General features: G+C 39.5%; 1 protein-coding gene across 2 annotated transcripts; it reads left to right on the top strand.

Moving 5' to 3' along the window:
• Positions 1-46,718: 46,718 nt before the first annotated feature.
• On the top strand, positions 46,719-113,130 carry PTCHD4 (patched domain containing 4; the record flags this gene model as incomplete). Of its 2 annotated transcripts, none has more annotated exons than XM_081313188.1 (3): positions 46,719-47,267; positions 80,848-81,328; positions 111,497-113,130. In XM_081313188.1, 3 exons carry the CDS (start codon positions 46,719-46,721, stop codon positions 113,128-113,130), a joined length of 2,664 nt encoding a protein of 887 aa, XP_081169314.1. The 2 variants fall into 2 exon arrangements, with proteins under 2 accessions (XP_081169314.1, XP_081169315.1); XM_081313189.1 differs by having other exon boundaries at positions 46,719-47,093.
• Positions 113,131-144,179: the final 31,049 nt, after the last annotated feature.

Consider the following 144,179-nt stretch of genomic DNA (forward strand, 5'->3'; position numbering starts at 1 on the left):
AATACAATGGAGCACATACAGAAAGCAAGCAGGAGTAAATGAACAATAGCTGGGCTATGTTATACATGAAAGATAGATTATACATACAAGATTACATTTTGAAAGATTATACTTTGCTTGATCTCCTCAACACTATATGGCAGCCAAACAAGATTGGTTTGAAGAAATAATCACCATCAAAATTCCAACAACACATTTTACTGCAGTCATTCTTTCCATGGAGGTTAGACTATGGCAAGCACTGAGAAACATAGCCCTGAATTGCTCTGAGTGCTGGAGAGCATCTCCAGTGATGTAAAATGGTTTATAAAATATTTTAAACTCTTCTTTGATATCAATGTCACCATCTTCAAAATTGTAGGCCTTAATTTATCCAAAACATTCACATCAAAGTCAAAAGCAACCTCCATCCTGGTGCTCCAGTTTATAAAACTGTTCATATTATTTATTCCAGTTTATACATCTGAGAGCCAGTTTGATTTAATTCTGCCTTAGGCATGAAAGCCAGCTGGATGACTTTGGGCCAGTTACCTTCTGTCAGCCCAACCCACCTCACAGGGTTGTTGTGGGGAAAAACAGGAGGAGGAAATGTGTTGAATATGTGGGCTGGATATGTTTGCCACCTTGAGTTATTAGTAAAAATAATACAAGTAAGATACAAACAAACAAATATTTGTTACCAACTGCAAACCTCTTGTAAAGTATGCTTCATGCTTGCCTAAAGTAATCATTTGGGCATGCATAGATATGTAATAAACTTCTTTTTTCATGGCATGCTTTCTGCATGTCTGTATTCATTGAGGTGGTATATCTCTGCTCAGTTGCAGATGTGTGGATCTTTCTCCAACAGGTTAATTTTTTTTTAAATCTAGCTTTGTTTTCCTTGAAAAAAATGCAAATAGTTTTTGCTTGCTATGTTCATTTTTTCAGTGTTGGCTAAAAGGGTGTCTTTGTGTGTTTCTAGGTCTGCTTTGTAATAATATATGCCTGAAAGTTTCAGAAAAGGCAAAAAAATAATTTAGAAATTTCCTTTTCCTCCCTGCATTTGAGGTATCAATTTTTTTAAAAAAATCAACAAAAATATAATTTTGCTAGAGGTGCTTTATTTCAAAACGGATCATAATCAGGTTTCAAAATATAGGTTTCCAATACAGCAAGTCTAAGCATTACCAGAGGTCAATACAATTAAGTGGGGGTTTCTATTAAACAATAACTTTAAGGCTGACAAGCAGCCTTTTGATGGGATTAAATAACACATCATATCTGGGTAGGATTGATCTCGTAACATCTGCACCATATGGGTTTAATTGTTTACTTTGATTTTACCTCTGATTACAATGGCTGATCATGTCCACCTATAACAGTCGTGTGCTGGTAAATGTCTAACCACAGGTCCTTCTGGCTCCATTGTGTTTCCCTGCTGCTAGGTGCCAATTAGCCAATCAGAACATTAGGTTAGCGGCTCTGCTCCACTCTCAAAATTGCAGTAAACGTAAGAATTATTAAGTTTTTACTCTGGCCAACTACTAGTATGAGCCAGCTCCAACAAACCACTGCCTTGTAAAACTACTTATACATTATTGAAATCTGTCCATGAAATTATGCCTGGTGTCTTGCCTAGTGAAGTTCTGAGTAGAGCTTATTACTTTCAGGTCACTATTTGATGTGCTGCTGACTTTAGGTAAAGTCTCTGTCTCCCTACTCCTCCAACTTCTCTGAACTCATTTTCTGGCCTTATATATAAAAATAGCCTTCTTTGACAATGACAAGTATATGAATTTGGGAATGAAGTCATTCTAGATGCTGTCACAATATTTTGCCGTGACTCTGTTGACAGTGACTAGCCATATCCAGATATCCAGGCTTCAGTGAATTGACTAACAATGCCGGTTATCAACTTCATTCAGCCAGTTCCAGTTGTCCCACAGCATTTTCTTCACTGTGACATTTTTTTTTAGTTTGTCAAATCATTCATGCTTCTGTTGTGTATTTAGGCTGTGCTGTTATTAGCACTAAATAAACAAAGAAAAACATTAAAATCTGTTACTAATAACAGGGAGGCCTGAAGAAAGGAAGCATGTGCAAGTCCTGCAGAAATAAGAGGAAGTGATTTCAGAAAGGCCAAGTCATTTCCCCCCCCCCAATTAAAATTAATTTGCCTGCCAATTAATTGGTGGACATTTGAGTCCAAGTCTTTGGGGTTTGCTAATCTAAAATTTGAAGACAAACATCTGCACTTGGAAAATACACTTTTTTAAAAAAAAAGTATGCTTAAAGTATTTATTACCTCAACTGCAGAAATTGTTTGCCCATTGGGTGGAAACAAAGTGATGTTAAAACCTTAAAGCAAAGTTATTTTTTTCAACGTCTCTTCATTCCATCAAGTGCAGGAGGTGGGCGTGTTGTCATTGAAGATTTTAATTTGGAAGACATGCTTTACATTGTAAAGCCCTGTGTGTGTGTGTGTGTGTACACAAACACACACACACACACACAGCTTTTTTTGTCATAGAACGCCCAGTTCCGGCACCTTTTTTGGATGGAACCCTGTAGGGTAGGCAAGGTGTATATATATGTATGTATATATACACACACACACACACATATGCACACAAATACACATATACACACATATACATACATAATTTTTATTAGTTTTCTAATTTTACAATTAATCATTTCAAATGCAGTGTGATGACTGGGTAAACCATAATTCAATAACATACATAAATCTTTAGCACAAATCTCAAATTACAACATCAGGTTTTTCCTCTCTTTTTCCCTTAATATCTACTATTTCATATTAGGCTAATATAGTTATTATTATCAACTAAATAAAACCATCTTTGTTACATTTATCAATAATTTTTAGCTTATACATATCTTAATTGTGTTTGCATTCAATCCTTATATACAATCAATGTCCTGTTATTGCTTTTTCCCCAAGCTTTAATTTTCCATTAACATTCAAATTAACATTTGATATTTATAATTTCCAAGCTTTAGGTGACCAAAGTTTCCCTTATCCCAACTTCTAACTTTTCCCCTTTTCATAACAAAATCTAATATTCTAAATACACATCTTATAAATAAATAAATAAACCTTTATTGTCAAAGTACAACATGTGTACATTGAGATTAGCTGAGCCTCCCCCCGTGCTCTCTCCCCCCAACACACAGTGACAACAAACCCTCCATCCCACCACACTATGTGAACCAACTACACCACACACTGGCCTCCCAAGTCAATTCTGCATAAGATTATGTCCCATTTAAAAGCCTAACAGCCCACAGATAAAAGCTATTTTTCAGCCTGTTGGTACGGCTGGCTATATTCCTATATCTCCTACCGGATGGTAGGAGAGTAAAGAGATACGGTCCAGGGTGTGAGTCATCCCTGAGAATCTTCCTCACTCTTCCAAGGCAACGAACCCTGGCGATGTCATCCAGTGGTGTCAGGGAATAGCCCACAATGTCTTGTGCTGTGCTCACTACCCTCTGTAATATCTATTTGCATATACCGTATTTTCCGGCATATAAGACGACTGGGCGTATAAGACGACCCCCAACTTTTGAGATGATTTTCATGGGTTAAAGTCTTATACGCCGGAAAATACGGGTAAGTAGGAAGTCAGGGCTGCTTCTGAATTAGGTGAAGGTTTATCAAGAGCTTTTGGCCTCAAGATCAGCTTTGCTCTTCCTCGCCTAAACCTCGTCTCCTCTCGCCTTGGTGCCCCCTTCTACTTCAGCCACACACGCTGGTTGTTTCGGCCAGGAGCGACGAGCATTGTGGCCCAACACTTTGGGAAGGCACCAGGTCTGAAAGAAGGCGGTTCTTTCCGTAGGTTAGTTAATGAACAGGGCGGCGGAGGGCGGGGTGGTGGTGGTGAAAGAAACGGGCTCAGCCCTGCGCCGCAAGTTTGAGATTCCCTCAAAGAAAGCCCCGAGTTTCCAAGTAACTAGAAACCAGAAGGAGCCCTGCGTGGCACTGAGATCGAGAAGCCCGTTTACCCTCCCCTGCATTTTGCTCTGCTTTTCTAAAGTTTTCCAAGAAAATGCAAACTCGGGGTTTTTCCTCCTTTCACTTGCATAAGTTATCGCTGGAGTATACAGAAAGGGGAAAAAGAAATAAAGGGGAAAAACCCCGCACATATTATAATATTTATTTTTCAAAAGGCCGCCTTCTACTTCAGGGCAGAGGGGCGACCTCGGGTTGCTGAAGCCCCAGTGCCAGCTTTCCGCTGCGGTCTGCCTGTTGCAATTCCCGAGCTGCACCTTCCTGGGCGGGTGTTGCTGTAGGTCTGGCCATGGTACCACGCCCTGAAGTCGAACTCCCAGGGTCAGGTGAAGCTCAGCTCCGCGCGAACATGTCAGGTCAGCCTCCGCCTGGCTTCCCATGCTCCCTTGAGCTCTCGTGCTCGCCGAGCGCCGGCGGCTCGGCACGCGCTTGACTCCCGCTCCCTTCCAAAAAAAAAGGGGTCTGCTACCCTAGGACGCTGGTAAGCTGGAGCCTCAGCCTCGGTTGGGCTGGTCGGTTTATTTATGAGGAGGCCGTCTTTCACCATTCTCGAGCGCTGGATTTGTCCATTTCCACTAACGTCTCTGCTCCCGAGGATTTACTATTTTCCAGCGTATAAGGCGACTGGGCGTATAAGACGACCCCCGACTTTTGAGAAGATTTTCATGCGTTAAAAAGTCGTCTTATACGCTGGAAAATACGGTAATCTTATTCTATTTTCTAAGTTATCTATTTTCCACCATATTAAACCAAAAGTCTATTAGTCTTATTACACATCTTACACAATTATAATGTTACTTTGTTTTGTAAAAATTATCTATTTTCCAACATATTCAACCCTCTAATCTGTAATGTGAAATCCCCTCTAATAAATCAAAACCCTAATTTCTTTCAGCCTTACTCTGGCTTTCTTCCTTTCCCAACTAATCTTCCATGTGAATACTTTATTATTTGAAATAAGAAAGACCATTTGGTTATAGGTTTTTTTGGAAGAACTAGCCCATTTGTATTCATTAGATCACCTCCCTATTACTCCAATTTCCCACAATTGTCCTGATAGATTTATCTTCCATTCAATCTGTTCTTCCTTTTCCTCAAATTTCTTCAGATTTATGTAAAAAGTCTTTTCCATTTTCAATGTTGTCACTCCCTTTTCTGATTTTCCCATTGGCTGGATCTGTTGGTCAACTGGGTCCTCTATCTTACTATTTAGTTGTTCCACTTCTCCTGTTATTTTCTGCATTGTTAGTTCTTTGGTTGTAGTCAAGATCTGGGTTTGTATATCTAAGCTGGCATCTTGTTCCTTCATGTTGCATCTTATTTTGTCAGAAGCTGAAAGAATGGTTTTGTGTATTTATTTCAGCATAGAAAGGATTTTTTCCTGATCTTCATCCATATTCTCTTGATAATGTATTAAGTTGACTTTAAAATAAAATGTTAAAAATAGTTTTTTTGTTTTTTATAACTAGATATGGGACATCTATTTCACGTGTTGTACGTAGTCTTTATAGTGGAAATTGTTTGCCAAGTAAGAATTTATAGTCCAAAGTATTCCATCATCTCATGTAATAACAGATGCTTCTCATGTAAAGAAATAGGAAAGCAATTCCCCACATATAACTCTGAAAATCAGTAAAGGTTTACCTTCGTAGTTCAAACAGGCCAGAGATGCCACCCTGAAGTTCCTTCTTTACAGCTAAGTTTTTCACAGGTGGTATCTGTCAAGGTCAGTTTTAGGCAGTAACAAGTTGTAATACCATACGTTGCCAGAAGATGTCACCGGTGTCATTTAAAACTTTTTAAGTCCAAAGTTTTTATAATAGTTTTTCAAGGTTTATTATTTTTTCTTTTTAGATAAAAACAAACATCTCCAGTAAAAATAGGAAAACTTTTAGTTCCCAAATTTCAAAAGCACATGCATCCAATTAGATTAAAGTTGTTCTTATAGTTGCTCTGTTTCCCCTGGGTAGTCAGCCGCCACTGTACTTAGAGAGTAGGGTAGAAATTCCCTTCACTCTCTCCTCACAGGGGGAAAAATTCTTTGGGCAACTTTTACAGGAAAAGATATTTAAAGTATTAAAGAGATCAGATCTCACCCAGTTTCATCCATGTTGCTTTAAAAGGTGCTTGGTAGTAATTTTGACTTTGGCTGTCAGCAGCTTAGTGACAAGCCATATTGCTATGGCCAGTTTCCCCCCCCCCACTAGTTTGGAGGGCTGCCCCGGATCAAGAGGAAGGGCTTCCACCCTCTCACAATCAATCAGGGGTCCCCTCCTTGCTCATCACCCCTACAGGGTGACTTTCAACCCTTTCCAGGGTCCCCCAGTGGTTCAAATTCAGACCCCGAAAGACGGAGCTTGTCTTCCAGCATCTATGGCGCTGTGATGGCAAACCGGAAGTCATATACTATGTTTTTTTATATATTTTTGATACTGCAGTTGACTTTGCTAAAGCAGTCTTCATTGGGTACTGTGTATCTCTTGAAATATATACGTTTCTTTTATTATTAAATTTGTATGTCATCGATGTTGCCATGACTCCCAAATTACTGGTCAGAGCATTTAGTAGAAGTGCAGTACTAGGTTTTCTTGGATGAAGACGAAAAATTCAACAATTTCAGGAAGGATTCAGCCTTGATATTGGATCAGAAGCAACCTTAGCAGCTAACCAGCAGCTGAAACTGGCATGTATCCTTGGTTGGACTGGGCTTGCCTGGCTCATTCAATACAACTTTGGCTGCTATGGATTTGGGAACACTGTCTTGTGATCGATCCAGATCTACTTGGCTTGCGATATATTCACCAAGGTTAGCAAGAGAGAATAACTGCTTGTTTTGAAAGGATCCCTCAGAGGTCTATGCTGTCCACTGTACTTTCAGCATTTACATAAAGCTGCAAGGGGAAATCATTCTTAAGTGCTGAGGTTAGATCTGGTTCTGCTGGTGAGAACCAGTAAGGCTATGCAGCTTTCCAGTTTTGAGGGAAAACAAAACACTGCAAAGTGCTCAAGGGGAACAAATGCAGCAACCTGGCTGCAGCTTCTTAAAACAAACATGTCTTTTCTGGGCATCAACTTTAGCTCTGTTTTGCAATAGATGCCAGTGAGTCTCTGGATATATGAGAATCCTGAAATGGCAAACAGAGGTTCTGTTGTGTAGTGAGTTCTCTGGAGGCAGGAAGCAAGATGAGAGATTTCAAGGAGGAACATTTCTTTATTGAGGCAAACAGGAACAGAACTGAATCAGAGGCTTCTGCGCAGCTACTTATACGGTTGGCCACGAGGCAGTGGCCAATAGGTTTAAAGGAACCCATTCCCGCCCCAGAGCCAACCAATGATCTTCCTGGAGACTGCATGTCTGGGTAGTCAGCGACCGTTACACAGACACCCTAACTGAGCAACCTTAAGCAGCATTCAAAAGACACGTGAAAACACTTCAAGTAAAAGCCCAATACTTTACAGGCTCAGAGAAGGCTCTGTGATCAGTTGGGATAGATGAGATTTTTAAAAGAAGAATTTACCAAAATTCTTAAACATTGTGCTAAATGGGACGGAAATAACATGTGACGAATGTGGGAGAAATTGAAACTGGCAGGTTAATTCATGCAGGCAAAAAGCACTGCATACATAGCACTTAAAGGGAGCTCTGACACTCTGTGCATGCAGCCATGTCTGTGGTATTCAATGAAGCTGGCATATCTTTTTTCTCAAAAGGCTGCTCATCTTTAATAGTAACATAGGAAGCAAAGGTACATCTTAGCTCTATCTATTCTAGGAGTTCAGTACATAGAGTGACTGCAAGAAGAATTTACAAACATTTGCAAATTTCTTCACCCGAGGGTCAGAAGAGAGAAAAAATGCAATTGGTGGATTTATCTGTATTTTTATGAGGTTGGGGATATAGCTACCCTGCTCCAGATAGTTTGCCATTGACCTAAAGGATGAATGTTCTTGGCACAAGCATTTGTCCTGATGACTAAGATCTTCCAGCCATAAGTGCTTTAACCCCAATCCAAGATGCTCCAGCAATTTCTGTTCCTGGGAAACAGCGATCTGGCCATTGTGAGATATGTTTTAATTATTCAGTCTGTACTCTTGTAACATGGGTCTGTTGCTTAAAATGATGTGAAAATTCATGTAGAGAAAATATGGTGACCAAACTGTTGTCTAATATCCATTTTGCAGGACTGGCATTGATTCAAACACATTAAATTCCAGTTAGGGCTTTTTCGCCTGTACACTTTTGTGATTGTTTATAAAGTATATTGCTTTGAGCCTCTTATCTCCCCACCCTAATTAACAGAAAAAAATTTACAAATATTTTTAGTTTAAAAAAATGGGGGAAAATAAGTTGTTTCTTTAGCATGCAGCAATGGCAATCTCAGGGAAGTACGCGGGCTGGTTAAAGTTTCTCAGTGGAGAGAAAAAATATTTTATACCTCCTCAAAGGATGAGCATTGAAAAGGTCTGGTTCTGGAATGATTTGAGTTTGGTATGTGATTGAAGAATTGATTTGATCTTGAAATGGGCTCCTTTTGGGTGTTCCAAATTAGACAACTTCTGGGAACACTTAAAATTGTTTTATCAAACAAACTTTTACCTGATGTGGAGATTTTATTCAAAGGTGGTGAGCTACATTTAGCTTATGGACCATCAGATATGCAGACTCCTATCAAGGCTATAAACCCGCTGGGAACTTTCTGCAGATCAAATCATAATGGAACATCAATTTTCATTTACAACTGATGCAAATTCCTGCAATTCAGAAGATACCTATGAATAGCAGATACTCCCTTTCCACATTGTACTGAGGCTCCAATGTAATACAACTCAGCTGTTATTAAAACCTGTTGTGATAGCAAGGAATTAAAATAAAATATGCTATATTTCAGATGTTCACTTTTATGCAGTTTCTTAACTTTTTTAAAAAAAATGGCAGCAAGAAACCACTAGGAAGAACCTGTAATGATTTGCCACTTTCTGAAACTTTAGAAGAATTGGGCACAAGCTACAGGACACCATATTTCTTGTATATCAACATCTAGGAACTTACAATTTGGTAAACTGTGCTCTATTTATGTTTCTTAACAGAAATGTTTAGTGTTGAAGGATTGCACTATATATATGTGTGTGTGTGTGTGTGTGTGTGTGTGTGTGTGTTCCTGTACTTAATGTGGCTTGGTTCCTAAAATAGATATATGACCTGGGCTGGATTAAGCAAAATGAAAAGAAGAAAAATAGAATCACCAAAAAAAGATGATGCCTTTCTGCTTTGCTTTATAACACCGACTTGTATTGATTGATTACCATCAGAAAATTTGAATACATTTTAACTACAATCCCTGCACTAAGCAGGAATTTGGATGGCCTGGTGCTTTCCAGCTCTATGATTCACACAGAATGAAACTTGAAAAAGGTCTGTGTACTGGACTTGCATTTCAGCTCTAGTTATACACCAGGTATCACAAATTCTTCCTCACAGCTATGTTAAAGTGCTTCCTTCTCATCCTTGAGCTAGAAGGAATGGCTATCGGTACAGTAAGTCCTATAGCAAGGTAGTTTCAGGATAGTTTCAGGGTTGGTGTCCTGCTATTCTTTCTCCTCAGCCTCATCAATCACTCCCTGAATTCTCCATATTGGGACAGGATTGGGTGTTCAAGCTGTCAGCTTTATTATTTCAGTATTATCATCTATTTCATGAAATATCAACCACTTCCTCTCCAGAAAAATAGGTAAGATCAAAAAATCTATATGCTCCTAGGTTTTATTTTCTTGCTCAAGAAAAACAGATCACTTGGGCCTCTCTTGGGCTGGTGGCTTTGATCTGCATCACTCAAAGCAGTGGTGGGATCCAGCTGATTTGCATCAGTTCGGCAGAACTGGTAGCTAATTTTTTGTTGCCCAGGCCCAGAATGGACTTCCGGAAGTGGCATCCACACAGAGAACTGGTTGTTCACATATTTGAATCCCAACACTGACTCAAAGCAACTGTCACCCCACTCCCCAACCACAGAGTAAAATCTCAAAAGAAAGATTTATGATCTCATTGGTTGGATTTATGTCAAGAGGCAAGGGGGTAATATACATAATCTGGAAATCAAATAAGGCAAAACTCTAGCCCTTATTTAGTAGGAATTGCCATAGAGTAGGTCATCTGAAAGCCATTTGAACTACTTATCCCATAATCCAGGACAGATGGTCTACCCATTCTTTTTCCAGATAAGATTGACCTTGAAATAACCACCAGCTTAATACGAATGAACTTATTTATTTGCAATTTCAGACTGATAAAACACAAGTACAGAATTCAAAATACAGAAAGATCAATAAAAAGACATTTAAAATTTAAAACGCAGGACAAAAACAAAACAAACCTGCGAAACAATCAATAGCAAGAAGAGGGTATCACACGTAGTTATTGCAGAAACCTGGCAACCTTTGTACTGGTTGTCTTTTCTTGCAGAAGGAATATTGTGATTGCTGGATCAGACTGAAACTTTCCAGCAGCTTATTTTGATACTCCTTTGTCTTTCCCAACTCCAGAGTCAGCCCTTGAGATCTGCCAGACTTAAGAAAATTAGAAGCACTTCTGTAAGAGAGAGCTAATCTGGAAAAGCTGGCTGAGGAGAACAGTGAACATAGAAAGACCCCAAGGGAACAGCCAGCAGTGAGTAAACCCAAATGCTTTTGAAGTCAAAAGTCTGCCAGCCCTCAAAGTCTTCCAGTTCCCCAAAGACCTTATTAATGTCTTCGCATTGGCTAACTAATACAAAACCATGCACCTTCAATAATACAAAAAGATGGTTGCATTTTCAGATCAGACCATTCAGAGTTCCAGCAATAGCTACCCTATCCAGAACTAGAAATGGTAAATCTCCAGATTTACGAGGCCTCAAAATCCACAGCTACTTGGTTTTGCTAGGGTTGAGCCTATCAAGAGTTCTTCACTATCAAGACTTCCCACAGCCTCCAGATTCTGAATAGAACCTTGATGGCATCCTTTGGCAACAACATGACATCTAATATCTAACCCTGTTCTGATGATAACCTTATCCATTGTCTCATGTAGATAATAAACTGAAGAGAAGAGAAAATTAAGCTCTGAGGCATTCCATCAATACTGGTTGGAACTGATTCCGTAGGAAGGCGAACTAACCATTGCAACACTGTGCTTCCTGCTCCCACTTTCTGAGCTAGTCAAGAAGGGTGCTATGATACACAGATTTCTCTTTCTTCTCTAAAAAGAATCCTGTTCCCATTGGCAAGAAATTATCCAAAGCAAGTGAATTATCTAGTGTAGCAGAAGTCTACTAATGCAATTTATTGGATTAAATGAAGCATCACTATTGCTATGTGTGTCCAGATAGTTTGAGGACTACAGTGAAGATACAAGAGGGAATAAAACACACTGAATGAAGACAGCCAAGGAGAAAGCACACATATGGCACTTCTGCACAAGTTGGAAAGCGACTTGGCATCTCTGTGATTCCATGACTTTGGCTGTGTTTGAGAGCAAAATAAAGCTACACTAAAAAAACAACCACCCAACTTTGGTTATATGATGCTTATGGGCGAACCATGTTTCATGCAGGCTTCTGTATCATCCTGTCTCCAGAGCTTCAGCTTTTTCAAAGGGAAATGTGACTGAGGGACTTCTCCATTCACCTGCATAGGAACTTTTAGGAAATGTTCATATATGTTGAAATATACACACAAACATTTAGGATGTGGATGGAAAAGTGTGAGCAACTAACTTAATACTTCCATACAATATGGTTAGTCTTTGGCTTACTGTATGTTCACAGTTGGGACCAGAATTTATGTTGCTAAGCAAGGTAGTCATTAAGTGAGGCACACTTGATTTATGACCCTTTTTTATCACAGTTGTGAATCACGGCAGTTGTTAAGTGGATCTGGCTTCCCCATTGACTTTGCTTGCCAGAAGCTGTCTGGGAAGGTCGCAAATGGTGATTACGTACATGCCAATTGCCAAATACCTGAATTTTGATCACATGACCATGGGAATGCTGTGATGGTTGTTAGTGGGAGGACCAGTCATAAGTTACTTTTTTCAGTCCCATTGTAACTTTGAACAATCACTAAATGAATGGTTATAAGTTGAGGGTTAAATGTAAAAGAAAGAGGGGGGATATGAGAAGAATTTTGCATTAACCGTATGTACAGCAGTTTGGGATGTATTTGAGAAGTGAATATTTCAGATTGCTTAGAGAATCAGGAGCTGCAGCTGGTGATGATTGTGTACCTATATAGAACACATAAATACATTAATTAGCCTTCATGAAAGTTAATAGAGTGACTGAATTCATATCCATAGGATAGAAAATGCCAGGCTGCTGACGTCCATGGAAGAAATGGCAGATTGAAGACAGCTCTATGAAAAGCAGAGCCAACAATTGCAGTAGAATGAAATACCAGTGAATAGATCATCTCTTCGTAATTCCTCTCTGGACAAGGAGATGACTTGAATCATCCACAGGAGTTCCAGAGAGTTGCTTCTTGTGAGGAGATTGCAAGACAGCAGTCTCTGATGAGTTTAGGGCTCTGGGAAGTCATCTTGTTGAAATCATGGTCAATGCGGTGCACTCCGAGTTCACATACTTCCATTTCTAATCATTTTTGGAAATCTCCTGTTAACTGTTTTTCAGCTATTAGGAACTTTTAGATTGGCATGTTTTACAGCTTTGAATGAGTTACCTTTAATCCTTAGTGAAAGAAGTTTCAACTACAAGTTTACGAACTTTAAAAAAAATGGGAATAAAGAACAAAAGGCTGATTAAAACCTGAATTTAGAAAGTTAAATATGGACTGGGTCCAGATAAATTTGTAATAAGATTTTGGAATTAATTATAAAGAATCCTTCCCATGGGAAAAGGATGCATAAGAGTGTTCTCACCTTGTGACTGCCATACTACAAACTTGCTTAATTAGAGGCCAGAAATGCTGCTGTTATCTTCTGCACTATCTCTTCTAATGATGAAAAGATCTGAAGCTGTACCATTGATTGGCTTATCCTTCAAATGAACTCTGTTTTATATTGGAATGTCTCCTTTACCAATATAAGACGAGCGGTAAATCTTTTCCTGTTAGTCTGTATACTAAAATAAAAATGTTTTGCTTAAAAAAATTACCTTCTATTCATAGTAATTGTTACTGCAAAACAAGAAATGTGTATGTATTATTATTGTAGTTTTCAAAATTACTAACTGTGAAAAGTCAAGGCACAAAAATACATAATGTTTATGTCAGTGAGTCTTTTCACATAAAATAAAAAGTAATAAACAAACATTTTAAAAGTTAAGCTCATTTCAATTGGCATATCATGTGTCATATTCGATTTCTTTATGGAAAACTTACATGAAATGCTAATAGATTGGTATTTTTCCTCACAACAGGCTTTCGAAAAACAAACCCTCAAGCCTTTTCCATTGTTTGCGAAAAAGATGTCCATAATAACAACAACAACAACAACAAAAATGAACCAAATTAAACTCTAATTCTTCAGCACCAGTAGCAATACTTGGACTCCATATAGATTTTATTTCAATAGAGCAAAAGAATAAAGCCACTCTTCTTACAGCACTAGGCTCCTGATGCGAACTCCAACTTCTCTCTTTAATTTTCTTTTGGAAAGCCCGGGATATGGTGAAAATGTGGATGCGCCATCACTTTGTTTAAATTCAGCAGAAACTGGTCAGTACCTGAAAGTGGCTCATGTATTAGACACTATCAGTTTCATGACGCAAAACCCCTAGATTAGAATATAAGTGTATTTAATGAGCTTAATGTAAATGCCACTTCAATGACTAATTTCATGCAAGGAGCCAGCCTCACAGGACCATTCAGACATGAGTATGCTTCAGTCCTCACCTGTGGTGTTTATAAGGCAATGATAAAGCTTTCCTGATACAGTTCTGATCTGGAACAATAAAAAAAACTTAACCTGTATTTCAACGAACATACTATAACATAAGTAGGATCAACCGTTAAAAATACCAATTTCCTTACAGCCCACCTTTCCTAGTAAAATATCTTATTCAGGCAATGTTCAGTACTGTGCAATTAATTTGTTCAGCATCTTGGTTACATGAAATACTTATAGTATTTGGATAATCTTCATTACCCTCAGTTAATGGGTTCTTTTAATTTTTCTGGTGTTAATTTTTTAAACTGTCTTCCTTATATAACTGAATTCATTCTCAGATGCAATTGGAAAAAAGTGCCTTCCACTCAGCTTTGCAATATCAGTTTGGCTTAAATACCCCAGTATTCTGAATGTTTTACATTTTCTTTTTGAAAGAATGAACAAGGAGGCATAGTTCTGTCATTGTGATAAGAATTTAGATGTGCTTTCTCCGAGTCTTTTGTTCAATAATGTTGAAGTAGGATGAATAACACTGTACCCATTTCATGGAATGAAAGAAAAATCCTCACGTCTGAGACTTCTGGGTTAGACATCGTGGCATAACGGGTGCAGGATAATGGGGCTCCATTTTCCATGTCAGATTTTGCTCTGCTGGGGACCCTAAAAAGTGTCTAAAGTTGCCCCAGAGAGCCGACAAAGAAGAAGGGGATCTCATCAATTGCAGAGAGGTGGCAGCTCTTCCATTTGATCTGAGGAAGCTCTTCAAACCAGCAGAAGAAAGACTGGCCACATTTATGTTTAAATATGTTTATTTTTGCTGAGTTTTATAATTAGGCAAAAAGGTGTTCTTAGTCATAGACCCCCTAAAACGTGCACCCAAATGAGTTCTTCTAGTCAAAGAAGCCTATACTACAGCTTGCAAAGTTATAGGACACAGAAATACCATTCTTCAAAGACAAAAGTGTGAATGGTTATGGTCATGAATTCTTTCTCCACCATGTCCAATTTCTTTTGAAATAATTGTTCAGTAGCCACTTGTGATTCAGATCTCTTAGCAGTTCTACTACTCTTCACTTGGATTGTTTTAGCTTATTGTTGATGGTTTTCTCATTTTTCTTTCCATTTATTAGGACAGGCTGAGAGTGGAATTCCCCTGTGGGAACTTCTCTGAAATCATGCTATCTTGTCATGGACAAAATGAAGAGCCAGATGTTCTGTTGTAAGATTGCAACTTGGCTTCAATTTCTTTACAAGGATTATGGCCTGTCCTGCTTTGTTAGTTAAAGGTCAACTTTCCTGTTTCCATTATATAAAGAAGGAACAAAATCAATTATTTTCTGACTGCAGTTGAACATGCTCTCCTCAAACTGTTTTTATGATCAACATTCTTCACTGATATCACAGTGTTATAATTACTTATCAATGCATATAACAATATTTAACAGAACTCACACATGTGCAATCAATGTTTTGGTCAGCCAATAAAGTATCTAATTTACAGAAACTAAAATAATATAATTATGTACCCATGTTTAGGCCGTTATAGCCAAAGAATGATGATGGGCAGAACATAAAGAGAATGAACCTGAGGATTAGAAAGAAAAGGTTGAAGTCACCTAGGAAGTTTCCCATATTGTCTAGATTCATTGCATTTATGAATCTAGAAGGTTGATAGCACACAAAACTGAACTTAGAAACATGTCTTTGTGTACTACATGTACAGAAAGGCAAATCAGAAATAAAAATGGGGAAAGTGTAAAAGTATAGAACAACCTGAATATGCTATAGATGGAAATGCTTCTAGAATCCAGGTCAATTTTATTTTTAAGGCTCTCAGATAGTTCTCTCAAATTGTCCTGGATAAATAGCTGTTCCTTCAGATTTTACTAGGGTTGCAATAATGGAATTGGCTGAATGCTTCTTGTGGCATGAATATCATCCATCCTATTAAAACAGGAAATATGCAGTTTGGAAAGAGTACATTGAGCACCTCTTTCTTAATTATCTTTTTTTAGAACTCTGTTTCCTCTTCTTGCCAAGCTCCTTTGGCAGCAGCACATTTCATCTACTGCAGATCAGCCAAACAACATTTTTGAAGGCTGACTTAAAAAGACTTGAAAGTATTTTATGTAATGATATATCATGTCTATCATCTGTCTATTTACCTATCATCTGTTTCCCCACCTGTCTGTTTGTTCATTTTAAAAAATGCTGCTCTGAGAATGCAAGTTTGGCCCTGCAGCTTCCTTCCTTTCTTCTCACTGGCATTCTGGCCATTGGAAAAGGTCTCCTGGGACAAAACTGGAATGGGAGACAAGGCTGGCTTTTCTAAATTAAGCCCCAAAGCAAAACTCCCCCACTCAGAGAGTGCTGTAGGGCTGCTGCAGATGTGGGACCTAAGAATGCAGATGCAACCTGCATTTCCATAGAGGAGACGCATGCCTCTTAGAAACTAAGGGGCTCTCCTTGACACAGAGGGCATTTCTAAAAGAAAAAGAGAGTTAATGTGGAATGAAAAACTTCATTTCTTTAATTGCTGTAGGTCAGGCTGAAGTTCAGATTCAAGGAGCAAAGGCATTCTGAAAAAATTGAAAAAAGGGTGCTGTCAAATGTCAGGGAGTGTTAGTGCTCTGAACAAGGTTTCTTTTTGTATTAGCTTCTGTCTTAGACTATCAAGTTTGAACTGCAAAAATGTGGAGGATTGTTAGATGGCAAAATCAAGCATCCTGCACTCCTTTACTGCCCTCTAGTCATCACTTGGAGTTTTGATCTACAGATCAGATAGCCCTGCGCAACAACTTTGTGGAAGCATTTTCTTCTGATAATTTTTGAATTTTTCAGAAGAAGGAGTATGACAAATCTACAAGGGAGATCTTTGAATTTTGAAAATTGTTTTTTCCCCAAAAAATATATTTGAGGTAGGCCAGGTTAGAAAATACACACTACAAGGAACCCAGGAATGCTACTTTATTAAACTGTCCTCCCAAAATAGAAAAACAGAGTCATAAATCTCAATCAGAATAGTCCCAATGGACATTCAAAGAGAAACAGTTCAGAAATTAAGATGAAATGAGAACAGTAATAGGAGGAAAAACTTTAAAATTCAGTGCAGGTGGCTTTCATTGCTCATGCCAGTCATAAACTGAGAATGCTTAGAGAAGAGTATAAATTTCCTTAAGATTTATAGTAATTTTGGTTCCCCTGCAAGAACAGCTGCAGAAGAAAATGGCTCTTTTGCCCGATTCTTGGTAATTAACAGCCAAGAATAATGTACTTCTGAGTTTGGATGAGGAATAAAAGAGTGCTGTAAAAAAACACCACTGCCTCCCAAGCAAAGTGCCTTCCTCGAGGATTTTAAACAATAATACAGAACAAAGCATCCACTGTAAGAAAAACCAAAATAACCATAGTAAAACCTCCATAAAGAGGCACTCCCCCACATACACAATTAAACATTTACTCAACAATTGAAGAGAATATCTGTAGCTCAGGTTTGAACTGTGGAGCCCTTGATGCTCTCTGAGTTTGGTTTAGAATTTTTAGGTGTATAAAAACATCATTTTGTATCTGAATTCAGCTATTCTTAAGATTTTAGTAAAAAAAATTCAAGACAAGTTATGCAAACAATTGTCCTGTCTTACTATATAAATTATCAGCCCTTTAATTTCCTATTCTTAATGTAGAGTTTCTCAAGCTTGGAAACTTTAAGATATGTGGGCTTTAACTCCCAGAATTCCCTATCCACTTTCCTTAAAGGTGCTAAGATTGAGAAACATTAGTTTAATGTGACAATATGTTACTAAGAGCCATTGCGTTTGAAAAATATTAAACACAGAAAAAGATAAGAAGAAATCCAAGTTAATCACTATGTTGTCCTTACTGAGTTGGGGACTGTACTGGAGCTGTGGATTATTGTCCAGATAGTAACCAGCTCTATCCTGCCAGCTGGCTATTTTCTCCCTCTGCACTGTCCTATTCTGTGAACTAATTGTTTGAGAATCTGATGGATCACTGCTCCTCATCCATCTCTTCTGTGCTATTAGTGTTTTATATACAGGACTGATCTTCAGAGTAGCACTGAAGATCATATTTTGCATCTTGCTTGGGGGCTGGAGGGGAAAGTGCACACATTGAGGGTTCATACAGGCACCAGATATATTTGAAACTTAATTTAACCAAGTTAGGTCCACATTGCACTCAGCTATCAGGAACCTTACCATTGCTGAGAGGGATGTCCAGCCCTGGATTCTGTTGCCTTTACTCACTTTCCATCACAAATTTGATCTCTGGTTATGTCTTCCTGCTGCAGATTGAAAGTACATATAGTCCCTACTTACCAACTGCAATTGGGACTGGTAACTTAGTTGGACTTCAGTAAGACATTTGACAAAGTAGACCACAACTTACTACCTGGTAAAATAGAAAAATGTGGGATAAACAGCATCACCACCAGAGGGATTCTTAATGGGTTAACTAACCACACTTAATTTGTAGTCCTCAACAGAACTACTTGTACATTAATGGAAGTATGTAGTGGGGTACCCCAAGGTTCTGTCTTACTCAGTAGTGTTCAACAACTTAATAAACAATTTAAATGAGGGAATAGAAGGGGAACTCATCAAGTTTGCAGATTGCCCCAAGCTGGTGGGAATAAGAGACATTCCAAAAGGACCTTGACAGACTTGAATAACTGGGCACTATCCAAGAAAATGAAATTCACTGATGAGAAAAGTAAGTTTTATACTCAGGCAAGAAAAACCAAATGCACAGTTATAAAATAGGTGGTAGTTGGTTCAATAGCAGTGAAAGGGATCTAGAGACCTAATGGACAACCACTTTTAATATGAGTCAGTAGTATGCTGCATCCCCCTGAAAAAGCCAATGCAGTCCTTGGCTGCATTAACAGAGGGATAGAATCAAGATCATGTGAAGTGTTAATACCACTTTATAATGCCTTGGTAAGACCACACTTGGAATACTGCATCCAGTTTTGATCACCATGATACAAAAGAAATGTTGAGACTCTAGAAAGAGTGCAGAGAAGAGCAACAAAGATGATTGGGGGGCTGGAGGCTAAAACATGAAGAACAGTTGCAGGAATTGGGTACGTCTAGTCCAGGGGTCAGCAACCGGAAACAGTGAAAGAGCCACTCGGAACCGGTTCCCTCACAAAAGGAAAAACTGGGAGTTGCAAAAAATGTGTGCGCATGTGCATACATGTGTGCATGCGCAGAACAGGGTTTGACTGAAGAGTGGAGCCACGTCAAGATATGCACCTACCCTGCATATTTGAATTGATTGGTTGAAGTTTTTTAGTCCCACTTTTTTTTTTTGGACTGCACATGGCAGAGGACCGGGAGCCGCAGGAGACGGCTGAAAGAGCCACATGTGGCTCCGGAGCCGTGGGTTGCAGACCTGTGGTCTAGTCTAATGAAGAGAAGGACTAGGAGTGACATGATAGCAGTCTTCCAATATCTAAGGGGCTGCTACAAAATGGGAGGGAATCAATCTATTCTCCAAAGCACTTGAGGCAGGACAAAAAGCAACAGACAGAAACATATGAAGGAGAGATCCAATGTAGAACTAAGGAGAAATTTCCTGACAGAACAATTAATCAGTGCAATAGCTTGTCTTCAGAAGTTGTGGTGCTCCATCACTGAAGGTTTTTAAGAAGAGATGGGACAGTCATTTATCTGAAATGGTATAGGGTCTCCTACTTGGGCAGAAGGTTGGACTAGAAGACTACTTCATAATTTTACCAGCCACTTTCATACTTTGAAAATACTGGTGTTCCACTCATTTTTAAAGAAACTAATATTCCCCCAAGAACAATACAAAAAAGAAAAGAGACAAGAAGATGTCATTTTCAGTGGGGTTTTTCCCCCTGGAGTTCACAGAGAATAAGAGCTTTTAAACAACAACAAAAAAGGGGGGGTTTGTGAGTCCTACTGTCTTTTCATTCAGGATATCCATGTAGAAGTAGATTTTCAGCATTTATGATAACCAAGATCATATACTGAAAGATGATGAATATGAGGCCAGTTTAAGAATTTCTTAAGCAAATCTCACTCCCGACAGAGGTAAAATGTGCTCCGTGTGCATGCTCATACAGTATATTCCATTAAGTTTTATGATGGATGTTTCAAATGTAGGGAAAATAAAGAGCCTTATTAAATCAGGTTTATATTCTCTGTCTTTATATTCTCTGTCCACTTTTTATAAATGAAATGGTCTTATATGTTCTTTCTTAAAAAAAACCCAACCAAATCATTTGATGGTTATTCTTAAAATCTTTAAGAAACACTGCTAAAATACAAGGTTACATTTTTTTCAGGACAGTACATGCAGACTGACCTTGGAAATAAGGCTGCACCATTTTCTTTAACAATTAAAATCTTTTCCATTTTGAAATTTTCATCAAAAGTTTCTTACCAGAGAAGCACAACTTAGCAGCAAGGGGAAAGGCAGGGTTTGGGCCAAGAGCACACTGGAATGTGAAGAGATTTGGGATTTAGGAGAGTGGGATAGCAATCCCTACACCTGCCCACCCCCCATGCCCTTACTTTCCCCAAACCGCATCATTCACTGACACCACGGCAAAAGGCTTCATGGTTGCATATGGAGAACAACTCCCAGACTAATGTTTCTTAAACTGGTGGTGGTGATGATACTGTTTGTTTACAATACACTATATCAAACACAATATACTTTCTAAAGTAAACAATTCTATAGAATGCCAAATAAATTTGACTTAGTTAGTCCTGGTAGATATTCCTTTTGTCATTTAAAAATACATTTAAATGTCATTTATAAAATACAATTGTCATTTATAAAATACATAAAATCCTGCCAATCCTGATAAATAAATAAAATAAATAAATCCTGAATTTCCATTTTCTCTTTTTTTAATAGGTGAATTTTATTGGAGATCTCAGAGGAATCAAGCAAACCTCATCAAGTGAAAGATTTGTTTCACTTCAAGTGAAACATTATTCAGATATTTTCATTTATAGGCAATGATTGACTTTATTATTAAAAATGAGTAAACAATAGTGCTCTTGCTTTGTAACTTCATCAAATATATGTAATAAGCCTACATTTGATAAGCATTCAATGCTGTACAGTATTTGGTTATTGTAGTTACAGTTTTTCATTAAATACCACCTTCCAAAATTTTGAGACCAAACTGCATTCCCACCAAAAATTAAAGAAAGTAATTTTTTATTATAAACTCTCCAGTACCCCAGGTAATATGTCAGCTACTTATAGGTTTTTTTCCCCTTCTATTCAGTTGTGTCTTATTCTCAGAGACTGCCTGGACAAGTCCCTGCAATTTTCTTGGTGAGGTTTTTCAGAAATGGTTTGCCATTGTCTAGGATTGAGTGACTGGCCCAAGGTGACCAAGCTGGGACTGGAACTCACAATCTCCCAGTTTCTACCGGATCCCTTAACCACTACACCAAACTAACTCTCTATTATAAATAACAGGAGTTATATGCTAGCAATGTAGGTATACATAAAATATTTCTATTAATTCTTAATTTTGATACGTTAAGATGTCTCATTTAATAACTATTCATTTGGTGATTTTTTAAATTTATGACAGTGAGAACAAGTGATAGTTATGACCACTCTTTGTATTTATATTGGTTATAACAGAACTTTTCAACCGGTGGTACTTTAGCATCTGGCAGGTGGTATGCGACCCCTAGCCAAGTGTAGCGGGGGAGGGAACCAGCTAAAGTGCCGCTGCACAGACCTGGAAAAGACTAACTGGAGTTGCAGGGCTGCAGAAGCCGCAGGATCAGCGCTGATTGCAGCTTCTGGCTCACCCAGAAGAGAAAAGGGGGAGGAGGGCAGAGAGAGGAGAAGCTATAAAAGCAGCAGGTTTGGAAGGAAGAGGCTTTTTGTTAGCAAAGTGGCGAGGAGAGAGCGAGCGAGAGGGGTCTTTCCAAGTGATGCAGTAGTTAGCGAGCAAGCAAGTGTGCAGCCTTGGAGGAGATGTGGGTGAGCGAGTGAGCGAGCATGCGGCCTTGGAAGAGACAGGGCAGCCTTGGAAGAGACAGGGTGTGTGAGCAAGCGAATGTGTGGCCTTGGAAGAGATGAGACAGCTTTGGAAGAGATGAGGGTGAGTGAGTGAGTGAGCGTGCGGCCTTGGAAGAGACGGGGCTGAGTGAGCAAGTGAGTGTGCATGCAGGCTTGGAAGAGACAGGAGTGAGCGAGTGAGCGAGTGTGCGACCTTGGAAGAGATGGGCAGTGAGTGAGTGACTGAGTGAGCGAGTGCAAAGGGTGAGGAAAAAGAGAGAGAAGAGGAAGAAGGGCCGACCAGCCACCTGCCATTAATAAATATGGAGAAATTCATCATACATTTATCAGTGAAAAGGGAAAGTGATTCAGCAAAGAAATGGTGATAAAAGAAATTAAAACTGGCACCGAATCGAAAATACAGTGAAGATTATTTGAAGTTTGGATTTTATTTCCTGGAAGAAAATGATCAGCAGCTTCCTGTTTGTGTTATCTGGAATGAAATATTATCCAAGCATTCCATGAAGCCTTCTTTGCTCCAGAGACATTTTACAACAAAACATAGCAAGCACACTAAAAGCCAGTAGCATTTTTTATGAAGAAGAGAGACGAATTTATAAAATGCTGTGCTGCTTTTGTGAAGTCCACAACCATCTCGAAAAAGTGTCAGGAAGCATCTTATGAATTGTCCTTGATAGCAGCTGAAAGAAATAAGCTTCACACAATTGTTGAAGAAGTCATGGTTCCCTCTGCCATTGCAATTTCCTCAATTCTCTTTGATGCAAAAATGGCTGATGCTATTCGTAATATTCCATGCTCTGATAACACCGTCCAAAGATGAATACAAGATACGGTCACAGATGTTATTCAACAACTGGTGTAAAAAATCACAGCAGCAAAAGAAAATTGCATTTCCGTTGGATGAAAGCACTGATATCACTGGTGAAGCACAATTAATTGTCTTTGTGCATGTTCCTGATTTGGACAATATACTGGAACACGTATGATTTTCTCACCCACTACCTGGCAGAATGACTGGGGAAGAAATATTCAAAATAATGGACATTTTTTTCAGTGAACATGGAATGTTATGGGCTTGGTGTGTAGGAATTTGTTCTGATGGTGTAGCAGCTATTACAGGAAGAGCTTCAGGGGCGATAGTACAAGCTAAGGCAGGAAACAGTTCCATTGTTTCAAATCATTGTATCTTGCATAGACATGCACTTGCTTCTAAACGGATGAGCCCAGTGTTACATGAGATTTTGGAGGATGCTGCAAAAATAATAAATTTCATCAAAAGCCGGCCACTGAATGGACGTTTATTCTGGCAATTATGCAAGGATTTGGATTCTGAGCACAGCACTCTTCTCTTTCATATGGAAGTATGTTGATTGTCAAGAGGTGAAACATTATTGAGATTATTCAAGCTACGAGATGAAACACACCTGTTCCTGATAAATGTTTCATCACCCCTAGCAGAAAAGTTTGAAAATGTCTTCTGGGTATCCTGGCTTGCCTATTTGGCTGGCATATTTAAAAAGCTAAATGAACTTAATTGGTTGCTGACGGGCCATGGTCATAACATGTTGTTATGGAAGACAAAGTTTGTACCTTCCACAAAAAAATCTCCATGTGGCTAGGATAAGTAAAAAAAGGAAATATTGCATCATTTCCCAATTGAACTAAATTCTATTGTTGACACTGAAGACATTGAAATTGCCATCAAAAATCATATGGAAAAATTGCACACCAAGTTTGCATTGTATTTTCCATTCGTGTCAAGACGATGTGATACTAGAATTTGTTGGGTTGCATTGCCTTTCATTATGGACAATGTTGTGAATTCTGACCTTTCCTCTCCAGAGCAAAAAGCACTTGTGGAATTGACATCAAACCACAATTTGAAGAAACCTTTTAATGAAAAAACACTGACCAAATTCTGGAGCCAAGTTGCAAAACTGTACCCGGAAGTTGGGGGGGGGAAGCTATCATAGCCTTACTGTCATTTGGTTCCGCAGACTTATGCGAGAAGGCATTTTCTTTGTCAACACATAAAAACTAAGGAAAGGAATTGTCTTTAGCTGGAATCTGATTTAATTCTATCAGTAAGCACTCTCCAGCCACGAGTGCAAAGATTAATGTCAGAGAAACAGGCACAAGTTTCCCATTATAATTTATTAATATAATTTAAAAGTGTGGTAAGTGGGTGTATTTTATCACTTGTTTCCTTTTTTTTGGTCATTAAGTTTTTGACACCTTGTTAAGCCACTGGTCATGTCCCAAAGGTGTCATGTCCCAAAGGTGGTACAGTCTGTGAAAAGATTGAAAAGCCCTGGGTTATAACATCCCTGCAATTACATGTGATCTGCATGATTAGTACTCGGCTCACCATTACATGGCAGCATCTTGCAATGATTTGAATGCCATTTGTAGCCTTCATTGCCAGTTTACTACCAGAAAAATCAATGGAGAAGCTGGCAGAGGTTTACAAAGGGCAACCTATGGTGACTTGCTTAACAGTGGCAACCAGAAGGGTTGAAATTTCCATAATGTAACATCGTATCATGGAGATTGCAGTCCTAATTGTCCCATATATCTGACCTAAATTTTAATCCTGTCTAGGTTTTTTTTTAAACCAAGGGTTTACATAATACTTTTGTTTAACTCTTAAAATATCTACTTTTTGTAAGAAATTGTATCTGACTTTAAACTGGGGGATTTATTGAAGCAACTGGGTGTCCACTTTCTCTTTAATAAAAATAAACCTTATTTTTTAAACTTTAAAATGTAGGTTAGATTTAAATAAACAGAGGAAAATAAATATTTTCCTTTATTTACTCCTGCTGCAAATTATTGTTTGTCAAAATGTTTGTCTTTTGCATCTTCTTGTTATGTATATTTCCTGCCGCATTTCTATTGCTAGAACAAACAGCTTTATACATCTAAAAATTCTAAATGTTTTGACTGTATCACCTAAACTCTTGACATTCAGAGAAACTGGCTTAAAACAGTTCTTGGTCAGGGATTTACTGCAAAGGCTATTATCTAATTCCCAATCAATTGGAAACTGAAGTAGAGCTTTGCTCTCATTCCTTTTACCATATTTTGTACCCTTGGGTTGGGTGGATTATAGTGGACCTTTGCAAAGCTTCAGCAGGATGCTACAGTCTGAGGTTTGGATAAAGAGTTTATTTAATGTGGCTCTACAAGCCATGTCCTACTTTTAGTTTTTGTATTGGAACTGAAGACATTTTTCATGGGAGCAAATCAAAGTAGCTTGCCTCAATGCCTTTGTCCAACGGTACTGAGGTGGAACACTTTCCTTTACCATTTCAAAGCACCCCCTCTACAAAATGAAATAGTGCTGGACCATACATGTATGATATTAGATTTATAGAGCTTTGGTTACCTTATGCTGTTTTCAACTTCAAATGATAAAAACTTCCTTGTATTTAGTGATGGATGTTTTCCATCACTAGGTAATAATAATAGGTATTGTCACTGTCACTGAACAATTCTTACTGACAGTTTTTCCAGTCTCTTGATACCACTCATCCTCTCACTGTCATATCAGTGATGTACATATATAAGGTTCCTCTCTCAAAGGCACATACATAAAATCAAATTACCCTTTTCCATGGAAATACAGATACTAATGTTAGTCCTAAATGTGATATGGGACCCTTCATTGTTTCAGTAAACCTTTGAATTATACTGTTAGTATCAAAGAATTTAAATTACTTGGGTTCATCAAAGCCCTGCAAGTTAATGGAGGAACTTGTTTAGAAGTGGTCTACAAATGAAAGGGTCCTATTTTCTCTTCATAGATTTTTACACATCTCTTCATTCTTTTCATCTGATCCTGTGAATCTGCCAACGATGGCCTAGGTATTGCTTTTATTGTTTCTATTACTGACAAGTTTAACCAGTTTAAAGGGATGAACTATGTGCCCTCAAGAGTAAATTGAAACAATCACTTAGCCAACAATGAATTGCCTTCATTTTGATTAATAGGCTAAAGTTCAAAGCTGACCTTTCCAAAACCTAAATTACTAAATCCCATGATAGACAGTAGGGGAAGTATATTATGTGGTAAGTGCAAGGTCACCTACAGTATAATCCAGCTTTCTAAATTAGGTTGCATATTCCTTGAGGAGTGATTCCTATTTCTGTAAAAGTCTAACATGGTTCATATTTCTTTAGTATAATCTAAAGCTTTCTTCTGACTAACATGAGGATGGACAGCTGGCATTCTGGAGTGGCAGGAAGAAGACACTTGTATTAGGCATCCAAGTGTCTTAACATAAAAAATAATAATAACTGGCCTTAAGCCGTACATTATATGTGCATGTATGCTTTGATAATACATTTATCTGTATTGGTGTAGCTAACAATTTTACTGCAATCAACCAGAAGCTATATTGATAGTGGTTGTGATTGTGTGATTGAATTTCTGCCACTTTTGTATGTGCATCATTCATATAGGCACTTACAAAGGCCGGGGCTTTGATTGCAGATTTACCATCACAATTTTTAGGTACTTCCCTCCCTTTGCAAATATTTCTGGTTCTATCTATGGTGAAGAGAGAATATTCTTATATTGTTCAGTTCAGATGTGGAATCTGAGAGAAAAGATAGTGTCTTATTTATTTATGTCTTTCTTCAGCACGTATTCTAATCTAAAGGAAGAGATCAAGTGAAACACTGGAACTGAAATGGAATCACAGAGTCATAGTGGGAAGGCATTTTAGAGGTCAACTAATCTCATTCTTTGCAGAGTGCAGGATCCAGCAGAATCTCTTTAGTTGATGTAGCACTCATCATTTAGGTAGCAGCCTACTCCATTGATATTCAATATGCATGGATTCATTCATCCTGAATCTTGATACTCTGAGCTCTCATTATCTGTTTGAGTTGTAAAGAAAATTCCATCTTGAATGAAACTGAAATATAACGCTGATATTAAATTCCTTGGTTGTTTCTTTGTAGAAGAAGGAATCATAGAGATTAGCAGTAGGATTTAGGGATCAGAACTGAAAGCACTTTCTGCCAGAAAAATGGATATTAAAATTTCATGAAGGATGGGCAATTTCTCATAGGAACCATGAAGAGGGTTAACATGATCTGCATGTATATGAACAGTAGTTTATCTGTCTGTTTTGATAAAATGTCAATTCTCCAAAGGGAAAAAAAAGATAGCTGCTTAAACTACATCGAGTTATTAAATAACAATCTGAATTCTGACAAAATAAGAATTGTGGGAGTGAAATGCTGTATCACAAGCTTGTTATTTGCAAATCTGCCTATCCTCTGAGATCACTATTTCAGTTCTAGGCTGATATATAGGGATTTACAATAAACAAGGTAAATTTGAATTCTGTTCCAAACATTTGAAATCTACTGAAGTATGAAAAACTTAAGGGATGCGGTGGCTCAGTGGGTTAGGATGCTGAGCTTGTCGATCAGAAGATCGGCAGTTTGGTGGGTCGAATCCCGAGTGCCGTGTAACAGTGTGAGTGCCTGTTACTTGTCCTAGCTTCTGCCAACCTAGCAGTTCGAAAGCACGTAAAAATGCAAGTAGAAAAATAGGGACCACTACGATGGGAAGGTAACAGCGTTCCGTGTGCCTTTGGCATCTGGTCATGCTAGCCACATGACCACGGGGATGTCCTCGGACAAACGCTGGCTCTTCGGCTTTGAAACGGAGATGAGAGAGTCAGAAACGACTAGCACGCATGTGCGGGGGAACCTTTACCTTTTACAAGTAGCAAAGAAAAGGGGAAAACCCACAACACATAATATTTTAGTATCAGTAGTGCTTTGTGTCCAGGAATTTATTGTCATTATTGTTGCTGCTGGATCCAGCAACAATAATGTTTATTGTTTAGTCTTGCCTCCTCTGTATCACTTTCCTCCTGAGCTGCTTCATTATAGGTTGTAGTTCACAGAGTGAATTAAATGTGGTTGTTCTGGAGCTTAGATTTTGTTGAGTATGGATTGCTACAGCAGAATGGTCAAGTCACAACTTTGGATTACTCATAAGTTAAGTAATGATCTTGTCTGTTGATGTCTGTTAGTTAATAAGCATACATTTTTTTTGCATAATGTAGTAACCAACAGAGTTGCATTAGATTTATTGTCTGAATTGGCCAATCCAGTATGTTCTTCCTGGGAGATGTTCTTGCTTATATTTCATTTCCATAAAGTGAGAAGAATGAGAGCCAGGAGTCTTGTTCTTCCCCAGCCCTATAGATTAGTCTTTCCTTAGAACCAAGGCTTGCTCCTATCTTTAATGTTCCCAAAATTATTTAAGATGTAATTTTCTGAAGAGCTTTGATGTATAGTTTGTCTTGCCATTCCTATCCTAAGTGCCAAGACCATTACTTGGTTCTCTATCTGAAATCTAAATGTATCTATCTAAAATTTATCTAAATGTATTTTGGATGATTCTAAATCTATAGTATATTTAAATAAAAAGTGAAAGAATATTATTAAGGTGGATATTAGTTATCTCCAAGAATTCTGGAATAAACAACTGGGATATTCTGCATTAAAAAATAAATAACTAGGAACACAAAGGTTCATTTCTTACCATTTTAGATAAGACTGTTCAGCAAAAGATGTATTTTTATTGGACATCCAAGAGAATCCTTTGAAAAAAATTGGCGATGAATTTCATGTTGTAAATATAAAATGGTATGGGGACATTTACCCATATTATACGGGGTTTCCTACTATTGCCTTGTTTTGGTTTAATATTCAATTTTGGATATTTTGGATATTATGGTATTACAGTACAAAGATCAATATGGTTTAGAGATATGATTGACTTCTGAATCATATACCAAAACCTGGAGCTTATCACTTGCTATATGAAGGATTATGGATTTGCTGAGCACGGGTAGCAGTAAAAGAGATTACTTTCCACTGGTTTTATCAGTCTTCTGCAGAAAAGCTCTTGGCAGCCAGCTAGCCATGCAAATGCAACATGCTCACTTGTTCTCCAGCTGCCAACACCAAGAAGTGCAAGCAGAAATATTGCTGCACTCGATCCCCTTCAGTATTTTTAGTCAGCTTGCAGGCTGTCAAGTGCTCCTGGCAGCAGCATTGACTTTCCCTGCTACCCCTTAGAGGACTCCAAAGCAGTTCAAGGTAGGCTTGGAGGTGGACATGTTTCCAGCTCTCTTCCAGATTCTCCAAAAGAATCTGAACTAGGAAAGGATACCTTCTTTGTCTCAAATACGGCTTCCAATAAGAATCTGTTAAACAAACAGATGTATTTATTTATTTATGTAGACATAAAATATCAGTGGATTCAACATAATCAAGTTCCTTGTATTACATTCTTTTTGATCTCTGTAGATATTCAAAAGCTGAGAACAAATGGGGAAGGGCGGTTGAACAAAGTGTTATCTGAGTTCAAAGAAAAGTAGCTAAGGAGAGCAGAGTTTAGAAGCATGCACAAGAAGTCATCTTATATAAATCTGAACTTGAAATAAGAGCAAATATTTTTCCATTGCATTTCCACACTAGACAAAATTCTCTGTTCATACGGCAAAGATTATTAAACAGGCCATTTGTTTTTAACTAAATGAAGTGATGCACTAAGCCAAAAAAAAATTTAAAAATTGAAGCATAATTCCAATTGTTTCTCAAATGCCAGTAATAAGCTTCACCAAGTTCCACCTCTTGTCGTATGAGATTTTCTTTTTATATTGGTTCCACTAAAGAAAACAAGTTCATGGCAAGCTGTGTATTTCCATTCCACAATTTCACATTTGATCTTCAAAAATCTTATATGCCATTGTGATTTTGTTACTAAACTGAGTGAAATAGTGGACTTGTTCTTTATAAATCCATTCATAATCACATGGCTGAGTCATGACTATCTATGCTATGGTTCTGCAGTAAAGCAAATAAAGGTGCAAAGAATTAATTCAACTTCCCAATAAACTTCTGACCAATTTAAAAATTGTACTAGGCAACCTATACTCCTTTGGCTCATTGTTAATAATAATTCAATGTTGTTGTTGTTGTTAGTTGTGAAGTCATGTCTGACCCATTGCAACCCCATGGACAATGTTCCTCCAGGCCTTCCTGTCCTCTACCATCTTCTGGAGTGGATTTAAGCTCTCACCTACTGCTTCAGTGACTCCATCCATCCATCTCATTCTCTGTCGTCCCCTTCTTCTCTTGCCCTCAGTCTTTCCTAGCATTAGGCATAAACAGAGAAGCAGGATGATTTTGGGCAGGCAAAAAAACAGTGGGAGCAGGAGCAACTTCCAACTTCCTGTTGGCTTTCCCATTAATTTTGCTTATGGGAAGCTGCAGCTGACCGCAGCAGTGAGGTGGCATGGAGGCATTGAAGCAGCTACAACTATGCCAAATTCCAGTCCCATGGGAGTCACAGATCCTTGATTTTTTTGAATGAATGAATGAACCTTTATTGTCAAAGTACAACCATGTATACATTGCCTCCCTTCGTGCCCCCACCCCCAACTTACAGTGACACAAACCCTCCATCTTATTACACTATGTAAGCTAATTGCACAACGCACCGGCCTTGCAAGTCAATCATGCATAAAGTTTATAAAATTATTTCCCGTTCAAAAGCCTAACAGCCCATGGATAAAAGCTGTTCTTCAGCCTGTTGGTACGGCTGGCTATACTCCTATATCTCCTACCCGATGGTAGGAGAGTAAAGAGATACCGTCCAGGGTGTGAGTCATCCCTGAGAATTTTCCTCACTCTTCCAAGGCAGCGAGCCCTGGCAATGTCATCCAGTGGTGTCAGGGGACAGCCCACAATGTCTTGTGCTGTGCTCACCACCCTCTGTAATGCTTTCCTATCCGCGGCTGTCAGACCAGCATATCAAACCACAATACAGTACGAGAGGACGCTCTCTATAGTATGCATGCATTCTGTAAGCTTACCTGCCATTGAGGTATGTTAAATCAAAACATGTTGCCCTATGATGTCCTGTTTCACCAAATTGAAGTTTACAAGCAGATAAACAGACTGGAGGATTTTAGTAGTGTATAGATTTTAAAAAATATCTTTTTTTAAAAAAATCTGTAGGATAGATTTCTAAACAAATCATAAAGAAACTAATGATTTCACACAGTTTGCTTCCTTTGCTACATTTTTAATCTCTTATTTCCCCTGATACGGTGTTACCACTGCTAGTCTTACTATCTTTTTCTTTATTTCCTTTTGTACTGTTTTCTTGGTTGCTTTTATCTTTCTGATGTAGATATCATCCCTGTACTTTTTCTATCTAAGTCACTAACATTATTTTTGACTGTGATAGCAGAGAAATATATTTTAAAAATAAATAATATCAGAAAGACCTCGAGATGCTTGTGTGTTGTGTTTATGTGTCTTCTCTCCTACTTCTTTTATTCTCCCAAGAACTGGGGAAGTAGATTAGACTTTTTGGTCTTCCTGAAGCTTTTCCTGATAATTCTTTTTAATTTCAGCCAATGATCTGCAGGGTATATTGGCCCATTACAGCACCTATGGCTGCATTTGAACCCCACCATGATCCCCCTGAAACTCAGAAGAGGGGAAAAGAGAGAGAGAGGGGGGGGGGAGGGAGGGAGGGAGATTTTTGTATTTGCCCCATGAAGTAGCAGGAAGAAGCCTTAGAAGATCATGACTACTAAATCATGTTAATGATGTTGCAATGAGGAATGCAAATGCAGAGGTGATGCTCCTAATACTGATATAAATAATCTATCAACCACATCAGTGTATTGTCAGCGTCAGTTTCTGGAATCCAATTTTCATTTTACAGCATTGAAATTTCTATCTGTTCCTGAAACCATCTCTTTATGCTGTCAAGAGCTTTGAATTGCATCCAGGGTTTTTATACTGCTAGCAGGAGCATGTCTGAGTGAAGCACAGTTGAAGGCATGCTTAAACCATGATTTTATGTCTTTAATTGCTGCTTTAATAACACATTGACAACAATTATGAGTCTTTCACCACAATAAATTTATATTAGAATCATATTAATGAGTGTTCTGATGATGACATATTGAAGAAAGAGGGACCATTTCCATACTTACTGGAAATGTCAGGGAAAAATTACTGACTGATACCAATAATTCTATTCTGCAGAAAAAGTACACATGGGCAGATATGAGCATTGTAGTGACACACGCTTACAGCATTCTCTAATCTTTTTTAATCACCTACTTTACTTCTAAATACATACATTTCTTTTATCTTTCATGTTCATATCCATAATATTCAATTCAATAGTTAATTGTAGGAGCTGGTTTGATGTAATGGTTAAAGGCACCAGGCTAGAAACTGGGTGATCATGAACTCTAGTGCTACGTTGGGCACAAAGCTAGCTGGGTGACCTTAGGCTAGTCACTGTCTTTCAGTCCTAGGAAGAAGGCAATATACACAACAAGAATTCCATTCTATACATTTTCTGGCTGTTTTCTTTGTTCCAGAATGGATCAATAAGAAAAGCTATTGCTTGGTTGGATATGCCCCAGGAGTCCTCTCCATCCTACTTTGAATGTGTGTTCCAAGAAGTAAAACGCTGATCACAATAACAGAAGGAAGTATGAACCATCACCACATGCCCTCTACTCTAATTTTGCTAAACACCTGTCATGTGCCTGAGCTTGATTATTATTCCTGATACTTGGTCGTAAGTGAAAAGTGCTTACTCCTCCTGATTTCTCTCCAGGATTTTGTATGAAATCCAGTGTATGTCCATCTCACTCCTACATTATTTTGGAAACAAGTCTTGTGTTTTTGTATGTGCTTACAGATTCCATCTGTAAAAGGTGACTGTCGTGGTTATGATAGATGAAACAATTTAAAGAACTTCAAGGCAAGAATTCTTCCTTAAAGAATATTTTATTAGGAAACAAAGTATCGGCACTTACATAGCTGAACCCAAAACTTAGATTCCCTCCCCCCAGATCCAAAGTAACAAGTTCCAATTCCCACCCCACACGCGCTGTCATAAATCCCCAATTAACACAAAAGCCACGGGCTTTTCTCACCAGCCCCTCAGCCTGCCAAAACTTTATTAGGCCATGTCCTTGAGTTCCCACACGTCTAGATTGTTATAGCTAGCTAAACCCTCAAGGATTTACTCCCTCCCCTCTTCTACATCTGAACTCTAAAAGAATAGAAAAGTCACATTAGAAGCAAAAGTAAAAATGGCTGCTGATTCTCAGTTGTCAGAGCAACGACATCCATTGTCACAGCGTTGTGACATGATGTCAGTCAGGATGAACAACAAACATATTAACTACAGTGAAAGAAATTTCTCATTATTTAAGTATTCTTCCTGTTTTTATTTACTTATAAAAAAAGAATGTTCCTTCAAAATGTATTCAATTTTCTTTTGGGGGGTCATGTGACAGAAGCTCATATGGTAATTAAGAGTCAACCCCTGTCAACTTAAAGAATGTCACAGGATTGTAATGGGAAAAACAGGAAGAGGGTACCCTATGTACTGTATGCTGCCTACCATGAGCTTGTAGGAAGTCAGCACACACACACACACACCCCACCCTACATAATGAAATATTTTGGGGAATATTAAAAGATGCAGGATAGAATATTCCCCCCAAAGGAGAAATGGAGAAAAATCTTAAAGGCAGCCCCAGTCACCCTGCCATGGGAAAAACAGTTTTAAACTAAGAAACCTGAAGAGGCTGGCCTTTAGGAATGCAGATTTTTTTTAATCCATTCAGAAAGACTGGGGCCACACTATTCATAAGAAAAATATCTTCAGCCACAGCTCCCACAGAAGGCTGGAGCTGATGGGACTAGAAAAACAAAGACTCCTAAAATCTACATTCCACAACCAGCTCCAAGGATGGGGCATGACCTCTCAACCACAACGGGAGTCAGGCAACAATAATTAGAATACCAAAAGGGCACACTCAAGCACAGGTCAAAGTACATTTCACAACAAGCATCTCAAATACAAAGCCCAAAGAAGGTATACAGTAAAAACCCAGCCACTCTCCATTTTGTCAGCTATCCCAGAACTACATGCTGTTGTTGGTTCTGCTCATAAATAAACAGGAACATTCTTTCCTAAGCAGCCTCCATGTTATCTCCAGCACCTTAGCCTCTAACTCCCGGCTTGGAACTGGACCTGTTTTTTCTTTCAACAAGCTCTTGAAGGAAAGAATAGATACAAATCTACATAGCATTAAAAATAACAATAAGCTAAATGTTATGTCTTTCCATATTTAAAACAATAATAATAATTATTGATACAATTGCTAAGCATGAACATAGATGTTTGAGTGACAACTGGTGAAGGCAAAGTTACACAGCAAAGTTAATTTACTTGTTATTAAACCAGGAACTTAACTGTGACACAGAAGGACTCTACATGGATCAATCTCTTTGGTACATTTTTCAATGTCCTACTATTTAGTCAAATCAAACCTTTATTATGGTCATACACCAGCATAGTACTATTTAATCAATGTACAGATACAAAGGAAATAGAAGAAGCATTTTTTACTATAGGTATCTAAATCATTTAAAATACTTCAGTCAAATCAACTGCTAGTTGATTGCTAATAAACCCCCCTAGATCTAAAATCTATGAAACAATATGCTTAAATGTTTCATTTGATGTTTTAGCACACACAGTGTAGCATTAGCTTGTTATAAAAATATTAATATAAAGAAGAGGGGGAAACCTATTCTCCAAAGCACACGAGGGCAAGACAAGAAATAATGGATGGAAAATAATCAAGGAGAGAAGCAACCCAGAACTGAGGATAAATTTCCTGAGAGTAAGAACAATTAACCAGTGGAATGGCTTGCCTTCAGAAGTTGTTGGTGCTCCATCACTGAATGTTTTTAAGAAGAGACTGGACAGCAGTTTGTTCAGAATGGTACAGGATCTCCTGCTTGAGCAGAGGGTTGGACAAAAAGCCCCCAAGGTCCCTTCCAACTCTGTTATTCTGTATTCTTTAAACCAATTATGTTAAATATTATGATGGCCTGCAAAAAAATGGAATAAATATTGTCAGGATGAACTGCCCCCTTTACATGGCCTCTTATCTATATATTTTTTGAATATTCCATATAATGGCAAATCAATCAGTCTCTATTATTGTATGTAGACAAATTTTTGTGTGAGATTTTTTTCATTACAGCAGCATATTTTTAACATTTCTGTTTTCATCTACCGAAATCCCAGCCTAATTTTGGTTCAACTTCTCTAAAGCACTTCTTGAAATAATAAGATAAGACTTTTTTCTGATAGGTTAAGTAAGGTATTTTTCCCCAGATCTATCTCCTCAGGCAGTCAAGCTATATCATCTATTTAGTAGAGCATGTTTTCCAGCAAGTCAAAAGGGAATTACATTTTTTATGCATCCAGATATATTTTTTTGTTCTTTTTCCTTAGATTCTGGGATCAAAAACATTCACTAAAATAGAACTGCAATGAAGTTTGTGCAGTTATGAGCAGAAGGAGAAATGAAATACAATCTGTTTTCTTTTGCAAATAATATGTTTTACTTTTTCTTTTTTAAACTGAAGATAACTATAGGTCTCTTAGTTGCTGGGAGTGGTTTTGTACTGTAGCTTCTAGCATACCTCTTCTAGTCTACAATATTTAGAGGGATTTTTTTCTTCTAGTATTCTCTTCCTCTATAATGTGCTGGGCTTTGTTTGTTTGTTTTTTTTCCTGTTTTTATTTTTTGTTGGTTTTATTTTGTTTTATTTTTGCACTGAGTTATCCTATGGAGTTAATTATTGGTTTGACAATGACTGTTGTTTAAAGTGTGTTTAGGAAGACTATTAGAAGCAAGGGGATGAATCCAGTAAATTATTGGTTTCCAGATTTAAAAATTGCCAACAAACCAATATAATTTTTATATACCAATTAAGGATTTTCACATGGTTAACATAAGAAGCTTTATAATATTGACTTCCAACTACCCATTTTACAGAGTACTGTAGTATTTTCTGGATAAAATATTTTTTTCTCACTCAATATAAAGCAGTTCAGTAAGCTGTCCCTTTATCTCTGCAAGTACAGTAATTATGGATACAATTAAATTAATGAAATTAGGTAAGACTCTGGGCCCTTAGAATTTTCCTATTGACTGGCATAAGGTATATATTCTTATTTTTGTTTCTACAGTGTTAAAGGTTCTACAAGTTTTGAAAAATACTTTTCACTTTTATATCTGAATTCAAGGCAGTTGTCTCATCCAGAGATAAGAGATTTTATTTTTTACAGATTAAAGTTCTACATGAAAAAAGGTATTAATACTTTTGACAAAATGTATTGCTATTTGTTTTTTTTCAAAAAACATTTCATGTTTTTCAAAAATGATTTGGACTGTATTGACTGCTCAGTGGTAATACTGTATATGTAAGGTTTTTGTTTTTGTTTTTAATCTTATTTGGGTCAGAAGCATTGCCTATGTCTGTAGTAGCACTAAACTCTGGAACACCATTCCTCCTGGTTTGAAATTAGCCCCAATTCTATTGCCCTTTTGTAAAGCCCTTACAATCTGGCTATTCTCTGAACATCAAGAGCTCATGAGTTGAATGCATTTGTAGTTGTGTTTTGTGATCATTTTTCTTTGGTTTATGTGTTTTATGTGTTTCATTTATTGTATCTTGTTATATAATTATTTTTCATTGTGTTAGCCACCAAAGTACCTTATGTGAGATTGGTAGTCTTATATTTCTAAACAGTAAAAATCTTCACTGTTAACAAATTAAAAAGAGTTTATAAAGCTTCTAAACATAGAATTCATGTTATTCAGACTTGAAAAGTTGGAATAACAACAACAACAATTGGTGTGTGGCTAACTGGTGCGGTAGCTGATGCAGTCCAACAGCATCTAATTGAAAACAATCTCTTTCCACCTAAGTAGAAAAGAAACCACCCCAATAAAAGAGGAACAAAAGATCAACTCCTAATTGACAAAATGATTTTGGAAAACTGCAAGACAAGGAGGACCAACCTGAATGTAGCATGGATTGACTACAAAAGCACATTTGATTCTCTACCACATGACTGAATAATCTAGTGCCTGGAAATAAAAGGAGTCAGTAGAAACATCAGAAACTTTGTGCAAAGATCAATGGCACAATGGAAGACACCATTGCAGGTCAATGGTGAGAGACTGGGAGAGGTTAACATCAAGAGAAGAATATTTCAAGGAGACTCAGTATCACCACTACTATTTGTCATTGCACTGTTTCCTCTGTCAATAATACTGAATAACTCAGGACATGGCTATCAAGCATCAAAAACATCTGGTAGACTATCCCACCTCCTTTACATGGATGATTTGAAGCTGTATGGAAAAACATCATCTGAAATAGAATCAGTGCTCAACACTGTCTGTATATATAGCCAAGATATTGCAATGGAGTTTGGTTTGAACAAATGTGCCACACTCACTATCAAACAAGGAAAAATAGTGAAAACTGAAAGAATCAAGATGCCTCACAAAAATAACATTAAGAGTCTGGATGATGATGAGGATGATAACTACAAATACCTGGGTATCCTTCAAGCTGACAACATCAAGCACACTGAAGTCAAGAAAAAGATTAAAGGTGAATACATCAAGAGAGTGAAGAAGATCTTAAAGTCCAAACTCAATGGAGGAAACGCCATCAAGGCAATCACCTGGGCAATTCCAGTCATTAAATAAACAGCTGGAATAGTGGACTGGACTCAACCAGAACTAAAAGCAATGGATAAGAAGATGAGAAAAATAATGACAATGAATCATGCCCTTCATCCACACAGCGACATTGACAGACTCTACTTTTCAAGGCAAATAGGTGAGCTTGGATTGTTGCAAGTATATCAGATGGTCGAAGAAGAAAAAAGGGCTTTGGAAGAACATTTGAAGGACAATGAAGAAGATGCACTGAAGTTAGTATGTCAGGAAGGCTTACTGACTACTGGAGAGATCAAACTGGCCTGCAAGAAAGACCAAATGCAAAACAGAATGGAGGCCTGGGAAAAAAGCACTACATGGCCAGTACATTTTTTTAAAAAATAGCAGGGAAACCAGATAATTATAAGATCTGGCAATGGCTAAGATCAGGAAAGTTGAAAAAAGAGAGCAATGGACTAATTCTGGCTACACAAGACCAAGCCTTAAGGACAAATGCATACAAAGCCAGTAATGAGAAGACAGCAACAGATAGTAAGTGCTGCCTATACAAAGAAGCTGAAGAAAAAGTGGACCAACTGGTAAGCTGCTGCAAGAAGATCATACAGAGTGACTACAAGCAGTGGCACGACAAAGTAGCAACAATGGTGCATTGGAAGATTTGCAAGCAATATCATTTGCCTGCATGTAAGAACTGGTGGGACCATAAAATAGAGAAAGTCATAGAAAAAGAAGTTAATTTGCTCTCGGACTTTAGAATTCAAACAAACAAAAACCTGCACACAACACCCCAGACTTAACAACTGTCGATAAGAAAGACAAAAAAGTCTGGATAGTAGACATGGCAGTGCCTGGAGACAGCAGAACAGAAGAGAAAGAACTGGAGAGGATTACAAAATACTGCTTTGGACCCGGCTGTTTTAAACAACTACCGTCCAGTCTCCAACCTTCGCTTTCTGGCGAAGGTTGTTGAGAGTGTGGTGGCGCATCAGCTCCCTCTGTTCCTGGAGGAAACTGATTATCTGGACCCGTACCAATCGGGCTTCAGGCCCGGACACAGCACGGAGACGGCATTGGTCGCGCTGGTGAATGATCTCTGGAGGGCTAGGGACAGGGGTTGCTCCTCTGTCCTGGTCCTATTAGATCTCTCAGCGGCGTTCGATACCATCGACCATGGTATCTTACTGCGGCGTCTCAGGGGGCTGGGAGTGGGAGGCACCATTTTACGGTGGTTCTCCTCCTACCTCCAGGGCCGCTCGCAGTCGGTGTTGACAGGAGGGCAGAGATCCGCTCCGAGGTCTCTCATTTGTGGAGTCCCTCAGGGGTCGGTTCTCTCGCCTCTCCTGTTCAACATCTATATGAAGCCGCTGGGCGAGATCATTCGTGGTTTTGGGGTGGGGTATCATCAGTACGCTGATGATACCCAACTTTTTCTTTCCACCCCGAACCAACCCAGTGATGCCCTCTCCGTGATGTCCCGGTGCCTGGAGGCGGTTCAGGTCTGGATGGGGAGAAACAGGCTTCGTCTCAATCCCGCCAAGACTGAGTGGCTGTGCATATCGGCATCTCGGGTTAACCAAGTTATTCCATCTTTAATGATGGGGGGTGAGGTGTTACCCCCCGTCAATAGGGCTCGCAACTTGGGCGTCCTCCTGGATTCACGGCTCAATTTCGAAGACCATATAGGAGCCGTGACCAGGGGGGCTTTTGCCCAGGTTCGCCTGGTGCGCCAGTTGCGTCCCTATCTGGACCGAGACGCCCTACGCACAGTTACTCATGCGCTTGTGACCTCCCGTTTGGACTACTGTAACGCTCTCTACATGGGGCTGCCCTTGAAGACCACTCGGAGGCTTCAACTGGTGCAGAATGCGGCCGCGCGAGTTGTAATGGGGGTTTCCCGATACTCCCATGTAACACCTCTACTCCGTGAGCTGCATTGGCTTCCGGTTGCCCTCCGGGTGAAATTCAAGGTGCTGGTTATCACCTATAAAGCCCTACATGGCCTGGGTCCGGGATATCTGAGGGAACACCTGCTGCCGGCATCAAATGCCCTTCGCCCAGTGCGCTCCCACAGGGAGGGTCTGCTCAGGGTCCCGCCGGTAAGAGACTGCCGGCGGGTGACACCCAGGGATAGGGCCTTCTCGGTGGGAGCGCCTGCCCTCTGGAACCAGCTGCCGGTGGAGCTGAGAACTGCCCCCGACCTTCGATCATTCCGCCGGGGCCTGAAGACCTGGCTCTTTGAGCTCTCGGGCCCAGACTGAGGAGGAATTTTAATTTGGGGTTCTGTTTAACTGACTACAGGGTTAATTTAATTTTTTTTAATTTGGTTCTTAATTTTTGTATTTTGGATTTTTAATTCCCTGTAAACCGCCCTGAGTCCTCAGGGAATAGGGCGGTATATAAATATAACTAAATAAATAAATAAATAAATCATCTTGCCAAATGAAGAGTTCTGGAAAACTCTTGAAAGCTTGCGTTGAAAGAAAAAGTCTTCATCAGAGTCCAGTCCAAGCCGGGAATAAACAACATGGTGACTACTTAGAAAGAAGGTTGTAGTTTATTGAAGAGGAGAGCCAGACAGAAAGATGGCTCTGGAAGAAAAGAGAGAGCATATGTAGTAGGGAGTGGATTATACCTTTTTGGGCTTTTGTTTGAAGTTGTTCTTGTGTCATGAACTTTGACCTGAGTCTGAGTGTGCCTTTCTGATATTTTGGTGGTGGTGGGTTAATCCTATTATGTCCTGTCTTAGGGTTTGGGTGGGGTATGTAGGTTTTAAGGGTCTTTGTCTTCCTGATCTCTTCAGCTTCTGCAACCTTCCTGAATGGATTATTACATCTGCATTTCTAAAAGCTGTTTTCTGCCAAGTTGTCTGGTTGTGTGTTTGTGTGTGTGTGTGTGTGTGTGTGTGTGTGTGTGTGTGTGTAGAAGTTTCTGCCTTTAAAATTCTTTGGGGAAATATATTCTGCCTTTTTAATATTCCCAAAAATATTTCTTTCTCTGGATTGTTCCCACCCTTGCATTCCATTCAGAGATTTTGTGTTAGCTAGATATTACACTAAGGGGTCTTTTAATAAGAAACTACAAGATTCTCTTAGAAGTTTATTTTATGCCCAGGCATATTAGTCTAAGTCTTCCATCTTGAAACAATGTACACTTCAGCACACTGATGCTGTGATCTGTATTGGCTGTTTCACCAATGCAAATAATCATTTATTGTTGCCATAATCAACTGATGAACATTTAATTTGTAAACTTGGTCTCAAATCTTATTTGAAAACCTTTCTCAGTTGTTACTGACAGAGGAAACTGCCTGATTTCTCAGCCTCCATTTCCATATGTGAAAAATAAAAATAGCTAACTATCTTCCTACTAAGCTTGTTATCTGTGGAAATGAAAGGAATAAAGTACATTTGGCATTCCGATGCAATTCATCTCACACCACTAACATTCTATAAACAGCAGATTTTCTAGCTGCGTCATGGTGACTTAGGAAGTTGCTACTTCCTAAGTATTTGATAGTACAGATGCTCATTTATAATTGTAATAATTAATCACATTAATAATTTGGATTAAATAGAACCAGTACAATTTCCATGCTGGTTGTTTTGTGTATCTCTGCAAACACATGTTCTATCATCCTGGGTAATTCTTCACAGAGGTATATGCAAGCTTAATGTACCAAGTAAATCCTGAAGGCCAAACGAAATACAGTTTGACAGATAAGTTTTCATGTTGACTTGAAAGTGACGGCCATACCAAGTCACCACAGTTGAAATTGCGATCCCAAAAATAGGAAATATGGAGACCCAGTTTGGTGGATTGGTGAAGCTGCTGGACTAGAAACCACGAGACTGTGAGTTCTAGTCTCATTATAGGCATGAATGCCAACAGGGTGATGTTGGGCCAGTCACTCTGTCTCAGCCCACCTCACAGGGCTGCTGCTGTGAGGAAAATAGGAGGAAGAAGGAATATTAGGATAAAAATCTAATAAATAAATAGAATGCTCCCATACACAGTTCTGCTCAAAAAGGGTAAACAGTAAAACCAATGGATGTTATTGAACAACTTTCGTCCGGTCTCCAACCTTCGCTTTCTTGCGAAGGTTGTTGAGAGTGTGGTGGCGCATCAGCTCCCTTTGGTCCTGGATGAAGCGGATTATCTAGACCCGTACCAATCGGGTTTCAGGCCCGGGCACAGCACGGAGACGGCATTGGTCGCGCTGGTGAATGATCTCTGGAGGGCTCGGGACAGGGGTCATTCCTCTGTTCTAGTCCTATTAGACCTCTCAGCGGCTTTCGATACCATTGACCATGGTATCCTGCTGCGGCGTCTCAGGGGATTGGGAGTGGGAGGCACGGTCTTACAGTGGTTCTCCTCCTATCTCCAGGGATGCTCGCAGTCGGTGTTGACAGGAGGGCAGAGGTCGACCGCGAGGTCTCTCGTTTGTAGAGTTCCTCAGGGGTCGGTCCTCTCGCCTCTCCTGTTCAACATCTACATGAAACCGCTGGGTGAGATCATTCGTGGTTTTGGAGTTGGGTATCATCAGTATGCTGATGATACCCAGCTTTTCCTTTCGACCCCAAACCACCCCAGTGATGCCCTCAACGTGATGTCCCGTTGCCTGGAGGCAGTTCGGGTCTGGATGGGGAGGAACAGACTTCAGCTCAACCCCGACAAGACCGAGTGGCTTTGCATACCTTCATCCCGGGTCTATTCGGATATTCCATCTCTCTCTATGGGGGGTGAATTATTACCCCCCCGTAGATAGGGCTCGCAACTTGGGAGTCCTCCTAGATTCACGGCTCACCTTGGAAGATCACATGGTGGCTGTGACTAGGGGGGCTTTCGCCCAGGTTCGCCTGGTGCGTCAGTTGCGGCCCTATCTAAGCCGGGATGATTTATGCACGGTCACTCACGCGCTCGTGACCTCTCGTCTAGACTACTGCAATGCTCTCTACATGGGGCTTCCCTTGAGGACCACCCGGAGGCTCCAACTGGTACAGAATGCAGCCGCGAGAGTTGTATTGGGAGTCTCCCGATACTCCCATGTCACACCTCTGCTCCGTGAGCTGCATTGGTTACCAGTTGTCTTCCGGGTGAGATTCAAGGTGCTAGTAATGGTGTTTAAAGCCCTACATGGCAGGGGTCCGGAGTACCTTAGGGAACACCTGCTGCCGGCGTCTACTTCCCTCCGCCATGTGCGTTCCCACAGAGAGGGCCTCCTCAGGGTGCCACCGGTCAGAGAATGTCGACTGGTGGCCCCCAGGGGGAGATCCTTCTCTGTGGGCGCCCCGGAGCTATGGAACCAGTTACCGGTTGAGCTCCGGACGGCGCCCGATCTTCGCTCCTTTCGCCGCGATCTGAAAACATACTTGTTCGAGCAAGCCGGCCTGGCCTGAGGGGGGATTGGTGGGGTTTTTACTATTTTTTATTGGGGTTTTTAGTATGTATTAACTGTATTTTTTAATTGGGCATGTATTTAATTACCTTTTATCTTTTGTAAATTTCTGTGTTTTATTCTTGCCCTGTACACCGCCCTGAGTCCTTCGGGAGAAGGGCGGTATAGAAATATTAATAAATTAAATTAAATTAAATTAATTCCACTACAGTTTCTTTGTATTTGTTAGTCTCAAAAAAATACTTTAAAGATATTCAATCGCAGTGCTAAAATAGTTTCCCAGAGGTTTCATGTACTATTTGTTTTAATTCTTCCATAATTTGATATGCCTTTGCTATGTAAAACATAGATCATGGCTAAATAAAGGTGACATTTTTATTTATTTTGTTATGTACAATGTACAGGCTGCTCAACTCCCAATGACTAAACGGATCTAATGCACAGCTGTCATTAGATTTTTGTAACATTACCTGTATAGGAAAAGATTTAGCAATTGAATTTGATGCAGAATGCAATGTTATGCCTTTATCTATTATTGCTAATGATAGCTATTTTACGTTAAGAAAATGTCCTATGGTTACCATATCTGGATTATAAAATTTCAGACAGCTATTGAGTGGAAGTAACATTTTCTATATCTTTATTGCCATCTAATCCAGATTGCAAAATTCAGGTTTTTGCAATCAAGAAATGATTGTTCTCTGTAAACCAAGATAGGCTTACCTACTGCTTAAGGCTTGTGGGAACATCTTGGTCAAAACATCTTTTAATGTAACCTTAATGTAAAACTTGGTTTTGCTGGTTGGCTAGGGGACCCAATGGGGGTGCTCCAAGCTGGAGATGGCTAGTAGAATGATAGATATTCCGTACCATGCAAATCATACTCTGGTATATAGATTTTTTTATCTGAGTTCTTTTATTTTAATGGTGATATATATATATATATATATATATATATATGTATGTATGTATGTATGTATGTATGTATGTATGTATATGTATATGTATATGTATATGTATATGTATATGTATATATATATATGTATATGTATACATATATATGTATATGTATATATATATATGTATATGTATATATATATATATATATATATATATATATATATATATATATATATATATATATATATATATATATATATATATATATATATATATATATATATAAATCCCATTTATATCCCGCCCTTCTCCGAAGACTCAGGGCGGCTTACAATTTAAAGCACAAATCAATGTGCTTAGCAATAGCCTTCATTCTATGTATATGCCTGCTTATTAGGGCTTTCGCCCCTTCCCAAGCGGCATTATTACAAAGTCAGCTTATTGCCCCCAACAATCTGGGTCCTCATTTATGGTATTCTACTCAGAGTTGCTTTGGAAAGGGAGATGGGCGGCATATACATTTAACAAATAAATAAAGTATGATAAATATTGTAACTTAAATTCTTTCCTAAATATTTTAATCCAAAAACATCAGGTTTTTGAAAGTTAGGAATTTAAATACAGCTCAAGCTAGAATTTGCTCGAGAATTCCCTTTTTTTCAAACATCAACTCTAACACCTGTGACATCTGGGAGTGCAATAGATACCAGTGGGTTACTCTGAAGATATTTCTTGTCAAAAGGAAAGCTCATACTAAAACTAGAGGAAGGGTATTGAAACTAAATATGAACACAGACATCTGGCGGATGGAGAATCTCTGATATGCTGTATAGCCATTTGGATTATAAATTATTTTAAAAGGTATTAAGCTTATGAAATGTAAATGTATTGGTAAACAGCATGACAGGTTTTTGGCCTAAACCTGATATGATGGTAGAGTGTGTGAGTGTATCTAATTCTGACTTACTCAGGATGTTACTGCTATAAAAACTCCTTTATTAGCTGTCTTGAAATTTTTGAACTAGCCTATAGTAAAAAATTGAGGGACATAGTGGCTCAGTGGGTTAGGACGCTGAGCCTGTCGATCAGAAGGTCGGCAGTTTGGCGGGTCGAATCCTGAGTGCCGCGTAACAGAGTGAGTGCCTGTTACTCGACCCAGCTTCTGCCAACCTAGCAGTTCGAAAGCACGTAAAAATGCAAGTAGAAAAATAGGGACCACTACGGTGGGAAGGTAACAGTGTTCCATGCGCCTTTGGTGTCTAGTCATGCCGGCCACATGACCACGGAGACGTCCTCAGACAAGCGCTGGCTCTTCGGCTTTGAAACGGAGATGAGCACCGGCCCCTAGAGCCGGAAATGACTAGCACGCGGGGGAACCTTTACCTTTATAGTAAAAAATTAGAAAAAAATGTTCCAAACCGAAACATCCAAAGAATAGAATAATGGCAGCCAAAAAAAAGCAAACAAAATTGCAGTCCAGAAAAAAAAGATGCATTTTGCATTCTAGTGTCTGATTATGTGCATGTTTTTGGTGTGTGTGGAATGTCCATCTCAGGGCATTGGTGCAAAGCTGCTTTGAAAAAAGGGCTTTCGAAAATGGATTCCTAAGCAGCTCTTTTGACGGACCAGCAGCTGGCATGAGGTGGGCAGGTAGCTGAGACAGGAGAGCTCTTGGCTGAGTCGGTATGGAGCACTCTGCCTTGAACCTGGAAGCCTCTGGGCGGCCAGTTCTCCTGGAAGATCGTCGGCCACGTACCTGGCGCCTGAAGGCAAGAAGCAAGAGCATTTCAGAAGGGGATCAAGGGCAGTCCCACCCTCAGCTCCTTGCAGTAGTCAAGCCCGAAGCTTAGGCGAGAGCGGCCGAACCTTCTTACCGTTTCCTCTCTTCTCTTCCCCGGCTCCGTCGCCTAAACCTCTTTCCAGGGCCAAAAGGCGCGGCTGGAAGGGGACACCCGCTCAGCTATCCACAGGGACGATCCTGCCGGGAAAGCAGGAGAGAAAGGAAGGCGGCGGCGGCGCCTTCCCGAAGCCGAGCCGCAGCTCTTGGGCGCTGCATGGCTCCTGCCAGAGGAAGGGCGGGCGGGAGAGGCAATGAGCCGGCGGGGTTACGCCGCAGCCTCATCTTTCTTTCCCGCGCCCGCCTTCCTGGCCGGTTGCTTCGCGTCCGCCCGACAGCCAAAGAGGCCGGGCTACCCTCAGGTAGGCTGGGGGTTCCCGCGCCTCCTCTTTAAGGGAAAGGCAGGGTCAGGCGCAGCCCAAGCCCTCCTCCTCCTCCTCCTCCTCCTCCTCCTCCTTCCAGGAGCCTCGCCGGCTCGCCCGGCGCTTAAACTTCCAAGCAGCCGAGAGCTCCGCGGCAGTCCTGACATGCCGCCGCCCACCTCGCTTCGGAGGGCTTCGCACGAGCGCGCCAGGAAGGAGCGGGGGGTGAGGACGAGGGGGCCTTGGCGCCTCCGCCGCCGCCGCCGCCCGGCGCTGCCTCCGGAGGACCGCGAGTGAAGCGGGACTGAAAGGCTGAGAAGGGAGGGGGGAGAGGGAAGCCCGAGGAAACCCCCCTCCCCTGCTCCCCTTCACCCCGTAGCCCCGCACGCGCGCACCCCCCCCCGGCTCCATTGATCAATATTTGGTCATCTTGCTGCAACTTGCTGCAGTGTTTTAACCGGGTAGTAGAGGGAGAGGAAGGAACAGCCAGCAGCGAGCGAGCGAGCGAGCGAGCGCGAAAGTCCGAGGCAGGCAGCGGGGCTCGTCAGGCCACTTAGCTCCCGATGTCCCCCGTGCTTTCGAAGAAGACGGCCGGGAGCATCCGCAAGCTGGCTCGGGAGGAGGAGGAGGAGGAGGAGGATGCTGCGGCAGGTGATCCACAGAGGGCTCCGGTCGTTCTGCCACCAGCTGGGCTTGTTCGTCAGCCGGCACCCTGTCTTCTTCCTCACCGTGCCTGCAGTCCTGACCATCATCTTCGGCTTCAGTGTCCTCAACCGTTTCCAGCCTGAAATGGACCTGGAGCTCCTAGTGGCCCCGAGTCACAGCTTGGCCAAGATCGAGAGGAGCTTGGCCAACAGCCTTTTCCCCCTCGACCGCTCCAAAAGCCATCTCTATTCGGACTTGCACACCCCGGGGAGGTATGGCCGGGTGATCCTCCTCACCAAGCCCGGGGGCAATATTTTGCACCAGGCTGAAGGGCTGCTGCAGATCCACCGAGCCGTGCTGGAAATGAAGGTGAACCACAAAGGCTATAATTATACTTTTTCCCATCTGTGTGTGTTGAGAAATCAGGATAAGAAATGCGTGCTGGATGATATAATTTCAGTTCTAGAGGATCTGAGGCAGGCTGCCCTCTCCAATAAGACAACTGCCAGGGTGCAAGTGAGCTATCCCAACACTAAATTAAAGGTATGCTCTTAATTGCATGCTTTTGCCGATTAAAGAAACAGCACTTCATTTCTTGTCCTCAGCAGCAAAGAGAAGCATTGATGTTGTATTTGTTGTTGTTGTTTAAACAATAAGAGACAGCTAGGGCATGATTTTAACTGGGTGATTCTGTGGGAGAGGAGGGGGATTGGAAGGGGAAAATGGAGCAGTTCGGAAGTCCTCAGTTCAAGCAAGAGCAGCAGGCTGTGCTAGGAGTGCAGAAGTTGTGTAGAAAAATGCAACCTCTTGCTCCCCGCACAAACTGTCTTCTTTGGCATGGGAGCATCTTTAGCATAGACCAGAAGGGAGACTTTTCACAGGTGCCGGATAGCAAGCCGATCCTATGTAATGAGTTGCTGATCCGATGTAATGAGTTAATTGCAGTGATTCTGGGAGCTCCCTGCTCATGGCTGAGGAGCAAGTCCAGGGTGAGAATTAGGAGAGTCTTACAATGGCGCTGAAACTTGGATTGAGCCACCGGTGCAGCCTAGTTGGAGGAAAGCAAAATGAAGAGGGTGGAATTAATTCTGTCCAGTTAGCAAGTTAGTTGATATTTCTTTTAATATTAAAAAAAATGCTTCATGACTACTTCCTCCTGGCGCAGTAGAATTTCTCTGGAGTGGATGGCCTCCTGAAAGACATTTCAAAGGCCGATACATTGCGCAGCAAACAGAATTTTGGTATAACCCAAGATGTTGGCTATTCTTAGATGCCTTATCATCAATATTAGTGATGTAGTGTTGTGGCCTTACCTTGATTACTAGCAAAGAATGCAAACCTTTAATCATCTTCAATATTGATAATGTGTGTCCTAATTTACAAATAATTTAGGCAACAGCACAAATTGATTGTATTGAAACCAAAGAAATGTAATTTCCTGTCACTACAGTTTTAGTTTTATCTACAGCTCAAACTTTGTTTTCTCGTGTGTTTTATGGCAGCCCTCTCTTAAGACTAGTGAAGTTCTTAATCCACTAGTTGAAGATCAGGCATGTCTCTGGAATCTCTGGCCATTTGATGAGCACAGCCCAATGAAAACTGGTTCTATTGCATTGACATTAATGACACTATTTGGTCATAGATGTTCTGATCTTATTCGTATTTTCCTTGGATATAAACGTCATTAAACTTGCCTTGGATTTACTTCCAAGTAACATATATAGGATTGTGCAGTGTAACTCTCTCCACTATTGCCCTTGGGAATTCTCAGTATTGACCTTGTCTGGACAATGCTATTTCAGTTACTATTTTTTCCAAGTAGAAAATTGTCTTATGGTAGGAAATAAAGTTCACTCAGGAAGTGGATACATATTTTAAATAGTAGCAAAGTGTCACATTTTAGCTGTGGCAATATTTGTGCATTTTATTTCACATACATTAGTTCCATTGAGAGGAACAATTAACATATGAAGTGGCTTTTGTTCTTTATGCTAAAACTGAGGATTCTAGAATACCATATACTTATTTTTAACTACCAATTACTCTTTGCTAAGCAGGAAAACGTTAACTTAAAAACTAATAGATAACTACTGCAGTTGTTTTTTTATCATTGGGGAATCTTTTTTTTTTGCAGATCATAGTTATAAAATGGTCAGGGCTCATGATCCCTCATGGTCCCTCATGATCCCTCTGAGGGCTTTGGTGAAAGTTTGACCAATGTTGATGGCATCTCTGATGAAGTCTAGGAGTTTGGATTACAGACATTACTTGAGCAATTAACCCACACGATCATAAACATCCATTCTGGCTGGATAAAACAGATACCTTGTTCTTCCACCAAGCTGTGTCACTGAAGAATAGTGACATTTGGTGAAATTGGCCTCACAGAAATGCTTTGGTGCCTAATCTATAGTAATGATAGCAAATCAATATCTCAGTTACCATTGGATCCTTAGAGAATCATCCATGTCAGTTTGGCAAATAGGAAGAAGTTTAAGAGCTTTCAGAAGCATGTTAAATGTTTGTAAAACATCTGGAGCATTAAATCATCACTCTTTTACACAACATAGAAAGACAGCAATAGAAATAGAATCTTTGAAATGAAACCATTATGGTTGCAAATAAAATACATAAGTGTGGACAAGAAACTTTGAAATATTTGGATTATCCCATCCCGCACACACCATTATCCTTGTAATAGCTAGAAGTATCCCGTTGGGTAGAGGAGGGCTTTTCAATCTTTTCACCCATTGTACCACTTTTAGGATATGGCAATATCCGAGTACCACCAGTCACCTAGCAAGGTGTCAAAAACTTGATGAACCCCCCCCTAAAAGTAAAAAAGTGATGAAGTACAGGTAGTCCTCGACTTACAACAGTTCACTTAGTGGCTGTTCAAAGTTACAATGGCACTGAAAAAAGTGCCCCCCAAGCCACAGCCGAGCAAGACACCTGCCTGCCCGCTCAGCGGCGCTTTTCCTCCTGTCCAAGGTTTTCATTGTTGTGAGCATTTCTGTTGAGGATTGCCAATAGGGGTGGGGGGTGTTTGGCTTTTATTCCCCCCATCTGCTGGGTGGTTGAAGCAGGTTTTGGTCACTTCACATGACCCTGGGACACTGTGACCATCGTAAATATGAATCAGTTGCCAAGCATCTGAATGTAAATCACAAGACCCTGGAGATGCTGCAACATTCCAGCTGTTTGGTGCTTCTTCTGGGCTCAGCAGAAGCACCGGGATCAGTGCCGAGCTACAGCTGGAGCCTGGCACTGATCCTGGCTCTTCCGCTGAGCCCTGACAGCCCTACAGCTCCAGCCATCTCTCTCTCAGGCTTGTACGGTGCTGCCACTGGTTCAGCTAATTCCCCTCCCCCGCTACCACTTTTCTAGGATGGTCACGTACCACCTGCCAGGTGCCAATGTTCCACAGATGGTACCTGTACCACTGTTTGAAAAGCCCTGGGATAGAGTTACCATACATTGTTTGTTATGAGAGAGAGGAATTCCGAGTGACTGGAAAAGGGATTGTGAAACTAGAAATAAGACTTTACTTGGGGATTGGAATAAGCAATAGTTACAAGCAATTATCCCTACCTGAGTAATGGCTGAACTATGATAGGCTTTCTTTTTTTCTGGGTAGGTGGGTATTCTTTCAAAGAAGACAGTCTCAGAAATAAAGATTATACTGGAGAGCTGCTCTATGTTATACAGCATGCCAACTTCTCATTTTACTATTAAACAGTTTTTTAAAAATCAGTCAGGGTTAAGAGCCTTCTGAGCCCCAAGAACCATTGGCACTTTGGAGCATCATGTTATAGATTGTAGAACCAAGGTATTTTTCTCACTTGATTCTTTAAATTGAGAAAAGTAAAGCATGATGTTCTGATGTTTCTGTTTCCATTTAACTGCCTGATTCTACAAGTTAATGTTATACTTGTGTTTTGATCAGTTTTGGATCTATACCTAATAAGTAACAGAATAACAGAGTTGGAAGGGATTTTGGAGGTCTTCTAGTCTAGTGCAACCCCTTGCGCAAGCATGAGATCCTATAGCATTTTAATCAAATGGTTGTCCAATCTCTTCTTAAAAGCCCCCAGTGATGGAGCACCCACAACTTCTGAAGGCAACCCATTTTACAGATTGATTGTTCTCACTGTCAGGAAATTTCTCCTTAATTCTAGGTTGGGTCTTTCCTTGGTAAGTTTCTATCTGTTACTTCTTGTCCTGTCTTCAGCTGCTTAAGAAATCTAAAGCACTTGAAGATTACCTATTCCCTGCTCTCACTAATTGGTCTATTTAGGCAAGGAGATGTTTACATATGGGGGTTATAGATTCCTAAATGATTGGATTCATATTTTGGAAGTGCTTTTGGAAAATGTTGTTATTAGAGACTTAGGTGGCTTTTTTTTTAAATAGAGCTGATATCCATTTGTGGCCTTTCCTGAACTGAAATGTCCTGGCCAATTGATGACATTTAGGATTACTGCTATAACAGCTATATGTAGTTATAACTATATAGCAATTGCCTCTCAAAAGTATATTAAATGTAGTTATATTATAAATTTTCTATATTATATATCTTTGAAGAGAAAGCTTGTTTTCAGTTGAAACACAACCACTAGGTGGAAACATTTTTCTCCAATTCTGCAGGAACTGTGTTTGTGCTCAGAGACTCAATTTGTACATCATACTTAACTAGAGTCACTTGTTGAGATGGGCAGCTATAGAAATAAAATAAAATAAATAGTTTAACCATGTTTTGATAAAATCACTGTTGGCTGAGTTTACATCATATACTAAGCCATGGTTTGTTTGCTTCTGACTTACGTATTGTGTGAATTTAGGCACAGTGTTGTAATTATAAAGCTTAAGAGTGCTTGAGATCTAGTTATCTTTATAATTACAACATTGTGTCTGAATTCACACAATACGTAAGTCAGAAACCATGGCTTAGTATGTGATGCAAATTCAGCCAACAGTGGTTTTATCAAAACATGTTTAAATTATTTTGTTTATTTGATTTATTTATTTGATTTCTATCTCAACAAATGACTCTAGCTAAGTATGATGTACAAATCTCTCTCCCCCCCTCCTACATCTCCAGCATGCTGTAGTCACTGGTGGAAGATCCCTTTCAGATGTTCCTGGCAAGTTACATGATATATGTGGTGAATGGAGGTGGAAACGTTTTCATTAATGCTGACATTTCATATATGCAAAATTCTCACAGAATTTTCGCTCATATTTTGGGCATACTTTTTTGGGTTCTCTCCAGTTTTATCACTTCTGAGTTTTAAACTGAAATCTGCTACTAAAATTCTAGTCATAATGTACGGTACTCTGGAAACTGGATAAAGAATGATATATTTTTTATTTTTTTATTTTTTATTTATTTTAATCCCATTTATATCCCGCCCTTCTCCGAAGACTCAGGGCGGCTTACAATTTAAGCACAAACCAATGTATGAGTAAATAAATGAAACACAAACCCTGTCCCACAGCAATCGCAGGCAATTGTGCTCTGAGTGTCTCAGCTACTGGTTTCTTATGCAATTGAAAATAATAGTATATTAGTATATTACTTTCAATAGCTTTAAATTCTAAGGTAATATGCTCTATGAGGTTTGGATAATATATACATTTTACCAGAGATATGTTCATTTAACAGATCAAGGACCATGTTATCATTTTAGTCAGTGAAATAATCATTTTATCTATTTTACCTGTATTTCTTAAGGAAACAACTCTATTTCAAAATAATTTGTATATCTTTCTTGTGATTAAACCACTTTAGTAGTGAATAAAAGAAACATAGAATATGAATAAAAATGGTATCAAGAACTTCTCAATTTATATTATACAACCTTGTGCAATTCCCCAAGTCTGTAACGTCTCTGTGGGTACATCTTAGAGTATGAAATGTTTAGATCTTCTCTAGGTGCTTTTACACATGCTGAAGATAACTAATGCTTCCCTGAGATACTGCTACACATTGGCTGATTGATCCTTCGTAGCTGAGGGTAAAGTTATTGGGGCACGGGCAAGGTAGACTCTGTTGTTCTCTTTCTGAGTAGAAGACAGACAGGTAATAAAAGATTGGTTCACTCATCTTCACTTCCAAAGCAATGTTCCTTGATACGCTCCCTGAACTTCACAGTCAGCTCTGCTCTTTTGTGCAAGGGAATTGCCTTCAGAATATGAAGGTTGTGTTGCCAAAAGGATTTTCTTCCAAAGAAAATGTCTTATGTAGCTACACCGGACTGCTCTGAAAGACTACTTGGAAGCTACAACTTATATGGACTGCAGTGATGTGTGCAGTAATTGGCGTATGGTATCACAATATGTCAATATGGTATCCAGGACTTTTTGTGAAGGAAAGGGAGGAGAGGAGAGGAGAGGAGAGGAGAGGAGAGGAGAGGAGAGGAGAGGAGAGGAGAGGAGAGGAGGAGAGGAATCAGTAGAGGAACAAACAAGACAGCAGATACAAAAACAGGAAAATAATAGAAAAGGAAAAAATACAAAAAAGGTTGATGGTGGCAAGAAAATTGGTGGTAACTTGCAAAGAATGTGGGATAAAGTTGGCAGTCTATTAATAAAAAAATCATTCCATAATTAAGACCATAAGCATGAAAAATGGATTGAATAATTCCCTCCCACCTGAATGGGGATCATTGTGGTGATCAGACTTTGCAGTCACTGCAATGAGTGCAAAATAGTTTAATGCCTCTAGAATGGTTAGTGCCATTTATATTTATTATTGTTTTAGAAAAGCTAATACATTCCTCAGAAAATGCAAAATGTGTTTGTCTTTATCCATTACCCAGGATAAGCTCCAACATATGGACATTAATATTAATATATCTAACTGTCCTTCAGTTTTTTTCTGGAGCCTTTGTGCCTATCTATCTAAAATTTGTCAAGTTTTGCAGTCTGTTGGGTTTGAATGAGATTTTACCTCAGGACTCTTGTTGAAATTTTGTCTACATTGAAATATTTTTTTTGAAAATGTAGATAAGTCATACAAATCTTCTCCAATGGCATTCATGTATAAAGATGCCACTGGGTCTTCTCCAATATATCCAGTCCAATAAATATATCATTCTGCCTGCTGAAAACAAGAGATGAACCTGATATATTTTCATGTATTGCAGCTCTAGCTGACTGAATCTTGTCTCTTTTTTCATGAAATGTTGGTAATGCCTTCAGAATTCCAGATACATTTTTTCAGAACTTGATTTCATCATTCTATAAGGTGGAGGAATTAAACTTTGTTTTCTAAGTAGATTTTTCCATTCAGAAGAAATATTGACACCCCAAAATCAGAATACCTGGATTAGAGTTTAGTCAAGAGACAGCTAAATTCAAAATGAAAACTTAGAACTATACACACTGTACAAGTAATCAATCTTTTTCTGATTTTAGTTTACTTCTGAAACTTGGGAACTTCCTTAAAATACTTCTATTTTTATCATATTAGCATTCTGTAAAGTGCTTTTGGCCAAACATTGGATCTACCATTATATAAGTGGCTTAGTCCAACAATCTAATCACTGCCATATTGGAAAACAGTGAATGACTAAAGAAACATAGATTCACTGAACCTCACAACAATTTGAAATGCTCCTTACAGAAATCTAGTCATGATTTGATGAGTCTTCCTAAAGATATGTGCCTTTCCAGATGCTGTCTGTCTGTCTGCAAATTAAAGCAAGAGTAAAACACATACATCTACAAAAACATAAGACCCAAAGGACCCAAAACATTGATTAGTACAACCATGAAATCGGCTTCTTTATGTATGTGAGGACTCAGGCTTGAATCCAGAACTAAATCTCTAGAACCCCAAACCAATCACAAATCCCAAGAAAACAAAGCAAGCAATGAGGTAGGCAGTGATGAAAAAAAGAAAAACTCAAACAACAACCAGGAGATACAGGAAACACACCCATGCACAGGCATAAAAGTCTTAACTGCTTATATACCAACGCTCAAAGCTTGGGGAACAAACAGGGTGAACTAGAAGCAATAGTACATGAGGGAGGGTATGACATAGTTGGGATAATAGAAACCTGGTGGGACGAAACCCATGACTGGAATGGACTGATGGATGGATACAAATTGTTCAAAAGAAACAGGTCTACAAAAAGAGGAGGAGGAGTTGCACTATATGTAAGAGAACATTACCTATCTGCAGAAATGCACATGGTCAAACATAAAATCTCTCCAGAATGTATATGGGTCAATATAAAAGAAAAAAAGGGACATTGCCATAAGTGTATATTACAGGTCACCCAACCAATCAGAAGAAATAGATGAACTCTTTGCCAATAAGTTAACAAATGCATGTAGGAAGCATACCACAGTAGTAATGGGAAACCTTAATTATCCAGATATCAACTGGGAGACAAACTCTGCAGTGAGCAGGAGATCAAACAGATTCCTAATCAACCTAGCCAACAACTTTGTCACCCAAAAGGTGGAGGAGGGAACTAGATGCAAAGCTACACTGGACTTAATCTTTACAAACAGAGAAGAAGTCATAGAGGGAATTGAAATTACTGGAACCTTGGGCTAAAGTGACCATGTCATACTGGAATTTAATATAATGCAAACACTAGCAATAGAAAACAATCCAACCAATGTCCTAAACTGAAAAAGAGCTGACTTTAACAAACTCAGAGAGAACCTAGGAAAAATCCCATGGATGAAAATCCTAAAGGGGAAAACAACCCAGGAAGTGTGGGAAACCCTGAAAAATGTGATCACAAAAGCTCAGACCAGCACAATACCACTGAGAGAGAAAAAACAAGAAATCTAAGAAGAAACCAGCATGGCTGCACAAAGATCTCTCTAACAAACTAAAAGACAAAAAGGACAAATACAAAAAATGGAAAGAGGGGCACATAACTAAAGCCGATTATCAGCAGACAGCCAGAACATGTAAAGATGAAGTCAGGAAAGCAAAGGCTCAGAACAAACCAAGACCTGCAACAGAAATCAAGGACAATAAAAAAAAGTTTCTTCCAACATATTAACAACAAGAAAAAAATCAAGGAACCTATAGGACCACTAAAGAGAGAACATGGCAAGGAAATTACAGGGAACAGGGAGAAAGCAGAGCTACTTAACTCATACTTTGTGTCAGTCTTCACACACAAAAATACTATAGCCCAACACACCAAAAAACCTGTAAAAGACATACTAGAAACAAAAAATTAAATAAGCAAGAAAATGGTAAGGGAACACCTATCCAACCTTGACAAATACAAATCACCTGCACCAGACAGGTTACATCAAAGGCTTCTGAAGAAGCTGACAGATGTTATCTCAGAACCACTGTACCACATCTTTCATAAATTCTGGACCATTGGGAAGTACCTGAGGATTGCAAAAGGGTTAATGTAGTCCTAGTCTTCAAGAAAGGGAAAAAAATTCCAATTCCAATTACTAAAATTAAATAATTTTATTGTAAATATGTAAACTAAATATATTTGAAATATATATCAACAGAAAGCATTATGTGTGATAACATGCAGTTGCTTATTCATAGTCCAGGACAGAGACATGGGTAATTTTTCACAGAAACACTTTGGAGGCAATTATCAAAAGCAGAGTAATTTACGGGGAAAAACAACAACAGGAATTTGTTAACATCAATATCTGGGAAGATCCTAGAAAAGATAATTAAAAACAGATCTGGGAACAACTAGAAGCAAACAAAGTCATAACTACTAGCCAGCATGGGTTTGTTAAAAACAGATCATGCCGAACCAATCTCATCTCAGTCTTTGATAAGGTGATTAAACTAGTAGACCAGTGAAATGCAGTGGATGTACTATACTTAGATTTCAGTAAGGCATTTGACAAGGTAGACCACAACCTACTCCTTGGTAAGCTAGGAAAAGGTAGAATAGACAACATCACCACCAGATGGATCTGTAGCTGGCTATCAATCCTCAATGGCACTACATTCACATGGAGAGAAGTAAGCAGTGGGATACCACAAGGTTCCGTCTTAGGCCCAGCACTCTTCAATATCTTCATCAATGACTTAGATGAGGGAATTGAAGGGGAACTCATCAAATTTGCAGATGACACCAAACTGACAGGAGTAGCCAACACCCCAGAAGACAAACTCAGGATCCAAAAAGAACTTGACAAACTTGAACAATGGGCCCTATCCAACAAAATGAGTTTCAATGTCGAGAAAAGCAAAGTCTTATGTTTAGGCAGGAAAAACCAAAGGTACAATACAGATTGGGAGAGAACTGGCTTAAAAACAGTAACTGTGAGAGGGACCTTGGAGTCCTAGTGGACGATCACTATGAGCCAGTAGTATGCAGCAGCAACCAAAAAAGCTAATACAATCCTGGATTGTATAAACAGAGGCATAGAATCAAGATCACACGAAGTATTATTACCACTTTATAAAACCCTAGTAAGATCACACCTGGAATACTTCAGCCAATTTTGGTCAACTTATCACAAAAAAGATGTTGAGAGTTTGGGAAAAATTCAAAGAGCAACTAAGATGATCAAAGGCCTGGAGACTAAAACATATGAAGAACGGCTACAGGACTTGGGTTTGGCTAGTCTAAAGAAAAGAAGAAATAGGGGAGACCTGATAGCAGTATTCCAGTATCTGAGGGACTGCCACAAGGCAGAGGGGGCCAGGTTGTTCACCAGAGCACCAGAGGGAAGGACAAGAAACAATGGCTGGAAACTGATCAAAGAGAGAAGCAACCTGGAATTAAGGAGAAACTTCCTGACAGTAAGGACAATTAACCAGTGGAACAGCTTACCCCCAGAAATTGTGGGTGCTCCATCACTGGAGATTTTAAGAAGAGACTGGACATTCACCTGTCTGAGATGGTATAGGTTCTCCTGCTTGAGCAGGGGGGGTGGACTAGAAGACCTTCAAGGTCTCTTCTAGCTCTAATCCATTCAAGTAAATCTCCTAAGCCTTACTGAAAAGCCCACAGAATCAGGGCCAATCTGATCTCTGGAGCCACCAGAACCAGTGTTTTATTGATGGATAACGACAGGAGAAAGAAGTTATATTAGCATAAGCTGTAATATGGAGGCATTTTCTATTGCTTTTGATATCAGTTTCCTCAAAAGTAGTCATGAAAGGGCTTTAGAAACTAAACATCCATGCCTATAAAGGCCTCTGCCATTTTTGTGCCTCATGGAAAGCCAATTTGCAAAGAAGACTATAAAACAAATCAAGTTTATTGCTTCTGATGTTATGTGCAGGTAGTTCAGAATATTAATGTAACAAGCTGAAATAGGAAGCTTTTTCTTCCTCCTAAATTCTTGCAAACCACATGAAGCATGATGTGAGATTAAGAATCAGTGGGATATACATAGTTGATGGACCTGGGCCAGAAAATCCTTAGTTGTGTTCTTCTCTCAACCATGAAGTCATTTTCACTAAACTGTCTCAGAAGTTAGATATATAGACAAAATAGGATGACATTAGATATGAGCTAAGAGACATTGGTGCCTGAGGCAGGAAATCCAATAAAAATCACAATAATATTGACATTAAACAAGTAACTGACCATTTAATGCCTTACATGGTCTTACAAAAATGGTTGCACAAAATAGGCTGTTTCTTTCTTCTCTGCCAACTCAGAGTCTGGACCAACTCCTATCTGGCAACAGGAAATTAATCCTTAGCAGGACCACTGAGTGAGTTGAGTGGCTGGGGATATTTCAGTTTTGTTCATTGACAAGGATCCTATTGCAAACAAGTTCATGAGCAGTGGAGGACCAACAATTTTAATCAGGATCTTGGGGCTTTCTTCCCAAATTGAATCATTTGAGGAAGAAGGGGGGGGGGCAGGCAGAATCTGTACATGTGTTTTTGAAAGAGCAACAATGAGGAAAATGGATGTTCACATCCACAATGGATGTGACTGAGAAAATTTGTCTTACAGAGGTCCTTAATTACAATCCAATGTTACATTCACAATGGTGAAGTCTGACTAAGAACAGGAGGGAGAGACAACTTATATGACAACAGGATACTCCAGTATTCATGTGGCAAATGTACTTGGAGAAGATTCCTAGGCAATGCAGCAATAAAGAAGCTGATTAAGAGCTTTCTCATCTTCAAATAAAAAATAAACCTTGCCAATTTCTATTGGTAGGGCAAAAAAAGCTGTCAAACAGTCCAAAGTTAAGCATAAATCACCCTGTCCCAATGTAAGTAATCTCTTAGTCTTCTTGCTAGATTTTCATTTTGTTATGAAAACATAACAGACCCAAATTCAATCATTCCAGTATTTTCATTTACAGTTTGTTTTTCTAAAAGAATGTTGCCAAACAACTTCAAGTTAAAAACAAGAATATCTATTTCTGTTTCTCTCTAAACATCAATACTCAGTGCAAATCTCGGAGCGAGGGCAGTTTCAGACAGGTACATAGCACTGGAGGAAAGGCCTCTCCTTCCTTTTAGTCACAGTGATTTTCAGAGCTCTAGAACATGAGGGAACAATATCTTTGCCCAAACCACGGTCAGTGCCTTTATGGAAACAGGGTTGATACATTTCCTTTTCTAATCACTTTGGGAAAATTCTTTCTAAATGTTCTTCAGCCATTAAGAACCTTTGGAATGACATTATTTTTACAATATCTGGTGAGTTTTCTTCCATCATTTGCAAAAGAAAGTTTAAATGTAAGTTTAAGGACAAAAATTACTTTTTGGAAATATACAGCAAAAGGGTGATCAGAATATTATTTGAAAAGTTACAAATGGACTAAGGATACTGATGCATTTGAAATGAGATTGTGGTGTTAATTATAAGAATCCTTCCTATGGGAAAATGCTGTTGCACTTTGAAGATTAGATATTAGTGGGAATCAGAAGGCATTAAAGATCACAGTGAAAAGAAGAACTCTTAATTTTGATTTACTAATACAGAATGGAGTAAAATAGTTTAACATTGGACATATTGAGGGGTAACTGTGAATAATAGACCCAGAAGGTAATTTTAAGGGGGTCTGCCATTGTACATAGTCTGTTTAAAAGATGTTATGGAAGAGGAATAAGCTTTACTAGACAAGAGTGAGATTGATTTAAAAGTGGGTTTAAAAATGATAGGTACAAGAATGATATGGGAAAAGATGTTACATTGGTTATACAAATAACACTAGCTGATGTCTTAATAATTAAATTAATAATTAAAAGGAATGCAAAATAAAAAAAATCATGTTCTAGGACTGGGCTTTTTAACCTTTTCACCCATTGTACCAATTTTAGGATATGGCAACATCTGAGTACCACCAGTCGCATAGCAAGGTGTCAAAAACTTGATGAACAAAAAAAAAGGAAAAAAAGTGATGAAGTACAGGTAGTCCTCGACTTACAACAGTTCGCTTAGTGACTGTTCGAAGTTACAATGGCACTGAAAAAAGTGCCCCCCAAGCCACAGCTGAGCAAGATACCTGCCTGCCTTCCCGGTGGTGCTCTTCCTCCTGTCTGAGGTTTTCATTGTTGTGAGGATTTCTTTCGAGGATTGGGTGGGGTGGGGGTGGGTGTTTGGTTTTTATTTTTCCCCCTCTGCTGGGTGGTTGCAGCAGGTTTTGGTCACTTCACATGACCCTGGGACACTGTGACCGTCATAAATATGAATCAGTTGCTAAGCATCTGAATGTAAATCACAAGACCTTGAAGATGCTGCAACATTCCAGCTGATCAGCACTTCTTCTGGGCTCAGAAGTGCCAGGATCAGTGCCGAGCTCCAGCTGGAGCCTGACGCTGATCTTGGCACTTCCGATGAGCCCTGACAGCCCCAAAGAAGTGCTGATCCTGGTGTTTTTGCTGAGCCCTGACAGCCCTGCAGCTCCAGCCATCTCTCGCTCAGGCTTGTGCGGTGCTGCCACCGGTTCAGCTCATTCCCCTCCCCTGCTACCACTTTTCTAGGATGGTCGCATACCACCTGCCAGGTGCCAGTGTACCACAGGTGGTACCCGTACCACTGACTGAAAAGCCCTGTTCTAGGACATTAATTGAAGATATTATAGATCAAGATTGCTAAAAGTAAAAGGAAGGAATCTAAAGTTGGTTTATTTGTTCAAGGTTAAAATAGATATGTTGTTATCTGTGGTAACTCTTAATGGATTTCTACTGACTAGGACTAGGAGGTTTTAAAGACTTGTTTATAGATAAGATATAAGATATGGAGAAAAGATTCAGTTGTTCATTGCTTAAGAGAAGGTGATAAGGTACTAAAATTGCACATATTTGTTGTGATGAAGGGAAAAATCATTTTATATATTTATTTATATTTTCCTTTTAACTATATTATTTGTTTCTTTACCATTTTACTTTCTATTTTTTATTTTCTATACTGTACTTTCCATTTTTTCTTTTTCTTTTTTTAGTTTGTATTATTGTAGTGTTTTATTTTTTCATTGTAATGTTGCATAAAGAAGCCACCTTTGATTCAAAGGGTTTAGAGAGTGAAAGCACTGCTAGTGCCAGTTGTTTGAAGGTGATAAGCTGAAATTTGTTTGAAGATTTAATAAGCTTGTTCATGGATTAAAATATTGACCAGAACTTCTTCATATATTATTGTTAACTTATCGTGCAATCCCTTTGGCATCTGCAGGAAAAGGGCTGGGGAGAAGGGTAAGTGATGAAACATACATACATGTTTTACAGCACTTCTTTGTAAATCACAACACATCTATGAATGGTCTATGAATGGACTTGCATTGTGACACAAGACATATCTCATCAGTTAGGTTCTGTTATGTTTAGAAACAGGATTTTGTTCCGTGCAAGAATGTCAGTGATACTCCAACTGCTCTTTAGGGATATATCTAGTCATTTGCAAAGCAACATTACATTTTACTTTTTATTCACTATTTCTCTCTTGCAAACAGCTGAGTTGGTGCTTTGGTTTTTTTGTTTTTTGTTTGAAAAAGCATATTGCTTTTTTGTTTTTAATAAGAAAACTCATACGAAATGGATTAACTGGCCTTTGTGGTAATATAGGACTCTGTAGTTTTTCTGCTAATATCTGACAGGGACACCTCTCTAGATAGAAGACTCTTTGTTCTTGCTGTTACTTGTGATTAACATCTAAAACACTTCTGTTTAGTGTCAAATGCTCTGGCGTCTGCACTGGGAAGACTCCATCCCTGCTCTGCCTTTCATGGAATTAGCATTGAGCAACTTCAGTAAATTTGGGAGGAGAAAGAAGATAATGGAAATTTGGCTAGTTCCATCAAACCTCTGAGCAACCATATTTAATATGGGCTAGAAGCTTTTTTTTAAAAAAAAACCATTTAGAAAGGACTATTTTCAGCATGGTTATTCAGTTGGTAGGGACAATTTTAGGGATGGCTGGAGCTCATAATCTATGTTTCTGTTGGAGGCAGCCAAACAGCTAGAGCCCATGAGGTCACTGAAATGGTAGCCTGAAGTTTCTATATTTATGCCTTATTTTGGATGGGCTTGCTATCCAAATTCTGTGGGCCTCAAAATGTAGCCTATGAGTTGCAGGTTTCCCACATCTGGCCTATACAGGTATAGCCAGAACTGCACTGTTTGTGATGGAGCTGGCACATTCAGCTTTGTGATGTTACTTTAGATGTAATATCACATTTTTGTAATTTTAGATGTTATCACATTTTATGTCATTTATGTAAAGTTATCACATAACGTAGACACAGATTGATCCTGGTCTTGCCAGGTTGTTTCATAGATGTATTCAGTGGTGGGATTCAAATATGGGAACAACCGGTTCTCTGTGTGGATGCTGCTTCCAGAAGTCCATTCTGGGCAACAAAAAATTAGCTACTGGTTCTGCTGAAGTGGTGTGAACCGGCTGAATCCCACCAGTGGATGTATTTTAATTTTGTATCAAATATTATTTATTGAAATCTTAGATTTATAGTTGCTCACACATCACTCGTAGACTCACTTAAGATTGTAATAAACTGGCTGACTGACTGACAAAACAAACCACATTACAATAAAATTTCAGTAAACAATAAGCAAAGTTATGAAAAAGGGGGGAAAGCATGATTTTTCCCATAAATACAAACACATATATAGAAATTCTACTCATGCATTTTAATGTTAGTTATATTTCATTACAATCTTCTATTGCTAATTTATGTCTATGTCAGGGTCCACTTCAATACCTCATCCTAAGAAAGTAGAAATCGTGGAAGCAGTTTCTTCCAAAAGGAACTTTTATTAGGAGAAGCTGATAGCAGGTATAATAGACAGGATCTGAGGGTTTCCCACTCAGATCAATAGGTTAAAAGAGTCCCAGCAAACCCCACCACAATAGTTCATCTGGTCAGTTTGAATGGGCCAATTCTCAGGTGTTAAGTCCATTGTGGGAAAGTTGCTGATAACACCGGTCTTTCCCAGGCTTGTAGCAATGTTGTTGTGGCTTTGCACCTTCCCTTCCAAAATGGGAGATAAGACAGATGGCCAGAGGCTTATTTCTTTCTCCCCCAAGGTGACATCAAGGGAGAAGCAGTTCAAAGAGCAAGTATGCAGAGAAAGCGAAAGAGATACATTGTAACAATAGAGTAAACAAAGAGACAGCCCGCAATGGTTCCCCCTCCCCTCCAGGAGTATGACAGAACCCAGAGCAATAGAAGAAATAGAATGAGAGAGAGTTCCCCTTAATAATATATGGGTTCTGACATCCTGCCTTCCTTAAAAGAAAGAGAGATCCATCTGTTGGAAGACAGAAACAAATAGAATGAAAGAGATTGATTAGTCTGGTTTGTTAGGGTATGCTGTGTGAAATTTCCTAAGGAGTTTAGGAGCTTTAACATGGCGTTTGTGGACCCACTCATTTTGGGAGGGTGGAAGATGTTTCCACGCTACTAGGTATTGGGTGGAGCCATGGTGTTTCTTGGAATCTAGGATTTCTTTAATTTCAAAATACTGTTCCCCTTCCACCATAATGGGGGGGAGGAGGAGGAGCAACAGCTGGTCTTAAAGGTGACTGTTGTTCGTGTTTTAGAAGGCTGCAGTGGTAAATTGGGTGAATCTGTCTGAGGGACTTTGGGAGTGCTAATTCTACTGTGACAGGATTTATAATTCTGGTAATAGGGAATGGTCCTACATATTTGGGTCCTAACTTCTTCAAAGGTTGTAGGGATTTTAGGAATTTGGTAGACAAGTAAACCTTCTCCCCTACACTGAAAGGTTTTGGCTCAACTCTCTTTTTATCTGCTTGGGTTTTGTACGCTTGTCTAGTTTCATCAAAAGCTTTCCTGACTACTGGCCAGGTGTTCTTTAATTGTGCAATCCACTCCTTTAGAGAAGGGATCACAGGGCCAGTTGTCGGAAGTTCAGGCATCGGGTTAAAACTCTACCCCATTGCTACTTGGAAGGGAGTGTATCCTGTGCTGGAATGGACTGCGTTGTTGTAGGCAACCTCTGCGAATGAGAGTAGGTCAGTCCAGTTGTCCTGCTGGTAATTTATAAAACATCTTAAGTACTGTTCCCGTACTGACTTCAACCATTCAGTCCCACCATTTGTTTGCAGATGATGACTAGATGATAGTTCCTGGGTGGTTACTAATAAGCTTAGGAATGCTTTTCAGAATTCTGATGTGAATTGCACTCCTCTATCAGGTATGAGGCACTATGAGGCCCCATGGTGTTCATATATGTGTTGAACAAACAGTTTTGCAAGTGTCTTTGCATTAGGAATTTTTGAACAGGGAATAAAATGCACTTGTTTGGAAAATAAGTCTGTCACGACCCAGATGACTGTGTTCCTCCCACTCTCTGGTAATTCTACAATGAAATCCATGGAAATTTCCTTCCAGGGAGCTGAGGGGGTTGCTACTGGTTGCAGAACCCAGGTGGCTTCCCTTGTAATCTTTTAGCTGAGGCACAAATTGGGCAGCTAGCCACATAGCTTTCAATGTCCTTTTTTATTGATGGACACCAAAATTGCCTTTTGACCAGATGTAACATTTTCACAAACCCAAAATGGCCTGTGGATTTTGAATCATGGCACAGTTGCATGAATATTAGTCTTTGGCTTTTGGGTATGTATAGTTTTCCTCCAACCCAAGGCAGCCCATCAGTCATGATGCATAAGTTCTTATGGCTTAGGAACCATTCATCTGTCTCTAGCGCTTTTTTAAATTCAATTCCTGCTTGGCTTGCTAAAGGTTTTTGGAGTTTGGCTTGTGCTCGGGTGGTGACTAGTGCTGCCAACTGTTTACTCAGCATGAGGGGTTTTGTTACCTCGCTCCAGGTGCTGTTTTATTGTGGCATTCTGGGGAGTGCGTCTGCTAGAAAGTCCCCCCCCGGCAAGCGTTTCAATGTGAAGTTACATCAGTGGAAATGCTGCAACCACCTTGCTTGTTTAGGGGTTAATTTCCTGGATGTCTTTAGAGCCTCCAGATTCTTGTGGTCAGTCCACACTTGGAAAGGAATTTTGTTCCCCTCCAGGAAGTGCTGCCAAGTGAGAAGAGCCCATCACACTGCATACACCTCTTTCTCCCAGAACACCCACAGTTGTTCTGTTTGTGTGAACTTTCTTGATGTGTAAGCATTGTTTTCCTGCTATAATACCGCCCCTACGACTACTTTGCTAGCATCAGCTTGGATCACAAAAGGTTTGTCAGCGTCTGGGTGTCTCAAAACTGGCTTCACGGAAAGAAGTCTTTTAAGACTTTCAAATATGGCTTGACATTTTACTGTCCATTTTAATGGTTGGCTTGGCTTGGGCTTCCTCTTCCTTCTGGTTTTCAATAAGTTCATAATTGGCAATGCAATCTGGGCAAAGGAAGGGATGAACTGTCAGTAAAAGTTAGCGAAGCCAAGGTAAATTTGTAACTGTTTTCTGGTGAGAGGCAGAGCCCATTCTAAAATTGCTTGGACCTTCTCGGGGTCCATTTCTATGCCATTTGGTGATATGCGATATCCCAGATAATCAATTCTCTCCTTGTGGAATTTGCATTTATAAAAGTGAGCTGCTCGGAGCTTTTTTTTAGGAACACCCTGATCAACTTTATATGCTCATCCATGGTCTCAGTGAATATTAAGATGTCATCTAGGTAAATAAGCACCCTCTTGTACAGGTGCTCCCATAGCACCTCATTTATCAATTGCCTAAATACTGTGGGTGCTCTTTGTAACCCAAAAGGTAGGACCCCAAACTGGTAACATCCTAATGGGCAATTGAATGCCATCTTCCATTTGTCCCCCTCCTTTATTCTGATCCAGTAATAGGCTTCTCTCAAATCTAGCTTTGAGAAGATTTTCCCTTTTTTTATTGAAAAGTTTTACAGTACAGTTTTGAATACAAAACCCCTCCCCCTCCCCTCTCCCCAAACCTCCCCAACTCTCCCCTCCCCCTTTTGATTTTCCCTTTTGATAGGTGGGATAGCATGTCTTTCATGAGGGGAAGAGAGTATAGATTGCTTTCGCTCACTGCATTCAAAGCTCTATAGTCTATGCAGGGACGAAGAGTCCCATCTTTCTTTTCTCGGAACAGGATGGGGGCAGCTGTTTTTGGTTTTGCTGGCTGAATAAAACCCCTTTATAAGTTCTTGTCTATGAATATCTGCATCTCCTCCAACTCTTGCGGGCTCATGGAGTACAATTTAGGTTTGGGGAGTTTTGCCCCTGGATGGATTTCTATAGCACTGTCTGTGGCCCAGTGGGGGGGCAGCTCATCAGATCTTTCCTCACTGAACACTTCAGCCAGATCACTATATTCCTCCAGTATTTCCAGTAATTCCTTCCCCCACTCCTGCTGCAGCTTTCTCGGCTGGGGCTCCACCGTTCTGGGGCTGGGCTGGTTCCTTGGCTCATTCCCCTTTTGGGAACCTGACTCCAACCATTCATTTAGTGACCATTTTTTTTACTTATTCTGAAGTCTGGATTATCTGATAGAAAAAGAATCAAAGTACCCTTTCTCGTAAATAGTGTATTTAAACTGATGTAACCATTGAATTTTGATCACATGTCAGCACAACTAAAGGTGTTCCATGTAAACATTAAAAATTGAAGAGGGGCCCAGGTGGGAAATTGTCCAAAGTTTGCTACTAATACAATATGCCAAATGATATTGTTCAGGTTTGGAAAATTATTATGCCTTTTAAATAGAGAGTTGCTACTAAAAAACAATTAAAGCATCTTTTAGCTTAAAAATCCCTATACTAATAAAAAAATTACATTACATTTTATAAATTTATAAATTTATTTTGTAGGTATGTGTATAGGAATTCTATGCAAGGTGTATAGTGTTCTAGGACAGGGGTCCCCAGCTCCTGGTCCGTGGACCAGCACCGGGTCATGGCGTGCCAGAAACTGGGCTGCGCAAACAAGCAAAGCCCCATCCGTGGGATGCAGGCAGTGCCACGCCCCCTCCAGTCTGCAGAATAATCTCTCTCCATGGAACCTGTCCTTGGTGCTCAAAAGTCTGGGGACCTCTGTTCCAGGATATACATTCATTTTCAGAACTTTAATCTTGCCCCAAAAGATAAAATTTAAAGACTGGCATCGATTAAGACCTAAGGAAATATTCTTAAATATTTACTATAAGGAATTAATAATTGCTTAATAAATTAATGGAGGTACCTATAGAAGAGATTATTTGTAGCTCAGGGTTGAACTGTGAGGTACTTGCTACTCTTTCAGCTTGGTTGTTTTTTTTTTTGCAGACTGTTCATTACCAAACTAGGTAACATCATCAGCCTTAGAAAGAATTGGAATTTGCTCTCATTTTATATATTAATGGCTTGCCCTATCAGAGTAGGTGGGAGTGTTTCAATGGTTCCTTGATTCAGTTGTTGTTTACTCTTTGTCTGAATTGGTAGCTCCTTTATTGGGGTAATTTTTACTGCTTGATTGTTGGTCTAATATTAATCTTGGTATTAATTTCTGCTCATCTGTATGGCGATTACTGGTGAGAAGGTCTTTTCATCTTTTTGTTTCCTTCATGGCATTTTGATTGTCTTTTTTGATTGGTATGTAGACGTTGTTCACCTCTATGTGCCTGTTGATGGCTGATTTGTCTCAGTGCCAGATTTTCAGGAATTCTCTAGCATTTTTTGGACTTGGCTTGGTCTAGGATGCTCACTGTTTCTCAGTTGAAACTATGGTTAAGTCTGTCCATGTACTGTGAAATTAAGGAGTTTTCATTGTGTTTTCTGACTGCTAGTTTTTTTTAAATTTTGACAGAAATTCATTTTTTTGACAGTTAATTAACAATTAACCAATTCATTAATTAGCAAGTTAATAAACAATTAACCAATGTAACAGTTTGCTTCCCAGAGTTATGGGTGTTCCATCACTGGACGTTTTCAAGAGACGATTGGACAACTATTTGTCCAGGATGTTATAAGGTCTCCTGACATAGGTAGGGAGTTGGACTAGAAGACCTCCAGGGTCCCTTCCAGCCCTATGATTCTGTTTCTGTTTCTAACTGAATATCCTGTCATTTTCCCAAACATATTTATAAAATGCATTAAAGTTGGAACTGAGATATGGACATGGACTGTAGACATAAATAATAATGGCAACATATAATATTACTACACTTAATGAATTATTATGATATAGATCATGAATATTATAAGCTATAGCAGCACAAACTATTAAAAAATCAAACTGCATTCCTAGCTTAGTGCCTTAGTGGAAAAGTGTATGAAAAGCTAGCACTACCTTTCACTTTGGATACGAGAACTACATTAAGTGTAACTCTTTCTTTGAGCATCACCTTATGAGCTTTCCTGCGAAATAGGTATTTTATTACTTGTTATGATTTGGCTCTTGAAACTTAATTCCTTTGGAACATTGCTCTTGATAAATAATTTTTTTACATTTGTCCACACTAATTATGGAAGTTAAGAGCTACCAGATACATGAGGACCCCTAAACGGAAATTAGGTTAATTGTTACCATCTAGTGGTTGTCCAGATTTTTGAAGTTAAGAACTAGTAGCCCTACATTTTTTGAGAGAGAGGACCTACAACATCCCTTCAAAATTCCAAAAACATATTTTCAACACTCTCCACTGCCCTGCTCCCCAGAAATGACTGGGGACACTGCTTTAATCCAGAGAAACACCATATTTGTCAGTCCGAGGACTCCGCTAAGACAGGGCAAACCCTAAATTTGATTACATTTTATTTACATGTTATGTTTGAATATAAACTAACTACACTTCATATGACTGTGTGCTGTAGGCATGGATGGATTTTTGTAATTCCTGCTGCTTTAAATGTTATAATTTAATCATGGATTTTTTAAAAGTTTCCAAGAGTGACATCCAAGTCTTTTCGGGTTTTCCTGTGATCCTGGGACTCAGACTACATATCACTTATTCAGCATGGCCATTTGAATTTGGGCTGTATTGGTTCAGCGCTCTTCAAGATCTGCTGATTTTATTCTACTTAGTCAAACAGAGCCAGTACTTTATTGTCATCTCCAAAATGCTGGAGTGAGAGTTTTTCCCCAATCTTATTGTCATGCAGAGAATATATAACCCGTTATAACCAGTGTATTATACAGTAATCAAGGCTGTTAAAGTGGGTAATATCATTGCAGCTGATGATATACTGTAGCTCTCACCTGATAATTCTGTCTCAAGGACTTACACATTCCCAGGAAAAAAAACCTAATAAAAATACAAGGGCAAATCTAATTAAACTGTCACATTCATCACTTTCTCACAACTAAAGTCAATTGAATGCAGACACCACTGTATTCTGCTTATTTTTTATTATGCAGTTATACTTGTAAACCTCTTAAATTTTAAATCTAATTGAAAATAATTAGTCATGACTTCACACTACTAGTGTGTCTTATATAATCCTAGTATTTCTATCTCTGCTTTTTAAACTTAGGAAATCTTTTCACAAGATCACGTCCTGAATACATATCCACCATCTAGCACTGTCTGTAGGAGCTATGAGCTACAAATAATCTTTCTGAGACATTTAATTTTTCCTTTTGTGTTTGTACCTTTGAGTCATTCTTGACTCCTAATGACTGCCTGGACAAGTCCCTGCAATTTTCTTGGAAATGGTTTGCCCTTGCCTCCTTCTCAGGGCTGAGAGAAAGTGATGGCCATAAGGTCACACAAATGACTTCAGGCCTAAGGTGGGACTAGAACTCACAGCCTCCTGGTTTCTAGTTTAGCGCCTCAACGGCTACATCAACCACTACACTAAACCCAAATAATTTTTCCTATTACTTGCATAATATATCTGAGATTTATTGTGAGACTTTCTGCATGTCACATATGCGTTCTTGATAAGGTCTCTCTCTCTCTCTGTTCATGCTGAGTTTTTCTCTCAGAGGCTAAGAAAATGTCCATGTTTTAAAGTCTTAGAGTTTTCCATTCTAAGACTGCTCCAGATAGTGCAACTGCTGCAGGAGGCACCCCAGCATATAAAGGGTTCCCATTATTAAGCCCCTACGGGCATAAATGTGGAAACTCTGGTTATGGTTCTCTGTTCATGTCACAACAGAAGTGAGCTTGCTATCCTTCTGCTTGGAGACAGAGAACATTTGAAAGCCGTGGAGGACAATTCAGGCACAGTGGGGGGTGGGCGGAGGGAAAGAGAGCAGCGACTAAACTGCAGTTTGTTCTTTATCTGACCTGAGCTGGAACAGCATAGCAAGCAATGGCCAGGGGGAAAAAAAGAATGTTTTTTCTTAGTAAAGTCAGCGCTAATTTCAGTTCTGGTTGTCTCTACTGCTGTTGGAAAGGACACCATTCTGTGTCCACCCAAAAAGACCTTGGCTCACTTTTTCTGAAGAGATTAAGCAAAACAAAATACAACTGAAATTCCTCCTCTTGAAATGGGCTGCAAACTACTATACTCCAGTGTGTGATACACTGACATCATTAAACACTCAATTGAACACCTGTTTCAATTTAATCAGAGCCTATTAATTGGCTATGAAGATCCATGAGATTTTGAATGTCCTTATGAGTAGCACCTTAATGTTTTTCTAGTTGCCCTTCTTTTCTGTAGGGATTGTTGTTTGGCACTCCTAAAGCTCTTCCTTTCATGGCCCTCTTGAGTCTTTGCAATATTATTAATCAGAGGTTATGATTGGCTTAGGTCCTAGGACACTATTGGAAAATACGAATGAGCCTTTTGTGGCTATCCAGATGTTATGAGATTGTAACGTCAATTGTCCCTCACCTTATAGTCCAGGAGTGATGGGAGTTGGAGGGGGTGCAGAAAAAAATACGATTCCAGAAGCAGCATTACTAGCAAACACTTTGCCTAAGTCAGAAATGGCCAGTCAGAGGCCTGCAGTCCTGTTGCCACCCAGAACAAGGAGACTGCAAGAGGAGTCCTTCTGGAACAAACAGGCTAGCAGAGTCTGGCATACCAAGCCTGACTCATCCCAAGGAAGTCTTCCTCAGGTCAGCATAAGTTTGTTGTTTTCCCCTCACTCTAATGTTTTAAAGCCTGTTTTAGAATTAAACAGGAAATGAGGAATCTGTCATTTCTTTCCTGCATTCTGACACAGTATATGAAAAGAAAGAGTTAATTTCTTCCACTTCTTTCTTTTTAGTCTTTCCCCTTTGCTGCTTGCAACATTATTTATCCTTTTCTGCCTCTGTTTCTTCTGCCTGTGAGATAAGCTTCAGTAGTTAACCATTAATTCTCTATTTCATTAGCTTTCCTCTTTAAAAAAACACCACTGATAGTCTAAATAACTTACCAAAGGGCTCTCTCTTCTTCTGTCAAATTATTCACATCATGCTTCTTAAATGTGGAAAACATGCTAATTTCTGGGCAAGTTTTCTAAAACATCTGTATCCTCTATCATCGAATAGCTATAGAACTGTGATGGAAAGTTCCTTTAACTCATCTGGGCTATATTTCTACACACACACACACACACACACACACACACACACATACCTCACAAACATCAATCTTTGCATTCTGGAAGGGTTTATTCTGTAACTGAAAGAAATACTTTATTGACAGGAAGAAATATATGTAACCTAAGCAAGTCCAGGCAACATTTTTTTCCTGAGCTGCAGGAATATATTACAAAAGTGATTGCATTTGATGTAGTAGCTATCTATTTGCATTCAATTTTGTTTTCTTCTGTGGCCTTCTATATATTAAAAAGGTAAAGGTTCCCCCGCACATGCGTGCTAGTCGTTTCCGACTCTAGGGGCCGGTGCTCATCTCCGTTTCAAAGCTGAAGACATCTCCGTGGTCATGTGGCCGGCATGACTAGACGCCAAAGGTGCATGGAACGCTGTTACCTTCCCACCATAGTGGTCCCTATTTTTCTACTTGCATTTTTACGTGCTTTCGAACTGCTAGGTTGGCAGAAGCTGGGATGAGTAACAGGCACTCACTCTGCTACGCGGCACTTGGGATTCAACCCGCCAAACTGCCGACCTTCTGATCGACAAGCTCAGCGTCCTAACCCACTGAGCCACCGCGTCCCTTCTTCTATATATTACTGGCTTGTAATTCACCCACAGCCTTCTGTTTTGGGCAAAGTAGAGAAACTGTAAATAAATACATAGCATATGTGTTTCAACTTGCTTATTTTTTTCTTCTTCCCAAGGTCATTACAGGGGCTAGGATATACCTGAAAAGTGCTTTATATATACATGTACACATAGGGAATGAATACCATAAATAGGCTTTTTTGAGGCTACTTTGAAGGGGTTTAAATATGGAATAAAACTCAGCCAACTAGAAACACACCCTTGATTCCAGTTTAAGAAGAGAGTTGTTGTTGTTGTTGTTGTTAGCTGCGAAGTCGTGTCCGACCCATCGCGACCCTATGGACAACGTTCCTCCAGGCCTTTCTGTCCTCTACCATCTTCTGGAGTCCATTTAAGCTCACGCCTACTGCTTCAGTGACTCCATCCAGCCACCTCATTCTCTGTCGTCCCCTTCTTCTATTGCCCTCAATCTTTCCCAGCATTAGGCTATTCTCCAGTGAGTCTTTCCTTCTCATTAGGTGGCCAAAGTATTTGAGTTTTAGCTTCAGGATCTGGCCTTCTAAAGAGCAGTCAGGGTTGATCTCCTCTAGGACTGACCGGTTTGATCGCCTTGCAGTCCAAGGGACTCGCAGGAGTCTTCTCCAGCACCATAGTTCAAAGGCTTCAATTCTTTGGTGCTCAGCCTTTCTTATGGTCCAACTTTCACTGCCATACATTGCAACTGGGAAGACCATAGCCTTGACTATACGCACTTTTGTTGACAGGGTGATGTCTCTGCTTTTTAGTGTGCTGTCTAGATTTGCCATTGCTTTCCTCCCGAGGAGCAAGCGTTTTTTAATTTCTTGGCTACAGTCCCCATCTGCAGTGATCTTGGAGCCCAGGAAAATAAAATCTGTCACTACCTCCATTTCTTCCCCATCTATTTGCCAGGAATTGAGAGGGCCAGATGCCATGATCTTGGTTTTCTTAATGTTTAGTTTCAACCCAAGTTTTGCACTCTCCTTCTTCACTCGCAACAAGAGGCTCTTTAGTTCCTCTTCACTTTCTGCCATTAGAGTGGTATCATCTGCATATCTTAGGTTGTTGATGTTTCTTCTGGCAATCTTAATTCCAACTTTTGATTCATCTAGCCCTGCCTTTCTCATGATGTGCTCTGCATATAAGTTAAATAGGCAAGGCGACAGTATACAGCCTTGCCGGACTCCTTTCCCAATTTTGAACTAATCAGTGGTTCTGTGTCCAGTTCTCACTGTTGCTTCTTGGTCCACATATAGGTTTCTCAAGAGACAAATAAGATGGTCTGGTATGCCCATCTCTTTAAGGACTTGCCACAGTTTGTTATGATCCACACAATCAAAGGCTTTAGCATAGTCAATGAAGCAGAAGTAGATGTTTTTCTGGAACTCTCTAGCTTTCTCCACGATCCAGCGTATGTTAGCAATTTGATCTCTAGTTCCTCTGCCTCTTCGAAATCCTGCCTGTACTTCTGGTAGTTCTCGATCCACATACTGCTGGAGTCTAGCTTGTAGAATTTTAAGCATAACTTTACTAGCATGTGAAATGAGTGCAATGGTGCGATAGTTTGAACATTCTTTGGCACTGCCTTTCTTTGGAATTGGAATGTAAACTGATCTTTTCCAATCCTGTGGCCACTGTTGAGTTTTCCAAATTTGCTGGCAAATTGAGTGTAGCACTTCTACTGCATTGTCTTTTAAGATTTTGAATAGCTCAGCTGGAATACTGTCACCTCCACTAGCTTTGTTGTTGCTCAGCTTTTCTAAGGCCCACTTCACTTCACATTCTAAGATGTCTGGCTCGAGGTCAGTGACCACCTCATTGTGATTATCAGGAACGTTAAGCTCATTCTTGTATAGTTCTTCTCTGTAATTTTGCCACCTCTTCTAAATCTCTTCTGTGTCTGTTAGGTCCCTGCCATTTTGGTCCTTTATCATGCCCATTTTTGCATGAAACGTTCCTTTCATCTCTCCAATTTTCTTGAAAAGATCTCTGGTCCTCCCTATTCTATTGTTTTCTTCTATTTCTTTGCATTGTTCATTTAAGAAGGCATTCTTATCTCTTCTAGCTATTCTTTGGAATTCTGTATTTAATTGGGCATATCTTTCTTTTTCTCCCTTGCCTTTCACTTCCCTCCTTTCCTCAGCTATTTGCAAAGCTTCCTCAGACAGCCATTTTGCTTTCTTGCATTTCTTTTTCTTTGGGATGATTTTGGTTGCTACCTGTTGTACAATGTTGCGAACCTCTGTCCATAGTTCTTCAGGCACTCTGTCTATCAGATCTAATTCCTTAAATCTATTTGTCACCTCTACTGTATATTGAACAGGGATATGATTTAATTCATACCTGACTGGCCTAGTGCTTTTCCCTACTTTCTTTAATTTAAGCCTAAACTTTGCAACAAGAAGTTCATGGTCTGAGCCACAGTCAGCTCCTGGTCTTGTTTTTACTGACTGTATAGAGCTTCTCCATCTTTGGCTGCAGAGCATATAGTCAATCTGATTTCTGTGTTGACCGTCTGGTGATGTCCATGTGTAGAGCCATCTCTTGGGTTGTTGGAAAAGAGTGTTTGCTATGACCATCGTATTCTCTTGACAAAATTCTATCAGCCTGTGCCCTGCTTCATTTTGTACTTCAAGGCCAAACTTGCCTGTTATTCCGGTTATCTTTTGGCTTCCTATTTTAGCATTCCAATCCCCCATGATGATAAGGACATCATTTTTTGGTGTTAGTTCTATAAGGTGTTGTAGAGCTTCTCAAATGTAAGCTAGGGTATGTTATGAGATGTTTTCCAAGTAAAATATTCTAAAAGTTATATTGTCTCCCTGTCGGTGGGGGGTCCCATAGCCCAATAGAATTTTTCTGGATTCTATTTTAAAATAAATCTATGTTTAGCAGTTGCTTTCTGTAGAGGAAATCCTGGGAGTGTAGTGACATGCTTTGCCAAGTCTAAAATTTTGGCTCAGCAAATTTGTCCATTACAAATGTTACATGTGTCTGGGCAAGCATTTCATGCAAGGGATATGATCAACAGCAAGAGCTGTGCAGCACTATTACCATAATCGCAATTGCATTTCGTTATTTCTGTAGCTCCAAAACAAAGGTGTTCAAAATATAATCCCACTCTGTTCTTTAGGATTATTTATCCTTTTTTTAAAAAATGGGAGTTTTTGAGGATTTGACCATGTTTGTGTGTGTGTGTATATGTATTTTCAGTATGTGTGATTTAAGTACTAAATGTATGAAATATTTACATTTCTTCTCCTTCCATTCCCACTGATTTGAGCAATGGCTTAGCTGCCCAAGTAACAATCCCAGGGACCAGACTCTCCTGAAATTGTGCTGTGTGATAGTGTTTAATGGAAATATGTATTAGGCGCTTTCACCTTGGGAATTTTAAATGTACCATGTTTGATTTTTGATGTTTGATTTTGTACCATGTTTGATTTTTAGAGCTGGGAGGAACCTTGGAGGTCTTCTAGTCCAGCCACCTGCTCAACAGGAGAAACTACCATCTCAGACAAATGACTGTCTAGCCTCTTTTTAAAAATCTTCAGTGATGGAGTGCCCACAATTTCTGGGGGCAAGCTTTTCCATCAGTTAATTGTCCTCACAGTCAGGAAGTTTCTCCTTAATTCCAGGTTGCTTCTCTCTTTGATCAGTGTCTTGAACTGCCCTCTGGTGCTTTGGTGAATAACATGACCCACGCTTCTTTGTAGCAGCCTTTCAAATACTGGAATACTGCTATCATGTCTCCCCTATTTCTTCTTTTCTTTAGACTAGCCAAACCCAAGTCCCGCAGCCATTCTTTGTATGTTTTAATCTCCAGGCCTTTGATCATCTTAGTTGCTTTTCTCTGATTTTTTCCCCCAAACTCTCAATATCTTTTCTGTGATATGGTGACCAAAATTGGCTGCATTATTCCAGGTGTGGTCTTACTAGGGTTTTATAAAGTGGTAATAATACTTTGTGTGATCTTGATTCTATGCCTCTGTTTAAACAACCCAGGATTGTATTAGCTTTTTTGGCTGCTGCTACAGACTGCTGGTTCATGGTTAAGTGATCTAAGATAGTATGTTTTTGGTGGTATCAGTGGAATCTTACGGAGACCCTAAGAAATATTATTACATTTTTCTTCAAACGCTTAAAGCTGATAATGAGGATTACAACATTCAATTCTAACCTTTGACTTCCCATGAATATTAGCAGTATAATATACTCCCAGCATAATTTGGCCACCATATCTGGTAAGAATCAAACTGGGGGAAATGGTTCTACTCCAAGATTTATTTCTCTGTTTTCATTTACATAATTGAGAAATTATCTGATTTAGAGAATATTTGACTCCCTTAAGTAATAAAACAAAAACAGTACTGATCACAATCTAAGCAAAATAACAGGGCTATTGTGTAAATTTTAGATTCCACTACAGACCTCAGTAATCCTTGAATGTGTGGCCATGCACAGCTTTTGGACCTCATAATTTGAGATTTTCTGAATGGTAATTTGTCAGCTAGGAGCTAAGGCTGTAGATAATGTCTGCTGTTTTCTGCTTTTACCAGATTATTAAAAGTTTATACCTGACAGTTCTAGCTCTCCACAAGCAAGGATTTTTACATCGTTCTTGTGCCACATTTGGGATTATTATCATTCAGTAAAAAATTGTTTGAAATAACATTAAATCAATTTTAACAGCAAATCCAAGTAAATTCAGAAAGAGAGAAAGATTAAAATTGTAATATTTCATGAGTGCAACTCTGCAGGGAACCTTGTGGTAGGTACATGCCTGCTACCCATTTCCCCCCATCACCAAGCCCCTGTTCTGAGTTGGGCCACCAAGCCAACTGCTGCCCTCAAACTCCATCAGTAGTACTATAATAATTTCAGGAATAGAAAACATATCCTGCAGTCCAGATTTTTGAGTTTTCTGTGCCAGCACAGGTGGCTGCCAAGAAGCAAATTAGTAATCTATAAATCAGCCACAGGTCAGAGGTAAGCAAGCTCAGGCTCTATCACAGTTAGATGGAATAAAATAGCCTTTGAAGAAGTCCTTCTGCAGTATCTTTGAAGATAGACTGCACTCATCCATCCAATAGGCCAGCAGGGATCAAGACTAGTAAACTATCAATCAGGCAACATATTCAAGGGAGAAACAAAGGATGAGGCCAGAGGAAATCCAAAGTCCAACACACAGTCATGTAGAATATTCACCAGCAGCTTTTTTTTAGCACTGTTCAAAGAGAAAAAATGCAATAAACAAATTTATAAGTGCATTGCTGAGATCCATCAAATTGGAGCTGCAGAGTGCTGTCCCATTAGCACTTACGTGCCTTTTGGGTAGCCTCTCAGATCTGGGAAATTTACCCCTCTGGTCTTAGATGTTCATTAAATGCCTCTGCTCAGTTCCTCAACTTTTGAGTTACTGCCAGTGAGAGAGGATAAGAGAGCCTGTGAATTTGCTGGCTTTGGCCAAGTCAGAGTGAACTCACTGGTTCCAATACTGCTGAAATCTCCAACCACTACAAGGCCGTGGCCACTTGTTGACACTAGTTCCATTTCCTCTCCGTCCTTTTCATCTAAAATCATCTCACCTGGCAGGATCGTAATAGTGAAGTGATAGCAACTTCTACTCCTAGCCTCTCTAAACCCAAACACCCTGTAGTCAAAATCAGCCACATCACCAGGAGACAAAGTGGAGAAGTTCTGCTGCTCCTATTTCTGTCTCCACACTCCAGAATGATGGCCCGAGAAAATCAACATTTCCTCACTATAGAAGAAATAAGAAAGTCAAAGGGCATCCTGGGATGGAATAGTGGAAGGGGTATGCTCAACTGGCAATGAATAAAGAAAGAAAATATGACAAAGTAGAGCTTTGAGGCAGAAGTCAGGAGAACATAGGTTGGTTCCTTTCTGCTTGGAAGTGAGCACATCAGTAGCTCCACTAGGACTTAAATGTGGGCCAAATACATTGCAACCTCTCTCCCAAACACCTCAAAAGACGAGGAGGCCTATGAAGTTTTTGTTCAGACTGGCTTCCAACGAGAAGGAAGTGCTAAGAGGACTTTAGTAGCCTCAGCATTCTCAATACTGAAGTGTGCTCCAGTTTTTAAAAAGCAAACACAAGACACAAGCAGGTTCAGTATAGTTGAGACAGCCTAGATTTTTTCCCAGTGTTGCGTCCCCAACTCTCCACATAGCACTAAAATATCTAAGGCTTCCATTTCTGCATTTGTACATTTTCATCTGCTTCCCGAAGATGTGATAGACAGCTCTTCCTTCCCTGAAGGCTGCCCCTCCTTTCTGCCAAGTTCATGCTCATGCGTGGCACATTTAGAAATTAATTTCAAACAAATATCACAGTTTAAAGCGATTGACAGATATTATCAGTGGTATCATGAATTGTTTCTTCTTGTTTCATTACTGAAAGCAGTATAACCCTTCCTTGAATTATTTTAGAACTGACATGAGATTATATAATGATACAATTGCTATTTGTTATCAACTACGGCTAAACAGTCAGTGGCATATTAGCCATTATGAAAATATCCAGTCAGCAGTTGTGTGAAACAAAGGCAGGCAAGCAAGTTGGCTGATTTACTGACAGACATGTGATTTACAATCTATAGTTTTTGCATTCCTTGGTTACTCAGCATCTCCTAGGAATGGAAGGTACCTCTCCCTATTGTAGTATTAGCGTATTACATTCATATCTGGAAGGGATAGCTTGGATGAGAGGATCATGAATGGAATGGGTGTGTATTGCCTATCAGAAATTTCAGCTTCCTTACATAGTTGAAACGATCACATCCAACACAAGTGTGAGCCATGTGTTGACCAATCCACAGGAACTGGAAGTGAACCCAAAAACAAACAGTTCCTTCCTATAAATACCATGTATGCAATTGTGCAGGAAGAAATTGTTGACTAACTTTTCAGGCAAGGATTTCTACTTAAGGATGGGGCCAAGTTTCTGTTTTTCAAAAAGCATCTGAGATCAATGGCTAATAACTGCAATGCTGTATTTGGCAGTATCTTCATGGATTTCTCTATGTGGACAACTACATGCATGACTGTTTTGTAAGGAGCAGTTGCCTCTCCCTTCCAACTTTTCTGTTGCCTGTCTTGAAGGGCTGACAGTTTGCCAATCCAAATACGACAGGAGAGTCAATTGACATAGTTTCATGCCTTATAGAGATACAGATGCTAACACTACTAGCTTATTGTAATAAACAGTATGGTGGAACTCAGCAAAGTAGTTGTCAAAGAAGGTTGTTGCATTCTTTTGTATTCTTAAAAAAAACCAAATATCAACACTGTGCATGATGCCTTGTTTCTTAGAAAAACAGTTTAATTAGTTTGGTTTAAAAAAAGTTATGAATTCCTTAAATTAGGAAATTTCACTATTCTGATTTAAAACCAGTGTTTTTGCCAACAGCAGGAAGTGTAATGTTTTGTACCTGTTTGTCATAGTGAAATTCCCCATTACAATTGCTTTCCAAATCTGGAAATAAGATTTGTTTCGACCTCTGATTTAGCAAGATTTGAATGTCTTATTTAACTTTGACCAAGTACAGTTACAACAAGGAGATTTAGTGTGACAACTTCATCTTAATAGAGAAGCCTATGCACACATTTGGGAATGAAACCAATATTTATTCTACACATTATTATGTCCCATTGAAATCCATATGGCTTCCTTTCAAATAACTGTGTGTAGGACTGTAACTTTGCTTCTAGATTCATATGTAAATCATGGGTTATTAGGGTTAAAAAGAATTATTTTACTGTATTACTCAACAGTAGCCTAGTGAACTTGGCCATAGAACAATGGTGGTAATTATTTCAGATCAATTTATTTATTAAATTTATATACCACCTATCTCCCTGATAAGGTGAGAAATATGTAGTTAGGGAATAATTCTTTCTATTATGATTTCAAATTGTTATTGATGGATTAATAGTAATTGGTCATGGGCTCTGTCCATAATTTCAGTTAGAGAAATAACCATTGTGAATGTTGCCTCATGCATAAAGGATCATAATTGGTTCCCATTTTGTTTGTACTTTTCTTTAAAACTGTTTGTTCTTATGGAATTAACATTATTTTTTAACGTGACTGAAAAGCAAAACAAAGGCATTCTCATTCATTGTTTGGATGTGGAATAACCCAAAATATAAGTGGAAGAAAAAACAAATTCCAATCCTTTAATTTCTGTTGTTCATTTGTCTGTGAGGCTGCTCTATTGCCCTCCTTCTCATTGATAAAGTATTTTTATAAAGAAAAGGAGGAGGCAGCAAAACCTTTGTATGTTATAGCTTTTTTAGTCCCCCCCCTGCTAGTTTGCAAGAATATGTAGTTAAATTAATATACACAACACATTGCTGATTGAATTGGGGTGTCTTGCCATCCTTGCAATTCCTCCAGTTGACCATGGTCTTCCCTGAAGTTTCTTTCATCCCCTTTCCTTTTGCTTTACGGTCTTCAAAACTTAATTCAATGTGCTTATAATTTTTATCATCCCAGAAAAGCATAACTGATAACTGGATTTGTCTTCTAGGAAGCTCTTTGTAGGAGAAATTCACAAGGTGCTGTTATTTGTACTTTAAGAAAAAGCTTCACCCTAACATATATATATATATCCCTTGGTTTTTCTCCTCAGGATGGGAGAAGCAGCTTTATTGGCCACCAGCTTGGCGGAGTCATGGAGTTGCCAAACAGCAAGGACCCAAGGATCAAGTCAGCCAGAGCTGTCCAAATCACTTACTACCTCCAGACTTACCCTTCTGCAGCCCAGGACCTCATCAGTGAGAAGTGGGAGAATGAATTCTGCAAACTGATACATGAGCTGCAGCTCCATCACAAGGATCTACAGCTGCATTCTCTGGCCTCCTTTAGTTTGTGGAGGGACTTTCACAAGACCAGCATCCTCGCCAGGGGCAAGATCTTAGTGAGCCTCATGCTTGTTCTGTTGGTGGCCATCCTCTCCAGCTCCATGAAAGATTGCCTGCGCAGCAAGCCATTTCTTGGGCTCTTGGGAGTGCTCACAATCTGTATCTCCAGTGTTACTGCTGCGGGGATATTTTTCATTACTGATGGAAAATATAATTCAACTCTGTTGGGAATCCCTTTCTTCGCAATGGGTAATTATTTATCTTTTTAATAATAGGATTAGTGTTGCTGAATGACAGAATTGTAAATAGCTCCTGTCCTATGTTGTATAAGTACGGCTATCTCTCGATTGATTTACCTGCAGCTTATAAACCACCCTAAGCAATTGCCCCATCTCTTTGTTAAAAGAAAAAGGGGGAAAAACTGAGAGGGTGGAATGATTGGAACCAAATCTCAACCAAGAGGCAGATCTTTTATGGATCCCAGTTATAAAACGAAGAAAAAAATGTGTTTTTTTTTTTAAAAAATTAGAGAGTTGCTGAACTGGTTTTGAAAAAAAATTCAATCAGAACATCAAAGACGAGGGCAGGGAGGAGATTAAAACAACTCTAGAAGGCAAAGTGTCAAATATTGGGACAAAAAGAGCATAATTTGCAAAGGAAGTTAACATTCTGATTACATGCATGTTTATTGATATAAAGTCTCTTTCTATGAAGTACGATTTGTGCTTTTGCAATGTGATCATATACGTGTTTAATCATAAATAAAGTACAGGTAATCCTCGACTTACAATAGTTCATTTTGTGACCATTCAAAGTTACAAGAGCACTGAAAAAAGTGATTTATTACCATTTTTCACACTTACAACCATTGCAGCATCCCTATGATCACGGGATCAAAACTGAGACTGTTGGCAATTCACTCCTACTTATGCTGGCTGCAGGGTCTCCGGGCCCCCCTGATCCCCTTTTGTGACCTTCTGAAAAGCCAAATCAATGGGGGAGCCAGATTCACTTAACAGCTGTGGCAAAAAAGGTCGTAAAATGGGCAAAACTCACTTAAGAAATGTCTCACTTAGAAATTTGGGGTTCAATTGTGGTAGTAGGTTGAGGGCTACCTGTATAAAGCACTACAAATAAATTACACTTAGGGCTACTCTACAACTGTTGAATTCTCTCTCTCTCTCTCTCTCTCTCTCTCTCTCTCTCTCTCTCTCACACACACACACACACACACAAACAAACACACACATGAAAGCTAATCCTTTGGCCATAATGAGATTTTGCTTTTAATTAAATATTTTCAACATAATTAAACATCAGATATTTTCCAGGATTTTTTTAAAACTATGACATTATACATCTTCTATAATCTCTAGCTTTCTGAAGTTAAGGCAATTGCCAAGATGTTTGCAATAAGTTATTATGATGCTATGTATTTCAATTAAATAACAAATATCATGAAACCATCCTACTTTTGAAGCAAGTAACATGTATTTGGGCAGGTTTAATTTAAATAAAAGGACTGACCTGATCAGCAAATCAAAACTGGAGCTATAAGCAAAGGATGAGTTTTCTGTCAGTCAGTCTTTAGATTGAAATAACTGATCTTGTTCTGTAGAGATAGTGTGTATTTGACCTTTAGGTAGTCTATTTTTGATGGGCATAGACTTTCCATTTGATTTTCAGGTCCTTCCCATTTAATTATACATGGTACCTTTATAGATCACCATGGGCAAAGAAGACTATTTTTAGAGAGTTATTTAGAGGTGAAATCTACTGCCAGAGTCAATGGGTGACCAAATAGTCTTATTTTAATTTCAAGACAGGTATCTTTCTCTTCAAAATCGTTAACAGAATTTCCATGTAACTAGAGAAAGAGAGAGAGCCAGTTTGGTGAACTAATGAAGGTGATGGCCTAGAAACCAGAAGAGTGTGAGTTCTAATTCTGCCTTAGGCATGAAAGCCAGCTGGGTGACCTTGAGCCTGACACTTTCTCTTAGCCCTAGGAATTAGGCAAGGGCAAACACCTCCAAAAATCTTGCTAAGAAAACTGCAGGCAACTGCCATAATTCAGAACTGACACAAAGACACTCATTCATTCACAAACACACAAACAAATGAAATAAAACTACAGAGCGAATGTTTCTGAATTCTTGTAAGATAAATTTGCACAGCAGTCAAAATTGCTATATTCTTGCTGCAATAGTTAAGAGCTCTTCACTGGGGATATATAGATTGTTTCATTGTTTAGGATATTCAGAGATATGGATACATTCAGCTTTTTATATTTAAGGAACTGTAAGATGGTTTAATTTAAGAAAACTGTCACTGCTTGTATCTGGAAATATAGCAATGCATACCACATCCAGCATCAGCTCATTAAGGTTGAAAAGACCATGCTTCATAGCAGAGATAAGCTGGCGTGGTCTATACATCATCCTTAATAGGACAGTGCCAAATTGAACTCTGAATACTTTCAAATGCTAGCAGTACTAGGTGAATTGTGATCAGTTCTTTCACCATGGGAATAATGGCTCCCATTCCAGAAAAACAAAGTACATTACTTTATTGTTTACTCCTTTTAAACATTTGTTTGTTTTAAGACTGTATTTTGTTAGGCAGCTTATAAAATTGGTGATGCATAATTAAAAAAAATCAAACATCTTTAACAATCGCTCAAGCTCTCTTAATTGGTTTGGGCCTAATTTGTGTTGTCTTAAACCAGGGGTGTCAAACTCAGTTTCATTGAGGGCCGCATCATCATTGCAGTTGGCCTCACGGGGCTGGGTGGGTATGGCCTGGGTGGGCGTGGCCTGCTGGGTGGGCGTGGCTAGAGTGCGTATGGCCTACTGGGTGGGCATGGCCAGCTCTACATAGTTCGCATCAAGGGTGCCTATGGGGGCGTGGTCAGGAATGGGACAGACCTGAGGGTCTCTGGGCCAGGGCCAAGGCAGTGGGGGCCATTTCCTCACTGTTTCCAGGATGGCTTCGCGAGCCACATGAAACCACTTCGCGGGCCGGATCTGGCCCCCAGGCCTTGTGTTTGACATATCTGTCTTAAACCAATAGGTCTTATTGTATTTGAAGGCTTCAATAGACATCTGGATCTAGCTTTTTTCAATTCTTTCTTTCTCTTGCTTTCCTTGTACTTCTCATGGAAGTACAGTTAGGTCAGATATTCAGATCATATCAGAAGTTGTTTGTGACCTGTAACTTATTAAGAGGAAGGCAAAAAAGCCCTAATCTCTCTGGCATTTTCCCAGCCTCATATTTATACTTCTCCTATACATGGTGAATGTTATATACTGTATAATCAATTAAAATGATTCTTCACAAACAATGCAAGATTTCAATGAGGAAACCATATACTATAAAATAAGTGCTTGGTTGGGTGAGTCGTGGCTATAAACCCTATCTTTAATCAGCTGGGTGTCCCAGCAAAATTGCTAGGATGGGTGGGAGATCTCTCTCTTTTTCTCTGTTTCACACAAACCCTGCTGCTTTATTTTGGCTCTTTGCTCTAAAGATTCTACCATGTTTTAAAAGATCATCTAGTGAATTATAGATATGCAGTTCTGAACATGTGAGAAGAAAATTCTTCCCTTGTACAAAGCTATTTTGGCCAGAGGTCCACATGATACCTTGTGCTACTTGGAGATAAACTTTCAGCAAGGATATCAAAGGTGAGCTCCTGATGTGGCTACTCTCCATGTGCCCATAGCGTGCAACGATATTTGAAGAGTCTAGTTGTTTCTGGATCAGTGAAATGATAATAATCACATAGAAGAAATCACATAGAATAATCACACCCATGTGATTCTTAGGTTAGGAAAGAGATAAGTAGTTTCTTTTGAGATTTAGGGGCATCTGAAAAAAAAACTCTTTTGAAATAGTTGAACCACTTTCTATCTGTAAGTCAGTAATACAGATTGAAATGATATTAAGGAGCTTTCTGTGTGATACTTTCAATTAAAAATATCCTCCATGAAACACTATGCTAGGTAATATCATTCATAGTGATCATGTAATTATCTATAGCAGGCATGTCAAACTGCCGCCCTGCGGGCCGGATGCATCATACTGAAACCATGCCCACCCCATTGCCGGCAATGGGGAAAAAGTTGTGATACATCACGCAACGTCACATGACGTTGTGAGTTTGACATGCCTGATCTATAGCATTCCCAAAAAATTCCTTTTTAAAAAAAAATAATTCTGGAAGAGCCAAAATATCACTTGCTTTTAGGTTAGTGCACAAAACAATCAACTTGTGCATTTCTAGACTGAGGTTATGAATGAGCCACAGCAGATCTAGAACAAGAATGCCCTGAGTCATTAAGGCTTATAAAAACCTCTTTAGTTCCAAATGGTTTATGCAACTTAAGAGATAGGATAACATACTAGAAGTGTTTTCAGCTCCTCAGCAGAACATTACTTTCCACTGAGCATAGGATCCCTAGCCCAAGGAAGTCTGTCTGACAGAAACAAAACAGCAGTAGCTTCATGCTCCAGAAGAGATGCTGGAATCTGCAATCTAGCTGATTGCTTCTGGAGAAAAGATGTTCTGTGGGAAGTGCAAGCAAGTGCTTTGAGCCCCTGTATTTTGCATCTATTTCCTTGTTATCTCAAAAAAATTATCTTGCCGCATATCTTCATATACTAATCTCAAAGCTATGTTTCCTCCCACCTTCTGAAGTGCATTCCCAACAGCTAACATTATTTAGACTGTATAATAGCACAGAACTCCCAAAAGTGCTTTTTCTCCCCAAAAGTCAACTGGACTTTGTTGTTTCCTTTTTCCTTCTCATCCACGAGGCTTCTTCATGAGTTGAAGGAGCTTCTTGGATGAAAATTGAAACATCTTCAAGGAAGAAACAAAGTCCAGTTGCCTTTTGGAAAAAAGCACTTTGGGGACAACCCTAACCTGGATGACTGAGACTCTCCATAGACAACAGCACAGAACTGCATGGTGAGGATATAATGGTGGACATGGCTTTGCTTAAATTGGCAGGTTAATTTTAAATGCTTACCAAATCCGTGAACAAAATATTTTTATTTTGCTTTTTAAAATGCTATACTACCATTAAAATGCTTTACAAACATTCGTTTAGTCACTGTTTAAAGTTACAACGTCACTGAAAAAAGTTGACCATTTTCACACAACCATTACAGCATTCCTACAGTCACATGATCAAAATTCGGATGCTTGGCAATTAATTCATATTTATGACGGCTACAGTGTCCCGGGGGTGGTGGTCATGTGATCATCTTTTGCAAGCTTCCGACAAGAAAAGACAATGGGGCAGCCAGATTCACTTAACAACGTGTTACTAACTAGTCAAGAAGTGTTACTAACTAAACAACTGCAATGAATTTTGGACTCAGTTGTGGTTGTAAGTGGAGGACTACCTGTTATCCGGTTCTTGCTGTTACCTGTTGTCAGGGGCCAGTTCCTCATGGCTGAACTTCTAGATTTCTCTTCATTGAAGGGCAAAATCATTGTTTTGTGGTCCTAGACCAAACCTTGAGTTCAAAACGAACCAGGAGGTCTCTTCCACCAACAAATAACCATTCTCCATTGATTCTTTTTATACTTATAAAGGAGAATATTTGTAGCTCAGGATTGACATGAGGGATCCTTAGTGATTTTTGAGCTTGCTTGTTTTCTTACAGACATTTCATTACCCAAACTAGGTAACATCATCAGTGCTAGTCAGGACCAGCACTGATTGTTATTATTGAAAAATAATAGCAGGCTTCTTTCTCACAGATGACCAAGCTTTTTTTTTTTTTTTTGGTTTGGTCGGTTTACACACAACCGTGATGCTGGTATCTGAAAAAGTATTAATTAATCATTAAGCATTGAAAATGCATGCATTGTGCAGGGGAAAGGCTTTGGCTATTAAAAGCAATGTGTTTTTTGGGGGAGCATCCTAGTCAAGAAATGCATCAGGAGAATGAAGCGGATATAGTACAATATATAGTAATTTCATTATGATTTTCAACAAAGACCACATTTTTTCCTTGTAAACTTTTAAAATATGATCCATATAGCTGTTTAATGGATCAGCAATTCATCAAGCCTGATTAATAAATAGTTAATAAAATCTTATTGAAATTTCCCTGAGCCCAATTTGGTTTAATATTTTTACAGCTGGACAGAGAAATAGTTTTGCAGATGGCATGAGATTGGATGGGATAACTAAGAATGAAACAATATTCAGTATGATACTGACTGACATAAAGGGGAAGTACAGGTAATGAAGTAAATTCCAAAATAGAAAAATGCAATTCTGTATTTAAGCAGAAATAGTATATATAGAGAGTGTGCTTGACCTTGACCTTGCTATACAGAAATCATTTCTGGAGCTTTTCATTTGGTTATCAGCTCTACACAGATCAGTGGTGAGATACCATGGGTAAAACAGCTAATACTGTATAGTGGTTCCAAGTTGTGTCAATAGAAAGCTGGTGACTAGACACCAAGCAGTAAAGGTGCTACTCTAATATGCTTTGTATGACCTCACATGGCATACTGTGTTCACTTCTGGGCATTGCAATTTAAAAACTGATAAGGTGGAATATAGCTGGAAGATTCAGATTCTAGCAACAGATCTGAAAAGCTGGATGGTAGAACCCAGATGAACCTCTCCGGATCCTCCTATATATTAGGAAGAATGAACTGGCAGAAGGTTTTTTTTTATCATTGGAGATGGTAAATTCAACAAAAAAATTTTTAAAATCCTCATTACAGATAAATGCTACTATTGCAATTCTTAACATATTGAAAATGATAATAGTGTAGATATTTGTATCTACAGAGATTTCCTTTGTTTATTCTTTTTGCTACAATGAACACTTCTAAAATATAACTTTTAAATACTGTATATTATATATTTTGGTTATATACCAGGTGATAAGTGATACGATATGATAAATGATATGATATCATTCCTATGATATCATTCTCCTTTTGATAACAGAATTCTTTTTATTCAATTCAGTTGATTGGAGGAGTGAATTGTGGACCCCAACACTGGGATAGCTGCCTGCTTTTGTTGCAGAGGTAGACATCACATTCAATCCTAGCTAATGGTCTAAAACCATTAGAGACAATATACTTTATGAACACAGTGATGACTGCCCTCTTCATGTTGTGCTCTATAGCAACACATTGAGCATCTGCATTTCAGTATTAAGCTCTTGCTTCTACAGGGACATTTAAATACCTCAGGCCACATCTGCTCAATGTCACTTTGGATCAGCTCAGGACCTGTCCAATGTCACAGTGTCAGTTGTTTTGGAGCTCTGGGTCAATTTATTTCTGACAGCTCTGCTGTATCTGAAACTGTAATAAAGGTGATCTTTTCTTTTGAAATGCTATGGCTCTACAAACTTTGTGGGAAGCCTAGTTTTTTTTTACTGGTGGGAACACTTGCCTCCTCTTTTCCCCCAGCTTTTGCAGTTATTGCCCTTCTTCTCCCATAGAAATTTAGTGTCTTGTTTTTAGAGTCTGCCTATATAGGGTTTTTTAATTGGTGTGTGTGTGTGTGTGTGTGTGTGTGTTGCACTTAGGTATCCCTCTTTCCTCCTCCAACCACCATAGCAGCATGAAACCATAGATAGAAAAACTGGGAAAAGTACTTGATTGCAAACTTGCTGGTGTGCGATATCACAGGGGCTTTTAGATACAACACAGAAAAATGGCATTTTGACAGATAGGAATGTTTCCTTCATAACAACTGCTTAGCTTTTTTTTTTTGCCAGCGATCAAATGCATGCAACTATGAGACAGTCATTGCTCACTCTGCAACTGATTAACATGAGAATAAGTGTCTTTACTCCACATGGTTCAAGGAACAGGACACTAATTGAATAACATTTTTGTTATTTTGTTATTAGACAACTAGAGGGTGAGCATAATGGGCTAATCCTTTTTGTTGCTGTTATACATTTTGAGATTGGCAGAAAATTATCTTGGACTATTTCAGATTATTTTGTAACAGTTTAAGAGAAAAAATTGAGGCATAGAGGTATGCACAGATAATTGGGAATATTTCTACTTCATAATAAAATATATCAAATACAGTTTATAAAGAAAAGTGTTAAGAGTAGCTTGCAAGACTAGTTGCTTCTTTCAATCATATGCATATATGTTAGGACCTTAGATTATATTACAGCTGCTACTGATTATTAATACGGAGAATAAAGAATATTCATTTAAAGATTAAGTGCTAAGTAGAATAAATTGCAATTATTGAATGAATGACTTTTGCTACATTAAACGGAAGAGATTGTTTTCTTGTTCTTCAGTTTCTGAAAAATGTTTTTTAAGAGAGTATTATAAAATAAAAGCCATTGGGAGAGTCAGCAAAAGTCAAGGATTTAGAAAAGTAAAAATGAAGAGGGTAAAATGGAGGAAAAAATGCTAAAAGAAAACCTTGGGAGAAAAATGTATGAAAGAGCCAAATATAGCAGAAGCCTGTAATTTAACAGGAAATTACTAGAATATTTCCAAATTTTTCCTCATTTGAATTTTCTTTGGATGTTGAAGCTCTGAATCCTTCTTTGGAGACAAGGTCATATTTCAGTTACCTGGAAACAAAATCAGATGAATTGCCCATCAGCAAAAATGTTTAATTCCTGTAATGGTATTTGGGAATGACCTTGGCAGATGGAACAAAGAAATGCTGCCTAGGGAACAGCCAGATCAGGGACAGCATGGACCAAAGCTGCATTGTGGTCAGACCAAAAGGCTTGGGGGAAGGACTCTCCCTAGGTTTCTGAGCTGTAAAAATGATGGTGGGAGAACTGTACTTTGAGACTTGCAAGATTGATGTCAGCCTTATCTTACCAGGTAAGGTAGAAGATGCAGGATGCAGTAGCTAATTCTACTTTATTTTAAAGCTACACTAACAGAATCTTGCAAGTCTGAAAGTACAATTTCCATATACCATTACAATTGAAGCAAAGTCATTGTTTTGTTTAATGGCACTGTGAATTTTAGACTGTTCCTCAAAAAACAAAGAAAGTAACAGAACCTCCCTAAATTTAGAATAGAAAAGAAAAGAGAAAAGAAAAGAATAGCGCTGGAAGGGACTTTGGAGGTCTTCTAGTCCAGCCCCCTGCTCAAGCAGGAGAACCTACACCCTCTCAGACAGGTGATTGTCCAGTCTCTTCTTAAAAATCTTCAGTGATGGAGCACCTATGATTTCTGGGGGTAAGCTGTTCCACTGGTTAATTGTCCTTACTGTCAGGAAGTTTCTCCTTAATTCCAGGTTGCTTCTCTCTTTGATCAGTTTCCAGCCATTGTTTCTCGTCCTTCCCTCTGGTGCTTTGTTGAACAACCTGGCCCCCTCTGTCTTGTGGCAGCCCCTCAGATACTGGAATATTGCTATCAGGTCTCCCCTATTTCTTCTTTTCTTTAGACTAGCCAAACCCAAGTCCTGTAGCCGTTCTTCATATGTTTTAGTCTCCAGGCCTTTGATCATCTTAGTTGCTCTTTGAATTTTTCCCAAACTCTCAACATCTTTTTTGTGATATGGTGACCAAAATTGGCTGCATTATTCCAGGTGTGGTCTTACTAGGGTTTTACAAAGTGGTACTAATACTTTGTTTGATCTTGATTCTATGCCTCTGCTTATACAACTCAGAATTATATTAGCTTTTTTGGTTGCTGCTGCATACTGCTGGCTCATAGTCAAGTGATCATCCACTAGGACTCCAAGGTCCCTCTCACAGTTACTGTTTTTAAGCCAGGTGTCTCCCAATCTGTATTTGGTTTTTCCTGCCTAAGTGTAAGACTTTGCTTTTCTCGACATTGAAACTCATTTTGTTGGATAGGGCCCATTGTTCAAGTTTGTCAAGTTCTTTTTGGATCCTGAGTTTGTCTTCTGGGGTGTTGGCTACTCCTGTCAGTTTGGTGTCATCTGCAAATTTGATGAGTTCCCCTTCAATTCCCTCATCTAAGTCATTGATGAAGATATTGAAGAGTGCTGGGCCTAAGACGGAACCTTGTGGTATCCCACTGCTTACTTCTCTCCATGTGAATGTAGTGCCATTGAGGATTGATAGCCAGCTACAGATCCATCTGGTGGTGATGTTGTCTATTCTACCTTTTCCTAGCTTACCAAGGAGTAGGTTGTGGTCTACCTTGTCAAATGCCTTACTGAAATCTAAGTATAGTACGTCCACTGTGTTTCACTGGTCTACTAGTTTAGTCACTTTATCAAAGAATGAGATGAGATTGGTTCGGCATGATCTGTTTTTAACAAATGCATGCTGGCTAGTAGTTATGACTTTGTTTGCTTCTAGTTGTTCCCAGATCTGTTTTTTAATTATCTTTTCTAGGATCTTCCCAGATATTGATGTTAAACTGATTGGTCTGTAGTTTCCTGGGTCTGTTTTTCCCCCCCTCCTTTCTTGAAGATGGGGACAATCACAAATTCCTGTTGTTGTTTTTTCCTGTAAATTACTCTGTTTTTGGTAATTGCCTCCAAAGTGTTTCTGTGAAAAATTACCCATGTCTTTGTCCTAGACTATGAATAAGCAACTGCATGTATCACACATAATGCTTTCTGTTGATATATATTTCAAATATATTTAGTTTACATATTTACAATAAAATTATTTAATTTTAGTAATTGGAATTTCCCTTACCTTTTGCAAGTGAATAGGCCATTTTGGTTGAGTTGTCATTTTACAATGATAGTGGCTGGTAATTTGTGACTCACTGTTAGTAGTATCTCTAAAGCCTGTTCCTATTTACCTTCAGAATTTTCTGAATAATGCAGGCTATTCCTTAAAGGGTTCCTTTGTTTGTTCTTCCAGACTGCTTTCTTTTACAGGCCATCTGCAAATGTTGTGGTATGTCTTTCAAGGCAACTCAACGAGGACATTGTTAAGCATTCAAGCAAGGATACTTATAAGAATGAACATTCTCAAGAGTAGGACTCTTCCTTCTCTGCATTTGTCTTCATTTTGCAAGTAGCATTCACCATTCCCACACCTAGTGAGAGCATCAGTGCCTTCCCCAATATGAATGATATTCTAATTTTACTGTCTTCTAATGAGATAAAAGCCTAGTACTTAAAATTCATACTCTTTTCTGAACTATTAAATACTGCCAACTAAAATAAACTTACCATTTAGAAGTTGATACAATATGTTGTTAATAATGGCTAATTCAGTTTGTCACTAATAATGATAATGAGGGTCATTGACAATCAGTTAGAGATACCATATCAACAAAATAAGTGTGTAAGTATTTCTGAGATTTCACATTTTTCTAATCACGGTTAGAAAGAAATTCTATTCTATTAAAACGTATCTACTGTATTCCTTGCAATTTAACCTTGACTATATTCTGGAAGAGACCTACCTATGAATTTAAGGAACTTATAGATTTATGTATAAAATGTACTTTGGTGGACTTTTTGCAAGGCATAATTCATATCTTTTCAAGGTTTTAAGTGTGTGTCTTGAAGACAGAAATACAGCGGTTAATTCTAAATCTTGTAGTAACAAGAATCTATTGGGATTCCTTGCATTCTGCAGCATTGTAGATATGATTGGTACCTATATAATGAGTTAGATGCCATCAAGTTGGGCTGAACAATTACTGACTATATGGACAGATACTTCCCATCTTGAGCTCCATATAGTAAGGATAGTCCATTAATTTTATTCATTCTTTCATCTACCATATATTTTGTTTCTCATTTTTTTCTACCTTTCCCAAACTTGTCATGCATAATATTTTTCCCCTGATCCATTATCTGCTCAAATGATATGCCCAACTATGCGAGTTTGTGCTGGCTTAAGCAGTTGGTCTTCATTATATCCAGAGCCAAACAATTAGTTCCTGCAGTTCATGGTACTCTTAGTAATACCGCAGATACATACTACAAAAATATTTTATTTCTTTCATTTTTGGTGTTCAGCTTTCATAGGCACATAGATCACCACAGGGGAAACCATTGCTTTAATTATTCAGCTCTTTGTTGTTGAAATATTTTTATTTTTCATTATTTTATTGCTTTTTCTCAAAAGTAATATCTTCTTTAGTTGTTCAGCAAACTGCCTGACTCTATTTATTCTTGAGCTCAAGAAAAAAAGCTGTTTTCCACCATTAGTTCTTGAGCATCTGCTATGCATATTAGTTGGTTGACATTATCTTTATCCTGTTTAATATTTAGTACTTTTCATTTTACTTTTTACATTGAGAACATGCTTATTTACTTCCAATAAAGTGATGCTGTCTAAATATTGCCAATTATCAATCTTGTTACTTCCTGTTTTGATTCCAATTATTGTATCTTCCAAGTCTGCCATTCTTATAATCTATTTGGTGCATAAGGTAAAAAAAAAATGGGGGAAATATTCATCCTAGCTTCAGTCTCCTTCCCATGTAGAATCACTTTGCTTCTCCAACCTCAGTTGTAAGAGTAGCTTTTCCTTCATTGTAAAGATTCTTCTGAAGAATAATCTGATGTTGTGGCAGATCCATTAGCTTAAATAGATTCCACATTCTAGCATAATCTATATTGGGTGTTCAAGAATATTTTGAAAGAGGAAAGAGGGGAAAAACAATGCAAGATAAATTATTTACATAATTATTTACATCTCAGGTAAATATAGATGTATATAATTTGAAATTTTTACATAGCAGTTTCAATAAAAGTAACCCTTTTTATTATCCAGGCCAAATTTATTTATTTAATTCATTTATAAGATACAAAAAATATCAGCTCTTCAATCCAGTGGGTAATTGAGGCCATATATTCTCTTTGTAACGTTGAAGAATCAGTTTCCATGGTCCAACTCTCAATTTCCACATAGTATACAAGTGGTTCAACAGAATGTGTTGCACTAGAAAATATTAAATATTAAATATTAAACATTGTAGCATACTTCTTCCCAAAATGTAACATCTTTAGGACATTGCAAAAACACATTTTTAATGAAGGGTTTAGGCAGGATGCAGAATAAATTACTTTTTTTTTCTCTACAAGCTCAGTGGAATCCAAGAAACTTGGTTCTTTTTTTCTTTTTTTTTTGTATAAACCATAATCTATCATGGAAGTTTCTGGTTCTTTTTGTTTTGTTTGTTTTGCGTTGTTTTGTTTTGGTATAAGCCATAATTTATCATGGGGATAGATAAGTTGCTTATTTGATCCAGTCTTTATATCTCAAGCTTATATCTCTGGCTTTGGGCAAGGAATTGGACAAGGAGACCTCCAAAATCCCTTCCAGCCCTATGATTCTGTGTTTTGTATCCGACTTGACCCACAAGGTCAACACACACTTGCATGCACACACACACACACACACACATGCACAATGCATATACGGATTCCACACAAAGTATTAAGTATATTGGGAATTACATTACTTTTAAGAATGTTAAAATGACCTTGTTGGCCTTCTAGAAGAGCCTGAAGACTTGGCTTTGCCATGTGGTCAGGGGATCTCTTATTGTTGGTAGAGACCCTGCTAAATGGCTGTGCTTTTAGTAAAATGAATGGTACTTCTACAGCATTATGTTTTTAATTGTTTTATTGTTTTTAATGTTATAAATGATTTTGTTTGTGAGTTGTGTATTGTTTGGGGGGATTTCTAACTTTGTAAGTTTCCCAGAGTCACAGCAATGAGATTGGTGGTTATATAAATACACACACACACACACACATACCTGTACATAAAAATGTTAGCTATCCTATCTTATGCCCCATTCTTTTTTCTGAAATGTATTGGGCTTATGTGACATGTATGTTATCAAGTTTGGATGTATTATTCTTTGAAAGACTTGATCTTAAACTTATGGCTTATGCTAGGAATTAGAACAATTGGTCTAGTAGTTTGCACCTTCTTTTTCATCTCTCTTTTTAATACAGCTTCATTCCCTTATCTTTTCCAATCTGAGGCCACAGTCTTGTTCCATATCTGTTAATAAAGAATACTTTAAGAGCTTTGTCTTAGAGTCTTTGAACTGTTCAGTGGTTATTTCATCTGTACCTGCCTTGAGCCTTCCTATTGAACAGCTGGTGCATTGCCTCTTGTACCTGACTTGTTCCTCACCATATTCCCTTCCTAGATATGTATCTGCCACCCTACCAGCCTTTGCACAGTCTATTTTTCTTACACATCATTTGCCTCTTTTGGATCCTTTTTAAGATCAGTTTTGAGCAGTCCCCTATGTTTTCTCTGAACTTTTAAAAACATGTTTTCCTATTGTTTTGATTCTTGTTGACATAATTGAGATATCTTTCCTCGTCCTTTCTTGTTTGACCCTGAAAATCTAAATTAAGTTGCCATACATACTTTTCTTGCCCAAGGCTTTCATCTTCCATCTGCCTCTAGCTGTTGAAATACGTTTTTCTGAAAGCAACTTGAGCTTTCCCTCTTTGAATTTTGGGAATATTTTTTCCACTTCTTTTTTTCTGTATTACATAAACCTTTGGTTCCGCAGACTTGGTTCGCCTGAATGGAATATATTGATTCTGTGCCTTGATTTGATCTTGTATGTTCTCCTAATTTATTTCATTTAATGTTTATTCGTGTAAGTTTTAAAATATATATAACGTTTTATTTCATTATATAATACGTCTGATGCCAGTTATTCAGTATGTGTACCACAATCTGGTCAAATGTTTTCCATCTACTGTAGTAAATGCATGTACTGTTGTAGCATATTCATTATTTCTACAATATTTCTTTTCTTTTTAAAATTATAGTCAAGTACATCCTTAGCAACATCTTTTTTGAGCATCACTACTATCCCATTTCTTTGTATGATTTCATGTTAAGAAACATTCAGTTTAGTGTGATTCATTGCCAGGATGATTCCTATATATAGAAATTTTAATTATTCAGTTTTGAAAAACATTGCCTGACCGGCAATAGTCCTGGCACCTGCAAAGGCCAGCTGTTTCCATGATTGCCGCAGATGTAAAAACATCCTTGTGAGCATAGAAGAAGCTGAAGATTGCTTTCGGTTGTATTTATATTGGTGCCCAAATGACACAGTAGGCAGACATTTCACTATGCTTTTACCAGTATGTGTGTTTGTGGGGGTTTCCTATGATTGACCCAGAACAGATTTTCTTATCATGGAAAAGTAGTGGGCAATTCAGCTTTTATGATCCTATGTCAACTGCAGTATTTTCTCATCGCAAACATGAGTATTCAAAATAGAAACATACGATATATAAAAAAAAGCTGCAGAAAATTATGAGCATTTTCTTCAAAATGGGAAAACAATATATTTTTTTTTAAAAAATAAACAGTGGATAGTTTTTCATGAAGTTATTTCATCTTACAAACAAGATGCCCTAATTTGGGATGTCAGAATTTGGCTGAGCACAGTTTTGAACAGCATCAACTGGCAAATAATGATGATCTTAGTAAATGGTTTCTCTCACAGAGCAAGTTTTTAATTACAACACTTGTGAACAAGTCTTCTAATAATGTTGCAAATTATCTGAAATATTTTGCTTAAAGACACGCAGTTCATTCCAAGTCTGAGGGTGCGGGTACCAAAACTGGAATCAGAGGTAGCTACTATGGGATTTAAGGAATAAGGAGTAGAATCCAGGTCACCTGAACCACAAAAATTCACTTTGTCTTTGAGTATGTAATGCTGTAGCCTATAACTTGAAGATACCACCAAACAATGTGGGATTTTTTAAAGTCCAATGGGTTTATCAATGGCATGTGTCCTAAGTATACTATTTGCTTGAGTTTGTTCTGATTCTTAGTGTCTGCTTGGTTGGCTAAACTAAAACCATTCCAATGTTCTATGGCAGATTTCCAGATTTCCCCAGAGTTTTCTTTCACTAAAGAAGTGTGCTTTTGTTGGATGTGATTTTACTGCATCTCATTTAATGCTCCTGTGCTAAAAGCTAACCTTTTAAATTAGTCATTTTGCTATGACATCAATTTGCAACTGAAAACATCAATTCTGCTTCACTGCATCTTAAAGATAAATACAGCAGGAACCAAAACACTTTTAAAGATACAATTTCAATAAATGAGAATGCGATGTATTTTAGCACAGAGTATCATTAAGAAAGGGATGCATTTCAAAGCATCTTATTATTTGGGCAAGATTCAGCCAACATGGTATATTTTGAACAGCAAGGTCTTATAAATTTTTCCTGATATGGGGCTCAGAAGAGGCATTAGGATGGCAAAACAACAATACAAACAAAAGGTGGAGAACCATTTAGCGAACAACGATCCGAGGCAAGTATGGCAGGGACTGCAGCACTTAACCAACTATAAGGGCAGCACGAGGAGCATGGCAAACACCGATGCCTCGTTGGCTGAGGAGCTGAACATCTTCTTCGCCCGCTACGAGGTTAAAAGACCAGACCCCGTAGCCTCTGCTGGCCAGCCTTCTGACTCTCAGCCACTCACCCTGTGTGAACACCAAGTGAGAGCTGTATTGAAGGCTGTGAATCCCAGCAAAGCCGCAGGCCCAGATGGGGTGCTGGGGATAGTGGTCAGGAATTGTGCCGATCAATTAGCAGGGGTCCTGACAAGGATTTTTAACATCTCCTTGCAAATGGCATGTGTACCATCATGCTTGAAGGCAGCTACCATTGTCCCAGTCCCCAAGAAAACTGCAGTTGAGTGCCTGAATGACTACAGACCTATTGCATTAACGTCTGTAGTCATGAAATGCTTCGAAAGATTGGTTCTTCAACATCTTAGGACATGCCTCCCACTGGACTTTGATAAACATCAATTTGCCTACAGGGGAAATAGGTCGACAGACGATGCCATAGCTACTGCTTTACACTTTGTAGCAAGTCATCTCGAGAAACCTGGAAATTACGTCAGGATGCTTTTTGTTGACTACAGCTTGGCTTTCAACACCATTTTGCCGAGCAGTCAGAAGCTGACTGACTTGAAATTCTCCCCCGCTATCTGCGATTGGATTCAAGACTTTCTTAGGGATCGGGTACAAACAGTGAGGGTCGGGTCTGCTTTGTCCACCCCCCTGAAGCTTTGCACCAGCACGCCACAGGGCTGTGTGCTTAGCCCCTACCTGTACTCTTTATACACTTATGATTGTGTATCATCTGACCCATCCACTGCGATAATCAAGTTCGCAGATGATACAACTGTGGTGGGTCTTATTACAGGTGGGGATGAGACAGCATATAGGGCGGAGGTACAAAAACTATCCATATGGTGTAGTAACAACAACTTGCACCTAAACATCGGCAAGACGAAAGAGATGGTGTTAGACTTCCGGAGAAAAAAGGAGGAACCTGCCCCACTTTACATCAGAGAGGACTGTGTAGAGAGAGTTTCCTCCTTTAAATTTCTGGGAGTCTACCTCTGTGAAGATCTGACCTGGAAAGTTAACACAACCCAGGTGGCTAGAAAGGCCCAACAGAGGCTTCACTTTCTTAGGATCTTGCGGAAGAACAGGGTAGAACAACAGCTAATGACCCTCTTTTACCGGTCTACCATAGAGAGTGTCCTCTCGTATGGTATTGTGGTTTGGTATGCTGGTCTGACAGCCGCGGATAGTATTACAGAGGGTAGTGAGCACAGCACAAGACATTGTGGGCTGTTCCCTGACACCACTGGATGACATCGCCAAGGCTCGTTGCCTTGGAAGAGTGAGGAAGATACTCAGGGATGACTCACACCCTGGACGGTATCTCTTTAGTCTCCTACCATCCGGTAGGAGATATAGGAATATAGCCAGCCGTACCAACAGGCTGAAAAATAGCTTTTATCCGTGGGCTGTTAGGCTTTTAAATGGGACATAATCTTATGCAGAATTGACTTGGGAGGCCGGTGTGTGGTGTAGTTGGTTCACATAGTGTGGTGGGATGGAGTGTTTGTTGTCACTGTGTGTTGGGGGGAGAGAGCACGGGGGGAGGCTCAGCTAATCTCAATGTACACATGTTGTACTTTGACAATAAAGGTTTATTATTATTATTATTATTGTAGCCTATAAATATGAGTTCCATTGGCTTCATTTGGGCTCTGTAAGTATGCATGTATCTTCCAAAGTAAATTTTCCAGGGACAAGGGAACATATTTCTAACCCCCTCCCTTTTCCCCTCACAGCAGTTTGTTGTATCAGAATTCCAGAACCAAAACTGCAAGATCAGACATGTGCAGTCTTTTTGTTTACTAAAATCCCGAGATCCAACAATGGTGCATAAGACAGAGCAGCAATTAAAGAACTTTGAATCTAAGAATTTATTTGGAGAAAGGAGTGGAAGAGTTCAAGATCTTTTAAAATTCTAAGTGTTTTAAGGTTTCTTCATTTCAGCAGTCAAAATTACGATGAGATGGGAATTTACTTTTTTCCTTTTGTTAAGCAACTGGAAACTATGAATTTTCCAGTCTCCTGTGGTTTGGTTTGAGGTCTCTCAGAAGGTCCAGATCTATCTTCTGGTTCCTCCTTTCCAAAGTTTTAATGTCATATCTCCAGAAGCCTGGTAAACTGTTGAAACAATTGGAGGCTAATACTGTATTTTTAATGAGAAACACCACTGACAAGATCACTGCAAGAATCTAGCTTTATCTCCCTCTGTATCGTCCCCAATTTTCATTCTCCTACACGGTTGCTGTTTTCTTAGACCCAGAGTGCTTGCCCACCTGGGTTATTTAGCACATCTGACATCTGCTTTTTAATTAAAACCACATGCTTTGGGTGAGGGAAGGAAGCAATTTTGGACCCAAAGCTGGGATATAAGAAGTGGTGAGTTAGCAATAGGAAGCGCTGCAATCCAAAGGATGCACAATCACTGCTGGCACATTTTGATAGACACCTATATGCACACACATAGCTTACTGCAGATTCAACATCTCTGCTGACCCATACAGAAAATTTCCACTTTTCAGTGTTACATTTTCATCCCATAATATTGGAATAGCAAAATGAGTTTATGTCTGATTTGCTACATGTTTGAAATAAGGTCTCTTTTTACTCTGAGAAAGAGAGTTTTATTCCTCACAGTTCTGGAGAAGGAAGAAATGCTGACCTCCAAATTACCTAAAATAAAAATTTAAGCTCTTTCCCTAGCCCCAACACTGAAAGGTGGAAAGGTTTTATTCCTGATCACCTGTAAATAGGTCTTTTGCACTCTTACTGCACTGAGGCAGAAGAAAAGATGGTCCTTGAGAGATGGAGGAAGGTACGTGGAATAGGTCTGATCCCTGGTAGGGATGGCCTGTTGTGCTCAGAGTTCCTGCAATCTTATAATAAGTCATTTTACTCTGACCCACCTGATTAATGATTTGCTTTCTGCTGTCATAGAGTCTCCTGCATGCCATTTGTATGTAGATGCAACCTCAATCCATAAGGGAGTATATAAGAAGTAGTTTGCCAAAGAATATTGCTATGATTCATCATCCTTAATTCTTAGCCTTTGGAGATGAATAGATACCACCAGTGCTTCTTTTGTAAAAGAAAAAGGTGCCGGAACTCACACATGTCATACAACCCACCTTGCACCTACAAGGTTCCATCCAAAAAAGGTGCCAGAACTCCATTCTGAGCGTTCTATGAGAAAAAAAGCCCTGGATACCACTCCTGGTATGTGGGCCTACCTATTTAAAATTCAAAACATTCTTAATCTGATATGTGATAGTTAAGTTCAGCAGAAACATTTACCACAGAACTGTATTTCCAGTGCTTTAAAGTTTTTATTTACAGTTACTACTTAACGTATGACCAGAACTGAGAGCAGAGCTTCCATTGCTAAGCAATGTAGTAATTAAGTCAATTGCATCTGATTTTACAATCTTTTTTGCTGCAGTCATTAAGTGAATCCAGCTTCCCCCACTTTGATTGTCAGAAGCCCCCTGGGAAGATTGCAAATAACAATCACATAACCCTGAGATGCTAGTTTCATTATAAATGCATGCCAGTTTCCAAGCACCCAAATTTTAGTCACGTAACCACAGGGATGCTACATTGTTCATAAGTACAAAAATCAATCATAAGTCATTTTTTTCAATGCTGTCATAACTTTGAATGGTCATTAAATAAATGGCAATAAGTCAAGGCCTACCTGTAATTTCTGATGCATTGTGGGGTTTTTTATACCTTATACAGCAATCTGAAGGGTGTTTAATGGTTGGTATATGTACATTTTTCCATAGTTGAAATAGTAATGTTTAAAAATATAGAGATAATAATTCTCTAAACATATTCCATTATGCAATAATTGGAACTTAAGATCCTTCAGAGAAAGATGAAGCCTATATTGGACAGATCCCTGTGAAGTAAATCGGGTCAAGCAAATAAATCAGGTTGAGTCATTTGGGTTGCTCTGAGTCATGTCTAATCAAGTAAATCAGGTTAAGATTAGTCTGTCCAAAATGAATAGGTCAAAATAAATTAGGTTATGACTTCATTTTGGATGGTACAAGAAGCAATATGGTTAGTTGTGCTGGGAAAACGGTGATTCAGGGGGAAAAAAGCTGCAAGCAACAAAAGGCTTAGAACGTTTGGTAGAGCCTCATCTGAATCTGAGCCACCTCAAGGTGATACTAAGGACTTGGCTTCATGTCCTGCCTATTGCAAACACAAAGGCAATACACTAAGCATTTTTGAGAGATAAGTCCCAAGACCTTACCTTCACCTCATCCCTTGGATAGTCCTTAGTTGTTCGAGTTTGGAGGTGGTGTTTTTCTTCTCCTAACAAAAAGCTTCCCATGTAGACAGTAACCAGGACAAGCCTGGAGATGACACAATTGCAAATGGTGATCTTAGGCCAATCAGTCTGTGCAAAAACACCCCCTCTGCCAGTAAGTCCATGAGAGGGTTCAATTGTGGCTGTAAGTTGAGGGCTATCTGTACAAAGCACTCCAAATAAATTACATTTAGGACTACTCTACAACTGTTGATCTCTCTCTCTCTCTCTCTCTCTCTCCTCTCTCTCTCTCTCTCTCTCTCTCTCTCACACACACACACACACACACACACACACACACACACACACAGAGAGAGAGAGAGAGAGAGAGAGAGAGAGAGAGAGAGAGGGAGAGAGAGAGGCTGACAGAAGAGAATAGGACATGATCGTTTCAAAATAGAAAATTATGCAGAGTCTACCATTTCACTCAGAAAATTGTCCCAGGCCAAATTAACTAAGAGCTTTATCCTATATTACACTTCCCTGTAATCAACTAATAAAGTAAACAGCATTTTAACAATGAAGACTCAGTCAGCTCTGGACCTCTGTGCTAGGCTATTAACTTGCTATTTTTATTTATTCATTTTGTATACTGCTAGTAAACTACATGAGTAAATAATTGAGAAAATTAGCGTGAAATCCTAATTGCAAGATGCCCAAATAAAAATGTGTACATAATTCCGAATTGGAATACTACCTCTACTATTCCAGCATACATATCATATCCTGTTATTATATTGCAAACAATGCCCTTTCCACAGAAAAGGGCTTTTTAAAATATTTCAGAATTCACTTGTTTCTGTACCCTGCAGCTTCATCCAGACTGGGCTACGAAGACCTAGTTTTCCCCCAAACATCAGGCAGGGATGGGGGTGGAGCTGTGAGGAGGATTGGTCTGAGACCTGGGAGGAAGGGGACTTTTGTTTTTAATTGTATTTTTTATGGATAGTTGTGAGCTGCCTAGAGAGCCATTTAGTTCTGTAAATAAATAAATAAATAAATACTATATAAATAATATGCAGTTTGGAAGTCCATGGGGATGGATTCATGGTGCATTTCCTATGACAGTTGTGCTGCAGTTTTCAGGAAGAGTATAGGGATAGATGAAATTTTTATTCCCTTTGTTTTTGGTAAGACCTTACTAAAATTCATAAATATCTTCAAAATAGAAATAACAACTGATCTTTTTAAGGTGTGAATAAGAGAAACTGACAGACCTATTCATCCAGGCTTGAGCTCTTAGATCTTAACAAATCTGATGGGGTTTCTGTGTATTCAACCATGTTGCTAATGATGAATTGGATTTTCCATTTCTTCGGGGTTTATTAGCGGTAGGCAAATGAAAAATAATGTGAGATATATAGTTGATGTTTTAGAGTTTTTGGAAAGGCACAACCAGATCTCTGCAGCGCTAATCTTTTTAGATGCTGAAAAGGCCTTTGATCAATTGAATTGGCAATTCTTGTTGAAAGTTTTAGATAAAATGGATTTTGGGGAAATTTTTTTACAGCCGATTAGGGCATTATATCAAAAACAAACTGCCCGAATCATAGTTAACAATAGCCTGACAGCAGCATGTAACATTGAGAAGGGCACAAGGCAAGGGTGTCCGTTATCGCCCTTGTTATTTGTGTTAACATTAGAGATACTATTGGTCAAGATTCGGAGTTCGGAAAAAATCAAGGGGATACAAGTTGGAGATCAGGACTATAGATTGAGAGCATTTGCAGATGATCTGGTTGTTACAGTGACCCAGCCAGAGAACTCTGTTGTGGACCTGATGGAGATAATAACACAATATGGGAAGGTTTCTGGATTTAAGGTAAATACACAGAAAACTAAAATTTTGGCTAGAAATATGACAGTTTCACAGAAGGCTCTCTTAGAAGGATTAACTGGATTTGAGATTGTTAAGAGGGTTAAATATCTGGGGGTGATTTTGTCGCCCTCTAATACAAAGCTATATAAAAATAATTATGAAAAATTATGGGGGAAAATTCAAAAAGAATTGGAGAGTTGGCAAAAATTGCAATTGTCTTTGTTGGGACGGACTGCAGCAGTGAAAATGAATGTCCTGCCCAAATTTTTATTTTTGTTTCAAATGATACCGATTCTTAAGAAAGATTCTAATTTGGAGGAATGGCAGCGTGGTATCAATAAATTTGTGTGGGCAGGGAAAAAACCACGAGTTAAACTTAAGATTATGCAGGATACTCGTGAGAGAGGTGGTCTTAAATTGCCTAATTTTAAATTATATTATGAAGCTGCTGCATTAGTAGGAATAAGTGATTGGATTAATTTGACGCAAGGGAGGTTATTAAATCTTGAGGGCCATGATTTGTGGTTTGGCTGGCATGCATATTTGTTGTATGATAAGAAGGTAGACAATGTGTTTAGGGTGCATATTTTAAGACAGGCATTGCTGAGAGTTTGGAAGAAGTATAGACATAAGTTGAGTTGCAAGATACCATTGTGGGCAATTCCAAAACACGCAATAGAAAATATACATGCTGGCTTCAAACATGATGTGACTACGTACAAGGAGATCCTAAGTTTGGAAAGAAATGTCTGGTGTTTGAAGTCATATAGCCTCTTGCGAGAAGAGAAGGTTGTTCAAAACTGGTTTCAATATATTCAGCTACGGGCCAGGTGGAAAGAAGACCAGAAAAATGGTTTTACAATGACTGATGAAAATTTGATAAAGCAAGTTAGAAATCAGGGACCAGCACATATTAAACGGATATATCTTGCATTGATAGAGATTGACTCAGAGACAGAGCTTGTTAAGGATTGTATGATAAAATGGGCCCAAAACATTCAGGAAGTTATCACAATGGACGTGTGGGAAAAGATTTGGGTGAGGAACGTAAAATTTACTCAAGCTCAAAACCTAAGAGAGAACTTTTACAAAATGTTTTATAGATGGCATTTAGATCCTAAAAAGCTTGCAAGTATGTATCCGAATTACCAGCCTAAATGTTGGAGGTGTGGTGATGAAGATGCAACATATTTTCACATATGGTGGACATGTAAGAAGGTTAAGGCTTTTTGGATTAAAGTCTGGTGGAATATGCAGAAGATTTTTAAACAGAGGATAAAGTTTTGTCCGCAACTTTTTTTGTTGGGAATAATTGCAGACGCTACAGTTGTGGACACTAAGTTGATGTTGAACTTAATTACGGCAGCAAGACTTTTGATAGGCCAATATTGGAAGAAAGAGGAATTGCCGACCATAGAAGAGTGGACTTTAAAGGTTTCCGACCTGGCAGAGATGGCGAAGATTTCGGCCTATTTGAAAGATCATTCGCAAGAACGCTATATTATGGAATGGAGAAAATGGATTGAGTTTATCCAGAACAAGTATAGGGTTAAGAAGTTTTATGTGGCATTCGAATAAGTCTTCTTTCGTTTTTTTTTTCTTTTTTATTCTAGTTTTTTATATATAGTTAATATTGTTAAGGTGTGTCTTATCCTATATAAGCTAGAGAGTAATGGATTTTAGATTTTATAGTGGGTAGTATATGGTTGTTTATGATTGCCTTTTTATAGATATATACCTTGTATTTAGCTCTGGGAAGTCGGGGGGGGGAGGGGGGGATGGAGGGAGGGGAGGAGGGAGGGAGGTTGGGGGGAGGTAGGGGGGGGAGCAGGGAGGGGGAAGGGGGGTTTTTTAAAGGAAAACTGTATTTTAAAACTTTTCAATAAAAAAAAAAAGTAAATCAGGTTAAGATTAGTCTGTCCAAAATGAATAGGTCAAAATAAATTAGGTTATGACTTCATTTTGGATGGTACAAGAAGCAATATGGTTAGTTGTGCTGGGAAAACGGTGATTCAGGGGGAAAAAAGCTGCAAGCAACAAAAGGCTTAGAACGTTTGGTAGAGCCTCATCTGAATCTGAGCCACCTCAAGGTGATACTAAGGACTTGGCTTCATGTCCTGCCTATTGCAAACACAAAGGCAATACACTAAGCATTTTTGAGAGATAAGTCCCAAGACCTTACCTTCACCTCATCCCTTGGATAGTCCTTAGTTGTTCGAGTTTGGAGGTGGTGTTTTTCTTCTCCTAACAAAAAGCTTCCCATGTAGACAGTAACCAGGACAAGCCTGGAGATGACACAATTGCAAATGGTGATCTTAGGCCAATCAGTCTGTGCAAAAACACCCCCTCTGCCAGTAAGTCCATGAGAGGGTTCAATTGTGGTTGTAAGTTGAGGGCTATCTGTACAAAGCACTCCAAATAAATTACATTTAGGACTACTCTACAACTGTTGATCTCTCTCTCTCTCTCTCTCTCTCTCTCTCTCTCTCACACACACACACACACACACACACACACACAGAGAGAGAGAGAGAGAGAGAGAGAGAGAGAGAGAGAGAGAGAGAGAGAGGCTGACAGAAGAGAATAGGACATGATCGTTTCAAAATAGAAAATTATGCAGAGTCTACCATTTCACTCAGAAAATTGTCCCAGGCCAAATTAACTAAGAGCTTTATCCTATATTACACTTCCCTGTAATCAACTAATAAAGTAAACAGCATTTTAACAATGAAGACTCAGTCAGCTCTGGACCTCTGTGCTAGGCTATTAACTTGCTATTTTTATTTATTCATTTTGTATACTGCTAGTAAACTACATGAGTAAATAATTGAGAAAATTAGCGTGAAATCCTAATTGCAAGATGCCCAAATAAAAATGTGTACATAATTCCGAATTGGAATACTACCTCTACTATTCCAGCATACATATCATATCCTGTTATTATATTGCAAACAATGCCCTTTCCACAGAAAAGGGCTTTTTAAAATATTTCAGAATTCACTTGTTTCTGTACCCTGCAGCTTCATCCAGACTGGGCTACGAAGACCTAGTTTTCCCCCAAACATCAGGCAGGGATGGGGGTGGAGCTGTGAGGAGGATTGGTCTGAGACCTGGGAGGAAGGGGACTTTTGTTTTTAATTGTATTTTTTATGGATAGTTGTGAGCTGCCTAGAGAGCCATTTAGTTCTGTAAATAAATAAATAAATAAATACTATATAAATAATATGCAGTTTGGAAGTCCATGGGGATGGATTCATGGTGCATTTCCTATGACAGTTGTGCTGCAGTTTTCAGGAAGAGTATAGGGATAGATGAAATTTTTATTCCCTTTGTTTTTGGTAAGACCTTACTAAAATTCATAAATATCTTCAAAATAGAAATAACAACTGATCTTTTTAAGGTGTGAATAAGAGAAACTGACAGACCTATTCATCCAGGCTTGAGCTCTTAGATCTTAACAAATCTGATGGGGTTTCTGTGTATTCAACCATGTTGCTAATGATGAATTGGATTTTCCATTTCTTCTTTTTTATGACAGTGTCATCCACTGTAGAAGCTTATGGCAGGCAACCACACTAGACTTTCTGCTGAGGCAGCTGTTGACTTTGCTAGCGCAGAAGGTAGAGAAAATCAGTTCATTTATCTGATGATACGTAGAGTAATATTAGAATAAATGAGAAAAGATTTTTTTAATGAAAATGACAAATTCATCCTCCTTTTGTTAACCTACATTTTGTCTTTCCATAAAATAAGTTTTTTCCAATGGAAGTGCTCAGCAGTGCATACTACTAAACATGCCTGGATAATTTTGTTGCTGGTGAAATTAAACTACCTTTCCCCCCCCTTCATTTTGCTACATGTTTATTCCAAATACAAAACCTAATTAAAGAGGACTTCATGTTTAGAGAGTCTACAACACATTTTGAACTGAAAATGAAGATCTGTCTCTTAGGCAGAACATCCTTGAGTAAGATGGAGTGATGTTAATCAAGAGATAAAACTTAAATATTGATACCTTTTCATGTAAAACGAGGATGCAAATCTGATAGCTAAAACTATTGCTGTTAATCTGTTACACAATACAGCATTTTACTATACATTGGGTGGAGGAGTATATAATTCTCATATTACTTGATTTTTATTAGTTTTAAAAATTATAGCTAATACCCATTTTAAATTAAGCTGTAAAACAATAGAATGGCAACAGTGAAGTCTTGTGCACAAGAGAAATTCATTTATATTTTATTAAACCAAATTTAAAATTTTTGTATGCGGTGTCCTATACCAGAGCAGTATAGAGACCAGTATTCTAGAATTATTATTCTTTTGCAGACCAGTATTCTAGAATTTTTTAGCAGTTTATAAACAAACTTTCAGTTGCTTTTTCTATGCCATAATAATAATTTCACAAAATGTGTTATTTCTGGTTCTCCATTTTTGGTTTTCTCACTGTTATTATTTCTCCTTTTTTAATTTATATCTATAATTAAGTTAGTAACTTGGCATATTTTTCTCTTTTTATTTCTCTTTGTTGTGATAAAACCTCATGGCATTGTTCCTGGAGAAAAATCTTTGCTTCAGAGAAGGTCAAGATGTTAATTCATTGCCAGAATTTCGTGCCATAGATTTAGTGGAATAGCTTCTCCTATCATCTTTATGCTCTCACTTCAAGTTTAAGTAAAGCTTTGATACTAATCAATTTCAAATTTGACTCAAATCCAAATGCTTGGTTGGCTCTCAGGAAGCACAGTAAGTCCAGTGTGAGATGATGTCTGTCCTTATACCAAAATCTTTAGCCTGATTTCCAAATATAACTAGTTCCTATGTTGGAACTGAAGTCCTTGGCTTTATATATCATTGACTCCTGCTCTCTACTCGCATCTGTACTGTAGAAAGTGAAGACAAAGTTGGCTGGAGATTGATAGGAGTGTAAATGTCATAAGAATGGATTCTCTATAGAATTCTCTGTTCTGGTAATAGGAAGGCTGACTGCAGCACATCTACTTTTTACATCTCATGCTAAGGAATTCTCTCCTCCACAAGTCATGAATAGGTCATTGATTTTATAACAAATAAACGGGAAAGCAAAGTAACCTATTTTAGTACAGGTAGTCCTTGACTTTCTAAATGATCTTTCATTTAGTTACTGTTTGAAGTTGCAATGGCACTGAAAGAAGTTCCTTACAACTGGTCCTCTCGCAATATCCCCAGTCACTTGAATAAAATTTAGCGCTTGGTAACCAGCACGGATTTGCAATGGTTGCAGTGTTTCAGGGTCATGTGAACACCATTTAAGACTCTCACAGCTGGCTTCCAAGCTAAGTCAGTAGGGGAAGCTGGATTCATGTAATGACCTCATTTCACTTAACAACAGCAGGGATTGCTTAACAACCATGGCAGGAAAGGTCATACAGTTTGATGCAACTCACTTAACAACCACTTGACATAGTAAAGAAAATTCTGGTCCCAGTTGTGGTTGTAAGTTGAGGACTACTTTAAAAATCAAGTAATCCTAGATAAGAAGCTTCCATGCAGCGACTGACCATGGTAATTTGACCCATGATAGCGTCAGCAAAGCTGGTTACTGAAGAGAGGGAAAACCTGAGAAATTAAGAAGCAAAAGTACTTCCAGAAAGCATTGACAGACTTACAGTAGGAATGAGATCTAGCTCTTAAGTTGGGCTATTAATCTGGGTTGAAGTTTATGGTGGGGAGGTCTGTGGAAAGATTTAGGTGGAAAGTATGTGTTCTGTTTCATCAGGAAGATTCATTACTGGAAAATCAGAGTATTCTGTTATGTAATCACCATACATTTAATTGCATTATTCAGGTTCTCTATGAAAAAACAGATTGTTGATCATGCAGAACTATTCCAGAAGATCTTTAGCTTCCTTCAGCCAGCTGATATTAAAGCATTTAATAGTCTAAAGGCCTACATGGTATTCCAGGTACTCTTGGCTCACTAGAGCGATATAGACTGTGTAGAGGAGAGCTGTGTTAATGTAGGGTAGCCTTTTTTTCTCACTAACAAATATATTAAAAGGCATTAGCTTTAGTGAACTACATTTCACTTCATTAGATTTATGGAATAGCTAAAATGATGTACCAATAGGAGGTGGGAGAGGTAGTTCTACAGAGTGGTATATATAACCTGTTAAAAATTCACATATTGTCCTCTGCAGTGTGGTTTTTCCTTAGACACTTTCATCATGTCCATAGTAATATCTTTAGGAAACTAGGCATCTATTTTTATAGAATCTTTATAAGAAAGTTGGCTATTGTTAATGCTTAATCTTCAGTGTCTTCAGTTTAATTTTTTAAGTGTTGCAATGCAGCAACAAGGTTTCAGTATACTGAGTTTTTATTCTTCTTTCATCCAGTGTTAATTATTTTGGGTAAGACAACCTTGCCCAAACCTTTTAACAAGTTTGTGATGAATGATATTTAATTGGAATTAAGTTTTCTAAACCAAGAAATCTATTACTTTTCTGATTAAATAACCTTGCACTTATTTAGATAATTTATTTTTACACTTTTCTTGGACAATCAAAATAAACTCATTTCACTTTCCAGCTGGGTTTTTTTTTGCACCATCCAGCTGTGCCTAATAATCTGGTTAAAAAAATCTAAATTTAATTAAGCTACTTCCCAAAGAACAAACTATTTAACAAACAACAAGCTAACAAGTAGGAAGACAGAACTGTCTTGTAGTGCTACCTATTTTGTTTGGCTCCCATTAATTTCAGCTGCTGTTGGTTTTAAATAAACAGTGCCCTACCTTACACTAGTGCATATACTTGTGGTTCATTGAAAATAATTGTACGCAATTATTATGCTAAAAATATTAGTGAGAGTGCTTGTAGGATTGGTCAAGCTTCATATACACGATACTGAAGGAGAATTACAATTTTCTTATTTTTTTGCATTCACTGATTCACGTCTCCTTCTATTGCTACAAGTTGTGTTTTCCTAACATATACAGAAAAAGAGGGCAAGCCATACAAAGCTTGTTATCCTCTTTCCCTTGCTGCTCCGGTTTGCTCAGGTGGAAAGATATAGTGAAAATCTATTTTCAACAGATCCAGCCTCATGAAGAACAGTTGCATAAAATCCTTTTCTGGCATGACCATTAGAGGTGCCAGAACTCTGTCTTCTCTTGCATCTAGCAATTCTGATTAGATTCCTACATGTCCAAATCCTTTAAACTCCACAAACAACTTTACAAGCCATCATCACATTCCAAGGGACCTGGATCTCTTGGGAAGTTGCTGAATAGTAGTTCTTGTCAGCCCCAGCCAGTCTGGCTGGCTAGCAGTGAAGGCTTCCAGGAGCTGTGATTTGGCATTGTCAGAAAAGCTACAGTTCCACACCCCTAGTTTATCAGTTCATTCATTTGCCTCAAAAGGAAGTTAGAGATTATCATCTGATGGCAGGAAGCAACAGGGACCGTGGACTTCTGTAGAATTCTGCTTAAAGTGGACCATGAAGTGCTAACAAGAGGATAAGGGCATCAATATTGTCTTATATTGGCAGCTAAAGTATTTATTTTAGTTTCTGTTGACCAAACTGTTGGCAATAAAATGAGCTGTGTGTATGGTGAATTAACAGTGAATTAAATATAACTAATTGCTCTAGCATCTAGGCTGGATATTTAATTTACTCTATACAGAAATCACTTGTAAAAAAATTGTTAAAAGTTAACAATTTAACTTTAAAGGTTAACAAAAAGTTAAAAGTTATAAAAGTTATAAATTGGACATTTATATATATGAAATGGTACAGGGTCTCCTGCTTGAGCAGGGCGTTGGACTAGAAGACCTCCACGGTCCCTTCCAACTCAATTATTCCAACTCTGTTAAATAGAATTTTAAAAGAAACTGTGATATTCAATGAAAACTAATATATTTCCTCATTGTCCTTGTTTAGGTCATGGAACCAAAGGTATATTTGAGCTTCTGTCGGGATGGCGTCGAACCAGAGAAAATTTGCCATTTAAAGACAGAGTTGCAGATGCCTATTCAGATGTAATGGTTTCCTATACCATGACAAGCTCCTTGTACTTCATAGCCTTTGGCATGGGTGCCAGCCCTTTCACCAACATTGAGGCTGTGAAAGTCTTCTGCCAGAACATGTGCATCTCCATCCTGTTGAATTACTTCTATATCTTCTCTTTTTTTGGCTCCTGCCTGGTGTTTGCTGGGCAGCTGGAGCAGAATCGTTACCACAGTATCTTCTGTTGTAAAATCCCCTCTGCAGAGTATCTGGAAAGGAAACCCGTTTGGTTCCAAACCATGATGAGTGATGGGCACCCACAGTCTTCTCATCATGAGACTGACCCATACCAGAACCACTTTATCCAGCATTTTGTAAGGGAGCATTACAATGAATGGATTACTAATATCTATGTTAAGCCATTTGTGGTGATTCTGTATCTCATTTATGCTTCTTTCTCCTTCATGGGCTGCCTGCAAATCAGTGATGGGGTCAATATTATCAATTTGCTTTCTAGTGATTCTCCAAGTGTGTCCTATGCTGTTATTCAACAGAAGTACTTCAGCAATTATAGCCCAGTGATAGGATTTTATATCTATGAACCTCTTGAGTACTGGAATGGCACTGTCCAAGATGACCTAAAGAAACTGACTGAAGGCTTCAACACACTGTCCTGGCTTCAACAATATTACCAGTATCTGAGAGCTGGGAATATTAGTGCAACCAATAAAAGTGACTTCCTTAGCATCCTCCAAAACTCCTTTTTAAGAAAGTCTGAGTTTCAACACTTTAAAAATGATATCATTTTTTCCAAGTCTGTGAATGGGAATAACATTATTGCTTCCCGCATGTATCTTGTAGCTAGGACTAGTGAAAAAACACAAAGCGAAGTTATAGAATTATTGGACAAACTCAGACCATTGTCCCTGAAACAGAGCATCAAGTTCATTGTCTTTAACCCTACTTTTGTCTTCATGGACCAGTATAGCCTGTCAGTAATTATGCCTGTCTTGATCTCAAGTTTTGGCATATTGCTGGTCCTGTTACTTACATTCTTCCTTGTTATTCACCCTCTGGGGAACTTCTGGTTAATTCTCACTGTCACCTCAATAGAGTTGGGTGTCTTGGGCTTGACGACTTTATGGAATGTAGACATGGATTGCATTTCTATACTGTGCCTTATTTACACTTTGAATTTTTCCATAGATCACTGTGCACCCTTGCTTTACACATTTGTACTAGCAACTGAGCATACCAGAACTCAGTGTATAAAAATTTCACTCCAAGAACACGGAACAGCAATTTTGCAAAATGTTACATCTTTTCTTATTGGGTTGGTTCCCCTCCTTTTTGTGCCTTCAAACTTGACCTTCACACTGTTCAAATGCTTGCTGCTCACTGGCAGTTGCACACTTCTGCACTGTTTTGTTATTTTACCTGTCTTCCTAACATTCTTTCCACCATCCAAAAAACACCACAAGAAAAAGAAACGAGCCAAACGGAAGGAGCGAGAAGAAATTGAGTGTATAGAAATTCAAGAAAATCCTGACCATGTGACAGCAGTCTGAAAGTCAAATAAAAATTTGTGGGATTTTTAGTACTGAAAAAAATGTTACATGGAGCTGCAAAGGAAAGTAAAGATCTCCACTGCTTGTGCTGGCCCCTGTGAAGCAAGACAAAGGAAGCCCAAGGAAGGAGCATATATGATCCATGGAGGTGAACATGTTAAAGTAATAACCATTTAAAAAAAAAGAAAAGAAATAAGAGAGGAGGTAAAAAAATCCTCCAAAAAGTTTCTCCTTTTAATCCTATGACTTCACTGAGGGGGATGCTTATTAGCAGTTTTAGCAAAAAAGATGGTCTCTTACAAATCAAAGTATTAAGATTGTCCTAAGTTACTGCTTTTAACAGGCCACATAGTTTTGAAACAGGAAGAAAAGAAAAAGTTTCAGGAAAACGTAGGTATGGCCATAATAGTGATCATATATTTTAAAAATTGGCCCAAATGAAACCTATGCAATTGGGAAGTAAATATTCATTCCATCTGAAGCCAAAGTACTTCCTTATTTTCGTATATCTTTATCTGTCTGCAAGTCACAGATGAAAATTATTTTACTACTTCTGAGAGTCAATATATCCTCTCCTAAAATATAAGTTCTTTATGAACAATATGGGAAAGAAATTACTTAAAGAAAGTTAGCTTCTACAAAGGTGGCATTTGACTATGCTCCCTTTTATGAATAGAGGGTCCCTCAGAACCACAGTAACGCAGTGGCGTAGCATGGGGGGTGCAGGGGGGGCCGGCCGCACCGGGCGCAACATCTGGGGGGGCGCATTAGATGCATTTTACTTTAATTACATCAGTATTTTCATAACAAACAATACATGTGCTTAGGGGGTAAGGGTTTCTTTAACTAATCTAGTGGAAGAGACTCGAGTGCTAAAATCCACGGGTTAGGGGGCGCAAATTACTTGCCTTGCCCCGGGTGCTGACAATCCACGCTACGCCACTGCAGTAACGAGAGTCACAGCAGACTCTCCTTGAATTCTGTCAAGCATCCCAGGGCTGAAACACTGCAGTGCTACCTATAATTACTGCAGTGCTGTCCTTTTGCTTTCTACACATACTCTGTACCAACATTAGGCACAGCATACTAATCAGGCCAACGTGTCAGCTATAATGATAGATCACATTCATAGATACAGCATGGGAATCATTTTGTGCCTGGATCACACTGGATACATAGCAATGTAAGCATCACTGAGGAGGCTCAGTGTGATGTGATGCAAGATTTTCCTTTGAAATATTTTCCATATGATAAGTATTTCAAATCTCCTTTGGCAAGCCAATAAGTTGACTATGTCTTTTGCCGTAAGAAATTGAGAAAAGATACATATTTTAGCGAAAGATAACAAACGCAAGAGATGAGGCTGCTTGAGAAATTGTTCTTTATAAAGCATTACTATTAAATATCTGATAGAATAGCTATGATAAAACAAAGCTTTGTGGCTGTTGAGAATTATAGATGAAAGCAGTAAATGTGTCTCTTACTGCATGATTTTAGAATTAAACTATAACAAAATGATACTACGTGTTTTACGAGTAATGTCTCTGCTTAGAACTACAAGTGCAAGTGAAGGAATGGAAAAAGAATGAACCCCCAAAAAATAGATTGGGTGAAATTTTACCCTGAATTAAGCCACGTATTTCTTTCCCAAAAGCATTTTGGAAAGGGCTTGCTTCATGCATTATTGCCTTGCATAAATGAGCAATGTCTTCCTGAAGAAAAAATATATTTTGTATATTATTACCACTGTTGACAACCAATGTCAAGGGGAGGGATGGAAATTGCTAATTCTTTTCAAAAGAAGCCGATTTATTTAACAGAGTCTAATCTTCTATACTGTACCAGTTGGCTGTGCATTGAAGATTTATGGATTTATACAGAGCTACAGCTACTATATCTGGGCTGCAAATATCTGGACAATCATTAGATGGAAACAGAGAAAACTCTCTTTGCCACCTCACCTTCCTCCTCACCTCAGTTCTCCTCACCTTCCCCAATTGGCATGTAAATGACTAGCAATGAGTAAACTGTAAGCAATACCATGCAAAGGAAAGGATGGATAAATGTGAGGGTTGCTCATAATCCTCCCACTGAAAATGACAACCCCTCTGTAATGTCCATTTGCCCATTCCTAAGTCAGGGAGGGAAGAGGCTTTCACAGAACTCAGTGCTGGCCCTTCTTCCACGCTCTATGTTCTTTCTTGTATTTGGTGAACTGTTTAGAGGTATTAATGCTGTAAAAAAATTCTGATTTGCTAATTATTTGACCTAAAGCCATATTCTCCAGTAATATGTAATGCCATAGTGAATCAAGGCCAAACCATTTGAATTATTTCATATTTCTGTAGCTGTGCCAATCCAAGATTACAAGCAGACATCGTTGAGATAAACCTAGAAATAGTGAAGATTTTAATCTGGGATATTCTATATAGAAAGTATATGCTGTGTTACAAAGTAATTGTTCTTCTCTCTAATGTGTTTTGGGGAACTAAAGATGTAACTGGATTTAAATCTCCATGAATCCATTACCTGCCATAAGAATTTTGTCCTTACAATATTCCATTGTAAGACAATCATTATTGATGACCATTTCTATTTGGTCACATAGAAGATACAATTGGAATGTAAAAAAATATAGTATGAGCAGATTGGCATACTTCTAGAAGACATTTTTCAAAATGGCTGCCAGACAGCCTTTTATAACACCACCCTCATGAACATATGTCACATCCATAAAATATGGGTCATGCTACAATATAGGTTTTTGTATATAATGAAACAAATGATAACATTCCCAAAGCTTTATCTGTTTGCATCCTGAAATTAAACAATACTTAAAAAATAAGTATAAAAAATTACTAGTATTTTCCCCCAGCAAATTCACAAATGAGTTTATGATGCACTCTATAGGATTACAAATATGTATAACTCATATACAATTACATTATTAAGCTTTTGGCTTTCCAAGATGGAATTCTTGTAAGGTACACCATTCCTCAAATCAGGCCCATAGATGAGTATGAGAAGTGACATGACAAATACTCAAGATATTTTGTCAGCCTAAAACCTATTCTGATTGATCAGCATAAACAGAGGACAATTTGCTTTGCTTAAAAGTTAACAGGTACCGAATCTGCGTTGCATCAAAGGACAACAGGCTGAAATGATGACTGTATCATCATGAATTAGATTTTGGACAGTCAACCTACATACCAGTGTTCCAACAATATATGTTGCACTGTATCTTATGTTCCTTATTTAATTTTATGCCTAACCTCTTTTGTCATATCCTAGTCTGTATTTTCTTTCAGCTGTGATTTTTTTGCCTTTTAAAAATGTTAATTTAAGTCATCCAGAAAAAATGAGATGGCTTAACTCTTGTGACAGATAACTTTTAAATCAATCAAGGTTCTGCAGCACTGTATAAAAAGACATTCCTGTGAGGGGGAAAAATTAAGAAGCTTTTGTCATATTTAACAGTAGATCTATAGATTACAGTACCTCTCAGAATGCTAATCCTAGCTGAAGAAACCCAAGAAATGGCTACATTTGGGTCAGGGACAAACATGTTCTCCATACAATTAGGTATTCAATGAAGGAAACCAGTTCTACACAGTATTAGCCACAGTTTGATGTAATCTTTTTATAGTTTGTGAACTAAAATATAACTTCCAAGAATGCTTGAATAACTGTGAAAAGAAATAAAAAAGACATGCCCATTAAAATACATTTCCTGATCTTCAACTGATATGGAATTCCTTGCTGCTAGAAAACAGTTGGAATATTTCCTTCAAACAGTGCAGATGTTATTACAGTATATAGTAAAGCCAAGGATTTTTCAGTGCAATTCCTCTTGATATGAAAATGAATTAAAAGGAGTGCAGCTGCCTATAAAATGTTTTGACAAGTCATAATTGCTGAACGAATATGAGAAAAGAAAGATCCAGCAGCATTAAAGTTCTTAGATTTCATGAATAGTGGCACAACCAGGGCTTTTTTTGTCATAGAACGCTGAGAACGGAGTTCCGGAACCTTTTTTGGATGGAACCTTGTAGGGTAGGCAAGGCGGGTTGTATGATGTGCACCTTTTTTTTTTAGAAAAAAAAGCACTGGGCACAACAGATTATATTAAATTCTAAAATGGCAGGCTCATCAACAAAACAAAGCATGAAACCCTCACCTATTCAAGAAATTGAAATTGCTTCTTTCAGGTCATATATTTCTTCCATCACACAATGAGCTTGGTTAGAAGATTTCAAACAAGAATAATTGACATTGCAATAAGAGGGGATTCTGTTGCAGACATTCTTAATAATATATATTGCCATTCAACTAGCAATTGATTGCTGGTTTATTTGTAATGACTTAAAATCCTTTCTGTAAGAACTATTTCCTTGCACATATGCATCCACTTCCAATATACATTGTTGATTGCCCACAACTAGGAGGCTAAAAGGCAGATATGCCTTCCACATTTAAAACTTTCAAAGTGTATGACAGAATTATACTCAGATTTGAGCAGACTTCATTTTTAGAGATACACTGAAAAATTCGTCAAGAACATGAAAGACGAAGAAGACTTTATCTAATTCCTTACATTTAATGACCTTTGAATGTGACACCACCATTCCTGTGTAGTTTCAGATATTTTGAAGAGAAATGTGGTTTGGAAACTAATACTAATTTTGACAGGATGAAAAAATAATGTTCTACCCCCTAAATGGGAAGGATGTCAGCTGAAATGAATAACAATAAAAACTAAACTACAAACATTTATTTAGCATTGGGGAAGAGCAGGTGGATGCAGCTGAAGTGTGAAAGAATACAAAGGGAAGTATTGTAGAAGCTAATATGAGGAATTAAAGCAAAGGTATGCTGTGTGTGTGTGTAGAAGGGCTCCATCTGCCAGGAATGTGGATCAGGGATATGATAGAACAATTCCCAATATGCATCAAGTTGATTGGAAATTATCCCACAAGTGAAAGCAAAAGATATGTAGAGGTTGTCTAAAATACATCGCTGTAGAATTAGGAAAGTAGCTTCAGAAACTGGAAACTCAGGTGGTCTCATTGATCTTCCACTCAGAAGAGGGCCAAAAAGAGGAAGAACTTTATGAATGAATGACTGGCCACAAAAATGCTGTAGACAGGAGAGATACAAAAGAGTTTTGAATGAGGGGTTGTTTTTTGTAAACAAAGCAACATAGTTCAAAAGTTTCAATTTCCAACAATGTAGGCCCCACAATACATTCTCTTATATATTGCTTGCTTGTGTTATGATACTATACAATCCTGCTGGATGGAATTTTTCAGTTGGCTCAGTCATGCATTCCTAAATATGAATCCATGCACCCATAAAAATCCTATTGTGTTTTCCCATTCAATTGCTTAAAATTTGTGACTAGATAGATGTACATGTGGTAGAATAGATGTCACTTGTTCAATGTTGCATGTGCATAGATTGCAGATGACTGTAAGTTATGTGTTTTGAATGATTTGCAGTTACATAATAACTTTAACAATGATTTTTGCATGCTTTGTGTGTTTTGTTTTTGCATTTGCTAATAAACAATTATCATAGTATTTTTTAAAATGATGCCTTGTTTTATATTACCAAAAAGCCAACAGACTTTTTTTAAATATTATGAGTGGTTTTGTTTTACCTCCAAACTATAGTTTAATATATGCAGTAAGGGTACAAATGTCTTGGTTTATGAGATACATACTATAAGAGAATGGTCAGCTACAATTTCCAAAAATGATGTTCATAGACTTATGTCAAACTGCTCATGTCTATTCATTTTTTTCCATTCTGTAATGTGTCCTTTAAGACCAGGTATAACCACTGTGTGACATAAGTTTCTTATAAAACTGTATTACAGGGGCAGAACTAAGTTAACCCTCATCTGCAATGATATTCATATTCAAATAGAAAATTTAATTTAGAGGAAGGTTTGGTTGATTTGTATCTGAAAATTCTTTGTAGTATTTTAAGTCTTACAAATTGCTATATCTTGCAGATCAGTTTTCCATTTGGCCTTTTGGTCATGTTAGGAGAAACATTAAATCTTCAAATCTTAAGTAGAACTATTGTTGTTAAAAAAGGTTTCTCTGATGCACCCGAACTTAAAATATTATATATTCACTAAAAAACTCTCTGGTTTTGGGACTTCCGGTGGCGACGCGACGTCGAAAGACTGCCGTTTTCGGGCTGCCCGCTCCGCAGCTGTGTTTTTCCATCGTAAACAGCGCCGATCAGCTGTTTAGATGGATTTGAAGCCCCCTCCTCGGGAGAAGAGGAGGGGGTGAGGCCCCAGGTAGGGGTTGAGCTCTCCGGGGCTGCCTGAGCTGAGAGCTTGGGCGACTGAAGGATGAGCCCCCCCGAAGCCTGGGTTGCTCCGAGCTGCGCAGCGCCTCTGCTCTGGGACTCTTGGAGCAGAGCCAGGCATTAGCAACCACCCCTGCCAAAAGGAAATACTTTTGATTATCAAGATGCAGGCAGAGCGGTACAGGAGGTCAAGGTGAAGTGGACTCTTTATTTTTACTCTCTAGCTCAATGGATTTTATAGCTTTAAAGTGAAACTGCATAATAAGTGAAAGTGGGGGAAGATGGCAGCTAAAACTTCTAAAGCTCTTCGGAATGCGGGGTCTTCCCTGGTGCAAGAGACTGTTGTGACTCAGGGTCAGCCTGTGGGTCCGGCAGCCGGCTCAGATGTCTCGGATGACTCAGATGAGGGGGAGGAGGAGGGTGTGGAAGACGAACTGGCTGATGACGGCTTGGAGGCTTCGCAGAGCCCCCAGCCGGGGCCCTCTTCTCAGCTGCGTGAGCCCGATAGTGCGGAGGATGATGACCCACAGCTGGCCCTGTTCAAGGACGCCCGACGCAGGAGGCAGTCGAGCAGGAACAAACAGAGAAAGGCTGTGGGACTCCTCGGGAGGAGGCACAGGGAGGCCACGCCCTGAACTCTAAATAAAAGGAGTGTTTGGGGAAGGGCTGGTTGCTGAAAGCAACCCTTCCATTTGAGGATTCAAGTTCCAGTGTTTTGTTTCTTGTTCTGTTGTTTGTGTAATAAATCTTGGCAGACGCTTTCCAGCCTTAGACGCTCTCCAGTCTCTACTGTTTGAACAGGGGTTTGCCTTATTGCAAGGCCGGTAGCAGGCTGGTTCAGAACAGAGACCTCACTGCAAGCTTTGCTTCCTCCTGCATCTCCCCCAGTATTGACGCTTAAGGATTTACAAGACGCTCTTGGAAAGCATGCACAACTGATGTCTGATATGATGGATGAAAAGTTGAAAAAGCTGGAGGAGAAATTGGAGGAGAAAATGGAGAAATTGGAGAAGAAGATGGAAGAGAAGCTGAGAGCAATGAGGGTGGACATCTTGTCTACGGTTGAATCCGTAGCTGAATGTGTGCTACAGCTGGATATAAAAGTGGAGGATCTCAGTCAAAAGAACTCTATATTAAAAGCAAAGGTATTAGAAAATGAAAATATAAGGGATAAAGTGGACGAAGAATTGAGCCTTGTTCAGTATAATCAGATGCAGTATGCTATTAGAATTAGGGGTTTAAAGGAGAATGGTAAAGAAGATTTAAAGCAGCTGATTTCTGAGGCTCTGGAAGGGGTACTGGGCCAGTCAGCATCTGAAATTGAGGGAAATATGGACAAAGTTTTTCGTGTAAATTCATGGATTGCAAGACAGAGGAAGTTACCCAGAGATGTGGTGGTCTATTTTACAAAGAGAGTAATTAGAGATGAAGTCATTCAAGCTGCTTATGATACTAATTTGGTAGTGGCTGAGCAAGAAGTTTTGGTTTTAAAAGAGATCCCTCCGAAGATCCTAAGGAGAAGGAAAGATTTTGCATTTCTAGTACAGGAACTTAAGAAACGTGATATTAAGTTCAGATGGGAGATTCCAGTTGGGTTGGTGGCGACGTATGAAGGTAAAAGACATCGTTTGGTTACTGTGGCTCAGGCACGTGATTTTTATAGTAATGTGTTAAAAGCAACCCCCCTATCATTTTTGGAAGCTGCAAAAGGATACGGTGTGGGAAAGTTTCAAGATGTTGCAGATAGACAGACAGAGGACAATGGTGTCGGAGGGGATCAAGCTACAGTTTCATCGGTTGCTGCAGGAGGCCAGAAGATGACGCGCGCCGCCCTAAGAAGAGCGAGACGAGAGCGAGAGCAAGACCAGCAGAAAGTTATGGAATCTTCAAAGTGTGCTTACAGTGAAGATGTAGGAGGAGAGCGGTCTAAAGAAGTTTTGGGGGTCATGACAGAGGTGCTCCAAAAGTTTTGGGGCGTTAAGATTGCTGATTAAATTTTTAGATTAGAATGTCAATGGAGTAAAATTATTATAGAGGAGAAAGAAAGTTTTTTTTCTTTTTTTTAATATTTTACACAATTTAAAATTGATGTTATTTGCTTGCTAGAAAAGTATATTAGGGTTATGGACTTAAAGTATGTGTTGAACTAAGAGTGGGTATGTAAGCTCCTAATTAACAACAAGTTGTCTTAGAGATTGCCTAATTTTTTTTTTATATACCGTATATACTTGAGTATAAGCCGACTCGAGTATAAGCCGAGACCCCCAATTTTACCCCCCAAAACTGGAAAAAGTTATTGACTCGAGTATAAGCCGAGGCTGGGAAATGCAGCAGCTGGAGGCTGGATCCCCCGAAAGACGTCTCTGCTGAGATGAGAGAACGGGGTGGCAAGCCGCCGAGAGAATGGGGCGGTGGAGTGCTCCGCCGAGAGAATGGGGCGGCTTGCTGTTCTCTCGGTGCAGCACGGCAGAGGCTGGATCTCGCGAAAGAAGTCTCCGCTGAGCGAGAGAATGAGGCGTCTCAGCGCCCATTTTCTCGGCGAAGACTTCTTTCGGGGGATGCAGCTTCTGCCGCCCCTTTCTCTCAGCTGCCCAGTGGAACAGCTTGCCACCAGAAATCAAGAGTGCTCCATCACTGGAGGTTTTTAAGAAGAGACTGGACATTCACCTGTCTGAGATGGTATCGGTCAGTGGTGGCAAAACTTTTAGAGACCGAGTGCCCAAACCGCAAGCCAAAACCCACTTGTTTATCACAAAGTGCCAAGGCAGCATCGGCATTCTGGTGCCCTCGGGGGAGGGGACAGGGAGGCGCCTCTGAGTGCCGCCTCTGGCACGAAAAAAAAGGGGGAGCAAAAAATGGGCCACCGTACCGCAAGGCACAAAAACGCCAACCGCCGCACCGTAGGGTGCAGATACAAGGCACCGCACCACGTGAGAACGGGGCTGGGCTAGTGAGTATCACGCAGGCACTAGCCCCGCCCCCTTTGCAGCATGTGCCTGCTCGTGGCCCCGTGCACGCATGCACGCATGTAAAATGCTTCCCCCTCCCTTTTCTTCCAGTCCACCAACCGACAAGGACCTGCTGCTGGCAGCGGTGGTGGCGCATGTGCCAACAGAGAGGGCTCTGAGTGCCACCTCTGGCAGGCGTGCCATAGGTTCACCACCACTGGTATAGGTCCTCCTGCTTGAGCAAGGGGCTGGACTAGAAGACCTCCAAGGTCCCTTCCAGCTCTATTCTATTCTATTCTATTCTATTCTATTCTATTCTATTCTATTCTATTCTATTCTATTCACTTTCTATGTTTCTATTCTATTCTATTCTATTCCATTCACTTTCTATATTTCTATTCTATTCTATTCTATTCTATTCTATTCTATTCTATTCTATTCTATTCTATTCTATTCTTATTACCATTCTCTATTCTATTCTATTCTATTCTATTCTATTCTATTCTATTCTATTCTATTCTATTCACTTTCTATATTTCTATTCTATTCTATTCTATTCTATTCTATTCTATTCTATTCTATTCTATTCTATTCTATTCTATTCTATTCCATTCACTTTCTATATTTCTATTCTATTCTATTCTATTCTATTCTATTCTATTCTATTCTATTCTATTCTATTCTATTCTATTCTATTCTTATTACCATTTTCTATTCTATTCTATTCTATTCTATTCTATTCTATTCTATTCTATTCTATTCTATTCTATTAACTTTCTATATTTCTATTCTATTCTATTCTATTCCATTCACTTTCTATATTTCTATTCTATTCTATTCTGTTCTGTTCTGTTCTGTTCTGTTCTGTTCTGTTCTACGTTCTGTTCCAATCCATTCCATATTTTCTATTCCATTCTGTTCCACTGTCCGAGCCCATCGGAGGCAACCCAGTCAGCCCACACAGGAGTTACACTAAGGCTACGCAGCCTCTCCTCTCAACCTGAACCCCTCCTTACCTTTCCTTTTATCTGCATCCTATTTTTAACTGCCGGCTCTGCCCAGCCCTATGGCAGGGCAAGATCTGCAAGATCCCCATTTGCATTTGACTTTGCCATCCCATCTGGTTCGAGATAACACACGAGAGAGAGAGAGAGAGAGAGAGAGAGAGAGAGAGAGAGAGAGAGAGAGAGAGAGAGAGGCACACCTCAGCAAAAAAGAAAGAAAGAAAAAGTAGTAGAAGAGGCAGAGAGCCCCTGTGGGTAGGAGTGAGGATGGGGAGAAACAGCAAGAAGACCGGGTGGGGTGGGGTGGGTTAATCACTAAACCTTCCAGTGTTTAACCAAAGCAGCTTTTGCATTTGTCAAGCTCTGCTAGCAGGGCACTGGACGGGCCTGGCGGAGCTGCTGAAGGTGAATGGGAGAAGGTGAGTCTTCGCCGAGAAAATCTCAGCGCCCATTTTCTCGGCGAAGACTTCTTTCGGGGGATGCAGCTTCTGCCGCCCCTTTCTGTCAGCTGCCCAGTGACAGAGGCTGGATCCCTCGAAACAAGTCTCCGCTGAGACGAGAGAACAAGGCGTTTCTCTCTTCCCCCCCCCCCCCGCTTTTGCCGCTTGTGTGTGTGTGTGTGTGTGTGTGTGTGACAGAGGCTGGATCCCCCGAAACAAGTCTCCGCTGAGACGAGAGAACAAGGCGTTTCTCTCTCCCCCCCCCCGCTTTTGCCGCTTGTGTGTGTGTGTGTGACAGAGGCTGGATCCCCCGAAACAAGTCTCCGCTGAGACGAGAGAACAAGGCGTTTCTCTCTCCCCCCCCCCCGCTTTTGCCGCTTGTGTGTGTGTGTGTGTGTGTGACAGAGGCTGGATCCCCCGAAACAAGTCTCCGCTGAGACGAGAGAACAAGGCGTTTCTCTCTCCCCCCCGCTTTTGCCGCTTGTGTGTGTGTGTGTGTGTGTGACAGAGGCTGGATCCCCCGAAACAAGTCTCCGCTGAGACGAGAGAACAAGGCGTTTCTCTCTTCCCCCCCCCCCCGCTTTTGCCGCTTGTGTGTGTGTGTGTGTGTGTGTGTGTGTGACAGAGGCTGGATCCCCCGAAACAAGTCTCCGCTGAGACGAGAGAACAAGGCGTTTCTCTCTCTCCCCCCCGCTTTTGCCGCTTGTGTGTGTGTGTGTGTGTGTGACAGAGGCTGGATCCCCCGAAACAAGTCTCCGCTGAGACGAGAGAACAAGGCGTTTCTCTCTTCCCCCCCCCCCCCGCTTTTGCCGCTTGTGTGTGTGTGTGTGTGTGTGTGTGTGACAGAGGCTGGATCCCCCGAAACAAGTCTCCGCTGAGACGAGAGAACAAGGCGTTTCTCTCTCCCCCCCCCCGCTTTTGCCGCTTGTGTGTGTGTGTGTGACAGAGGCTGGATCCCCCGAAACAAGTCTCCGCTGAGACGAGAGAACAAGGCGTTTCTCTCTCCCCCCCCCCCGCTTTTGCCGCTTGTGTGTGTGTGTGTGTGTGTGACAGAGGCTGGATCCCCCGAAACAAGTCTCCGCTGAGACGAGAGAACAAGGCGTTTCTCTCTCCCCCCCGCTTTTGCCGCTTGTGTGTGTGTGTGTGACAGAGGCTGGATCCCCCGAAACAAGTCTCCGCTGAGACGAGAGAACAAGGCGTTTCTCTCTCCCCCCCCGCTTTTGCCGCTTGTGTGTGTGTGTGTGTGTGTGACAGAGGCTGGATCCCCCGAAACAAGTCTCCGCTGAGACGAGAGAACAAGGCATTTCTCTCCCCCCCCCGCTTTTGCCGCTTTTGTGTGTGTGTGTGTGTGTGGGGCAGTCAAGCGTTGTTTCCCTCCTCGTGCCCGTTTCTCAAGAGAAGCCCCCTGATTCAGCAAAATTGTGGGGGGGGAGGGAAAGGAGGGAAGCGCAGAGAGCCAGGCAAATGGGAAGAAGGCTCAGGAGCTTCAGCCTTGCCTCAAGGACAGCGGAGTCCTCTCCGCAGCAGCCGCGTCCCCGCCCCCTTCCAAGCCGATGCCCCCCACTCCGATCCCCAATTCTCCCTTGCCATCAACAAAGCAGCTAGGGAGGCCTGGGGGGCGCAAAGAGATGCACCCCTTCCGCCCCCAAATTCACTCCCCAGCGCGCCTGGAGCTGCCTAAAGCCGGGAGTAAACGGAAGAACTGGAGACGGTTCGCTCCCGCGGCCTCGAAAGCGACCCGCGGAATTCTGCCCCGCCGCCCAAGCTCGTCCGCTCCGTCAGCCCCCACCCCCACCCCTGCGCCCCGCTCTTCTTCTTCTCCCCTCGAACTTGGCAGCGACGCCGGGAAACCCGATGGGGAGTTTGGGGCCAACGTGCCGGGAGACGAGGCTGGGGAGAGAGATGAGGGTTTTTTTTACCTCTCGGGCTGCTGTCCGAGAAATACGGCGGGGCCATCGGAGTCACATTGCCCGAACTGGGCGCTGACAGCAGCGTTCATCCACCCCGTCAGCAGCCATGACTCGGGCACTAAGCGGGGAGCGAAGGGAAGGGACCGGCTTCCTTTCAGCCCCGCTGCGCCAGTGTGCGCGTCGCCAGGCGGCGGAGAGCGGGGGAGGGAAGGCGCCGGGCGGAGCGCTGCCCAAAGGGGAGGGAGGCGGAAAGGCCTGCGAGCGGCGGCTGGCTGTGGTGTTGGGGCGGCGCGGGCGAGGCAGCGGGCGAGCGGGGGGCAAGCGGCAGCTGGCGGTGAGTTGGGGCGAGTTCGGGGCTGCGCGGGCGAGCGAGCAATGGGGGGCGAGCGGCGGCTGGCGGTGAGTTGGGGCGAGTTCGGGGCTGTGCGGGCGAGCGAGCGATGGGGCGGAAGCGGCGCCTGGCGGTGAGTTGGGGCGAGTTCGGGGCTGCGCGGGCGAGCGAGCAATGGGGGGCGAGCGGTGGCTGGCGGTGAGTTGGGGCGAGTTCGGGGCTGCGCGGGCGAGCGAGCGATGGGGGGCGAGCAGCGGCTGGCGGTGAGTTGGGGCGAGTTCGGGGCTGCGCGGGCGAGCGAGCAATGGGGGCGAGCGGCGGCTGGCGGTGAGTTGGGGCGAGTTCGGGGCTGCGCGGGCGAGCGAGCGATGGGGGGGAAGCGGTGGCTGGCTGTGGCTTCGGGGCGGCGCTGAGCTGCGTGGCCGCCCTCCCGCCCTGCCTGCCCCCTGGCCTTCGCCCCGCAAGCCCCCCCGACTTGCCCGGAGGAAGTGGCGGCGGCGCGGCGCTGCGGGCCGGGAGGGGAGGGGGCGCAGCGGGGGCTGCCCCTCCTGCCGAGGAGCCGAGCCCGGCGGCATGTGTGTGTGTGTGTGTGTGTGTGTGTCAGACCCGCAGGAATGGCTAGTAAAGGTGGCGGCAGTCCGGCATTTGCGTTTCTCTGTGTGTCAAGCCCCGTGGGCTCGACACACAGGAAGGGGGGGAATGCCGGAATGCCGCTTCCCTACCAGCCATTCCCGTGGGTCTGACACACACACGCACGCACGAGGGGGAGAAACAACGCTGGACTGCCGCCAGCTCTGCAAGGCTCTGCCGCTCCCTTCTCTCAGCAGCCTGTTCCGAACGAAGGGACAGTTCTTTTTTTTTGTTGACTGGAGTATAAGCCGAAGTGGAGTTTTTCAGCCCAAAAAGTGGGCTGAAAAATTCGGCTTATACTCAAGTATATACGGTATACTCTTTTTATCTGAACTTTTATTTGAACTTAAGGATGATTTGGAACTGTGAGACATTTGGCGTGATACATGCAAGAACTATTTTTGATTATAGTTTAGTTTGGTTGGAGATTATTAAGATTAACAGAGATAAGCGCTTTTGGTGCGTAACTGAGAATTTGTTTGGAAATTAGAGAAAGGTGGGAGAATGCAAATAGCAGGTGAAAGTTTTTTTTCTTTTCTTTTTTTTTTTGAAATTAATATGAATAAGGACTGGGATTAAGAAAATTTATTTTGAGTAAAGATCTTTTTCTGTTTTCCTCTTTTTCTTTTCTACTTTATTTGTAATATTAATATTGTTTGTACTCATTTTATATGAGCTAGAGAGAGATAGAATTTATAGTTTATTGTTGATAACATAGGGGTGTTTATGTTTGTTTTTTGATTTTATGCCCTGTATTTAGCTCTGGGAAGTCGGGGGGGGGGGAGGAGGGAGTGGGGGGGAGGGAGAGGGGGGGAGGGGGGGATTAAAGTCAAAATGTATTGTAAAACTTTTTAAATAAAAAAAAACTCTCTGGTTTTGCTTTCTCAATAAAATTAGTATCTTGGGACTTGAAGAAAATTTTTATTGAAGCAGTAACAGGGAAGAAGAGAGTTAATTTCCTTTCTTTATATCTTACTGTCCTGATTTTGGCTTTTTTTCTTAAACATTCATATAATTTGCCAATGTGTGTGCAATTTAAAATGATGTGTTTGCTGCTACACCTAGACTGGCCTTGAGTTCAGAGATATTTGAAATGAACCACAGTTATTGATTGGTCCATTAAACATGTCTGAGCAAATGAAATAGACCTCCAGTTACTTGAGTGCATGCAATAATAGGTGTTTCTCAGTATATTCATGTTCAGCTAAGATATGTATATGCATGCTATTAACAAATATACATCAGAATACAACTAGAAATTTAAGAAACTTAAGGAGGACAGAATCTTGATAACGGGCTAGTGTTTCCAGACAAATTAAGTCTTTCCTGTAGTGGGGACATGGAAAAGAGAGAGAAGAAATGTTCCATCTTTGTATGAAACCCAAGAACTCAAACTAGGCACTTCCTAAAGATATAAAGGTGGTTTCTCATTTCTCAATCTTATCATTCAATCTGTTTAAAATTAACTCTGTTGTGAAACCAGTTACAATTGTAAATTAAGCCAGTTTTAACTAAGATTTAAAAATAATAACTACATATATCAAAAACCAGGACATGTATTTCTGAGGTGAAAATACAGTATGAAAGTTCTACTGAAATGTGATTTAATATTCTACTTTGGCAAATACATAAAAACAACAAGTGTTAATACAACAAGTGTAGCACTGTTTTTGAATGTCAGTAAATTAAGAAGTAACGGGGTTCTACACTACACTATTTTCTACCAAGTGATTGCATTCCACTTATGACACAGGGGATTAGGCATCATAATGTTCATTTCCTTTGGAATAGGTGGTTGTAGTAGACATCTTAGGGGGGAAAAACAGTTAAATAGAACGAATTTCATCTATTTGTTTATTACTGCACCATGTGATGGGATGATCAAATCATTGGAAATGACCTGCTAGAAAAGCTCTTACTATCAATATTGCTGGTATGAATGCTTAAGGATATTATGTGTGAGAGCTAAATTCAGTTTTACTGAAAGAAACTAAATATTGCAACAGAACCTCAGAATTAACATATCATCAAATCTATAATAGAACTCAATTGTATTTTAAAAATGCCATCAATTACTTCTTAATAAGTGTCGCAATATTTTATATGATGATGGTTACAATATAGGTTCAGTATATAGAGTCCTCGACTTACAACCATTTGTTTAGCAATAGTTCGAAGTTCTGACAGTACTAAAAAACCTGACTTATAACCAGCCCTCACATCCTCACAACTGTTGCAGCATCCCCATTGTTACATGAATGCAGTCCATGCACATGGCAATCAGCTTGCATTTAAAACAGATGCAGCATCCTGGGTTCACATGATTGTGATTTGTGACTTTCCCAGCTGGCTTCTGACAAGTGGAGAAGCCAAATCGTGATCATGTGTTGTCTTGCTTAATGATCACAGCAAAAAAGATTGTAAGATTGGGTGCTGTCACATGATGCCTCGTTTAACAACCGTATCACTTAACAACAAATTTTCCAGTCCCAAGAGTGATTGTAATTCTAGGACTACCTGTATTAATTTCAGGCATGAATTGCATAATAAAGATATCTGGCACAGAGGCACTATCCACAACTGCTGCTTTCATAACCTGGTGGTCTCTAAATATTTCTAAATATTGAGTGGTCTCCCAGCATTCTCAGCCTGCATATAACAGGCTGGAATAAAGAATTAATACCACAAAGAAATGATGACTACTGTATACAGATACGCATTCAAGAATTGGAGTCTTCACTTCAAATCCATACAAGATATACCACCATATTTTATGGCAGCTATCCTCAACCTAAATTCAAGCCAAAGTATTGCTATTTTTAGTAATTCTTTATCCTGGAAAAAATAAACCCTCAAGGATTATGAAATTGTACATAAAGAGATAGTGTTACTTGCAGGATAATTTGGGACTGGATAAGGCTTTCTGGATATTAAGACCTTACACATATCTGAGTCCTGAGACACCAGAAAACGGCTCTGTCCATGTTGGACTATGCAAAACACAGGATTGTATTTCATAATACTTTTTATTATGGTCATAAAGTAAAAGAAAAAAGAAACAAAGAGCAAAGTGGAAATAACATTTAGCACATGGCAGGGCAGACTTTACCTTCTTAACAAGTTTAGAAACACCTAAGTGCTCAAAATTGTCCTTTTGTTGAATAAGTAATGTAAAATAAAATATAATAAATAAGAAAAAAGAGCCAGTTTGGCCCAGTAGTTAAGGCACCAGGCTAGAAGGCAGGAGATTGTTAGTTCTAGTCCCACCTTAGCCATGAAAGCCAACTGGGTGATTTTGGGCCAGTCACACACTCTCTCAGCCCAACCCACCTCACAGGGTTGTTGTTGTTGTTGTGGGGAAAACAGGAGGAAGGAGATGCATTGGATATGTTTATTGCCTTGGGTTGCTTGTGAAAATAATAAAGGTGGTATCTAAATAAATAAAAATTAAAATAAATAAATACAAATAAAGCAAATCAGACTGCCCTCAGAATTTAGAAAGAAGAGTCACTTTAGAACTGAACTGTACTGCAGTTTCTGTCACTGCATCATAGAAACAATGTCATTTAGCATGGGGGATTTTTCCTACACTTCTCTTCCAACTGTGGGAAAACACCAAAATGGTCCAAGGATAAGGGTCTTCTAGCTTTTAGAACAGTAATCCTGTTTGGAAAATGGCTGATTTCAAATTTGGGAACTCATTAATAAATAAATACATCTCATAATCCAACTGGTGTTCTACATCTAGAATGCTTTGTTTCAGATTTACACTGGCCTGTTCTAATTCCAATAGCAGAAGAATGTCCCAGAAAAGCCATAAAAATGTAATTTCCTAGAAATGGCTTTTTTCCAAGAGGAATCAAAATGGTCTTCTATGGGCCCTGTCTGTCTCAGTTATGTAATAATGTCAACCAGAAATAATCCAGAAGCTTTATTTGACCTTAGTGGTCCCTGCTTGTCACTGAAGCACCATAGCCAGGACCCAATGAGGGAGCAGGAAAATATTTTTCAGGACTTTAGATTGGATTTTCTCTAAGATTGCCATCTCAGGATATGAATATCCTAATTCCACCCTATATAATAACAGGGCATGAGTCTTAGCTGCAAATAATATAATTCCACAGCAGATGGAATTAATTTTATATAGTTCAGGCTGATCTCTGTGCCCTTTGGCACACATATTAGCAGTAGGCATTTGGGATTCCAGAACCATTCCTAAATATTTGCCAATTCTGTAGATTGGGAAGTTTGGAAAATATGAGAATCTTAGAATATCTATGACTATGTCCTTGTTACTGCAGAGAAATAAAACAGCATGCAAAGCCTTTTTAAAGCCAATAGGAGTCAAGAACAAAGGAACTATATTGTCAGCCATAAGAATGAATTGATATGCTGTTGGATTAGTTTAGGGGTGGTATGTCCTTGGTTAGATGTCCTTGAGCATTACACCTACTTTTATTCATATTTTCATGCATTTAAATATTGGTAGAAGAAGCAGAAGCTTATCAATTGTGTAATCACTAGATCACAACCTAGAAGTTTGTCCTAGAAATTTAATTGAATGCAAATTTAAAGTTAGTGAAAACTGCAAATAGGAATAAACATGCCTAAAGGAATATTTTTTAACAGATGATGCAGCACTATATAACAATGTAATGTAATTGGGCATGTTTCAACATCCTCCTGGAAGGCAATCTAGCAATTTAACCTCCAGATTTTTAATATACATTTCATTGACTTGGCTCAATGGATTGATAGGCCAGAAATTGGCAGCAGCATCATCCCTTTTGCTTCTCTTATAGATTGGAGTTATTATAGCCAAGTCCCAATCCTCTGATGGAATTACTGATGGTCATAAATGAGGATGCTAGCACAAGTGCTCACCCGTTCAATTTACTGTTACAGTTTTATAAATCATATAATTTGGATCAGGAGTCTTCCTTAGTCTGGACTGTTTAGCTATGTTTTTGATTTCAGAACAGAAAAATGAGGGCCATGTGGTTGAAGAGGTGATGCCCAACTCCAGAGCTAGAAAGAGTTTCCCAGTCTGGGCATATAGGGCAGCAAAATGTTCTTCTGAATGTCAGCTGATACAGGAGTGGAGGAATATGAAACATTATTCAAAAGAAGCTAGCAGTCTCCAGAAGGGTTCTTTAAATAAAGATCTCTCTCTCTCTCTCTCTCTCTCTCTCTCTCTCTCTCTCTCTCTCTCTCTCTCTCTCTCTCTCTCTCTCTCTCTCTCTCTCTCTCTCTCTCTCTCTCTCTCTCTCTCTCTCTCTCTCTCTCTCTCTCTCTCTCTCTCTCTCTCTCTCTCTCTCTCTCTCTCTCTCTCTCTCTTGGTGCCAGATTTTAGTTTCAAAGACCATAACTCAAAAGAATGCAAGCCCCCATAGTTTTTGACAGTCTCGATTCCTGAAAAGCAACAAGCTCAAATCTATTGAACCTCTGTGGGTAATTCTGTCATCATCAGCCTGGTGTTGCCACTAGAATTGCCACTGGAAGGACATTCCCTGTACAAGGTCCTATTGTGCCTCCAACTATAGTAGCTGCCAAATATCCACCATTTGCATGTGCATGGTCACACAGAGTGCTGGATAGGGTGACAATACTGAAGATTTTCAGTAATGGATTTCAGCACTAGAGACCATGTCCTGTAATAGCAGACATGGCATCAAACTTAGGATTCAAATATTGAGAAAAAATACAGTAAAAAAACCCTGAAGTACAATGTAAAGTATAAAATTAAATACTGCTATCCATTTCTACCAAAGCATCAGTCTCACTGATGAAATACAAATTAAGTATAGTTGTATGCATTGTTGTCATTTTATATTGTTCTTCTGGTTTGATAAATGTACCTAGTCCTGATTTACTGGGGCAAAAAATCATCAGTGCAGCTAAATTTATTGCTGATGTCCTTGGAAGAATTTTTTAAAACCTAATTACAACTCTTATGTCACTGGAATACTAAAATTATCCAAGGTAAAAAGCAACAGATGCATTTAATTAGGGCAAATTATGTTTTGTATGCATTTGCCAAATTTCAGTATTACATGAGTATTTCTCTCTTTGATGCCTCCAGTTTTAAAAGTTTCTGTAATTACAATTGTTCAGATTTTGTAATAATTAAAAATTCAGATTTGACTTTTTTGCATTTAACTTGCTAAAACATATTATGACTGACCTATTGCAGTGGTGCATACAAATACACAGGACTAATATAGCATATGTGTCTGAGCCTACACACATACACAAAAACATACATATATACATTGCACTGACATAATTGCAAGATATTTAATAGACTCCGGCAAGAAAATTTAAGGTGCTTATCCATTACAAGAAATTAAATCAGCTTACTATTTCTGAAGTTTATTTTTATATTTACAATGTAAATCTGTTATCTGCCCTCTGAGTGCAGTAAAAGCTGTCACAAAGTGCTGAAATAAAATGGAATATAAATGGTTTCTTTTCTCCCCAAACTAATAGCAAGCATATGCATGAAGAAATCTAGAGTGGATCCCTTCAGAATCTTAATCTGGGTCAGCCTCCCCTGTTGGCTATTCACTTTTTAAAAAAATATATAATAATTGGTAACTGTATAAATCACTCATTAAAACTGGTAACAGGTTTATCAGTTCAGCAGCAGATGGTATCTCTTCCTTTTCATAACTGGTGCACCTCAACCATTTTGGATTCTTAAGGATTTTGAGGAGGAAGGAATAAATGCCCTCTGCCTTTTTTTAAAAAAAATTTTCCTTGGCATCAGTCCTACATTTCCACTAACATGACGATTACCAGGGAGCTAGCTGAAGAAAGGAGAAAAGGACAAAACAAAATAAACTATTAGTGAAAACACAATTAACACACATGAAAGATAGCTATAAAAGCTACACAAAGCATTAACATGCCAAAGTTCATTAATCAAAACTCGCTTATGTATCAAAAGCTTGTCTAAGGGAAAATATTTTGGACAGTTGATAAATGAATAACACAGCAGTAGCTGGCAAAAAGACATACACATCAATTACACACACACACACACACACACACAAACACACACAAACACACACACACAACTTTCTGGATCTCCAGAATTCTGGTCAAATGACCATAATAAATAATTTAATTTAATAATTTAATAATTTAATTTGTATACCGCCCTTCTCCCGAGGGACTCAGGGCGGTGAACAGGGCAATACATAGTAAAAAACCGAATACAAAAATTAAAAGCGATTAAACCATTATGCCCATAATAATTAATACATCTTAAAATTAGAGCTATTTATAAAAACCCAACCCCATCCCATCAGACCAGGCCAGCTTGTTCGAAAAAGAAGGTTTTAAGATCGCGCCGGAAGGAGCGAAGGTCGGGGGCCATCCGGAGCTCAACCGGTAAGCGGTTCCAAAGGTCTGGCGTGCCCACAGAGAACGCTTTCCCCCTGGGGGCCACCAATCGGCATTCTTTGATCGGCGGCACCCTAAGGAGGCCCTCTCTGTGGGAGCGCACTGGACGGAGGGAAGTTGACGCCGGCCGCAGGTGTTGCCGTAGGTAATCCGGACCCATGCCATGAAGGGCTTTGTAAGTCATCACTAAGACCTTGAACCTCACCCGGAGAGCAACCGGTAGCCAATGCAGCTCGCGGAGCAAAGGTGTAACATGGGAGTATCGGGAAACCCCCAAGACAACTCGCGCGGCTGCTTTCTGCACCAGTTGAAGTCTCCGGGTGGACCTCAAGGGCAGCCCCATGTAGAGAGCATTACAGTAGTCCAGACGAGAGGTCACGAGCGCATGAGTGACTGTACGCAAGGCATCCCGGTCTAGATAGGGCCGCAACTGGCGCACCAGGCGAACCTGGGCAAAGGCCCCCCTAGTCACAGCTCCAATATGCTCTTCCAAAGAGAGCTGTGAATCTAGAAGGACCCCCAAGTTGCGAGCCCTATCTACGGGGGGTAATAGCTCACCCCCCATGGCCAATGATGGAATAATCGGAATTTCCCGGGATGCCGGCACGAACAGCCACTCAGTCTTGTCAGGGTTGAGTCGAAGCCTGTTCCTCCCCATCCAGACCCGGACCGCCTCCAGGCAATAAAGAACAGGATGTTCAGGATTGGGAGGCAATTACAGAGGGCAACTGAGCAAGCCCAGGAAAAAAACGAAGTTACTTTAAGGTGTTCCTGACAGAGGTTTCATGCATATTAGTTATGCTCTAAATCAGGGCTTTTCAATCGGTGATATGCATACCATTGGTGGTACGTCAGCACCTGGCAGGTGGTACAAATACAACGAGTTGAAAAGCACTGTAAAAAAAGATGTTAAAAAAAGTGAAAAAAGTGTAGCGTGGGGATGAGCTGAAGCAGTGGCAACACAGCACAGGCCTGTGGGAAAGTAAGCTGGAGCCGCAGTGTTGCTGGGGCTCTGCTGAGTGCCCAGGTTCCCTGCCGGGTTCTAGCTGATTGGCGTGATGACTGGCACTTCCAGAAGCAACACACAGCCTGGGGTGCCCATGGGGTGTTTACATTTGGCCTGGGGCCACCCTGGAGACAGCGAGGGGCTAGCCCATCCCAGCCCCCAATCAAAGGAAAAACCTGAATCCAGTGGGCCAGAAGGCTGCCCAGGCACTGCGCCCCTCCAGTTCCTTCTCAGCCCCTGGGCCCAGACACAGTCACTGCTCCTTGCCATAGCTGGGGCGGGACTTGCAAGTACCTCCATCCATTTCATCCTGCAAAGCAGCACTCACCCGGTGCTCCTGCCCGCCACCATGCCAGCAGCCCTGACTAAAGGCCGAGCACTCCAACTTTGCTGTGCCAAGGAAGGGGGCAGTAGCTGAGGCTACATCTGATTTGCAGCTTGTCAGGGGTGCTCAAGGGCTTCCCAACTTTACTCTGGAATTTCAGGGTTGGAAAGCGGAGGGGCAGTGTCGTGTTTGTAGGCATTGTGGCACCTGCTGGAAAGCCTCCTGCTTCTTCCCCCTCTGCAGCTACCTCCTGCTGGCATGGCGGCAGGAGGGAGCGCCAGGTGGCATGGTGGGAGGCGGGAGTGCCGGATGAGCACCGCTTTGCAGGATGAAGCTGGCAGATGTATGCCAGCAGACCCATTGGGATCAGGAAGGCTCTGAAGGAAGGCGACTGTTGGTACTTGAATATTGCCATATCCTAAAAGTGGTACAATCTCTGAAAAGGCTGAAAAGCACTGCTCTAAATCACATTTGCCCTTCAAGTCCAGATCTCTGCACAGCCTTATAATATAATTTATATGACATAATTATGGCAATAGACAGGATGTGTTAAAATAATTTTAACATCCATGTTTTACTTCTCTTTTTATAGATTTAGGACTTAATAGCAGGTTGCTATATTTCACCCTAAATCAGTTTTTCTTCCTTAGAGGAGTGAGATGAAATATTAGCATCCTCTGAAAATAAAAATGAGGAGGAAACAATTATGTATGCATGAATATGGGACAGATAGTTCTTTGTTATGACATATTTTCAATTAGCAATAAATACCTGGGATCTTAGTATAGTGTAATCACAGGGCACTATGCCTTCTTCGGTGGAAAAATCCCACTTAGGGTGAAGGTTTGTTCTCTGAGCTTGTGGGTTGGTTTCCAAACATTTTGTTTCCAGACTAGGTAACATCTTCAGCAGAGTTTAGGGGATGTCAGTGTTCTTCTGCTTATAAGAGCTTTGTGCGGCCAGTGGGTCTTGTGATGGGTCAGGTGTGGGTGTGTCAAGTGAGGATCTTGTGATGTGTCAGGTGTGGGTGTGTCAAGCGAGGGTCTTGTGATGTGTCAGATGTGGATGTGTCAAGTGAGAGTCTTGTGTTGGGTCTTGTGATGGGTCAGGTATGAGTCATCAGTGAGACTTATGATGGATCTTGTGATGGGGAGGTTACATCAGATCAGGGTCATTGGGAGGTGAAGTGCTGCCAGGTGAGGGGGCTTGCATGGGTTGTTTGAGGGTCGGTGCTGCCTCTGTTTGGCTGGGCATTTGATTTGGATTCTGAGGGGGTTCGTAGGCTGGTTGTAGGTCAATCTGTCTGTTGATGGAATTGCTTGTGGAGTGCCAGGCTTCGATGAACTCATGAGTGTGGCGGGTGGTAGTGTGGCCAATGGTTTTTGTCTTGCTTCAATCGAACTGGTGCTGTTTGGTGTCAGTGTGGGTAGAGATTAAGGATTTAGGATCATGGCATTTGACTGCCAGCCAGTATTTGTGGATCTGGTTTTTAATTGATGTGATGTTTGTCCCACGTAGAATTGGCTGCAAGTGTTACCGTTGATTTTGTAGATTACATTGTTTCTTTCATCCTTCGGTATCTTGTCTTTGGTTCTGGATAATTCCTGGTGGAGTGTCACTGTTTGTGGATTTATGGGTTTGTGGGCTATTTCTAGGGGTTGGAGAATTCTGGCTGTCATTTCTGACACCCTTTTTGTGTATGGTAGGGATAGTTACTGTGTGGTAGTTGGCTGTGTGGTGTGTTGTGGTTTGGGTGATGTGTGTCGGAATATGAAACGGTTGCCTTCAGCAAACCAGCCCTCCCACACATTCCCCTTTTAAACAGTTCAAGACGTGGCTTCTCTCTGCCTCCTTCCAAGGTGCCCCATTGCCTTCCTCTGTTTACTCCTGATTGACTGCCTCCTGCGTCGGGCGTCCTTGAACAAGGCCAGCTGTGGGTCATCTTCATCCACGCTGTCAGGCTCACACAGCTGGGTCTGCGTAGTAACCAGATGGGAGGGGCCTGGCTGAGAGGTCTGCGAAGACTCAGAACTGTCCTCTGCAGGCTCTCCAAACCCCCCCTCCTCCTCCTCTGAATCGTCCGACCCAACTGCCGAACCCACAGGCTGACCCTGAATCACAACACATTGGGGTGGTTGCTTGTGAAGCTGAGGATCTGGTCCGTGAGAAAAGAAATGGATCTTCACAGTTTCTGTCTGAAGGCCTGCAGAAAGATGCAGTGATGCTTTGCAAAAACAAAACAAAAAACCCCTTTCTCTTTCATCTCTAACTATTCCTTAAAGACAAACAAGTGAGAAGGACCTCATTGATATGAGTAAAAGAAGCCCTTTGAGTAATTAGCTTCCAATCAGGTTAAGATCTATAATTTTGGACTCTGAAAAACCTTAAACAGTTTGACTTGAATGGGCCTATTTTGCTGCTTCAATTCTGATAGCTGTTGTATTAGTACAGCCTTAGGCCCTTGAAAGAATTGCTTTGCCGCTGTAAACATTTATGCCGAAGTAATCTCATCAGTGTTGATAGAATAGATATAGGCAATTAAACGTACTGAGTTTTCTATGATTTTTCCCCTTTTTACTAGGAACCGTAGTAAGGTAAATAGCAAAAACAATGTTTTCCTAGCCTCACTTGGCAAGCATAACTAACAGCACCCCATTACTTTGTGGGTTCCTCCCATCCCAGCCATTTGCCTTTTAAATTAGCAGGGAAGACATCATTTCCCTTTCCTTAAAACTTCAGCTAAGCCAACTCTGAGCATCTGTAAATCTACATCATCTGTATCCAGCCATATGTAGATTAAAATCTGAGCTTAATATACAGTATGTGCCCTATTCTATCCATTTCCTAATTTAAACTATTTCCTAGTTCATAGTTAAGAGTTTGGCTAAATAGGTGCAATTCTCTCACACACACACACCATCTTGCCCAATCTTTTTCCCCCCTTTCTGGATAGTAAACTCCTTCTGTCCTCTTCAGCTCCATAGTGGCCCAGTGTCCTATGCTGTTGACTAGCTCAGGGTAACCAAATGCATGTTGCATTTGAGTGGAGACTTGAACTTGGTTCAAGACTTCTTCTAATTCCATGTCAGCACTGCTACACTGCACCAGCTGAAAAAGGTTCAAAAACTGAGTTCTGACTTCCTGTTTACTAGCTAAAATTCCAACATGGTTCTAATTTAAATGGTTGGGATGTTGTTTCTGGATTCAGTTCAAGTTATGCTACATGTATTTAGATGGGTAATCTAAAATATTCCTCATCATGGGTTATGCTCAACAGCTAAGGTTCTCAGAAGGGTGTGGCTGACTGATGAGAACAAATAAGTTTGAAATGGCTATATCACTCTCCCTTTAATTCTTTGTTAGCAATCCAAAATATTTATGCAAAATAATGATTGTTGCAGTTGCGACTTCCACCTGTGGATGGCCTGAGTTTGGGCTGATACAGGCAAAAAAAGATTTGGCCCGTATTTGGGCCGGCAAGGTGTTCAAAACACTCAAGACATATCTCCCCTGCCTCTTCCCTCCCCGATGCAGCTGACAAAGTGAGAAAGAGCCTGTGGCCTAGAGGTTAAAACAACTGCCTAATGTGCAATCAGCCCAGGTTCAAATCGCAGAAGGGTGTGGCTGACTGATGAGAACAAATAAGTTTGAAATGGCTATATCAGTCTCCCTTTAATTCTTTGTTAGCAATCCAAAACATTTATAATTAGTTTTTATAGGGTTAAGGATAAGGTGGGGACAGGATTAGGATTGGGGTTTGGGTTTGGATTTGGGTTAGTGTTGGAGTTAGGGTTGGGATTGGGGTTGGTGTTTTCCCAAATAGCATTTTCAATATTTAGCAAACAGCATAGTGTCTGTGTACATATATTTAACTAACAGTAATAGATAAAGTTAATTATCATAAACAAAATGTTAATTACTCACTCAATAGCCTTTCTTACTAATATATATTCAAAATTACATATCACGTTCCTTTATCTCTGACTCGTTTTTCTAGCCATTTATAGAAATTATCCCATGTTCTAAAGTACACTGAGTCTTCTTTCTCTTTAATCTTTAAAGACAATCTATCCATTTCTGCGCACACTAGAATTTTCTTAATTCAGTTGATAAGTTTTCATTTTTCCAATGTTGAGCAAATACATTTCTTGCTGCTGTTAATATATGCAGTATAAGATATCTGCAATCTTTCTCGTAATTGGCTCCTATTATTTCTAACAGTGACGCGGTGGCTCAGTGGGTTAGGACGCTGAGCTTGTCGATCAGAAGGTCGGCAGTTTGGTGGGTTGAATCCTGAGTGCCGCGTTACAGAGTGAGCGCCTGTTACTCGTCCCAGCTTCTACCAACCTAGCAGTTCGAAAGCACGTAAAAATGCAAGTAGAAAAATAGGGACCACTACGGTGGGAAGGTAACAGCGTTCCGTGCGCCTTTGGCGTCTAATCATGCTGGCCACATGACCACGGAGACGTCCTCGGACAAGCGCTGGCTCTTCGGCTTTGAAATGGAGATGAGCACCGGCCCCTAGAGTTGGAAATGACTAGCACCCATGTGCGGGGGAACCTTTACCTTTACCTTTACCTTATTCCTAACAAAAACATTTCTGGTTTAAAATCTATTTGTTTTTAGTCATCTTCTCCAACCATAAATGTATCTTAACCCAAAATCTTTTTGCTTTAGGGCATGTCCACCAGATGTGATAATAAATACCTGGTCTTTGTTTACGTTTCCAACAATTGTTTGAAGTATTTTAAACATTTTTGCTAGCCTCACTGGTGTCATATGCCATCTGTAAAATGTTTTGTGTAAGTTTTCTTTTTATGGTACTGCTTTAGTTAATTTAATATTTCTTTCCCATAATTTTTGCCAGTCTTCTAATTCTATATTATATCCAAAATTCTTTGCCCATATTATCATTGTTTCTTTTACTTGTTCTTCCTCCATCTTTAACAGAAATCTATAGAGTTTCTTAATCAACTTTTCATCTGTTTTTAACAATATCTGATCAAATTCTGTCTGTTATTTATAAAATCCCATTGTTTTCACATCTTTTTCATATCTCGTTTGAATTTGCAGATATGGCCACCATACCTTGTTCTTGTAAGTCTTGTCTGTCTTTCAATTTTCCTTCCATTACCCAAAATATCTTTATAAGTCACAACTTTATCGTAGTTAATGCTAAAGTTCTGCTCTTTACCCCCTTACTTTAAGATATGAAGCTCCTGAGTAGAAATCCTAGCATTTTGGCTACAGTTCCCTGGTTCTGAAAAAGCCCTTGAGGAAGGATTATTCCTGGCTTCGTTTTTCATCTTACATTTTCCTTCAGAGAGTAGAAAGCTGGATCCTGCTTAGATGCTAATATACAACATTGCATATAATGACATTCTTTCACTTGTATTCTATTTTTTATTTATAAACTGCCTCGGCAGCTCCTAGATTTTTTTAAAAAAATGCAAGAATCAAATGCTGTTCTTCATCACAATTTCTAGGCCGGTGCCAAAAAAACTATATAAACCAGAAGGTATAGTTAGACTAATATTAAACAACATTAAGAGGCAGCCAAGAAATTAAAAGACGCTTGTTCCTGGGGAGGAAAGCCATGGCAAATCTAGACAGCACACTAAAAAGCAGAGACATCACCCTGCCAACAAAAGTGCGTATAGTCGAGGCCATGGTTTTCCCAGTTGCATTGTATGGCTGTGAAAGTTGGGCCATAAAAAAGGCTGAGTGCCAAAGAATTGAGGCCTTTGAACTATGGTGCTGGAGAAGACTCCTGCAAGTCCCTTGGACTGCAAGGCGATCAAACCGGTCAGTCCTAAAGGAGATCAACCCTGACTGCTCCTTAGAAGGCCAGATCCTGAAGCTAAAACTCAAATACTTTGGCCACCTTATGAGAAGGAAGGACTCACTGGAGAAGAGCCTAATGCTGGGAAAGATTGAGGGCAAGAGAAGAAGGGGACGACAGAGAATGAGGTGGCTGGATGGAGTCAATGAAGGAGTAGGCGTGAGCCTAAATGGACTCCAGAAGATGGTAGAGGACAGGAAGGCCTGGAGGAACGTTGTCCATGGGGTCGTGATGGGTCAGACACGACTTCGCAACTAACAACAACAACAAAGAGGGAAGTACATCAGAAAACACAAATACTTTATATGGGAAGCAAATAACATCATTTTTAAGTGTATTACTCATTTCCTAGAAGTAGCAACCATTATTTTCAGCTAAGCTCAGTTAAATTCAGGATGAAAGGCTGTCTGTTCACAGTAGCTGTGATAGAAGGGAACTGTAAGGATGAAGCAAGTAGAAGCAAAAGTCTAACTATATGCTTTGAGTACCTGATAATATGAAAGCTAATGCATGGTGGCACTGCAACCTAGTTTGGTAGGATGAAATCCGTACCTTTTCACTTGCTATCACTTTTGCTTATTTTCACTCATCCATTTTTGGTACTAATTCCTTCTTCTTTTAAAATGTACACTAATATGATATTTAAATGCATGTTTTCTCAAAACATACATTTTGAAGCCTTTTTTTAAAAAAATCATTTTGGAAGCGAGTTCCAATCCTTATATAAGTCTGATTCTTCAGAGTAATCAGTTCTTATTGAAATTCTTTAGACATCTTTGTGCAGCTCCTTAATGCATCTTCCATTTGCCAGATGTCTGCAATTAACTGATGCAATGCATTAAAAATGTATTTATTAAATCTTCACTCAGTTGTTCTTCTCAAAAGTGCTATGCAAAATAGTATCTGTATAAATTAGATGCTATTGCTCATTTGAATGAAATAAAAATGTGTTCGATTTTTTTTTTGATACAGATGATAGATGGATTCTTGGCTGAGATATCGAAACTGTAATCACCGTTATTAGGCTATACTTGAGGAAGCACTGCATAATATACAATTAACAAATTCTTCTGTCTTCTATAATCTACCATCATCCCCAATTTGTCACTTGTAATTTTGGGAATCTAAACCATAGAGATTATTCAAGAATTTTAGCAAGATGGGGGACATTAAGGTTAATATCTAAGTTAATATAAAATTTAAAGGCATTCCTAAAAGCAATTTGTTTTTTCAAATCACTGCTGTGATCATTCAGAGACGTCATTTCCATGTAATTTATAGAAGAAGTCTATCCATTTTATCAGAGAATGGGATCCCTGAACCAGCATTCATTATTTTTTTAGGATAATTTTGTGAATAGAAAGGAAGATAGAGACACTTAGGTCTCACTTTATCTTTCATAACATAGTGTGCTCTTCAGCCATAGCCCAGCCCAGAACCAGGAGACACTTCAGTGCAAGACTCCCATTTGAAAAATATTGATTTTCATTGACTTTAATCCTATTTGACACATATGTCTTTACATTATTTTATGTGAGTCATAACATAGTGCTATTGGGTTTTTGTAATCATTAGTTGTCTGATTCATTGAAAATGATTAGTAAATGTAAAGTATGACCACTGACTTTTGAAATATTAACATAAGCATACCTAAACTATTATTAGCAGTAGGTGTGGTGACCAATATGTATTTTATATTAGAAATGATAGGTTGGGGAGAAATAACCAGATGAATATTGTTCATTATTTTAATTTTTATTATATTGTGTTATTAAAAAATAAAAAATATTCTCTATATCTTGCCAGGATAATAAAGTTTGTGTAATTTTGTATGAAAATAATAAACTGTTTTTTGAAATAGCAAAATATCTTTGTATTATTTCTTCTAGCATTCTGAAGTATTAAGCCAATGTATTGTATTGTTTTATGTTGGGAAATTCTAGTTCTCTCATCTTGGATTAGTAACCTCCTCAAATTCTCTTAGAAAAATAGTATTGGTTCCCACATCTTGAAATATGGAAAAAATAATAATAACTGAACTGTAAATGCTACATTGGTCTTTTTTATCCACTATTGCTATCATGGCCAGTTGAAAATGTTTCATCTAGCTTCTAAATGTAATAGAAGAAAAACAAAAATAAATAAATAATAGAATATATCAAGAGTTTATATTTTACAGATGGAGTGCTTATTCTATGCTTTGGGAACTTCTGATTCTGCTTAATTTCTTTTCTTTGTATCCTCTGTTTCAATGCTGGGAACATTCTGAGTGGATGTTAATTATTTAGCTACATGGGAGCTGACTACTGCAGCCCCAGCCACATGATGAAGTTAGAAAGTTATGGGAAGAGGGAGAAATGTCCCTCAAATATTTCAATTATTATATCACATTCAAATAACATTTCATTATCTGTCTCCACTCAGGAGAACTTTGAATACTTGCTTATTCCTTGAACTTTGTATAGAATACAATCCATAGAAGATTTAATTATATTATTATCACTGTAAATGTTGAAAGAAATATTTTAATGCAGTACTAGGGTAAAAAAAATGCCTATGAGCTTTTAATGAGCTTGAGGTTGTAAATTGCCTTCTGTGATGAACTCCTAAGAATGCAACCTTTTATGATTTATCTTTGGCAAGTATTATATCTTCATTGTTTGGAAAGCTAAGAATGGGAATGAGCAAGCTGTTTACATTAGTTTAACTTAACAAGAGCTCTACATCTGAACCTTTGCAAGGAAAAAAATGCATTCTGACATATGCCTTTCTTTAGAGAAGCAGAGAGAGATGAGTAGGAATATAACATGTTCTTGTGTAATTTAATTTTTAGTATATGAATTATCCTATGGGTTTTTTTAAACAATTAAAATCAAGGC

The sequence above is a fragment of the Vipera berus genome (assembly GCF_964194415.1).
Source record: "Vipera berus genome assembly, chromosome: 1".
Lineage (NCBI taxonomy): Eukaryota > Metazoa > Chordata > Lepidosauria > Squamata > Viperidae > Vipera > Vipera berus.